General features: G+C 37.4%; 7 protein-coding genes, 3 long non-coding RNA genes and 1 pseudogene across 22 annotated transcripts; 4 read left to right on the plus strand and 7 right to left on the minus strand.

Annotated features, from left to right (window-relative positions):
- Positions 1-26,883: 26,883 nt before the first annotated feature.
- LOC147485518 (uncharacterized) lies at positions 26,884-28,140 on the minus strand. The gene is made up of 4 exons (XR_015203241.1): positions 27,736-28,140; positions 27,572-27,645; positions 27,384-27,479; positions 26,884-27,268 (listed from the first exon to the last, which is right to left on the minus strand). It is a non-coding gene; the product is annotated as an uncharacterized LOC147485518 (long non-coding RNA).
- An 8,147-nt stretch (positions 28,141-36,287) lies between these two features.
- LOC147485519 (putative disease resistance protein At1g61300) lies at positions 36,288-40,165 on the minus strand. 2 transcript variants are annotated; one of them, XR_015202060.1, is made up of 3 exons: positions 40,033-40,165; positions 36,669-39,793; positions 36,288-36,592 (listed from the first exon to the last, which is right to left on the minus strand). XR_015202060.1 is itself a non-coding variant. In XM_086572547.1 (2 exons), exon 2 carries the CDS (start codon positions 39,569-39,571, stop codon positions 37,052-37,054), a length of 2,520 nt encoding a protein of 839 aa, XP_086428673.1. In that variant the 5' UTR covers positions 39,572-39,793; positions 40,033-40,165; the 3' UTR covers positions 36,288-37,051. The 2 variants fall into 2 exon arrangements, 1 of the variants encoding a protein (XP_086428673.1); XM_086572547.1 differs by having other exon boundaries at positions 36,288-39,793.
- A 5,014-nt stretch (positions 40,166-45,179) lies between these two features.
- Positions 45,180-52,895, minus strand: LOC147485520 (putative receptor-like serine/threonine-protein kinase At5g57670; annotated as a pseudogene). The gene is made up of 13 exons (XR_015201163.1): positions 52,433-52,895; positions 50,742-50,816; positions 50,379-50,635; positions 50,097-50,197; positions 49,846-49,954; positions 47,653-47,774; positions 47,129-47,576; positions 46,646-46,900; positions 46,406-46,563; positions 46,111-46,326; positions 45,872-46,024; positions 45,642-45,713; positions 45,180-45,239 (listed from the first exon to the last, which is right to left on the minus strand). The product of XR_015201163.1 is annotated as a putative receptor-like serine/threonine-protein kinase At5g57670 (transcript).
- A 2,700-nt stretch (positions 52,896-55,595) lies between these two features.
- On the minus strand, positions 55,596-57,419 carry LOC147485521 (oxysterol-binding protein-related protein 1C-like). Of its 3 annotated transcripts, none has more exons than XR_015202281.1 (3): positions 57,072-57,419; positions 56,542-56,991; positions 55,596-55,765 (listed from the first exon to the last, which is right to left on the minus strand). XR_015202281.1 is itself a non-coding variant. In XM_086572939.1 (2 exons), the coding sequence occupies exons 1-2, from the start codon at positions 57,297-57,299 to the stop codon at positions 56,893-56,895; spliced, it is 327 nt and encodes a 108-aa protein (XP_086429065.1). In that variant the 5' UTR covers positions 57,300-57,419; the 3' UTR covers positions 55,596-56,892. The 3 variants fall into 3 exon arrangements, 1 of the variants encoding a protein (XP_086429065.1); XR_015202280.1 differs by having other exon boundaries at positions 55,596-55,833; XM_086572939.1 differs by having other exon boundaries at positions 55,596-56,991.
- Positions 57,420-57,781: 362 nt separating this feature from the next.
- Positions 57,782-61,103, minus strand: LOC147485522 (uncharacterized). 8 transcript variants are annotated; one of them, XR_015202279.1, is made up of 6 exons: positions 60,555-61,102; positions 59,301-59,742; positions 59,051-59,172; positions 58,750-58,908; positions 58,326-58,594; positions 57,782-57,920 (listed from the first exon to the last, which is right to left on the minus strand). XR_015202279.1 is itself a non-coding variant. In XM_086572936.1 (4 exons), exons 2-3 carry the CDS (start codon positions 59,664-59,666, stop codon positions 58,570-58,572), a joined length of 942 nt encoding a protein of 313 aa, XP_086429062.1. In that variant the 5' UTR covers positions 59,667-59,742; positions 60,555-61,094; the 3' UTR covers positions 57,820-57,920; positions 58,558-58,569. The 8 variants fall into 8 exon arrangements, 3 of the variants coding, with proteins under 3 accessions (XP_086429061.1, XP_086429062.1, XP_086429063.1); XR_015202278.1 differs by having other exon boundaries at positions 59,051-59,742; positions 60,555-61,103; XR_015202277.1 differs by having other exon boundaries at positions 58,750-59,172; positions 60,555-61,093.
- Positions 61,104-62,642: 1,539 nt separating this feature from the next.
- LOC147485523 (hydroxymethylglutaryl-CoA lyase, mitochondrial-like) lies at positions 62,643-65,279 on the plus strand. Its single transcript, XM_086572938.1, has 4 exons — positions 62,643-63,260; positions 63,615-63,751; positions 63,848-63,963; positions 64,883-65,279. Exons 1-4 carry the CDS (start codon positions 63,181-63,183, stop codon positions 65,129-65,131), a joined length of 582 nt encoding a protein of 193 aa, XP_086429064.1. The 5' UTR covers positions 62,643-63,180; the 3' UTR covers positions 65,132-65,279.
- A 442-nt stretch (positions 65,280-65,721) lies between these two features.
- Positions 65,722-68,752, minus strand: LOC147485524 (uncharacterized). 2 transcript variants are annotated; one of them, XR_015202274.1, is made up of 3 exons: positions 66,774-68,752; positions 66,547-66,700; positions 65,722-65,929 (listed from the first exon to the last, which is right to left on the minus strand). XR_015202274.1 is itself a non-coding variant. In XM_086572934.1 (2 exons), exons 1-2 carry the CDS (start codon positions 68,586-68,588, stop codon positions 65,863-65,865), a joined length of 2,109 nt encoding a protein of 702 aa, XP_086429060.1. In that variant the 5' UTR covers positions 68,589-68,752; the 3' UTR covers positions 65,722-65,862. The 2 variants fall into 2 exon arrangements, 1 of the variants encoding a protein (XP_086429060.1); XM_086572934.1 differs by having other exon boundaries at positions 66,547-68,752.
- A 547-nt stretch (positions 68,753-69,299) lies between these two features.
- On the plus strand, positions 69,300-70,524 carry LOC147485525 (uncharacterized). Its single transcript, XR_015202282.1, has 3 exons — positions 69,300-69,468; positions 69,585-69,657; positions 70,386-70,524. It is a non-coding gene; the product is annotated as an uncharacterized LOC147485525 (long non-coding RNA).
- Positions 70,525-70,530: 6 nt separating this feature from the next.
- LOC147485526 (uncharacterized) lies at positions 70,531-72,132 on the plus strand. Its single transcript, XR_015202283.1, has 2 exons — positions 70,531-70,641; positions 71,045-72,132. It is a non-coding gene; the product is annotated as an uncharacterized LOC147485526 (long non-coding RNA).
- Positions 72,133-76,101: 3,969 nt separating this feature from the next.
- Positions 76,102-76,908, minus strand: LOC147485527 (uncharacterized). Its single transcript, XM_086573540.1, has one exon. It carries the CDS (start codon positions 76,906-76,908, stop codon positions 76,102-76,104), a length of 807 nt encoding a protein of 268 aa, XP_086429666.1.
- A 66,257-nt stretch (positions 76,909-143,165) lies between these two features.
- Positions 143,166-143,960, plus strand: LOC147485528 (uncharacterized). The gene has a single exon (XM_086573541.1). The coding sequence runs from the start codon at positions 143,166-143,168 to the stop codon at positions 143,958-143,960; it is 795 nt and encodes a 264-aa protein (XP_086429667.1).
- Positions 143,961-144,179: the final 219 nt, after the last annotated feature.

A 144,179-nucleotide genomic window follows, 5' to 3' on the forward strand; every position in this document is an offset into this window, starting at 1 on the left:
AAATTCAAGTCGGGCAATGCAAGAACCGTTGAACAATCGAGTTGCTCCTAGTGGTAGGATCAATTCTCAACATCCAACTGCAGGCAGACACCCAAGCCGCCGCTACCGCAAGCGAACGGCGACAAACGCCTCTCGAAGAAGGCGTTGCGAAGAAAGTATAAGGAAAAACTTCATCCCAGATTGGACCGACGGCAGGGAAGGCCGACCTCGCAGATTTGCGGAAAATCGCCATCCTAGACAGGGAAAAAAGGCATCACGGAAGAAAGTATAAGGAAGAACTTCATCCCGGACTGGACCGACCTGACAGAGAAGGCCGACCTCGCAGATTTATGGAAAATCGCCATCCTAGACAGGTCCGTCCCGCATAGGGAAAAAAAAGCGCCGCGGAAGAAAGTATAAGGAAAACCTTCATCCTAGACCGGACCGACCGCGACGGAAGGCCGACCTCGCAAATTTGAGAAAAAGCGCCATCCCGCACGAGTCCGACCGGCGAGGGATGGAAGGTGTCCTGAATAAACTAGAGGGAAGACCACAATCCCGCATAAAACTGCCGACCTAGATAGGTTGGTTACACGCAAAAAAAAAAGACAATCTCGGTCCGGACCGAAAGTGTGTACCGCCTAAAATCTCTAACTCTTGTAAAGGTAATGGTAGGTGTCATCTTCCACATAGGCTCGGCCCGGGCGTATTCTGTTAAAATCTTCCGGTAAAATGGATTTCACTTTTCAATACAATTTTTTCCGATCATTGGGAAAAATAATGGAGGCTTATATCGATGATATAGTCGTTAAATCGAAGCATACCGGGTGATCATCTTTCCGATCTTCAACTTGTTTTTTTGATAGGCTTAACAAGTATAACATGAGACTCAATCCGCCAAATGTTCTTTTGGCCTCTCTTCCTGGAAAATTCTCGATACCTCATGACTCGTAGAGGTATTGAGGCTAATCCTGATCAGATACGCGCTGTTATTGATATGTCATCACCAAAAAAAATAAGAAAGAAATTCAACGACTTACTGTTTGGCTTGCCACTCTTCATAGATTTATTTCTAAATATTCCGATCGTTGTCATCCCTTCTTCCAGACTTTAAAGGGGGCGGCAACTTGGAACGTTGATTGTTAGATGGCATTGCAACAACTGGAGAAATACTTGGAAGAATCTATGGAAGACATTTTGCCGCCAATAACTGGGGGCGACGAAGACCAACATGAAAACGCAATTCCTAATCCCATTGACCTATGTATTGTTTACTCAGATGGCTCCCATAGTAAATCTGGGTCTGGAATTGGATGTGTTTTTGTTAAACCCGGCGGAGAAAAGATTGGGAAATCTGTGCGACTTGGCTTCACCGCTTCAAATAACGAAGCCGAGTATGAGGATGCCATTTGTGCCTTGAGAACGGCTTTTGATTAACCTTTGCGAAAGCTCGGTTATACACGGATTCTCGCCTTGTTGCAAATCAGTTTGGTGGGTCTTTTAAAGCAAGAGATGAGCGTATGGCGGCTTATCTTAGTTTGATACATAGTCTTGCTCGACAATTTGATAGCATCTCTATCACTCAAAGACCCCGAAATGACTTACGTCATGCAGATTCATTGACTTATCTCTCCGCCGCCGTTAGAAGCGAAGGGCTTGACACATAACTTTTGTAGTCATCTTTTCGTCAGTCTAAGTTTGAACGTTTTTACGCTCGCTTAGTTCATTACTATCATTACGAAAAAAATCTGACGAAGTTACCACATTTAGCTTCGTCAACTTAAGTTTGAATGCTTTTACGCTCGCTTAGTTCATTACTATCATTACGACAAAATCTGACGAAGTTACCACATTTAGCTTCGTCAGCTTAAGTTTGAACGCTTTTACGCTCGCTTAGTTCATTACTATAATTACGACAAAATCTGACGAAGTTACCCTATTTAGCTTCCTCAGCTTAAGTTTGAACGCTTTTACGCTCGCTTAGTTCATTACTATCATTACGAAAAAATCTGACGAAGTTACCCTATTTAGCTTCGTCAGCTTAAGTTTAAACGCTTTTACGCTTGCTTAGTTCATTACTATCGTTTCGACAAAATCTGACGAGGTTGCCACGTTTAGCTTCGTCAGCCTAAGTTTGAACGCTTTTTACCCTCGCTTAGTCATTACTATCGCTACAACAAAATCTGACGAAGTTACTACGTTTAACTTCGTCAGTCTAAGTTTGAATGCTTTTACGCTCACTTAGTTCATTACTATCACTATAACAAAATCTGACAAAGTTACCACGTTTAGCTTTATCAGTCTAAGTTTGAATACTTTTATGCTCGCTTAGTCCGTTACTATCACTACGACAATATCCGACTAAGTCATCGCGTTTCGTTTTGTCAGTCGAAGTTCGAACGTTTTTACACTCGCATTAGTCTAATTTTGCCGAGTTAAATTAGCATTGGGGGTATTTTTTCTCTACATGGGGGCGTCTCGTTCTATTTCATTTCAATTGCATAAATCTACATCATTGTCAGTTTTCCGCAGGTATGTTATCTGACACAACAACAATATTCAATAACAAACCCATCTTTATTTTTATTTTTCATCAAAAGAAGTTTTAACTCTATGGTATTACATTCAAATGATTACCTAATCAATTGTCTCTGTCAATTGTCTTACGGTTGTTCGATTAAATCTTAATTTTTATCTTGAAATCTGCATTAAACCGCTTTAGCTTTGGTTAACTATTTTCCGCAGTCATTCCTTTTTCTAAGGCATTGTGCCGCTCTTTCTCAACGACCCTTCTGTCAGCTTTTTTAATTCATCTACGACATTAATTGACGCCTTTTTGTGCTAAACTTTTCTCCGTCAACTCTTTATGAATATAATTTGCTCGTAATACCGCCGTTTCTCCGTGCGGCGAGAATTTGCATTACGTCAACTTTCTTCGCGAAAATTTTATTCAAATCTTCATTATTTTTTTAAGGCATTGTGCCAATCTTTCTCTGAAAAAATTTCGGCGAAAATTTTAAAATTCGAATTTCATTATTTTTCTAAGGCATTGTGCCGATCTTTCTACGAAAAAATTTCCGAGCGAAAATTTTCGTCAACGTCATTATTTTTTTTAAGGCATTGTGCCGATCTTTCTACGAGAAATTTTCCAAGTGAAATTTTTGACAGCTTCATTATTTTTTCTAAGGCATTAAGCCGAACTTTCTGAGCGAAACTTTCCGAGGCTCGTACAACCGTCGTTTTTCCGTGCGGTAAAAATTCGCATTACGTTAACTTTCTAAACGAAAACTTTATTCGACTTCTTTATTATTTTTTTCTCTACGGCATTGTGATCTTTCCGTTCGAAATTTTTCGTCAATATCTTTCGCCCGTCATACTGCCGTTTCTACCTGCGACGACAAGAATAATCTTTTCGTTAGTCTTTTAGACTTAACCAAAATTTGAAGCTAACTGGAAAAAAATACTGACATACCTGTTTCATGCTGTCGAATTTTTTTGCCACCGCTTTGTCATATTCTCCGAACTTTTCTACTTCTTCGGCAGCCCAAATTAACTCAATAATTGCGCAATTTCTTTGCTTAACGGAATTGCACTCCCGCAACTTAATTATGAGTAAGCCGTTACTACTTCATCTTCTTCGACTTTTTTTTTCAAATTCATACACTTCGTCCATCTCAAATCTCTCGAGTACTAGTATTTTCCGTAGTTCTTTAAGTGACCATCGCCGTGGTGTCGTGTGCTCGTTGTATTTGTCGCCTTCTTTCCATCTCACCAAGTCTACGATCGTCATCGAGTTTTTGTTCTTCTCGATTATCTTTCATCCAGTAATAATCGGTTAGTTTCTACGGGAAAAAAAAAAAAAAAAAAAAAAGGGTCAGATCTCTCAAGAACAAGGTTCACTAGGTCCACCGGGCCAAATTGATGCCACACAGGTATGGTGCCCTTCCTTTGCTTGGCGCAAAGACCTTAACATGTTTGTTAAGTTTAGTTTTGAATTGGCGCCATCGTGCGTATCATGTTTCCTCCACATGCAACTTTAGACAAACCAACCATAGTCTATCTCTAAATAAAGGTTAATGGAAAGAGATTTGATTACCGATTGAAAAAGCCGACCCGAAAACAAGAGATTGAGCTCTCCAATCAAAACCAATTAAGAATCCGCATATGGAGATCTAATTGAAGTAGAGCCAATGAATTGGACTTGAATCGACAAACCGACTCGGCCTTCAATAGTTCAAGTTTATATTCAGGAATTAACAAAGAGATTCACACAAGCACGACCTTCGTTTCCTTCATTCATCTATGTCACCACATGATTTTTCAGTTTGTGTGCTTTTTTCAAATTCTTTAGTTTAATACTTAATTTGGTATCTCTAGCCAATTTTTCAAGCCGATGTCATTCGCGAGATTTATTTTCACCGATAAACTTGATGAACAACCCTCTTATGTTAGCATGGCCTTAGAAAATTTCGATTGTTTTACTACCGGATCTCACACCTTGTTACACAAACGTCAAAAACGGTACTTACCTTTTCTTCATCTTCTCGCTTTTCGTTTCCTCCTCGAAACAGATTTGTGCTAGGCCCGGACTTGTTTCTTTTATCCGTGCTTGTTTTACTGGTTTTGGATTAGTGACCATCCCGTTCCATCTGTTTATATATTCTATCCTTTTTCTCGATCTTGCGTTGGTCCAGTATCCCAGCCGTGTATAATTCTTTTCCAAACCGACTTAAGGTGGGAGACTCGATGATAAGCATTATCCAATCTGGATTTACTTTTGGAGTCCTAGTTTTCTATGGTATTTTCACGCGCACATCTTCTAGTTATTTTAGAACAAATGCTTGACTCTTGAACATTTTTCGAATTCCAATTATTTCGTTCACAATAATTTGCGATTTTTTCAACAGTTTTCAACGGTCTAATCCTCGTATCGCTATTCCGCTGGCAAGCGTCGTCGACATCACTTTCGCATTGTTATGTAATCGTTGATCTTGTTAGGCACTCAATTTCTTTTGAAATTTTATTTATGTGCATCTTTTATTTTATCCTCGCATTTTCGCCATTTTTATTTAACTATGTCATTGCGTCCCGTTATCGTTAATTTGACATTTTTCATTTCTGCTAATTCACGAATTTTTCCGATTGTCCATTTTCTTATCGTTTTACGTTCACACGACACTTCGTTATACACTCCGCTTACTCTTTTATTATTTCAAGTTTTCCTTGGTTTTCTTCTCTTCTTTGCCATGTGAACTTTGTTAAGCATGACAAAGAGGGGCGTGTTTTGACCCCCACCTACACGCAAACGTCCATTAGTAGGGTCTCTATTTTATTCATTTAATCAACATGGCTAAAGCCCAATTCGCAATATCATGGATCAATGTACAGGCCCATTAACTCATGTGTCTAAGGCTGAACCTTAGCCACATGGCTTGCCACTAATGTACATTGATTTATGTCCAGATTCATTTCTTATCAAAGAGATAATTATTAGTTGAGAGTTATATTCTATCACAATTGCTCAAGCAACAAGATTACTTGAGCTACAAGGACTCTCTACTCTACCTATACAAATACCACATTATTTTTCATAAGGAACTACGTGGAAACTTGATCCCTAGAGAATAGATCTTGGGTACGTAGGCAGCCATTATTTGGTTCAGTTTCATCTCCCCCAACATCAAATTCCTCTGTTTCTTAGTGTGTTCTTTACCATTGCTCTCGTTGTGTTGAAGCAGTTTATTGCCGAAACAGTACCTAAATGCGACATAGTCTGTATAGACGATAGTCGTAGAACCAATCAAGTAGGGGCAGAACTTATCTAAGGCATAATTAAACAACAGCTAGAAATTCCTTTTCAGTAGTAGTGTAAGGTTTTACTAGCATAAAAAATTACAGTGGATTTATTATCTATCTTCTGTCATAGCTGGCACAACATCGACAACATAATCACTAGCATCACACATAAGTTCAAAAGGTTTAGACCAGTCTGGTGGTTGTATGATAGGCGTAGAGGTTAAATCGGCATTTAAAGTTTCAAAAGCCTGTTTACAGTAGTTGTGTTAATGATTTAGCTATTTTTGAAAAATCTTTAATGAAACGTCTGTAGAAACCTGCATAGCCTAGGAAGACCCTAATGTCATGGACAGTTCGTGGCATAGGCAGAGACGTTATTTTATCTAATTTAGCTTTGTCTACTTCAATTCAATTTTTAGATACTATATGACCTAATACTATGCCTTTAGTGACCATAAAATCACATTTTTTTAATTTAAAACTAAGTTCTTTTCCTGACACCGTTTCAAAACTTTAGAAAGATTTGAAAGACAATCTTCAAAGGAATAACCATGAATGGAAAAATCATCCATAAACACTTTCATGAATTTATCTACCATGTCACCAAAAATATGCAACATACAACGCTGGAAAGTACCAGGCGCGTTACAAAGGCCAAAGGGCATTCTTTTGTATGCATACGTACCGAAAGGACATGTGAATGTAGTATTCTCTTGGTCATCAGGGTCAATAACAATCTGGAAATAGCCAGAGTAGCCGTCTAGAAAACAATAGTAAGCATGGCCGGCTAGACGTTCAAGCATTTGGTCGACAAAAGGTAAAGGAAAGTGATTCTTACGTGTCATAGCATTAAATTTCCTATAGTCTATACAGATCCTCCATGTTAAAGGAACTCGTGTTGAAACAAACTCATCATCAACATTACGTACAACAGTAACACCAGATTTATTAGGTACAACATGAACTGGGCTAACACATTCATTATCAGAGATGGGGTATATAATGCCAACATCGTGTAATCTTAAAACTTCCACCCTAACTACCTCTTTCATGGCAGGGTTCAAATGACGTTGTGGCTCACGGGAGGTCTTAGCGTTATCCTCCAAATGTATGCGATGTTTATATACACTAGGGTCTATACCCTTTATGTCGTCTAGAGACCAACCAATCGCAGAACGATGTGCACGAATAACTTTAATCTAATTTGCCTCTTCAGTGGCAGATAACTGAGATGATATGATAATCGGATGAGAGCCATCCGGATCTAAATGAATATACTTTAATTCAGTGGGAAGAAGTTTAAGCTCAGGGGCGGGAGAAGTGGGTAGGAGTGTCTCTGGTGGTCTTCTTCCTCAACAATGCAGATATGTTTAGGAATAAGTTCTTCAAATATGGGATCTGGATCTAATAAGGGATCATGGAAAGGAGTAGACTCTAAGAAGGCATGTACTTCTTGGATGTAAGAATCCTCAGTACTGCCAAAGGAAAGAAATTGGTGCATCTGATTGTCTGGAAACGTTTTGTTAAAATAATCTTGGGCAAGGCTCTCTATCATGCTAAGTTCTCCATCTATAGACGTGTATGGTGTTTGTTGCATCATCTTAAAAACATTTACTTCAACAGCTAGATTACCAAAGGAAATGGACATCGAACCATCGCGACAATTAATCAGGGCATTGACAGTTGCCAAGAAAGGATGCCCTAAGATGATAGGAACAGAGTCATGAGCGATCTCTGTGTCTAAAATGACGAAATCGTCTGGATAATAGAAGTCTTGAACTTTAACAAGAATATTTTCAACTACACCTTTATGATACTTAATCAAACGATCGGCTAATTGCAAAGTCATTTTAGTCGGTTTTAGATCGTGTATACCTAGTTGTTTATAAAGGTAAAACGGGAGTAAGTTAACACTTGCTCCTAGATCTAGAAGAGCAGTTGTGGTGAAAGTATCGCCTAAGGTACATTGTACAGTGGGACGACCACGGTCCTTGTACTTAACGATGTCGTTATGTACGTTCAGATAAAGAGGGAAATTGTTTTGTTAAGAAGGTTTTTTTAGGTATGTTCGTTTTTCTTTTCGTGGTGCACAAATCTTTAAGAAACTTAACGTGTTTTGGAAGACATTTTATGGCATCGAGGAAAGGTAGGTTTATAGTTAAATTTTGGGCTTTTTAGACTTTGGTCCTAACCATACTTGGTTTATTAGGGTTTGGTCCAGAAAAGGTTGAATATTAGGGTTTAGTCCTAGTTTTGGTTTTGACCACCCAACCAACCGAGTTGGTGGTCAATCAGCTTGTATTTTCGAAATGGCAATAATACCCTCGCGTGTAATATCAATGTGCTTCTATTTAATCAAATTAATTCGACACGTGTCGACATCCGACGACCGACTTCAATGTGGCGTCAGATCTGAAATTTGCGCATCTCGAGAATACAAATGAGATTTTTTGTTTTGGATGTGAAATACGGACAGGTGAAATAAGGAGGGAAATGATCACTCACTCTCTCACTCTCTCTCTCGACTTCTCTCATAGAAACCCTAGCTCTCATGTGTGAAAACACCAAGTTTAACACTGGCATACAAACCCAAACAAACCAAACCAAATCTTCTTCTTCTAACCACGAAATATGAAGAACCTCCATTGGAGTTGTTGATCGTGTTTTTTTTTAATGATTTTCATCTAGTGTACCTGTTGATCGTCGTTGTTTTATGGTTTTGAAGCTGTTGTGAGGTCATAATCGTTGATTTAAGGTCATCATCATCTGTTGTCGTCATAAAATTGAAGGTTGTTGCTTAAAGGTTAGTTTTTTATGTTAATCTTAGTAAAAATATAATTTTTATATAAAGTTGTATGATAAACATGAAAGTGTTAGCTTGATCTGTTGGAAAAATGGTGGCTTTCTCATTATGCTTCTTATCTTTGTTATTGTTAATTTTCAAGAAAGCGTGAATTAAAATGGTGGTTTGTTGTATTGCATGGTGCATGGCTTAGTCTATTGCCGTACACTTTTAGAAAACATGGACTAAAACCTAATTTTTAACTATTCAGTTGGACTATGATTATATTAGGAAGTAATTACAAGTACTTAACTCTATATGTGGACATGCGCAATTTGGGGTCTTTTCTTCTGTTTGTCTGAGAGTCTGATCCTTTGTTAGGAAGTAATAACATTTGGAATATGTTGTAAATGTTTGAAATTAGGAAGTAATAACATTTGGGATGGATATATTGTAAATGTTTGAAATTATATGCATTTGAATGATCTATATTTGCAAGTTTATATTTGTCTTGCATTAAATTGATTGAATGTAATTGTGAGAAGGGTCCCCTTGTTTGAATTGTTTCTTATTAACCCGATTTATCCTATATGTTGTTTGTTTGTATGTTTGTGGACCGAGGGAAGAATGGCTAATCCTTTGCTAGGTGTAAAGGAATTTGTGATACATTATGGTGGTAAGTGGGGAGAACTATTCCCCGGGAAGATAAAAGCTAGTCAATACAAGGGTGGTAAGAGAGAGTGTGTGAAATATGATGGGGATGAGATATTTCGCTAGATTTTGAAAAGGATTTGCAGAAATTGGTTGGTGAAGGAGTTAAGTTTGAGATTGCAAGTTTGATTGAAGGGAAGTTATGTAGCATAACAGAAGACAAACATCTGATGGATATGTGGGGTAAGTTTACACTTAAACAATACCACCTATTTGTCCTCCCACCTCCACCAACCGTTCATAACTCTCCCCACCACTTGACTTCAACATCATCGCTTATAACTCTCCCCCACCACTTGACTCCAAAGATCATCTGCTCATAACTCTCCCTCACCTCTTGACTCCACCCCAACACAACTGCCCACAACACCCAAGAAACCTTTACAAGTCACCGAAAGTGTTAGAAGATCACCTAGATTCAGTCCAGTTCCCATTGAAGTTCCCACTCAAAAACCTAATCCAGTTCCCACTCAAAAACCTAAACCAGTTCCCACTCAAAAACCTAAACCAGTTCCCACTCAAAAACCTAATCCAGTTCCCACTCAAAAACCTAAACCAGTTCCCACTCAAAACCCTAAACCAGTTCCCACTCAAAAACAAAAACCAATGACACCTATAAGAAAGTCCAACAGGCTTAACATACTGAAAACTAAACCACTTGTAGGTCCCAATGGAGAGCCATTGGTCTTTGACATTTCTGATGATGAAGAAATTAGTGAGCCACAAGCAAGAGAGGAGGTGACTGAGAATGTGGTTGAGGGGCACAATGGTGTTCAGCCATCTGGGAATGATGTGCACTTGTCTCAATTAGATCCTGTTGATGATGGTTTTACGTACTTTCGGAAATATTAATGAGTTTCGAAGAATTGAATGAACCCGATGGTACTCATGTTGAAGTTATTGATGTGTTAGAGGAATTGAATCCTAATGGTAGTCATGGTGAAGTTGTTGATATGTTAGAGGATTTGAATCATAATGGTACTCATCTTTGAAAGTGTTGATGTGTTAGAGGATTTGAATCATGATAAAAGGGATCTTGAAGAGCCTTTGTATCGGTATGGTCAATATTTTGGGTCGGTTTTGGTACTTGGATGTAGGGTATGATGATAGCGAAGAAGATAGTGATGAAGAGTATTGTCCTACAGTAGTGATTACTCGAGAATGAGTTAGATAATGATATTGATCCAATGATGGTTGATGAAGAAGTTCACAATTTAGAAGAAGAATTACAAGGCAATGTTTTGGGAAATTGGTCCATGGGAACAACAAATGTTTTCGAGATTGAGGACATGGCTAAGGTTTCAAATACTGTTGAAGCTTAAAAGGTTTGGCTCTGCATGAGTTGAAGCCTAAAATGACATGGGCAACTGTAGAGGATTGTAGAGAGTTCTTCCGCACAATGGCAATTAAGCACAAGTTTAGTACACAACAAGTGAGAAATGACAGAGAGAGATACATTTTGGCATGCAAAGATCCTAGTTGTGAGTGGACTATAACCGCTACTCTTACCGAAAAAGACATGCACACTTTTGTTCTTAGAAACTATAATGATGAACATACATGTGAAGCTAGTGTGAAGAACAAGTTTACACTGGGCTAGAGCACCATGGGTGGCTCAAGCACTTGAAAATAAGATGAGAGAGCATCCAGATTATAGACCTAAGGATATACAAGCGAGATGTTTTTTCAGTATGGAGTTAGCATATCATATTGGATTAGTTGGAATGCTAGGACATTGATGCTTGAAGTGATCAATGGCAATTATGAGGAGGGGGTTATAGACTAGTCCCGCAGATGTGTAGCAGATTATAAAGTCAAACCCCGGTAGCCTTGCCAAACATTTTGTGAATGAAAAGAATCATAGTTTCATTGGTGTTGTTTATTTAGCATTACAAGTCATCACTTGATGGATGGTTGAATGGGTGTAGACCAATTGTTGGTATGGATGGCTGTTTTCTCAAAGGCAAGTATGGTGGGTGTTGTTTAACTGCTATTGGACTGGATGCCATGAATGGGATTGTCCCTCTTGGTTTTTTCATATGCAAAGGGGAGAATGGGGATACATGGGCAGTTCTTATGTGAGATGAAGCCATTTCTTGACATGCATAAAGACAAGCTTACCTTCATCAGTGACAGACAAAAAGGATTAATAAGTGCTGTTGATGAGTACTTTCTAGATTCAAATCACAGGTAATGCCTAATAGGTGATGTTGTTTTTTTGTATATGTATATGCTGTTTTTGTATATGTATATGTTGTATATGCATATATAATAAGCCATTTTGTTTGTATATGTTGTTTATTTCAGTCATAATGATAATATGTATATGTTGGTTTTCTTCCAGGTATTGCTTCAGACATATGTATAAGAACTTCAAAAAGAATTTTGGCGGTGAATTATGGGAGAATCTAGCTTGGGGTGCAGCTAAGGCATATAAACAACAAGAACTGATAAAGATATTGGGTGTTATCAACAAAACAAACAAGAAAGCTTTGGATTGGTTAGACAATCGAGCCAAGGAGTTGTTGGGCTAGGGCACACTTTGATTTGGACATCAAAGTGTGATGAGTTAACCAATAATTTCAGAAAAGCTTCAATTCACGGATATTGCGCGATCGAGATAAACCATTGGTTCATTTTATGGATAAGTACAACCTAAATTTGCTGCAAATGGTCTATGATAGAAGGGAATTGGCATTGTCATTGATGCCCCGGTGAAGTTGTACCAAATGTGTTGTTCATGATAAAAAGAGAGAGTTGAGATACAATTGGTATGAGATAAAGGGTGTATCGGATGTTGAATACTTAGCAATCAACACCAAGACTGGGACTAAGTACAATGTTGATATTGGCAAACTTCAATGCTCTTGCATTGAGTGGCAAATGTCGAGGCCTTGCCTTGTGTACATCTTTGCTTTGGATCCTTAGACCAAGGAGGCCCCAAAAAAGGTAATTAAGTAATGGGGTTCCCTTAAGTGATTTACTTCATTGCATATTGTTTTAATTTGTTTTGTTTTGTTATTAATTAAGTCCATTTTTTTTTTTCAGGTATTGCAAAATCCATATTTTAGTGTGGAGGCATTCAGAGCAACTTATGCAAATTATCTTTATCCACTTGATAATATTGAGGATCCGCCGAAAATAGTAAGTCTATACTAGTAGGGAACTTTCATAACTCCCTATAACTTATTAGTTACTTATATACAGAAAGTCCACTTGCTTACTTATATAGTAAGTCCACTTGATAACTTATTGCTTACTCTATACAGAAAAGCCCATCGAATTGGTTCTACCTCCCGAACACACTAGAAGCGGTCGGAAGGCCAAAAAACAGAGAATTAGGAGTGAAGATGAACCACTTAAGACTCATAGAAAATGCGCAAAGTGTGGAACACCTGGTCACAATACCTTGACTTGTGACGCAAGAAAGAAAGGAGTTCATGGCAAGAGAGGGAAGGGTAAAGGCCAAGGTAACTTTTCATTGTTAACAAATGAGTATTTAAAGTTAGTAATGGTAGTTAACTAATGAGTAATGATTTAGTTGAAGGTGGACAAGACCATACTGAACCAGCATCTGAACAACAACCATCTGAACAACAACCACCAAAGCAACATGTTCCACCTGAAGAAGCCAATAGGAGAGGGAGGAAAAGAAAGAGTGCTCCACTACAACAAGAACAACAAGTGGAACATGAAGCACCACAAGTAGCTGAAGGAGGAGTTAGAGCAAGGAGCACAAGGCCAAGAGGAGGAAGAACACCAGCAGCAGAAGTTGAACTTGAAGCAGCCTCTGACACTAGAAGGAGGGTTAGAGCAAGGAGCACAAGGCCAAGAGGAGGAAGAGCACCAAAGAGCAGAAGTTGAACCTAAAGCAAAGCAGCAGCACCGGAAGGAGGAGTTAGAGCAAGGAGCACAAGGCCAAGAGGAGGGAAGAGCACCAGCCAGCCAGGTTCAACAGAAGCAACAACAGCAGCAGAAGACCACCACAAGATGAAGAATCCAGAGGAGGAAGTAGAAGGCCAAGAGGACCAACACCGGCACGTGAGGAGGACAAGGGGTTTATATAGGCTGATGTTTGGAGATGACAATGTACCAACACCTTCAACACCTCCAATGAATTTAAGTCGAGAGAGTCAGTAGAGCCACTTAGTCGGACATAGTGAAAGCAAATCCAAGACCGAATGTTGTTGTGAAAAACAAACTCTTTATCATTTAAGTTTTTAGTTTTAGTTACATTTTGGTACTTATGCTATTGGTCCGTGTACTTTTGGATTTGTAATGCTATTTTGGGATTAGATGTACTTTTGGATTTGTAATGCTATTTTGGGATTAGATGTACTTTTTGATTTATAATGCTATATTTTGGTATGAAATTTGTCGGTTTAATGTCCTCTCGCTATGTTTTGTTTGCAATTTCTCAATGTTATGCTATTTGGAGTACCAACAACAATAATAGATCGATAAGTAGATTAACAAACATTAAGCAACAAAAATTAAAGAAGACGACATGGACTCAAATATCTCTAGAAGAACAACAACATTGGAAGAACAACATTAAAAACACTAGAAAAAACATTAAAAACATCTGCAACAAAATGTACATGTGACACCACAGTGCAATGCAAACGTCTGCAACAAAATGTAGACAAACTGACATAGTATCCTACTACCAGACATGCTTCCTTCAAAATACAAAATGACAAAGACACAACAAACCCTATGGGTACCCCACAACGCAACAACACTCATGCCCACAAACATCACAATTAATGACAAGTGTGACCTCCTTCTCAATGGGCAGTAGAAGCTGGTTATCAGCAGTAGTTAGTTGAACCTTATTGAAACATCCAACCCAATCACAGCAGAGCCATAACTCAAGTACTTTGCCAGATTTATCTTCAGACTTGTGCAAATCCATAATGCCTCTACAGTTTTCCATATTGCATCTCTTTTTTAGGTATGGACACTTACGAGCTGTGTGGTATTCTTGGTAACATAGCTGACATATCTGTGAAAACCAAGATTATATACAAGTTAGACTTTGATACATAAATAAGGCCATCTTTTAGGACTTGGTCCCTCATCAAGCATTTGAAAAATTAGAGCTTAGTCCTACTTGTCACCATTAGAATTTTGAATTTTGAAGGTGAAGAGGTAGAAAAAGTGTACCGTGGGGCAACAAAAGTGCCGATGAGGCTCCCCCATATTTCCTTCCGAGGTGAGATTTGCAAAGGATGAAATGGCTGACTGGTTTCTCTTATAGAGAGGACTACCAACGGATCTATTGTTTTGGCCGTTGATTTATTTGTTAGCTAGATTTGTGACACGTGGCAAGTCAATTTCAGTGAGATTCCAACGGCAACTTTAGTTATTCACGTGATATTACATGCGAGGGTATTATTGCCATTTCGAAAATACAAGCTGATTGACCACAGTCAACTCAGTTGACTGGCGGTCAAAAACCAAAACTAGGACTAAACCCTAATATTCAACCTTTTCTGGACCAAACCCTAATAAACCAAGTATGGTTAGGACCAAATTCTAAATATCCCTTAAATTTTTGAAAACTTTCCTAATCTCGTCAAAATTATCGTCTTTCTTTAGCATGACTAGTCTCTGGGGAAACGAGGATTTTTCTCTATATTTAGCGTAAGGGTCAATAGGAGTATTGTCCTTTTCTTTAGTTTTTTTTTGTTTCCCTTTTGGTTGAAGTTTAACTGGTACTTCTATAGGTATAGGATTTTCAGTTTCAACTACGGTATCTAGTAAGGTTCCTTTATCTTTTTCAGTTGATGGGGAATCCTCAGGCATAATTACTTTGTTATCAACCACTTTCCTTGAACGGAGAGTAGTTACGACCTTTAATTCACCTTGTATTAAATTTTCATTACTATGATTACCGGTTATTTCGAAGGCTGTGATTGTTGATTTTGTATTAGGTACGGGTTGACCTGGAAACACGCCTTTTTGTGGTGATTTTTCTTGGGCTAACTATTGGATGGATTGTTGGATTTCTAGTAATATCTGGTTTTGAGTCTGCATGTATGCATCGAATCTATTGGGCTGGGTAGGTTGAGCGGCCACGGGTTGTGTAACAGGAACTATCTCATGTTGATTGTTAACGGGTGGATTTTGATAGTTGTTATTTACCGGGACTAAACTTCTATTATTATTATTATAATTACCTTGCCCTTGTTCTTGCCTTGGTTGATATTGACTGTAGTTGTTGGTATGCCTAACATTTTGATTATTAAAATCTGGAGGTGCGGCTTGATGGTGATTATTTCGCCAACTAAAATTAGAATTTTGTCTCTAAGGTGAGTTAGGTATATTAAAAGTGCAGACATCTTCTGGCTGTGGTGGTGGTGGTTGTTGTTATTCATAGACAAGATGACAATAATGATCGGAATGCTCAAGACTAAAACAAGAATTACAGTGAGGAGAATTTATATTTATTACAGGAGTTGGTTTCATTTCTTGTTTATTTACATAAAGGGCATATACTTTTCACGTGAGGGATTCTATTAAAGTTCTAAGTTTAGGATTTGGTTTAACCTCAAACATACTGGTTGCCTTAGCTGTAGTAGAAGAAGGAATTGAGCAGGAGTAATCGTTACCTCCTCAGTTATTACTTTTCTTGGATTGATTATCTAAGAAGTTATAAGCATCTGTGGTTCCTTTACTTGAAAAATTACCTCCGTTCATGATATATAAAGTCTCTTTATGGTGTTGGGATAGGCCTTTGAAGAAGGCACGAACTAGTGTGTCTTTACCAAGATTATGATGGGGACATTCTACGAGAAGATCAGTGAAACGATTCCAAGCATCAGAAAAAGATTTTGTGGCTTTTGGCAAAAGAAATGAATATGTGATAACATCTCATTAGTCTTCTATGGTGGGTAAAATTGTTTCATAAATAATTCTATTAGTTTTTCCCATGTGTCGACAGAGTTTGGCTTTTGTGCTGTTAGCCAAGCAGCCGCTTTGTCAGCTAGGGGGAAAGGAAACACCCTGAGCTTTATTTGTTAAGGTCTTACGTTAGGATGATGAAATGTAGTAAGAACTTGCTGTATCCTACGTAAATGTTGATAAAGCTTCTCATGGTCTAGGCCATGGAAAACAAAATTAATTAAATTTTATTGGGGAGATTCTAAAATCTCCCGTAGTATCTGCAAAAATTATGCAGGACTCAGGTCCATCGTTTAAAACTTTATAAAAGCCAGAGAGGGGTCTCTCTGCTATTTCTTCACCCATTGCTATATGTGTAGTGGTGGTGGGTGTAGGTGGTGTGTGTGTGGTAATTGGTGAATTTCTAGATAGGCGTTGATTTTTGCGTCTACGATAAACTGATATGGTAGGTTTATGCGTACCAGATCTTAATCTCATACAAGTTTTAAGTCTAATATGCAATTCTTAATAAGCATGCAAAAATTACCTGATTATTACTAGAATTAGAATCCTCTTACAGTAGATTCGAGGATATATAGAGGTGTTACCTGGAGCGTCCTTGCTACGCATATAAATAGTGCCTTCAACAGCCTTGAATTACGTCTATGTTACTTGAACAATTATATGAGTACTGGTCCAGGTTCACATGGTGGATGGTGAAGTCCTGTAAAAAGATTAACTTTATTAGTGCTATTGTTTTAAGAATAGGTTTCAGGCTTTTTACTATGGGCTTCGTGTTGGGCTTAGATGTCAGGTCTGTGAAACGGGCTTTGGTAGTGGGTGGGCTTAATGACTACTAATACTAATTAATTAATTTTTTTGAATCAAACTAACGACCAGGCCACTTAAGAATTGAGGGAGGTTATCCGTGTGTGCACGTTCCTTAATTAGAGAACCTCGATTCTTTGAGTTTTCTAAACACCGTTTAGTATGAAAAAAGGTTTTTTTTAATTAATTAATTTATTTATTTAAGTTTTGGATACGAGTATTGTACTGTACTCGTGGGATAATATTGCAATTAATATTAAAAAATTAATCTAAGCTAATTATTGTAAGGCGTGCACGCACTTAGAAACCAGACAATTTGGGTGCAATGCACGAGGGCGGGTCTCTCTCTCTGAAGGCAAATGTGGCGTGCGCGCGCTCGCATACGTAGAAATAGTAAGGTGAAATTTTTAGGGTCAGGTCACGGGAGTGGTAGGAGTTGGTTTAGCAACTCGTATGCTCTTAGATAGTAGCAGAAAAATTCGAAGAAATTGTGAACAGTGAATTACAGTGTTTTTTTTTCTTGAACAAAAAGAGTTTCTACCTAAACATGCGTAATGTAAACGAACTAGATGGCCAGCAATGCTATTTGACAAGATGATATGAGTAGATGTGAAAACAATGTTTCTATAGTACTAAATTATGCTAATCAATTAATAATAATACTATCTAAAATAGTTGTTATATGGGAGTAATTGTGTTCAATCCACTCTAGTTGTACATTACTTGAATGCAAATATAGATACGTCAAATGCTTTTACTAATGAGAGTAATATGATGTGAAAACAGTAAAAATAAATGCTAAAACAGTAGATATAATAATGATAAAAAGGATTAGAGAGGGAAAATTCCACCACGCGATTCGATTGACTATTAGTTAATTATCGAATCGCTTGTTTGATCCCTAGTGAATACCAAGTCGTCTCGGATCAAGGTTTCACTAGTATGAGAGTTTAGCTCCCCCACAAATCTCTTTGATGGTGGCTCTAAACTCTAGTTCTCCGTTATGAGCTCTATCTTTAGACACTCACAACGAAGAACTTGAAGTTCTTTGCAAAACAATAAGTTCTTTGCAAAACAATAAAGAAACTAAATACTAACCATCCTCACGTGACTTCATAAACCCCTTCTAATGGAAGTTTAACCTTGTGTCCTTGGATTAGAATTAACTAAGACAATAATATAAGACATAATGTAAAAGAGAATTGAATTGAATTGAATTGAGAAAGCTTTATTGCTAAGGTTTAATGGAGGCTACAAATGCTAACCCTAATTATAACTCAAAGAAAATAAACATAATTAAAACTAAGCTAAACTAATTAGAGAAGTAGGAGTAAGGGAAAAGAGAGAGAGTTTAAGTTTGGCCTTAACTCTTTTTATATAGGAGAGGGTTAGAGTTACATTTTCGTGCATGGGCTGAAAAGGGAGACTTTGGGCCTCTAATGTGAACCCAAAGTTTATTAGGTTAAATCTAAAGAGGCTACAACTGCTAGAAATTATTTCAGTGCTTTTTTTGTCCACTTTTATAGCTCTGATTGGGGCAAAACTGGGCCCATTGGAAATCTTATTCCGAACTGGTCGTTTTGACATAAAGTAGACCCAATTCCGTGGCCAGAGTCCAAAAATACATCCATTTGAAGTTCTGATAGTTTTTCGTCTTTTTTTTTTTACCCGAATTGATTTTGATTGGGCTTGAAAAATGTTTTTCTTCTTGATTCTTGGGCTTTAAACATAAAACTTCCTCAACAATCATCTTGTCTCATTTTCTATGCAAATTAAAAGTGGTGTCTTTAGTCACCTAATCAACTTTAAGTCCTGAAATGTACAAAAACACATTAACATTACTAATTCTCATTTATTATAAACATAATTGACCTAAATAGAATATTATTAAGGGTTTAAATTACACTTTTGAGTGCTTATCATATTCACACGACTTGGCAGTCCATTCTTCCTATGTCCTTTTGTTCTATTCGATTTTACAACAGAAAATTCATATATCGAAATGTTCCTTACTGCTAAAAGTTTTTTTTCTTCACATATGGGAATCAGTATAGTCGATTCATCTGTTGCGGGACTTGGAGGTTGCCCGTATGCCAAAGGTGCTTCTGGGAATGTTTCGACAGAGGATGTGGTGTACATGCTCAACGAGCTTGGCGTGAAAACCAATGTAGACCTTGGCAAGCTTATGTCAGCTGGGGAATTCATTTGCAAGCATTTGGGACGTTCATTTGGCTCAAAGGTAGCCGTTGCTTTAAGCAGAATCACATCAGATACCTTTAAAATATAAGTTAGTTAATGTAAATCTGGTTCTTGCCAAAGAAGACTCCAAAAGCCAAAAATTTGGTGGTGATTTTTTAATTTGGATTGCACATTGATGCTTGATATATATACACAACTACACAAATAATGCAATAAGATGATTTTGGATTCAGAGTCCTTGATGAAACGGATGAATGATGTATCAGTGAATATGTTCTGATTCTCATCGAAGAGACATTATGGTAGGCAATAATAATACTTTTTTTTCGTACCAATATGATAAGTTACTTTTGAATTTATGTTGGATCCATGTTGAATTAATGGATACCCTGTTATATCTAGGATATATTTCACTTATATATTGTCATTTGACTTGGATTATTAGTGTGATTTTTTCTTTTAAAAGCTGAAATGGGATAACGACAAACTAAAGAAACTCGTCTAAAATTTATTACCAGTATAACTGCTAGCAGTGGAGAGTGAGCGGAAGTGAAAGAGGGAGAGAGAAGGTGAGTTTGGGGCAAAGAAGAAGAGAAGAGAGACTGATGACACTTAGAGACTAACGAAACAACATTTTGGGTCGCATACCCCCCCTCCCCGGCCAGAATGTTTGTTATGCTCACACTTAGACAGAAACTAACGAAACAACATTTTGGGTCGCATACCCCCCCCAGCCAGAATGTTTGTTATGCTCACTTGAAAGTCGGTACATCTCAAAGTTATGTACTTGCAGCCGTACATGATGTAATTGTGCGGGGAATATTATTGTGACCCCATTATAGATGTTATATTAGGAATGTTATATTATTGTTAGGGAATATTGTGTTTTCAACCATTATAATTTTCCGCAATACATTGCCTTCAAAGTGCCTTCACCAGACGATTTCTTTTCTTGTTATGCTGCAATGCTATGAAGTATGAACATTTCAGAGTATTAGCAGTACCATATTATCTAAGATGTGACCTTGTTGTTAGAGAGCGACTACACCATATGGCCCAACACAAAAAAATATCTAAATCGGCTGTGATTGGCTGGTAGAGAGAGAGAAGAGAAAAGAAGAGAAAAAGAGTTTGACTCATTATTTTATTTTCACCAACCAATTAGAGTCGACTTTTACATTTTTTGTCCTCCCCGTGTGAGTTAGTTCTATCCATATTGTTAACACTTGCGGTAAGAGCAAATCACATAAAAAATGAAAGAAAAATCACTTATTTGAGACTATAATTAACCCGTAATTAATACTTAAATCTCGAGTAGTAGCAAACCACCAAAATGTTTTATTCAAACTTGGGTTATCGAACATAAATTTCGGGTTGTTAACTCGTTCACAAAAAAAAAAAAAAAAAAAAAAAAAAACTTGAATTTTGGGCCAAAACAAAAGCTCCTGGGCCATGAAGAACCGCCTAATTAGCCAAATTAATTGCCCAGGAGTTGGCAGATAAGATACATGACATAACATAAACTTCCAGAAATTAAAAGATTCAAATGCAACAATTAACCTATCAACTATTGGTCTCCAACTCCAGTTATAGCTCACAGTCACATCTAGGTTGTTGATTATGTTGATCACTCCTTTTGCATGTCCTTCAAAGATAACATAAAGAAACTGTTGTTGTCTAGTCACCTTCACCACAAACTCAGCAGTGACTAGGTTGGCTTCCTCTTTTGTGTTGACATCATCTCTCCTGGTAGTAGCACATACATATTCTCCATTCGGGTCCCTAAAAATCCCTAAAAACACATTATGCATGTTTTAATTTAATAGGAATGAAGTTTTATTAAAAAATAAATAAATAATAAATAAATAAATTGGGCCCAACTCGGTTTAGGCTTCCAAACCAACACTCCAAGTCATAGTCACAAATTCGAAATTAGGCAAAGATGAAATCGTTGAATCGTACAAATTCGTTAAAAAAATTGGAAAAAATTGGAAATGTCATAACTAATTAAAACATAAAATAGTATGTAGTATGTGATTGTGCGTCATGTCAGGGTTACTTCGAGCATATATATATCAATTCAAAATTTGCAAATATATGTGTAAAGTTAATTTAGAAAATAAAATATTAAAATAAATAAATAGAAAGCTATCTATCATATATATATATATATATATATATATATATATATATATATATATAACGGAAAAAATCGCTAAACATTGAGAATTATGAGATTTTTACCGTTTTGATTGTTTATTCGTTTTGAAATTCGGTAATCTGTCAATTCGGAGACTTTTTACGTTTTTTTGAAAAAAAAATCTGAAATTTTTGTGACTATGAGTCCAAATTGTGTCTTGGGTAGCAATCATAACGTAAGTGGGCAACCACCTTGGGGCATGAGCTTAGTCACGAGTTCATTGAGTGGGAGCGCAAAAGCGCCTAACTTGAGAAGCTCCCATTTTGAGAGCGCCTATGGAGCGCCTTAATTATTTATACTAATATAATTATTAAATATTGAAATATAAACCATAAAATTTGTAATTATCATTGATTTTTCATTTTTCATTTGATAAACTTATGTTTAATAAAGTAATTGTGTTTGATAATAATTTAAAAATAAAATAAAATAAAATAAAAATAAGAGAATAGATTTAGGAAAAAGAACAAAACTATAGGCTTTGCCCATAGGCCCTTCCATTTTTTTTCCCCCATAATAAGTCCATAGGCCCTTTCTCATTACACTTTGAACACTTTGAATATTGATTTACAATTGTCAGAAGAGTTTGGGTCACATGTTAACTAGACTGCTCTTCTACTAGTAAGTAGTAACTAACTATAGTTATATATTGATATGGGGAGTACACTATCTAGGGGCATCTCCAATGGAAGGTGTGAATTTACACCCCCATGCAGGCTCCACATGGGTGCTATTAGGATTTTACACTCTATTCCACTTCAATGTATAGTATGGAAATTCACACATTGAAGCCTCTCCAATGGGAAAATTATAAGAAGATGGGAGTTGTATCAAATAATGAATGAACAGAACTTCATTTGAAATTAAATTAAAGCTTGGTTCAGCACCTCAACATCAAACTCCATTGTTGGTTTGAGACTTGTCATTCACGTAACAATCAATGTCGAAATTGATCCTCGAATTCGAAACCAATCTAGAATACCATATCCAAATTTTAAAACTGCAGTTTGAATGGCGATTGATTCAAAAAATTATCGCATCTCTCCTTCACAAAATCAGGATAACCATAAGTCTTCCCCTTTAGTCTTTTCAATAATTTCAAAAATTCATGTAATTAATAAAAAAATATCAATGTAGTCCATCAAGATTGAAAGAAAGTTTGAAACTATGATGTTATAGTTTATGATTTTTGCAATAGAGATGAAGTCAGAAAAAAAAAAAGAAGAAGTAGAGATATTGACAGTAGAAGAACAACATAAAATAACCCAACTTTTGATGTTGTGTGTAGTTCTTGATTTTTGTTTTAAACTTTTGATGTTTCTTGTCAATTAGTGTGTGTTGATGGAGGGAAGGAGTGATCGATGATGGAGGAGAGGAGTGATGGATGAAACAGGGGGAATGACTAGGATTTTCTTTCATTCCCATGTTCTTTTAACTCTCTCACACATTAAAGTTTGAGTCGATGGCTCTCTATCCCTTTTTAAGTGTGTAAAGTCGATAAAGTAGAAATAAAATTCGATAAAGTAAATTTAAAATAAAGGCTAAAAGTTTACTAAAAGTGAAAATTAAAGTCGAATATTTCACTTTAGCATCTACTTTATTGACTTTAGCTCTAAAATAGAGATTTAAATATTTTAGCTCTACTTTATCGACTTTAGCTCTACTTCTTATCGACTTTAACACTACTTTTTTAAGGATAGAGAGCCATTGACTTCAAATTTTTAAAGTTACACCCTACTATTTAACAATGTGAAAATATGGTGGAAATTTCTCTCTCTTATTATTAGTTTATACTTTATAGCTACCGTATACAATTCCCACACTCCGTTGGAACACATTTTTTTGTTTTGGGGGTGTAAAATCTACAATAATTCTACACTAACACAGAGACTTTAATACAGTTGACCGACACAGTAACATAACACTGCAACATCAATGTTGCAATAAGAAAAATCTTCACTGCAACATCAATGTTGCATCGAGAAGTACCACTGCAACATCAATGTTGCACCATAAAAACTACTGCAATGTTAATGTTGCACAGAGAAATATTACTGCAACATCAATATTGCACCATGAAAACCATTGCAACATCAATATTGCACTATGAAAAATCAATGGAATGGATGGTTTGCTATAAAGAAAAGATGAGAATGACAAAATAAGAATGGAAAGATGATAATGTAAAGAGAATAAGTGTTTTGAGTGAGAGAAAAGAGATTTTTGGCTCTTATTTTCATCACTGCAACATTGATGTTGTAACATGTCACATCACTGTGTCTTGACTGTGTCATTTTTCCAGTGTCAGTGTAGTATTATTACTCGTAAAGTCTACAACTTATACTGTTTACACCCCCCATTGGAGATGCTTTTAGGGTCTCCTTCTTTAGACCTTCTTTGTACTATCACTTTACACAGAGACCCACGAACTTCATCATTAGAATTCAAAACAACAAATGCCTCTCTCTCTCTCTCGACCAAGACTGGTTTAGCATGGAACCTCAAGAAGCAATTCTAGCAGTTTAGCTATTTTGATCAAATCCTTATTTTTTTCATTTCTTCTTTTGGGTTTCAAAACACTTAACTTCCATATGGATCTTTGTTGATCTTCAACTTTTTCAATTGAGGTTTAGAATATAGTTTATTCGAATCTGTAATTGATGTGTTCAAGTAGATGGATTGAGTTTTAATCCAGTAGAAAACATACCTAATGTTTGATTTAAAACTTATTAACTACTCCCCCACTATAAAAGCATGGCTTTCAAATCAAGAGTTCGGTTTAGAGGAGCTTTTAAGTAAAAAGCGTCAAACCGCGGTTTGAGAACTGGGGCTTTGTACTCTCCCCACGGTTTGTGACTAATGGCATGAATGGCAACTGAGCCTGACGTTGCAGCTAAAATGTTAACACATACAAAGGTACAATTACACACCTTAGACACTTTTAATGGTTGCTGGGTCTTTATATTACTTAGTATTATAACAGTTATCTGGAGAATTGGAGTCCTGGTTTATTAGGGTCCTCTCAAATTGATTTAGTTTTAATTTGAAGTTCCATCACAATGTCTTCCCATCAACAGATTAGAGGTAATATAGGCCAAAATCATGAACATCATGTTCGTGATCATGGTGAGAAAAGCACATCAACCTACCTCTCTCTCTTCCAACCAGTTTGGTGGCTCTATTGGTGTGAAACCTGGTCAGATGAAAGACGACAAGCCAAATATTGAAGATGGGTCTGAGAATACCAAGGAAGGATGTCCAAGCTGCACAAACGGTGCCCAATAGGGCAGGGAATCGGGTTGGGTTTGACCCGAATCCGAATAGTTCGCGTTCGGGTCGATTTTCATATCTGTTTATTTATTTGGGTTGGGTTTCTAATTCGAATCTGTCGGATTCGGGTTCGGATATATTTTTTGGATTTTTAAAAAATAATTTTAGTATTATCAGTTCGGATAGAAGATTTCGGTTTGATTCGGATTTGGATTCGGATTGGAATATTATCAAACTATTCGAGTTCAGATTCGGAAATAGCTATATGCCCATATCCGACCCGAACCCATTCCCTGCCCTAGTGCCAGCAAGCTGATCACTTCAGGTGTATGGACTATATCATAGATCATCTAGACCGAGGTAATAAAAAATTCATAAATAGCACATTTTTTTTTTTGGTAATGTCATGCAACAATGTGCTTCATGCTTGAGCATCTGGCTCAATTCATCGTGTAGCAAAGGCTTATGCAGCTATTCTTGACTCAGAAAATCATAATGTAAGAATATACTGTTTGGATATCAAATTTACCCTTAGAAAAACATCGCTAGCAAACCTTTCTTTGGTTTCTTGTTCTTTTCATTTCTCAAAAATATTTTAAAGCCACTTTTTGTTTGCTATGGTGTCGACCAAAAATATTTGAATTGTAAATGCTATGGACATAACACTTATTACTAGTATTACTCAATGACCAAAATATCGATATCGGTTAATATATCGGTGTACTAAAAAACCGATATATATCGAATGTATTCATTTTTTTTTGTGACCAGTCCAAACAATTTAAAATATAAAAAATATTGGAAATATAATATTGGAAATATATTGGAAATATCGGATTTATATTAAAAAATGGTCAAAAAGTCAAACGATATATATCATAAATACCAGATATATTGATTATCTCAGCGATATAAAATTTTATATAGGAAATTCCGATATATATCGTGAAAAAAAGGATTCTATATTCAGTAGATATATATCCGAAATATTAATATCGGTGTACCAAAATACCAATATATATCGGATATATATCGGTGATATTTTGGTCCATGTTATTACTACAATGAATTTCATTAGAGAACGAATTTGTGGACAGGCATCAAATTTCTGTCCACAGGACCCATCACCTAATTGGACCACGTCTCCTATTTCACCAACTGGACTAAACAAACTTGGCACGTCAGTTTTCTTTTTTCATTTTTTCTTTTTCTCTTTTTTATAACAAAACAAAATAAAAAGAAAACTAAATAACCAAAAATAAAGCACGAGTTCTTTGGTCTTTCTTCTCTCCTCTTCGCCCCTCTCTATGTTCTGTGTCCTCTATCTTATCCTCTAGTTTTTCGAGGTTTAACGCAAGACTATTCTCTGGCTTCAATTTCAGATGGGTTTAAATAGTGAACAATGAGATAATGATATATAGGAAGATGGTGTGGATGGTGGAAGAGAATAGACAAGTTCAAATCAATGGTGCAAATTGCTTTAATTTCATACGGTCGGATGGGCTACAATTCAAATTCGTTTTGAAAGCAATTAGGGGAAAGAAATCTATGAATTTGTGTATTCGACACAATTCCTCACAACTGTTTGACAAAATATTTCACTAGCCTTTTCTTGCATGTCTTTTAAACCTCTACTATCTCAAAGTTCTCACGGTCAAAGATGAACAACAATTTGATTGCTTTCAAGAAGAATGTAGTAGTAATGATATGGAAATCTTGGCGTGTATGTAAGCGAGTGTCATTTTATTTTTATGAGATGAATCTTTGTGTTCGGTGTCCCCTGTATTGTGTTTTGAGTTACAAAGCTTTCATTTGTGTTCAATGTCCCTGTATTGTGTTTCAGTTACAAGGCTTTCATTTGTGTTTAGTGTCCCTGTATTGTGTTTTAGTTACAAGGCTTTCATTTGTATTGTAACTCTTGTAACATAACAACAATGTTTTGGATTCAATCGTGTTGCGTTGTAAATCTACCGATTCGTGAATTTTGAATTTCCAAACTATCTTTCCAAATTTACTTATGACGAGCCATGTCAGCTGGTCTCCAAGTGCAAGAAAGGCTTTCTTAAGAATAGCTTGCAGTTAGTTTCTCCAACAATAAACGTACTAGCAAGACATACTATCTGAGTAGCAGAAACACAAACGTGAGCACGCATATATATATAAATCGACCTACAATAAGAATTCTAAACTTGCTGAGCAAATATATTGGCCCAATATATTGATATGAAAATAGTTTTTTACAACAAGAATTCTAAGAGGTCTTCCCACTTAAAACACTTAAATATTTGCTCATAGTTTTCCAAGTTTGTAGCATGCCGCAACTTGATCTGCACCTCCAAGCATTCAACAATTGCGTCATGTGTAGTCAAATGTGCACTTGAGCTTCTCTAAACATGGATGCAGGTGCAATAGGCAATTTACAAAAAGAAATGGATCCACTTCAATTCACAAAAGGGCATCCAGTTAAATCTACCAAAAACATACCACTAAACAAAAATACTACCAAAAATTTACAAAATATTTGTCCATCATCCCAAACCGTATTATTTTGATCAATACGGAAAATCTAATCTTCGCACAGGTGATCGATACTCTTGGATATTTGTAATAGATGCCTACAAAAAGTTCAAGCTTAGTAAGTGCCAATACATGCAATAAGATTATACTTCTAATTAATTAGAAAATCAGAAACATTTAGAGATTGCATATGGGAAGTACTTAAAAAATAACCTGACTAGGTTGGTTTGAGGCTAAGGTTTCTCCCTGTATATGTGACGTGGTTCTATTATATTCTCTAGTACCACCAACAAAATTAGACATGTTCCCCTGTATGATAAAATAACATGCAACTTAGATTGTTTGATGTCAAAGCACATGTAAGTGTAAAAAAATAGAATTTCTATGAAATGAAGTATGACCTCCATGGGCTGATTCAAGGTTAACGACCCTCCTTGTGCAATCTGCATGACCTCATATTTTTCTCCTTTGCCATCTGTGAAAACAAACCGCATTGTAAATTTATTTGTGAACAAACTCAACTAAGATGCACATAAATTCGTGAAAACTAAGAACATGCATTTACCCATTTCTTTTGAACTGCCTTTCTTCTTTCGTGGTATTTTCTCCAAACAACCCTTTATTCGACCTCCTCCTTTAGGTCAGCCTGGACCTCTTCTTGTTGGTGGGTTTTTAATTTGTCCATCTTCCATGGCATTTGGCATTGAACTGTTATGATGTCCTTCCTGACTAGATTTGTTCGAGGCTAATGTATTTCCCTGTATGTGTGATGTGGTCGTATTTTCTTTTCTAGTACCATCAACAAAATTAGACATGTCCCCTTATATAATAAAATAACATACACTTAGATATTAGAGTACATGGAAACATAAGAGCATCGAACTTGGGTGAAGTGAACTATGACCTCGGTGGGATGATTCAAGGTTGATGACCCTCCTTGAGGATTCTGCATAGCCACATTTTCTTCTCCTTTGTCATCTACAACAACAAACCACGTTATAAATTTATTTCCGAACAAAGTAAACTAAGATGCAAATAAGTTAAACAAAACTCAGAGTATACATATAACACCCCGTGTTTTTATTCTTTTATTTTCCTAATAATAATAATAATGAATAATAGATAAAATAATATAGGATAACTATCAGCTTAGGGATAAAAGTTCCGTAAGTAAATAGATAAGTTTCAACCCTTGTTTTTGGGGGAGGTTTTAAAAAACATAAAAAAAATAGGGGTTTCTCACGTAGAGTTTTTAGGGAAAAAGACAGTGAGAGATTTAGAAAAAAAAAAGGAGTTTTACTGAAAGAAGAAAAGGTTTTGAACGAGGAAGATCGTGGTTCGCGCAACAGTCGACTTCGGTCTTTCAGGATTTTTCCCGTTTTCGAAAAGCTGTTCGGTTTATAAACAGTGAGTAGTTTTTCTATTTCACTGAATCTAGAGTTTGACATGTATAAAGAAATAATTTTGCTGTCTACAGTTTCCGCGCATTTTTACTGCCCTTTTGTTATTATCCTTGGTACTGTCGTTGTATCGTTAAAACTTGTTAAATGCTAGTATATTGTTCGATTGAAATTAAACCGTGAAACTCTGAAATTGAAGGGTTAACACTCTGAAGTGATTTGTTAAACCCTGTTGAACTCTGAGATTTTAAAGTGAACTATTAGAAGTTGACTAGTGAAACTAGGAAGTTTAATCTGTTAGAGCTCGGACGAGGCTGTTAATGGTGGACAAGCCTACAGAAATCTCCCTGTATAGTACTTGTGGATTGGACCTTGATAATCTTGTTGTCTTGTTGTGGTATACTTGAATGAGGTTTGATTGCAGGGGGTGTGAGTGTTGTAGAGTGAGGGGAAGGCGCTGGCGAAGCCTGTAGAAGTCAGTAATGGCGTCGTCAAGCCAACAGAAGGAAATTGTCGAAATTGTTTTAGTTTGAACTCTTTTGTTTGGATTTTGAATTGTTGGTGGTTTATTGGTGATGATTGGTTGTTGGTGTCTCGAGATGGGGCTGTTGAAGCTCCGGAGGAATAGTAATGGCGTCCAAACAAAACCAAATCATCATGATTTTGATTGTTTGAATGATTTGTTTTGTTGGTTTTGTTGTAAGGTTAGGCTGTAGCTTTGATTGTTGATTGTTGAAGGGAGATTAGGTACTGGAGAGTGTGAGGGGAAGCTTTTACAGACATTAATGTCGTAGGTCGCGACTTTTTACAGTATAAGGAAATTATGATTTGTTGGTATAGGTATATGGGGGTTTTCTCAAGGAACCAAACCGCTAGGTTCATTGTTGAGATAGATGGCCGGTGGTGGCTGTTGTGGTGGTGGTGGCGCTGGTGAAGTGAGGAAGAAGAAGAAGATGACAGCGAAATTCATTTTTGTGATTGGGCTTGGGCCGAAATTTGTTATGTGGGCTTGAGTGTTTTCTATTTGAATTTCATTTTTAGATTTTTATGTTTAGACTTAAGTTTATACTATGGGCCTTTGACTTTGGGCTTTTGGGTTAGAGGAGTTTGGGGCTGGTTGATTTTGACCAGTTGACCCAATTTGACCTTTTAACTCGGATTATGATTCGGTCTATTAGGATAGGTCTAGGGCTATTAGCATGCTTGACTTTAGGCTAAGACCTTTCTATATACGTGTGTACGTGTATTAACTGCTATTTGATATTTCAGTTTTTATTATATGCAACGCTATGACACTTATATATCCATGAAATTAATAACGCATAAACCAAAAATACATGAATCAAGGTACTCCTTAGTTCTCTGAAATAATTTATGCAATAAGGTTCAAAAATGCGTAAACAAATTTACCGCACTCTTTTAGAACTCTCCACGCCTCAAGTTTTGGAATTGAGTTTTATGACTGTTGATGTCATATGTTAGGTGGGCATTTATTGAATGTGCCATAAATGGCCCGTTAGCGTTATCTATGGGTATTCATTGAATGTGCCATGAATGACCAGATTCTTTGGACTGCCCTAGAGAGGAACTAAGGTATTCGCCTTGCAGGTTAGTTGTATTCTTTGATTATGCGAGTGTTTAGGTTTACTTTTGAATACCTAATATAATATCTACATATGTTATATAGAAGTTCTAACTTTCTTTTGCAGGAGGGTAGGACTTAATAACATTTTGTGCAGGGACGCGGTCCTACCCTTATACAGCAGTGGATATCGGTAAATTTTAAGTCAATAATTTAGATATTAAAACGAGTTATTAGAATGAGTTAATATAATGGAAGTTTTGTTTGGGAAGAAACTATGCCGGTTGAAATGACGGAACTTGTCTTCCAAGCTGAGAATAATTAGGTTATGATAGATTGAAAGTGTTAGTTGGATAAGTAAAGATTGAAAATGTTTATATGTGATTTGTCACAGCCCGAATTTCTAAACAATTAAAAAAAATGAATAATTGAAATATAAATATCTCAACCATCACTTGGTTCAATTGTCTAAAAACCCAGGCTATGACGGGGGGATACAACACATGTCAAACCCTAAAACCCACATCACAACAGGATCAACTCAACAACAAAAATCTCCAAAATTCTCTTTATTACTTTATGAAAGTTTATTTCCCATCCAAAAATCATCACTATAACATTCTAAGAATAACAGGTCCTCAACATCATATTCTCATGTCATATAAAAATGTAACCCTACGTTATTACATCCGTCCCAATAAAAACGGACCTAATAAAAATAAACTCCCGGACCGCTCCGGGCAAGAATCCAAATCACACGCCCGCGGTTCCATCAGCGCTTCCACCTATGTTCCCAAGAACACACACCCACGCTAAGCAAAACAAAGCAAACATGGGTCACAAATTGAATTTGTTTGGTATGAGTAGACTAAACACATATAAACATTCAAAACTTTTCTTATCCCACTAACACTTTAACTCTATCATAACCTAATCATTCACAGCTTGGAAGATGTAGTTCCGTCATTTCAACCGCATCGCTTCTTCCCAAGCAAAACTTCCATTATATAACTCATTATAATAACTCGTTTTAATATCTAAATACCGAATTAAAACTTACCGATATTCACTCTTTGTTTAAGGGTAGGACCGTCCACTGACAAAATGTTATTAAGTCCTACCCTCCTGCAAAGAAAGTTAGAACTTGCATATAACATATGTAGATATCCTATGTATTCAAAAGTAACCCAAACACTCGCATAATCAAAGAATACAACTAACCCGCAAGGCGAATACCTTAGTTCCTCTCTAGGGCAGTCCAAACAATCTGGGCATTCATGGCACATTCAATGAATACCCGGGTCATTCATGACACATTCAATGAATACCCATATATAACGCTAACGGGCCATTTATGGCACATTCAATAAATGCCCACCTAACATATGACATCAACAGTCATAAAACTCAATATCCAAAATTTTAGACGTGGAGAGTTCTAAAAGAGTGAGGTAAATTGTTTTACGCATTATTGAAATTTATTGTATTTATTATTTCAGAGAACGACGAAATATCTTTATTCACGTATTTTAGGTTTACGCGTTATTAATTTCATGAATGTCTAAGTGTCAACGTTGTATATCATAAAATACTGCACAATCACATATTAGTTAATACACGTACACACGTATATATAGAAAGGTCTTAGCCTAAAGCCAAGCACGTTAATAGTCCTAGACTTATCCTATTAGACTGAATCATAATTTTAGGAAAAGTCAAATTTTGGTCAACCGGTCAAAGTCAACTCGGTCAAAGTCAAAGTCAACTCTTGTCAAAGTCGAGTCCACTCTGTCAACAGTCAAAGTCGAGTCCACAAACTCTTCTAACTCAAAAGCCCAAAGTCTAAAGCCCATAGGCTAACTTAAGCCCAAAACTAAAATCCAAAAGTAAAAGATAAAAGCCATCCCGATTTGGCCCCAGCCCAAATCGGAAGGCAATCGTTTCATCTCCTTCCTCACCAAAACTTCCACCAGGCCGACCACCACAACCCACCAACCCATCTCCATTTAAAATCCCACGGTTGGATTCATCACAAAACCCCAATCCAATCGATACCCTCAAATCTCAATTCCATTATAATTTGCGAAAATCGCGTTCTCGCCATTAATGGCTTCTCTTGAGCTTCAACAGCCCCAACCCCTATGAAATCAATTCTCATTTCACCAACACAGGTTCTATACTAAAACCACAAGTACAACCCATCAAAACACACAACAAAATTAAATAGTATCGATTCGGATCGCTACCCCATTAACGCCATTAACCAATCGTCCGACCGCTTCACGATTACTCCAACAAACCACCAACCTCTACCCATCACTTTCGATATCAACTGACCACCCCTTCAACCAACCAAAAGGGTTGGTTCTCACAACCAAAACAACCGGCAATATAAAACATGTGGAAAACTAAATCACTATAATCTAACAATTTTCGGCGGTATGTAATCATGTGATTAGAGTTAATACTTGAATTATTATAAACACACTTTGTTCAATCAAGTCGCAAACAAATTGATTGCGCATAATTTTTCTGTTGTTAAAATCAATCGCATAAACCTATAGCGGACAAGTTTTTCTCATGTTCAATCAACTGCGTAGACATATCGCGGAGACAAGTTTACAGAGCATGCATAGAACGGCGTAAACCGGCAGATGACGGAAGTTTATAAAAATTTAGAAAGACAATAGTAACGAAGAAAATCCATGAGTTAAACAAAAATATCTACTCACCTTTTTAAAATCGAACGACTGAAATCGAAACCCCGTCGCTCTCTTCCACGCTGAACCGATTATCTTCCTCGTTCAAAACTCCTGTTTTTCTCTCGGTAAAACTCTCACTTTTTAACAAAACTCTTTTGTTTTTCTCAAAAAAACTCTAATGTGAAAAACCCCCTATTTTCCAGTTTTTCAAACCTCTCCGAAAACCCGGGTTTTAAACCTATCTACTTACTTACGGGCTTTTATCCTATCTACTTACTTACGGGCTTTTTTTTCTAACAACTGGATATCCTATTTCTGTATTCTATTTACATTATTATTATTATTAGGAAAATAAACGAAATAAAATACGGGGTGTTATATGATTAGTCTACTCATACTAGCAAATTCCATTTTGCTGACCCATGTTTGCTTTGTTTTGGCAACGTGAGTGTGTTCTTGGGAACATAGGTGGAAGGCAGTGGAACTGCGGCGTGTGATTTGGATTCTTGCCTGGAGCAGTCCGTTAGTTCTTTTATTAAGTCTGATTCTTAGTGAAAGGATGTAATAACGTAGTTTATATTTTTAGCATGACATGAGAATAAGATGTTGAAGACCTTTTATTCTTAGAGTTTTATATTGATGATTTTTTTGAACGGAAGATAGTTTTTATAAAGTGATGGTTGAGAAAGTTTGGAGATATTTTGTTGTTAAGTTGATTATTTATGATGTGGGTTTTAGGTTTTGACATGTATTGTATCCACCCCGTCATAGCCTGAGTTTTTAGACAATTAAACCGAGTGATGTTTGAGATTTTTATATTTCAAATATTCACTTTGTAATTGTTTAGAAATTCGGGCTGTGACAATACATTTACCCATTTTTTTCGAATCGCCTTTTTTTTTCCGACCTCCTTGAGGGACACCTTTTCTTTTATTTGAGCTTGTTCTAGTTTCTTCCTCACAGTTCTCAATTGCATCCACCTCAGCCTCTATTTGTAACATCTTTGATTTCATAATCATACGCAAAGTTTTGGATTTCGCACCTTTAGCAGCAAGTCTTTGTGAAATATGTGAAAGCTCATTGTAACGAGCAGTGGATTCTGGATCAATGTCACATGGAATTGCTTCTCCATAGGAGTCATAGACAACCTCATCTGTTACATTCTTAGTCCATCTCTTCAAATAGTATTGAGATGGTAAACTTGAAAAATCTAAGTCATGAAAGAGTTTTAAAGCATGACAGCAAAGAACCCCATGAAACTTAAACTTTCTACAAGTACATTGCACTGACTTATTGGTTACATTAAAAGTAACTGTACGACTCCTTTTCCTTCCCATTTCTGCAACTACATAAGTATGAATGGTATCCTCTTCCTTCTCCAATGTCAAACGAAGATCAAGAGTTTTTTTGTACTCATCTTGAAAAAAATGAAACATAGTTCTTGTATAAACCTTTGATGCTTCAGATTCTACCAACCACTTGATTACAAGTTCGGTATGGTTTGTTGTGTCTTATTATCAACCTCCTTTCCTCTTTGACATCGACTGGCCATTGCTTTGTTGTATTGGTCCACAAACTCTCGAAGAATGGTACTACTTGTAAAATAATTATTCAAAAACCTATTAATGCTTTCCTCCTTTTTAAGTTGTAGTTATACCCGCACAAAAAAAATCACGGGCATGCACTTGTGCCCACTTGTGGTGCAATTTATACAATGCAATCAACCAGTCATTCCTTTCCAAACCATAATCCTTAAGCAACAGTTTCCAACTCTCTTCAAATTCTTCCCCTGTCTATGGATTGTATATATATGCAGTCCTTGAACTGTTGTGGAAAACATGGAAATTCACCAATTAGTTTCCCCAAATGCTTTGCTCCATTATTTAAGATATGCCACAAGCATAATCCATGGCGTGCTTCTGGAAATACTACATTGATGGCTTTTGCAATAGCTTGTGACTGACCAGAAAATATAGTCTTTGGTTGCTTTCCTCCCATAACTTCTAAAAACGTTCTAAACATCCAAATAACAGCATCACTTGTTTCACCTTCTAACAAGCCACACCCAAATATTACAGTTTGCCCATGGTTGTTAACGCCAACTATCGGTGCACAAACCAAATTATAGTTATTTGTTCGAAAAGTTGTATCAAAGCAAATCACGTCACCAAACAACCCATAATCTCGCCTGGACAATGCATCACAAAAGAAGACACAACGAAGCTCACATTCTTTGTTAGTCAAAAAAGAGTAAAAGAAATGTTTGTTTTCTTGTTTCTTTTGCTTGAAAAAATCAAGAAGACAAATTGCATCACCCTTTTTGTATCTCTTCACGCACCCTTTCGCAGAAATTGTTACAATCGATTTGATGAAGTTCAAGTTCTCGGCTCCCCGACTTAGAACAAAAGTAATAATAGATATCCGATGGTTTGAGTCCGAGAATCTCGCATTTTTTCATAATTCCAAACTTTGAGAATCTTTGACACCTCTGTGAGACCTAAGCAAATAGGAATTTGATGGCGGGACAAGGCCATGAGTGTGTTCCACTATGAGCTTGGACAACACATATTTTCCTTCTTTGTTAAGCGTGATCCGAATTTGGCCATACAACCTAATCGTCTCTCTTCTCTTTTTTGTAGGAGTCTTGACCTTTGTGTAATGCCAAGCACCTTCACAAGAACAACAAAGAGTCCAAGCACTATTTTAGTATGATCTCCACGATGTTTGTTTGTCCTTTTTATCTTAATGCTAAACCCAACCAATCTTGCATATTCATTATAGCGATCATACGCCTTCTTTCACACTTGTCAAAGAGCATTCCCAGTTTGGAATCAACTCCTCGTGGACAACTTCTTCTGAACCAACCTAATTATGTTCAAGAGCAAATTCTCTTTCATCCATCTAATACGAACATTAAATATAAATTGAAAAAACAAGAAATAACTTTCTTAAAATGAACCAGTGAGACATAAGTACGAAAAAAAAGAGGCTAGTTAGACATTTTGTCAACCAAATTTAGGGCTGTGGAATAACTCTACAAATCCAAATATTTCAACCCCGTAAATCAATGATTCAAAACAAATTTGAAACTGGAAAATATTACAAAGATAAGGGATACGAGGATTTGCTAAAAAATATTCTTGTTACTAAAGAGAGAGGTGGTCATTTGTTCTTTGCCTGCTCATCTTTTGGAGGAGTAGCTAGCAAGCTATAGAGAAAATGAAAGACAAAGACTATTTACTTCTTGTGAGTCGTGTTTTATTTTTACTTATTTAGTTTTATTTTATTTAGTTTTTGTTTTGTTATAAGAACAAAAGAAAAAATAGAAAAAAAAAATGAAAAAACGAGAAAACTGATGTGTTAAATTTGTTTAGTCCAGTTGGTGAAATAAGAGACGTGGTCCAATTAGGTGATGGTGTCCTATGGACAGAAATTTGATGTCTGTCCACAAATTCGTTCTCATTTCATTAAATAGAATAGAATCACAAACAACCCAATTACCATTTTGTTTTATTCAATTATTCACCTTAGCCAAACTTTTGAGCCACTCCAATCAGTACTACTAGAAGACCAGAAGCAGCCAAAATCTGGAAGGACATAGAGAAGATGAAATTTGAATGGGAAAGAAATTGGAGTTGGTAATATGAAGATTTTAGCCTCCATTATTTTTGCATCTGCTGCTTCATCGGAAACTTCATCTGCTGCTTCATCGGAATCTTAATCGGAATCTTTCTTTACCTATATAAAGTAATCTTGTAAAATTGAGGTGGATGAAGCATAAATAAAGAAAGAGGAACAAGGTTTAGCACTTCACCTCCAAAACCAAAAGGGTTTGCAATTCAGCCTTGATTCTTTGGTCGTCCCACTCCAGCTTATTGAACCACTCCTGGTCCGAAATACCAAATTCTTCAAGTTTGGGTACACTGTGAGTACCCAGGGGTAGTCTCTTCAAATTCGGGCATCCTCTCACTTTTAGAGATTCTGCGGAGAGCCAATCAACAACAAGTGAATCGCTTCCACTGAAACTTGACAGTTTTGGTAAATCGGAAAGAAAGAATTTCTTCAGAAGAGGGTGACTGGCCTTGTCTTTCTCTACATCTCCACTCTCCATATCACTGTCATCTGGAAACAGTATCTCCAAAGCGGAGCAGTATGCCACAACCATCCTTTCCAACTTGGAAAGATGTTGAAATACTCTCAATGGAAAAGGTGCTTCAACTCATTGCAAACTCCAATATCCAGATCTGTTAAATTATGGAAAATTGTAGTAGGTGGCAAGTAACTGAGTCGGGTGGAAGACGACCCCTGCTCCACCCCATCTCCCACATCCTCTCCCTCATATTGATTGACACTTCCCGGTACAAAATCACGACTTCCCGGTACAAAATCACGACAAGGTATAAGAGTGACTAACTTGCGGCAGCGGATTACTTTTAATTTCTTTAAATTATGGAATGACACTTCAATTTTATCAAGCTGTAGCATATTCTCAATCCCCTCGAATTTTAAATACAAGAAGATTGTTTTCGGTAACAACACTTTGATCAAATGTGAAATTGAAATTGAAATTGATGAGAGTGTAAGGAACAAATTTCTCCGGAATTCCGTCTTGTTCATCCGGTACCACATCTCTGGAATATCGTGTTCTCCCAATGAAATTTTAAATCTTGTCATCTTTTTCCATGGATTAGCATTTTCTGAAGAGAATTCCAGATTTTCTATATAACCAGAGAATTCTTCTAACCGAAACAACCTTGATATAACTTTCGGTGAGATGGTTGTATAAAGCCCCGGGATTCTTCTTCTTCTTAAAATGCTTCTTCTATAAAGCGGGATTGCTCTAAAAAAGTTCAACGACTTCAGACTAGTTAGGCTACCCATCTCTTCTGGAAAATTTTCAATTCCAGATTGATCAAGACAAAGTATTTCAAGGCGGTTAAGATTTACAACTGGGGATATATTCGTCAGCTCAGAACACTGATTCATGCGAAGCGTACGGAGGTTTGTAAGGCTTGAGAGTGATGCTGGAAGTGATCTAATAATGGTGTTACTTAGATCTAGAGTCAAAAGGTTTGTCATTTCTTGAAAAAAATTGGAAGGAATTTCATGTAAATCATTGAAGCTATTCAAAGATAAGGTTAAGAGGTTTGGAGCTTTAATCTGAGAGGGGAGATGATACCTGATTTCTGTATTCATCAATGACAATCGCTTGCATTTTTCCAACTCCATATCTGGCCACTCGTCCAAACTCATTTTAGCTTTAACAATGAATTCATTTCTTTCTTCACATTTTGCAATTGATACTGCCACATCGCGGACGACATCATGCATCATAGTGAATCCATCGCGCATTTTCAACAACAAACCTGCAGATGTAAGCTCCTCAACTGTGGCCTGCAATCTGTTCCTTGCTTCCTCGAAAGTGTCTACATCTCTAATCAGCTTTTCTCCCATCATGTAATCAAACAGCACATCAGTTGGGATCTCAAAGTCTTCTGGAAACATACAACAAAATAAGAAGCACATTTTGGTTGTCTCATCTTGCAGAAAATCATAGCTCAATCTTATGGAAGCATTGACAGGCTCCATCTTTTCAGAGATTGACTTTTTTAGTCGTGCTAGTGTATCGTCCCAAACAGTAATTTTGTCCTTGTTTCTCAAAGCCAAACCCAAGGTAACGATTGCCAAGGGCAAACCTTTACATTCCTTCACAATGTTTCCAGCAACCGTTTTGAAAAGATCGACATCGTCACCAGCTTTACTTCGAAATAGATTCCATGAGTCTACTTCCGATAAGACTTCAACTTCAATCTTTTTGTCCATTTCCATACTTTCACACACGCCTTGGATCCTTGTTGTGAAAATGACCTTGCAGCGATTTCCCGCATTTTTGTAAGGAATGCCTACTTCAACTAACTCCATGCGCTCCCATACATCATCTAAGCACAAAAGAGTTGTTTTTCTTTCTTGATTAAGTCTCTGCCGCAGTTGTGCTGCTCTTGTAGACCTGAGATTTCCTGTAAATTTCAGGTCCAATTTCTCTGCAATAGCATCTTGGATCTTTTCCAAGTCGGGCTTCTGAGACACGACAACCATCACAACCTCATCAAAGACTTTCTCCTTTTTCAGTTGGGCCATGACTGCTTTCATCAACATGGTCTTGCCAACTCCCGGCATCCCATATATCCCGACTAAGCTGTTTTTATCAGCTCTCAATGCCGCAATGACTTGAAATTCAGTCTTCGCCCTTGATGCAAAAGTTTTAAAATCACCATCAGGCTCGGGTTCATAGCTTTGAACAGGCCTAGGGTCGGACACATTATTTTCGCCAAACTTAGACCCCTCTCCCAAGTGTTTCTGGATATCAACATTTTTCTTTTCTGCTTTTCTACCAAGACTGAAACGAGAGCAAGTAACCCATCCTTTCCACCAGCTATTAATATCTCCTGCTTCACTTTTTAGCTGTGTTGCTTCTTCAAATAAACGATCTGCCTGTTCCAGCCATGTGTCCACAGTTTTCCTTATCAAATGGTTATTATTCCGGGCTGCATCGACCCAGGACCGAACATCTCTTATATTTGCTTCTAGTGCAGCAATATTGTCACCGAGGTTTCTGATATTTCTTCTGAAACGGAAAATATAATTAAGCTCACGTTCACCATGAGTAAAAACAGACTTGGTCGCTTCTCCAACAAAGGCAGTAACGGGATCACACATTTTGTAAATGGTGAAAATGATAATATAATTAAGCTCAGTGTTGTTGGAATGATCGGAATTATTATGGTGTATTGGACGGTTGAAATTTGGATGGATTTAAGGATTGAAGGCTGTGATGAACTGGATTTTCTTGTAGTATTGAGAGAAGAGTAGCCACTTGTATTTTGTCATTTATGAAGAGTCTCCGCAGACTCCGCCACATGAAGATCCTGCATCTCATACCTACAATAATTGATCAAACAACATTAAAATATTTTCGAGCACCAACTAGAGTGTTGGTTGTTTTCATATCAAAATTGATAATTTATTTTTTTCTTACCATTTTTTTGTCATTTATGAAGAGTCTTCGCCCCATGAAGATCCTGCCATCTCATACCTACAATAATTGATCAAACAACATTAAAATATTTTCGAGCACCAACTAGAGTGTTGGTTGTTTTCATATCAAAATCGATTCTTACCATAATTTTTCTCATTTCCTTTAAACAAATACCCTATAAGACCCGTCACCAGGTTTGCCATCATGAACAAAGCTAGCAATCAGATCATACTTTGGCTGCAATTTCTCATTATCCTTAGCAGTTGGAAGTGACTATGGGCAGGATATGGTCCATATAGTGAGCTAAAGAAACCTGTCTTTAATCTACTATAATGAACTCTTTTAAGGTAAAAGTCAGGACATCTGAAAGTCATGTACCTTGAGTGATGGTACATGTTGTTTCATTGTATTAAGGAATAAGGTGTATTAGCGTGATCACATTAGAGTTGTTATATTAGTATTAGGGAACATTAATGTGGTCATAGTAATATTCCCTAATGCCTTCTAATGCCTTCACCAGATTGTTTCTTTTCTTAATTAAGAAACAATGCTTTGAACATTTCAGAGTACTAGCAGTACCATGTCATCTAGCTTCTGGCCCTGTTTTAAAACTTGCGGCAGGAGCAAATCACAAAATCATTGTTAGAGTTTCTATGTAACTATCAATTTGGCTCTTAGAGTTTCTATACTTTCCACTTCATGCTTGACAGGTACTGTTGTTCCAATGCTTGAAGCTGTAATGGCTGTCCTTCCAATAGAGAAGCTCGCTGTTCATTTCCATGACACTTAATTATGGGCAATCTCTTTCTAATATTTTGGCGTCACTCCAAGTATGTCACGTTTATACTTGACTTTTTATGAGCATAACAATCCAGAGAAGAACTGCTCATGTCCATATCAATTTGGTTGAAGATTGTGTTCGGATTTGGGAAATGAGAAGTAGGACAGCATGTAAGCGATCAAATAGAATAAATAATTTTCTTCAGGGATATTGTTACTTGATAGTATCTCTGTAATAGGGGTTTAACTTCTCACTCAGCGGTTACAACTTACAAAGAAACCTTATAAGGTTCAAATAAAAGTTTCTCCTCCGGAAGCTCGCATGCTATATCTTCCAATTTGCATCCTATTGACTAAAGGACGAGGGTTTACTAAATTTCACAGAAATATAACGAAAGATTTGTGTAAAATATGGATGAGAAGAGAGAAAACAGGAATGAGGCTGCTGGGGGCTGTTGGAGTTATCCCTCACATGAGGAGAGAAAACAGAGCTGGAGAGAAACGGGCGAATTCGGCGTTGGAAATGTCGAGGCCAGCGCTTTCGGATGTTAGCGACTTCAAGGCCAGAGTTCCAATGAACTAGGGCGACCAGGCCATAGAGGGGCGACCAGCCAAGGCGATCTCCAAGATATTGGAAGGCCACATAAAGAGAGGGCCTTCAGCTCAAGTCTAATTTTCGTGGGGCTTTGCTACAAGATTCATGAAATTTGGTTTTGGAGATAAAACCAAAAAATCAAGGTTTTGGAAAACCTAACCAAAACAAGTCGGGAAGGATTGGAATCCGGACCAAAACAAAGAGAGAAAACCCAATCTTGAAAGCTATCAAGATTGAGAGATAACTTTTACGGAGATACAACCCCAGAAAAGAGATAAGAGTGATCTAAGAAGGTGAGAGACCGAAAGGAGATTGTAATCTTCCTTCCCACTTTAATAAAGAACTTTTGTGGAAGTAGGCATCATTGGTAAACCACGGTAAATCTTTGTTTTGTGGTTTTGCTTTTACCGCTTTACATTATTATCCGTTTGTTAATAAATGTTTTTAATGAGTTGGGCATTTAGTATAGGTAGTTTGTGATATTTGAGATTTATCCTGGGTTGAAGTGTGTTCATACAAGTTATCTGTGTAGTGGGGGAACCGATTGGTATTGGTAGAAACCCCAACAGGGGCAACCCGGCCCCACTCTCTAACTTCAAACAACTCACCCGCTTCTACTTTTTTATGATACTCAAATAAGTGCCCAAAACTGACTTGTTAGTTACTCTAATTTTAAGAGTTGAGCAGCATGTTTCCGACAGTACCAGGGCAAGACTCAAAAATAACATAAAGAAACTCCTTGTTAGTTATAGCTCACAATCACATCTAGGTTGTTGATTATGTGGATCACTCCTTTTGCATGTCCTTCAAAGATAACATAAAGAAACTGTTGTTGTCTAGTCACCTTCACCACAAACTCAGCAGTGATTAGGTTGGCTTCCTCTTTTGTGTTGACATCATCTCTCCTGGCAGTAGCACATACATATTCTCCATTCGGGTCTCTAAAACTCCCTAAAAACACATTATGCATGTTTTAATAGAATAGGAATGAAGTTTTATTAAAAATAAATAAATAATAAATAAATAAATTGGGCCCAACTCGGTTTAGGCTTCCAAACCAACACTCCAAGTCATAGTCACAAATTCGGAATTAGGCAAAAATGAAATCGTTCAATCGTACAAATTCGTTAAAAAAATCGGAAATGTCATAAATAATTAAAACATAAAATAGTATGCAATATGTGATTATGCGTCATGTCAGGGTTACTTCGAGTATATATCAAATTCAAAATTTGCAAATATATATATGTAAAATTAATTTAGAAAATAAAATATTAAAATAAATAACTAGAAAGCTATTTATCACACACACGTATATATATATTAAAAAAAAACGGAAAAAATCGCTAAACATTGAGAGTTAGGAGATTTTTACCGTTTTGATTGTTTATCCGTTTTGAAATTCGGTAATCTATCAATTCGGAGACTTTTTACGTTTTTTTTGAAAAAATAATCTGAGATTTCTGTGACTATGAGTCCAAATTGTGCCTTGGGTAGCAATCATAACCTAAGTAGGCAACCACGTACCTTGGGGCATGAGCTTAGTCACGAGTTCATTGAGTGGGAGCGCAAAAGCGCCTAACTTGTGAAGCTCCCATTTTGAGAGCGCCCATGGAGCACCTTAATTATTTCTACTAACTAGCCATTTGGCCCGGCCTATGGCCGGACTTGCTACATAGATAGCTAATGACTCAAAAGCCTAAAGTTCACTTAAATAAATAATATATATATATATTGATAGCTAATGATTCATTGCACACTTTGTTTGAAGAGTTTATGTTTTTATATTTTTTTTTAAGAGATTGCAAGCTATCAAGCCATGATCTAGTACGTGTAATGCATACATTTTTTCTGGCTGATGCATCAGCAGTAGCAAAAGACAAATCGATGTCAATTTCAAATCTAGATAAATATCATGATATAGGTGACAATAAATGTTTGTTTGTACACTATATTGCACAATTTGCAATATTGAAGTATCGAGACAAATAATAGTTATCACAAAAAAAATGTAATTTCTTTAGATTTTCAAGTCAATCTGATCATTCAGGTTACCTGTTTTGGAGATTGACATTTGCTTCGTCAATTTCTTGTACTTATGACTACTTCAGAAACCTGTTATACATGATAGCTGAATTCTATAGTCTTTCAAGTAGATACAACTTTAAGAGCTTGTCTTTGAGGCAGCTTATTTTCGAGACCGGGTTGGGCTAAGATAAGTCACATTTGCACCACACAAATATTTGCCATCCTAATGTAATTGTAATTGTGATATTATTCTCTAGTCACTTGGAAGGGTATGTTGTTATGAATACCGCCTCATTTATCTATAGTCGTGTTAGAAAATTAGAGTCGTCAAGCCGTTTGAGTTTTTAGCCTCTGAATGCAATGTGTTTCTCATTTATCTATGGGCGTGTCTGGAATTTAGAGTTAAGGACCAGTTTGGTTTTTTTAGCTTTTGAATGCTGAAATTTGAATGTGCCCTCTCCTACCTCCGAAAAGCCTTTGAATGCAAAGCTCAAATGTTGTAAACATGTTTGTTTTGTTTATGAAAAAAAATGGTCGGGCAGATGGTGATTATTTGAAGTGTAAATTTTCACAAGTTGTGAACTTGTGATGCGTTTGGCATATTTCCAATGTTTCTAAAATCTTTATATCAACAGCCTATTGTATATCAATCATCTTTATGGGTTTTGAGTGCGGTTAATTTAGGAAAATGTATAACATTTTTGCATCCTCAAAACATGTACATCGTCAGGTCTCATTAAACTAAAGCATATTGACTTAACAATACAGGAAGCTTCAATAATTCTCAATCAATATGAGGAGGCCTACTGCCTGCAATGCAAGTCGACTTGCAACCCTTTGTCATCAATATAATAACGAATCCACTTCTTCTGCCACATAATTTTTCAGAACGAAGACCATTAGTTTCCGAGTAATGAACTCTAATCCTCACTTAAATGCATGTTACGTAATACTTATGTCATTACATATCTGCTTTTATCTGAACTCTGAAGTGAAACTCATTAAGCTATTGAGAATAACATATCTAACAGTCTCTGGTGCTTGCATCACCTTGTTGTGGCATATAATTAAGTCTTAATCCATAGTTGAACTTAAGTACGTTACCAAACAACCTTTATCATGAGCTGTTCCGTCTAGAAACACGCATGAGTACATGCAGTCAAAATTCCTAAATGGAAAAGAAAGTACTATCTACTATCTTATAGAATACCCTAATCGCTGCTAATCAACCCACTTAAGGGCTACGGTAGTGCATCAGTAAACAAATCAAGGTTGCTCATATGAAATATAAAAACCGAAACATGTATCAACTTCAGTGACTTCATAGCACTAATATCCGATCAAATTCAATGAAAAAGACCATCTTATGGTACATCTCTACCATGGGATGTGCTGCAAAGGTGTGAGTGTGACAGGCAGGCAAAAAAATGGGTAAAACTACAGGTTTTCTTATTACAACTATATTGAGCATATCCCCATTAATACATGAAAAAAATCTAGAAGACAAACCAAAACTGTACGTGTAGGTAGGAAGTTGAAGACATCAATGGAATTCAATGTGATATTGATTGCATTTGCATGTATGTGATGAAAGATTGAAATCAAGGAGAGACCCTTTCTTAATGATGACAACTCCGAATCTTGTTCATCGTTCTCCATCGGTTTCTGCTTGTTGAAGATGTTGTTTGTTGGAGCCCAAGCAGCGCCGTAACTTGGAACCCCATATTTCTGGCTACAGGCTGAATCTTCCCCATTCTTTTTCTTTGCCATACTCTGATCCCTTTCAAACTGATATCCTCCACTTTTTTATGCTTCTGAACAGGCAAGTTACAAATCAGAATTGATCCCGTTGAAAATAAATAGTTACCTAAGAATTGATATACTTTTTAAGTTTTAAACTTATAAGAAGTGGCAATACTTGCAAATACATATACATACATATTCACCTATAAATATACTTTTGTCAGAATAAACATAATGTTAATGAAGTCAAAGGAATAACCATCTCCATCTTTTTGTAGTGTATCATTTGTCACATAATACCTATAACTATTAACATAGATATTCTTCTTCACATTTCAGGAACCTAAGAACCACTCTAAATCATTGCCTCATAGATAAAAGGTATAATCATGCCTCCTATCTTCTTTGAAGAACAAAATATAGACTTAATTACCCCACACTAAGTAACATCTAGTACTCGATCTGGTTTAAAGACAACGCTGGAAATGGTTTCAATAACTGAGCCTAAAGGCTACAACTAAAGTATCATTACTGATTTTTCACTTACCAAATGTGTATCAGCAATCAGCAAGCATGTATCTCCAATCAAAACAGATTGAACATACCTCACCACCAACAGCAAGTGCAAAACCATCAGTGCTAAAAGTCATTGCTAACTGTTGTCCAACATCTTCCAACTGGGTCAACATCTTCTCAGAAGACTTTAGGTCCACTTGATGTTTTTCAGAGGACTCTGGACGTCCCACTCAAACCATCTACATGAAAATCACATAATAAAAGTGTTGAAAAACCTTGGTCAAAGTAAAGAATCATTGTATGAAAAAAAATCATTCACCTCATTCATTGATGGACGCCATAATGAGGATTGCCTTATACAGTATGAAGCTGTTAGGACCAGTCTACGCATCTCATCCACGTCGTATTAGTTACTTTCAAGTTTTGAATCTGCTAGCGCCTCAATGTTTACAGACTCAATAAGAGGTTTTGCCTAAATAAACATTGTATACTTCAAGTTTAGTTACTAATGAAGTTAGCTGAAACATATTTAAGAGTTAGTTGTTGGCGTGTTCATACCCAAAACATAAGACTTTGCTTTGACATGTCTATAGGCCTTCTCCCAGTTATTATCTCTAGTAGAAGAACACCAAATGCGAAAACATCTTTTTTCTCATCCACAATACCATGCATGAAATACTCCGGTGCCAAGTAACCAAATGTACCCTCAATAGGAATTACAGAGTGGTGAGTCCATTGCTTAGGAAGCCATTTTGCAAGTCCAAAATCTGTAATCTGCACAGGGCATAACAGTGTAAAGATGAAGTAGTAGTTTATAATAGATCATGAAGCAGTTTCTTTTCGGCTATTTCACCTGTGGTTCGAAATCTGGCCCAAGAAGCACATTGGACGCCTTTATATCCCGATGAATTATCCTGCGTTTGCAACATTTATGAAGATAATGCAAACCCCTGGCAATTCCAATGACAATCTTGTATCTAACTGGCCACTCCAGCATATTGCAGTCTTTGCCTAAAAGGGGCCAAATAAGGATCAATATTACAAAATAGAGGAATATCTTAAATTAAGGGAAAAATAGTCGAGAGATCCTCACCATGTAATGCTGATGACAAGTTTCCATTTGGAGAAAATTCGAAAATCAAATGAAGCCCATTCTCAAGGCAGCAGCCAATTAAGCATGCTGTATTAGGATGGCAAACATGGCCTAATACACCCACTTCCATTAGAAATTCCTTCTGCTTATTTTCATCAGTGTTGTCCTTTTCCAGTCTCTTAACCGCTATTGTTCTCCCATCACATAAATCACCTCTGTATACCACTGCATATCCTCCTTGTCCCACGATATTATCTGCAAAAGCAATTGCTGGACATAAGAATGAAGAAGAACTTAAATAAGAGTTGTGTCTTTGACATATCTCTCTTTCACTAAGAATCATATATTGTTCATGATAACTGGTACCAACAGAAATATAGAAAAATAATTATCATTATTTGGATAAACCCATAGTAGTGGTGAAATTTTGAAAGATTTAGACTGGTTAAGACCAAAAGCAAAAATTGCACGATGATTGTTCACCTTGGTGAAAGTGATTTGTAGCATTTGAGATCTCCTCATAGCTGAAGCAACTCCAAGAAGGTTGCCTGTTTTTCTTTGTCAGAGAAACTCTGACTTCTGTCCCTTACTCTTCCATCAAATGTGGAACGGAAAGGAAATAAAAGCCTCATTGGTGATAAATGCTTCCATATATTGGAGCGACCTTGTTCTTTTAACTGCATCTTAGGGGATTCTGCAATGCTAGATTCTTCATGACTTAAGTAGCCTTCCTCTATGCCGTGTGGTCCATCTAGAACAGCTCTAGGTGAAGGCTTGTCATTGCTGCTCTGGGTAGGGAACGTTGTTGATTCTTCTTCTTCCTGAATGATTGCTCCCCTTATATTTAAATCAAAGAACTTGTACAGTGGTATATCGTTTCCAACCCGAGCATCCTTGTTCGGCCGTGATGAACTTATTTGACAAGATGATGCTGTCATGAAGGTTAAACGTTAGTAAGCAGCTAAAATATCATAAGAATTTCTCAAAACAATATTAATTAGTCTAACCTTCTAAGGGTGAACATTCCGAGTCCAAATGTTGTTGGGATTGCCTACTAATTCCAACTGTAACCACTGAACAATAATCTGGTGCATGCTCAAAGCAATACTTCATGATTCCAAGTGAACTTCTATTTCAAAATATAATATAGATAATGTTATCTCAGAATTCAACTGTAGTAAAACCGATTCACATAAATATCCTAAGTTCAGGATTACATATTCAACAAAGTATTTCATATAAACTGTCCTAACTTCACTTCTGAGTTTTTGCAAATAAGTATTGTATTTGCCTGATTTTGCAATGCTGAAAACTTGCTGAGTGGACAGAGTAAATGTTCAACACCTATTCCACTGAACCAATTCTCGCTTAGGTATAAGCTCTCTAGATACTTATTCTTGAATGACCCAGCTGCGGCGTATATGACTCCCTTTGTTTTTTGAGGCAAGTCGTGGATAGGTTCACCTCTCTGAGGCTTTGATTCTGTTCTAAAACCCATCTGAATTCCTTTGCCCACTTGGACTTCAATCTGATTCCTGTCATATCTAGAGATCTAACAGTCGATTCCACCCCAATGCACAGGCTGACCCTGCAGCAACCCGAAAGATCTAGTTTGTAAATGTGTAGTGCACTGTTGCTTGGTTCAAATTCCACAACTTTGGAGCTTTTTTCTCCATTCCCTCCACTCCAAACATGAATTTCCATGGTCCGGTTCCTTGCAAGTACTGTGGAGATGAGAGGGCCTACTGTGATCGAGTTTGAATCAAGAACTATTAACATCTTCAAAGTGGAGTTTACTTCAATCATTTTTTAGAGTTCCTCTGCCCCTCTCGAACCAATTGAGTCCTCCCATATCTGCAACTCTTCCAAACTCTCGTTTATCTTTAGAGCGGAAGCAAGGAGCCCAACTCCAAAAGACCCAATACGTGATTCAGAAAACATCATCTCTTTGATTCCATCATGTTTTTTCAGCATTTCTGAAAGCTCTGATAAAGCTTCCGAACTGAACTTGTTTCTCTGGAACACGACTTGCTTGACATTCATATTCTTCTCAAGCAGGGTGCAAAGATTGTGTAGTTGCTGCAAGTCCCATGAAACCTTTTGAAACTCAAAATTTTTTAAAGTTGTTCGAGCATTCTTTGCTTCTCCAATTGCTTTTAGAAGCTGTGAAAAGAACTGGAGGCTGTCTTTGTCTATGGAAATGTTTATGTTTAAAGAATTCGCTGTCTCTGTATAGCAGCAGGAAGTGGGTTGAGAAAGATAGAAGCTGATGATGTGCAGGTTTACACTTTCTGACTTGATTGCTTGAAGACCCCATTGGAGTTCCATGAGCTTCTGGTTATTAACTGCCATTAGTTTGTTAACACTGCAAGAGTTGGAACTTGGAAAGGTTACTGAGTTTCTAACTAACAGTGGAAGCTTATTTCATATTGTGGAATCAAGGTGGTATAGCAACACTGGAATTTTCTCTTAATGCCCTTTGGTCTAATTATTGTGTATATTTCTGATGGCAAATTGTACCCATAGGCCATAACACAGTGACAACATGTTCCTTTATGTACACAGAGATGCTTTGTTTGTTCTTATGAAACTTCATGTGTACGCCTTTCTTAAAGTTTCTTTCTGTAAGTTATTCTTCTAGTACTGTTGAAAAAATAAGATACATATAAAAGATCGGTTGAAATTAGAGGGGGCGTTTCTTCATCAGTGAAGTGTTCCTTCTTCTGTCTATTATATATTGTATTAACCATTTGGACTTGGGATTCTTGGTAGATTTTCACTTTGTAGGATTTTGGTGTGTTGGTCATACTCATGCAGTCAAGCTGTGGATGACTTGGTGAAAAAGTGGGAAAACCAGCAAACCAAGAAACTGTCTCTCAATATTCCTAACTCACTTTTTAGCTTACATGCTAAACCAAACCATATGAAAGTTTTCCAATAGAGAAGGTTTGCCATAAGGTTTTCCATTTGCTGGACCACTTCTGAGACATTTTCTAAAAGTGGAACCTGATTTCGCCCAATCTATACAACTAAAACGGCAACCGAAGTTAACACATCATAAATGCAAAGTGAGATTAAAACGATTCCCCAATTCACCCAAACAGTAATACAAACCCTAGTTACGACATCGGGTTAAATTAATATAACTAAAAAAAGGAGACATCTGTAAATCTGGAATAGAGAGAGGAAAAAATTGTTACCTTTGAATCACTTGTTGGTTTTTTGGTGGTGGTGTCGTCCTTCTCTGTAGCGTAATCAGGTGGAGAGTAAATAAGTGCAGCTGCCATAGCCGCTAGAAGAAAAACGAACCTTGATAATATTGAAAGCGTTGTTACTAACAATTCTCCTCTCATAAATTTTACTTCCAAACTATATTGCACAGAAGAATATGGGAGAGAAATTGGAATCGAAATTCAATTTTCAGCAACAATTCTAAACAAATATATTGTACCTTGATGTCACTTCCACGGAAGAGTATGTACTCATACACCTTGTCACTTGAAGGAACCTGTTGGCCATCCTTCTTTCGTCCTTCAGTTCCAAATGATTTTACTGTCAAAAGAAAAAAGAATCTTCCTGTCAAGATAAAAGAAAATTAAACCAACACGACTACATGTCAAAGCTTATAATAGCAAATTTGAGAGAGAGAGTAATAATTTAAATCAAGATTTGTAGTCATGTTGGTTTTAACCACTGGAAAGAAAAAATAATATGAGAAAGAAAGGGTTTGTACCTTAGCAGATAATCATATAGGAGTTGCGCTACATTAAGAATTAGCACATCGAAAAACCTATGGTCCCCAGACTTGGTGATGAATTGTGAACAAAGAAACCATTAACAACACCTTCAACGACAAAACCTAGCTCGTCTTCCAATAAAAAACCGGAGTTGATCCTGTAGACTCAGCTCCATTTCTAGGCGGTGTAAATACAGTGAGCAAGAACTCGTCAATGTGGCATGCAAACCATGAACAGTCAGTTTCTCCCTCCCCTACAATATCACCAATCATAAGTTCAAATTTTGTTCCAGAAAAAACACAGAGTTTTAAATCTAGGCGATGATTAATTAAGAAAAACTAAATGAAAAAGAAATTCACCTGAATCCTAGCATGTGTTATATTACAGACTTTACCAGATGTAGTAGTATCCCACTTGAACTTATGGTTGAAAACCTATATCAATCAATTAAGGTAAAAGAATGAACAGATTTTTTTAAACAAATGAGAGGATTCCAATACACCACAAAACATTCTTCATACAAAAATATAAATAAATATAACGTTAAATTTGTACTATCACAAAAGCGAATGGATTTATTTGACGTATTAACATAATATAAAGTACTCTAAGGTAATGCAGGTCGGATCAGGTTGTCTTTAATTGAGTGCTTCAAACAGGAAACAAACAACTGACCAATGGGATGCACCGACAAAAGAAACTTCGAGACAGTGAAGTCTAACTTACAAATCAATTATGGTTTCCTTTTCTTCCTATTCTTCCTAATTCTCCTAGTTATAAAATATGTGCAAATTGCAGCTAAGATTACCGCAACAATTGTTGGAACAACAATTGCAACAACGTTGATAGATTTGCCATGTCCAGTTCCTGCACAAACAACAATACTCAATTACAATCCATTCCCAATACCGTAATCCTACTAAGCAGGTCTTTTAATCATATTACCTGAATTCGATTGCGGTGGTGGTGGTGAACCTTGGACAGGCCGAGGAGGAGATGGTGTTGAGTTTTGAAAAAATGGAAAAAGCTCATATATCTGACTCATCCGACAACTCATCCGAATGCTCATTGTCGTCAGTTCTAATACCCGAACAATTACAGTCATTACACGACCCTAACTCTACCGACCTATCAACTACATCAGGGAGTTCAAAGCACTGCTCATGACCACTCGGAGAACTACTACACTCACCAGATAACTCACATTCAGGACTAACTCGACTATCCTCCTCAAACGTAATAACCGAAGTAGGAGAAACAACACAATCAGAACCTAAAATCATTTCCCTAGAAATTTTCTTTTCCTTAGTATCATGGTCAGCAAGCGGTTGAACGATGGGCAACGACAATTCATTGGAAAAATTATTCAATGACACCACAGAACCTAAAATCATTTCCCTAGAAATTTTATTTTCCTTAGTATCATGGTCAGCAAGCGGTTGAACGATGGGCAACGACAATTCATTGGAAAAATTATTCAATGACACCACAGAAGCAATTGGAATACTTTCATATCAACTGGAATTGCTCGAGGTAACTCATAACTAAGAGGTGGACCATTATATTCAATAGCAAATGAATATTCCATTTCTTCTTCTTTATCCAGAAATTTTACGCCCACCGGCGTCAGTATAGAATTGTTCATCATCTTGAACAATTTCTTCTGAAGAACATCATAAAGATAAATTTGAAGTCTTGAGTTCTAATATCATAAAACAAAAATGAAATGTCTTCTTTTAGCACTAATGTCTTTTGATTATGATAAAATTTGTTTTTTAAGTAGGTTTTCCAGCTCTGGGTGTTGTTTTGATTGGTGTTATTTGGTGTGTTCTGCATTTTGGTTATATTGGGTTTGAATAAAAATTGATTCTTTAGCACTTTTGATGTGAGTGTTGTTTTGATTTGTTTGGTTTTGAGTGTTTCACAGTTTGTTCTGTAAGGTTAAAGTGTTTCTAGCATTAATGCCTCTTGATTTGATCAGTGCATTTGACTGGGAAGCAAAAAAACAAAACGAAAGTTTAAAGAGTGGAAATAGTAATGACGTTCTTACATGAGAATGTTCAGTGGAAGAGCAGCAGAAGTATACTCAGACGCGAACTTCTTTACTGATGCCATTGAGCTGAGATCCAATTCCATTACATCAACTTTAGCACCCGGGTTTTCCTTGACTATAGCTTCTTTGACCTTGTTACCCGCATCTATATTTCTCACTGCCGTGACTACATGGACTCCACGCAGAGAAAGAACACGTGTGGTTTCAGTGCCAATTCCACTTATGCTCCTTCATTGAAATAAAACCAACCAATCGCGTAATCACATCATTAGAGCTAGTATATATGAAAACAACAAACACAGAGCAAGTAATCCGAGTATTTCAGGTAAACTATAACGGACACTTGGGAAAATTTATATAGTCCTAGATTTTGTTGCATGAATCAAATTTACAATTTCTTACTTTAATTTTGGTAGAAGAGATGAATAAGAGAGATGGTTTGAAGAGATGAATTTTTTTTTTCGGAGGAGTTGGGAGTGTTTTGTAGAATTTAAAAGAAAATATGGAAAGAGGTTTTTATCTTTTCAGGTTTCTTTTTGTTTAAGAACGGAGATCAGATTTAAGAATGGAGATAAGATATAAGAAATAGGCTTTTATCTACTTATCTATTTTGGGTTTTTATGTTTTTTGGGCTACGAACAATTAAAATCGCCAAAAAAAGGCGTATAATTCATTTTTTGGTAAAAAATGATGTGTGTCATTATGGAAAAAAAAGGGGCGACGTAGTCACCTGGGGCATTCTCAACTACTCAAGATTAATGGTCTTTGATACTAGCCATTTGGCCCGGCCTATGGCCGTACTTGTTACATAAATAGCTAATGACTCAAAAGTCTAAAGTCCACTTAAATAAATAATATATGTATATTGATAGTTAATGATTGATTGCATACTTTGTTTGAAGAGTTTATGTTTTTCTATTTTTTTTTAAAGAGATTGCAAGCTCTCAAACCTTGATATCCTTGCAGTAAGTTAGTTCCTGAGTTACTACTTTGGAGAGCTCTCACTTTTCAGATTTCGTTTTGTTTAAGAATGGAGATAAGAGGAAGAGAGAGGTTTTTCTTTTGTACTTTCTGTTTTTTTGGTTTTTTTACGAACAATTGAAAATGACATGGATTTGTTTTTTTTTTAACTAAGAGCATTCTCAACTACTCAGTATTCATGGTCAATCATGAGTATAACAATAGAAGATGTATTATAATGGAATTTTAACCTATGCATGGTATAAACAAACAGTACTACGACTATCAAATATTTGTACTTTTTTTATAATCGAGGTGGACTGTGCAGAGTTTTTGAGAAGTCGCTACAATATGTGAAGCGCTTTAGCCGTTACACAAACCCAGATGCTGTTATGCAGGTTCGAGAGTATCCTTCAAATTAGTATTGAAACTTTGATGCTATCTCAGTATATGACATGATCAAAAGTCCATTTCCAGCATTACATGACATGTTACTGTTCATTGTCTCATTTTCGTATTGTGAAGAGAAAATGTGTTGCTGCTATATATACATATATTGAGATTCATTTTTTTTTTTTTTGTTTCGGTGTCATTGCTATGGTGGAGCTTGCGCTTAATTTTATTTGAATAGAATTGGAAGGATATTATGCTTGATACTTCCATGTGTGTATGTTGAATGTCTGGTCTCTGTTATTGTTTGTTTCACTATAGTTCCAATACTGGCAATATGATCCTTAACCACCTTTCAGAATCCTTAGTAGGTATCAGTTGGCCGAGTTTGAGGTAATGCATATTACTGTCAGGATGAGTTGATGCGGCTTGTATTCTAAGTAGAAAGATGTATTTTATGTCTTACTCTGTGTTCTGCAGCTGTGTACTTGGAAATCTTTGCCCTGAGACTGTGGAGGAAGCAATAGCCATGGTCCCATCTATCAAGGTAAACAACCTATAACTTACTGTTCATTTAAATGGGCACTCATGTGAGTCGATTGGAAACACGTTGACATACATTCTTAGAATACAGTTAGGAGTAATTGCATAGTTGCATGTGTAGTTCTGCAAAACATGCGTGTTAGGTGATGCCAATTACTTAACATGCATGTTAGGTGATACCGATTAGGATTCAGTCCCCTACTTGCTTGTGTGTTGACATGCATATTTAGGCTGTACATTCCTAGCTATTAGTTGGTAGCTGGTGAGAAGGCGGCTTGATCTATTGTTGTTTCTGTTTACTCCCCCTCTCTTACATACCGAGTGCCTCTGCTGAGGAATGTGTATCTTCATATGCATGGTGTGTATGGATTTGCTGTCACGTATTATCCAATCATGGTTGAGCTATTGTTGTATTGCTACGAACTCATTTGTACTGTGCTTTGTTGTTATGTCTTGATTGTGCCAGTTTAGGCATTTTGTTTTTTCATTCATTTATACCGTATTTATATTTTGGGACTGAATTGACGATTATTGATATATTTTGTATTTGAGTTTTGTTTGATATGCTGATCTAAAAACCAGATAGACTGAAATAATGGGGACGATCCAATTAGTCGACCTCCTCAATCTTGGGGCCAGCACCGCTTCCACCAACAGAAGGACCATCCTCATCCATACCAACACCACCCATATCAGCACCAGCTCCCTGGTACATCTTTGCAATGATGGGGTTGCAGATGCTCTCCAGCTCCTTCATCTTGTCATCAAACTCGTCAGCCTCAGCAAGCTGATTGCTGTCGAGCCACTGGATGGCCTGGTCAATTGCATCCTCAATCTTCTTCTTGTCAGCTGGGTCAAGCTTGGCACCGATCTTCTCGTCCTTGATAGTGTTCCTCATGTTGTAAGCATAGTTCTCCAAAGGTATTTCTCTGCCTCCTGAACCATCTTCTCAATTTCATCCTTGGAGAACCTACCCTTGTCATTGGTGATGGTGATCTTATTCTTCTGCCCTGCTTCTTGTTCTCTCACCCTCAAATACCTGGATCAACACACTTGGCTGGTTGTCAGAGTATGTAGAGAAGACCTGTTCCTTCTTGGTGGGGATGGTTGTGTTCCTTGGGATCAAGGTAGTCATGACACCTCCGACAGTTTCCAACCCAAGGGAAAGTGGAGTGACATCCAGTAGCAAAAGGTCTTGGACCCTCACCACTAAGAATAGCAGCTTGAACAGCGGCACCATAAGCAACAGCCTCATCAGGATTAATAATTGACAAAACCATTACACTGTTCAACACGGTATTCTATGATTACTATTTACAATAATCATGGATCAAAATAAAATATTACCAACCACTATGCAATGATACCTATGAGAGTAATAGTCCCTTCATCAATATTAACCAAGCCTTGTAGTAGTAAGCTGCAAAACCTAGTTTGCTATATACATAAACATACCCACCATGAGTAGTATATAGCATAATCATTGAAATCCAAGTAACAGCTAGCTGTTCAAGAAGATCTAAGTTAAGGAAATGAAGACAAAACAAAAGAAATTATAATATCAAGTGAAATTTCATATTATTCCTAACCGTCTCAATCAGGAGCATTAGTTTTTGAATTCATGGTTGTTATTCCATCAAGTGGAAATTTTCAGATCGTGTCAAAGTGTCTCGATCACTTGTGTAACAGCTTTGGAATTCATAACCACTACTCATTTTGCACCACTCCATATAACGAAGAGACTGACAGTAAATGCTTCAGGCAAACCATTTTTCTTCATAAATTTTAACCAATGCATTACAGCGTTGAAAGAAAAAAATATATGCACTAAATATTCTTGTCCATATTACCTAATGCAGTAATCTAAAAAGACACGCTAGTCAACTTTCCTTCCCAATGTCCCTTCGTTACATGGACACACAACATTGATTGGCTTTTTTTATATATATAAAAAATGAACTTACTGGGATCCTGAACTTATTATTCATAATTTTTATGGGCAATGGTTAGAATAAGTTCATTATACGTAACATGCTCATCAACCATCTTAATCAAGATTCAGAGAAGATTTGCTTTTTGCTACAACATGTTCACAATAGAAACAATTTCGTTCAAAAATTAGTCTATCCCAAGGTATTTATCTAGGTGTACGGGTGTTCTTTCAATGAGGGTATAGGCCTTGAATCAAAAGTTACTAAGCTAAAAAAACTCACCATTGAGTAAGTCAGCTAAGCTTCCCATAGGGTAGTAATCCGAAAGAATGACTTTGATCCTTTTGGCAAATAGATACGCCCTCACCTGCAAAAGATACTCACTGCCCTTGCTAACCTGCACTATACGCTCAACTCTCCTCCCAAACTCCTTCCTCCTAACTGTTCCCTTACTAAATCTTTTCTCTGCGTAAACCGTTCCATCCAATAAAACCACCTTCTCAGATATTCCCACACCACTCTCTCCCATAATCTGGACTGAACCCAACATCACTTCTCTCAAACAAAGCACCCCCCTCACCCTTGACTTGTTAAATGACCCTCCATCACACATGTTAAGTGGGAGTTCACCTGTTAGACCAACAATGCATTCCTCATCCTCATAAGTACACTGCTGTGATGATAAACAACTACTTCAATAGCCTCGCCTGCAAAGTCTCGAACCTCGGTGATCTGTACATGGCAGAAAAATGTCAAAACTAACATTTGGAGCTCAGATAAGCGCTTAAGTTAGCAAATATATCAGCATATACCTCTAGATGCCGCAGGGTGTCAATGAGAAGTGACTGTTTCTGCTTGAGAAGCATCAACTGGTTCTGCAGAGCTGAGAATTCACACTTGACGATCTGCTCGCTGTCCTGAATCACAGCCTCACTAACTCCTCCTTCAACTAAACACTGCCTCAGCTTCTCTGTCGAGACAACATTATCAACAGGTGCCATAAGTTCACTGTTTGACATCCTTGGGAACATGTCTTTCATTGCCTGCAACGTTTCATCTTCTCGTCCACGGTTTGTCCACCTCTCATTATTGAAATTTTGGATTCGTTGTGGGGGATGCCAATCACAATCGCAATCGTCTATAGTAATAGTTGAACCTTACCTATGAAGGGCCTTGATGCTTATCAGGATGCCACTTCAAAGCTGAGGAGCGGAACCTATAAGAAGCAATTTGAAAATGTACATGTGAGTAAAGGTGAAACAATTTCTTTACCCATTCCAATCATAAAGGAAAACTACCATATCAATGAGTATAAGTTCATAATGCACAACAGTAATGGCCTACTTACGCGGTTTTGACGGCATCAATCTTTAAAGGGCCTGTTGGCGGCAAACCAAGAACTGTTCTATCAGAGTATGAACCTGCCATGCATGACTTGTCATCATCATCTTCATCATTGATATCACTGGCAGAGTCCCATACTTTTCTCCTATTTCTAGTCCAGCTTGATCGGTCTCTCCACTCAAATTCAGCCGAAGAAGTCTGGAAACTGGGTTCTTTTGAGTTTCTAAACGACCACGTATAATATCTATTTCCAAATCTAGCTTGAAACACATTTTGCGAGTCAGAGTCAGATGAAAATTTCTTCCGTCGTCGGTTGCCTGAACATGAAATACAATGAGATACCAAGTTGTAAGAGGGTGCAAATGTGCAATAGTAAAATCAGTTGCCTGAACATGAAATACAATGAGATACCAAGTTGTAAGAGGATGCAAATGTGCAATAGTAAAAATTCAAATCCTTTTCTGAAAAAAAATAAAAATAAAAGCTAAAAAGAGACCTTAGCTTTAAAACTTTGGTATTGATACCAATAGAGTCTACTATGTCTTAAAATATATTAGAAGGTTATTACTTTAACCCAGATCTCAAAGAATCTTAATTACAGATTACGAAAAAGAATGAATATGCAGTATGTCCCTCATCCGCTAAGGTTGGATTGAAACCAGTAATTCTATTCCAACTTCCAAATTCCAAGTTGTAATCACAAGGATATCAGAACAACTAACCTCATACAAAACCATAATTAAAAGCAGAAGCCAAAGTAACACAACTTCAAACTAAATCACAACTAAAACCAGAAGCATCATTTGTCCCCAATCAATGAGCGCGTCCTATGGGTGTAAAACCTCGTCTAGAATTAGACTGACAAAACTGTGAAACCCAATTCCATATGAAAGAAGGTTCACAAATGCTTCTACAACATGATTGTTGGGTTGTTCCCATCCATCTGAAACTCACAGATATCATGATCTACGATTCCTTCACCGCATTCTGGCTGCAGCAACCCAAGAAATAACAAATATATAAAAATAGTAATTAAAAAAAAAAGACAAAAATGGTGGTTCTCAAGGAGAACGACAAAGAAGACTGCTGTCAATCTTCTCATTAAATAGAATTACAATAGATATCTATAATGAATGTAATACATGCCTGATTTCCGGATGGACTTTCCTGCTCAAGGGTAGACTGCCCTGTATTTTGCAAAACTGCTCAAGCAAGGCATCAAATTCCTCTTCATCAAACTCCCTGTCCTCATGCTGCTGTTGTGATGCTGGCATTGCCTGAAATTGGTTCCGATTGACAAAAGCACTGGAAGGGGACTCACATTCAGCAGCACACAAGGTGGAACTTCCATTAAACGCTAAAATGGGATTGAAATCATCTACAGCCTGTATGGGTCTCTTTCCTTTGCGAATCTCATCCATGCGGCTCAAGTTGGATTTGGGGTTACCTGCTTCACTACCAAAGCATTCTGTCTGATTCACGTACACTACAGGATTAGTCATTTGCAATCTGGTGTAGATGTCGTTGGTAGAATAGTGATTTGCATGATTTGAATATACAGCTTTATCCCTAAAGCCAAATGATTGTACATTCCCAACATCAGTGTTTCCAAAAGATGGATGACTGTTTTGTCCATGAAGGCTCAAATAGTTGAGATTCTGTTCATGCAGTGCTTTTGAAAGAAATAATGATTTCACCTGAGATAAGGGTAAGGGTGCAGCTATTCCAATAGTTGGGTAGCCGCCAGAATTTTGTGGGTTAAAAGATGCATTGTCCCACAATGGTTGCTGCAAGTTTTCCTGGTTGCTCCATGGAATATATTGTTCATATCTTGCTTGAGACATAAACTTATGACATGATTCTTGACTATTAAACTGAAAGGGACCAACAGGAGGCAGGTTGGTAGAAGCATTGAGACCATCAAAATTACCGCCAAATCCTGGTCGAAATAGTGTTATCTGAAACTGCTGTTGCCCAGAGAATTGAGGAAATTCACTTTTGTGATTGTATTCTTTCGGAGGACGACTTGGTGTCATAGAGCCCAGAATATTTACCTCTTTCATCAGATAACTTGTGTGTCTAGGATCAATGCCCAATTCAGCTTCATCTTTGTATTTTTTTCAGAAACAACCGATATATCTACAAAAAAGAATCTCAAAAAAAAAATTACATGCTCAGTAGTCTGTTCATTCTATACATGAAACTTTTAGAAATTGTCTAAAAAAATATTCAATATTAACCACGATAAAACACTATTCACATGTATACTCCCAAATCATCAAATGGACAGATTGTAGAATTTGATAAAATGTTTCATAATAAGTGAAATGTGTAGTATAAAAAGGCAAGAAGCCACTAATCTTAAAATTAAACAAAAAGATCTGCAACGTTTTCAAAGCTTACTATTAGTCTATTACTTTGAAAACCTTTATCGTTTCAACTTTCCGGTGTCACCAAAGTTTGTATTCAGTATTAAAATAAAATGCATCAGCATTCAAAACACAAACTTCATTAGAATCTACATTGTATTGAGGGGCAGAGCCACTCGCTTAAAACCAATCCACTCCAAAAGGGGATCCTACAACATGAGTTGAGGGCTGATTTTTTGTGGAGATGATCTGCCTACCATGGACATCATCCTCACTAAAATCAGCTAATTTGAGTATGTCTAACTATGCTAATAGTTGTGTTCAAATTTTGGGGTTTCATCTAACATTCCACAACTTTTCAACTCTCTTGGTAAGGTTGGACACATTCAAATGAATCTTTTCGAGGATATTCCCCATGGTTGATAGATCATCTCCACCAAAAATCAGCCCATAATTCATATTGCCGGTACACCTTTTACACCGGAGTGTAAAGAGGGAGAGTTACTGATTCAATTGGGTTTTTGGGAGAAGATATCATTAATAACAAATTTAACATATCTGCTACGTATAATTTTGCAATACCTGGTATACAGCTTCAACAACAATGTAACGCCATCTTGCTAGCTCGTTTATTTTCTCGAGTAATTTTCTCCAGCGCCATCAAGTCGTTTGATCAAGGATAAGCATTCAAGTTCCAAAATACTAATTAGAATTAGATGAAGAGACTTCTCTTCACTCCCTTCGAATGATCCGATAAGAGGAATTTTTAGCTGTTCCTTTAGCAAGCTCGCCATTGACTTTTGCAGATTTTTTTGGAGTACTATGTGACGCCTTAATTTGTTTCTTATCTGTTGAGAATAAGAGAGAGATTATCATGAATAATATGATTATCCTTTCTCTTGCCTTCACAATTCGTGTAAGATTGCTAGAATGAAAAAGAAGGAGATAAGATTTAAGAACGGCTTAAGAATGGAGATAAAATTTAAGAATTGAGATAAGATTTAAGAAAGGTTTTTATCTACTTATCTATAGGCTACGAACAATTGAATTCGGAAAAAAAGGGCGTAAATATGGGCGTATAATTCATTTTTTTAGGTAAAATCTGATGTGTCAGTCCCAGAGAAAAAAGGGGGGCTGACGTGGGTCACTGGGAGCATTCTCAACTACTCAGTATTAATGGTCTTTGATATAATTATTAAATATTGAAATATAAACCATAAAATTTGTAATTATCATTGATTTTTCATTTTTCACTTGATAAACTTATGTTTAATAAAGTAGTTGTGTTTGATAATAATTTAAAAAAAAAATAAAAATAAAAATAAGAGAATAGATTTAGGAAAAAGAACAAAAATAATAATTTGTATCAAATAATGAATGAACAGAACTTCATTTGAAATTAAATTAAAGCTTGGTTCAGCACCTCAACATCAAACTCCATTGTTGGTTTGAGACTTGTCATTCACGTAACAATCAATGTCGAAATTGATCCTTGAATTCGAAACCAATCTAGAATACGATATCCAAATTTTAAAACCGCAATTTGAATGGCGATTGATTCAAAAAATGATCGCATCTCTCCTTCACAAAATCAGGATAACCATAAGTCTTCCCCTTTAGTCTTTTCAGTAATTTCAAAAATTCATGTAATTAATAAAAAAATACCAATGTAGTCCATCAAGATTGAAAGAAAGTTTGAAACTATGATGTTATAGTTTCTGATTTTTGCAATAGAGATGAAGTCAGAAAAAAAGAAGTAGAGATATTGACAGTAGAAGAACAACATAAAAAAACCCAACTTTTGATGTTGTGTGTAGTTCCTGCTTTTTTGTTTCGTTTTTGATGTTGCTTCGGTCAATTACGTGTGTGTTGATGGAGGGGAAGGAGTGATCAGTGATGGAGGAGAGAGGAGTGATGGATGAAAGAGGGGGAATGACCAGGACTTTCTTTCATTCCCCTCTTCTTTTAACTCTCACACGTCACTTAAAGTGACGCCCCTACTTACTATTTAACAATGTGAAAATACAGTGGAAATTTCACTCTCCTATTATTAGTTTATGAGCAGTTCTTCGGTACGCAGGCTGTATGGTGCGCAAGCCTCAAGAAACTATAGATTCAGTACTTTGTGATGCAATACACCCTCACCCCTTTGTGATGAGTGGTCCAGATTCGATTTAGCCTTAGTTTATAGTTACCGTATACAATTCCCACACTCCGTTGGAACACAGTTTTTTGTTTTGGGGGTGTAAAATCTATAATAATTCTACACTTACACAGAAAATTTGACACAGTTGACCGACACAGTAACATAACACTGCAATATCAATGTTGCAATAAGAAAAATCTTCACCGCAATATCAATGTTGCATCGAGAAGTACCACTGCAATATCAATGTTGCACCATGAAAACCACTGCAACGTCAATGTTGCACAGAGAAATATCACTGCAACATCAATATTGCTCTATGAAAACCACTGCAACATCAATGTTGCACTATGAAAAATCAATAGAATGGATGATTTGCTATGAAGAAAAGATGAGAATGACAAAATAAAAATGGAAAGAGAATAAGTGTTTTGAGTGAGAGAAAAGAGATTTTTGGCACTGCAATATTGATGTTGCAACATGCCACATCACTGTGTCTTTTGGGTTTCAAAACACTTAACTTCCATATGGATCTTTGTTGATCTTCAACTTTTTCAATTGAGGTTTAGAATATAGTTTATTCGAATCTGTAACTGATGTGTTCAAGTAGATGGATTGAGTTTTAATCTAGTAGAAAACATACCTAATGTTTGATTTAAAACTTATTAACTACTCCCCCACTATAAAAGCATGTCTTTCAAATCAAGAGTCCGGTTTAGACGTTGCAGCTAAAATGTTAACACATACAAAGGTACAATTACACACCTTAGACACTTTTAATGGTTGCTCGGTCTTTTATATTACTTAGCAGTATAACAGTTATCTGGAGAATTGGAGTCCTGATTTATTAGGGTCCTCTCAAATTGATTTAGTTTTAATTTGAAGTTCCATCACAATGTCTTCCCATCAACAGATTAGAGGTAATATAAGCCAAGACCATGAACATCATATTCGTGATCATGGTGAGAAAAGCACATCAGCCTACCTCTCTCTCTCTTCCAACCAGTTTGGTGGCTCTATTGGTGTTAAACCTGGTCAGATGAAAGACGTACAACAAGCCAAATGTTGAAGATGGGTCTGGGAATACCAAGGAAGGATGTCCAAGCTGCACAGACCGTGCCCCAGCAAGCTGATCACTTCAGGTGTATGGACTATATCAGAGATCATCTAGACCGAGGTAATAAAAAAATCATAAATAGCACATTTACTGTCTACACTGTATTTATCGATCAGATATTGTTTGTCCCTGAAGTACCCTTTTTTTCTTAATATATATGATAACATACTTGGGATTAGTTACTTTGTGAAAAACAATTCATGTTTATGATCTATTTCATATTGGACTTATTATGGTTGTTAAATTTCATTTGTGATTTCCCTCTTGAAACCTTGTATTGTTGTCTCTTAATGAGTACTTCATGTATAGAAATAATGAGCATGCTCCTTTCTCCCTTTTACTTCTCTTTATGCATTTCTGATTTGGAGTAAAATTTTAGGTATGTCTCTTGTGTTGTGGGGTGTCCAGTAGAAGGATCAGTGCCTCTCTCAAAGGTGGCATATGTGGCAAAAGAACTTTATGACATGAGTTGCTCTGAGATTTCCCTCGGTGATACAATTGGTGTTGGTACACCTGGTACTGTTCTGAACCATTTCTTCTTCTTTTATGTAAGCTATGCAACTATCAATTTGGTTCTTAGAGTTTCTCTAATTTCGACTTCATGCTTGACAGGTACTGTTGTTCCAATGCTTGAAGCTGTAATGGCTGTCGTTCCATTAGAGAAGCTCGCTGTTCATTTCCATGACACTTATGGGCAATCTCTTTCTAATATTTTGGCATCACTCCAAGTAAGTCACATTTATACTTGACTTTTTAAGAACATAACAATCCAAAGACCTGCTCATGTTCAATATCAATTTGGTTGAAGATTGTGTTGGGTTTTGGGAAATGAGAAGCAGGACAGCATGTTACTTGATTGTATCTTTGTAATAAGGGTTTAATTTCTCACTCCTTTGATTGCCAAAATAGAAATAGGGGTTAAAAAAAATAGGGGTTAAAAGAAACCTTATAAGGTTCAAATAAAAAGTTTCTCCTCCACAAGCTCGCATGCTATGTCTTCCAATTTGCATTCCTATTGACTAAAGGACGAGGGTTTACTAAATTTCACAGAAAGATAACAAACTCAGTAAAGTCTCAGGTAAAGTGGTTGGACCAGTGGGAACATTTTAAGATTTGTGTAAAAAATGGATGAGAAGAGAGAAAACAGGAATGAGGCTGTTGAGGGCAACCCCCACTCTCTATCATCTATATTCCTATAAAGAAGGCAAATGAATCAAAGTGCATGAATCATGATGCTAATGGCCTGCGTGGCTTGTCTCAGCCCATCACGGGGATTCTAAAAATGCCTGAGCTGGAGAGAGTTGTGTTCTGTTTCCCATATAATACCGACTCAATTGGATGCCTTAGCTTCCAATCTTTACTTATCGACCTTTCCAATTCCTCTGTGCTAAATCATGAATGATTCTGAAGTAGAATTGGTAATCAATGGATTGGGAAATCTGTACATACTCAAAATGTCTATGCAATTTGGTTATTAAGACAGAGCACTGTTTCAGTTGGTAGGACATGGTCCTCCTATGCATCAGAAAGCTTATGTTCCTAAACTTTTTGTGAAACAGTTCCTTACTGCTTGCTTGTAGCTTCGGTGTATCAGAAAAATCATACATTGGACCGTTCCTTATTGCTAAAAGTTTTTTTTCTTCATAGATGGGAATCAGTATAGTCGATTCATCTGTTGCGGGCCTTGGAGGTTGCCCGTATGCCAAAGGTGCTTCTGGGAATGTTGCGACAGAGGATGTGGTGTACATGCTCAACGGGCTTGGCGTGAAAACCAATGTAGACCTTGGCAAGCTCATGTCAGCTGGGGAATTCATCTGCAAGCATTTGGGACGTGCATCTGGCTCAAAGGCAGTCGTTGCTTTAAGCAGAATCACATCAGATGCCTCTAAAATATAACTTAATGTAAATCTGGTTCCTGCCAAAGAAGACTCCAAAAGCCAAAAATTTGGCGTTGATTTTTTAATTTGGATCGCACATTCACATTGATGCTTGATATATGTACACAACTACACAAATAATGCAATAAGATGAGATTGGATTCATAGCCCTTGATGAAACGGATGTATGATGTATCAGTGAATATGTTCTGATTCTCATCGAAGAGACATTATGATAAGCAAATATTAATACTTTTTTTCGTGCCAATATGCTATGTTACTTCCATTATCGAAAAAAAAAAATGCTATGTTACTTTGGAATTTACGTAGGATCCGTGTTGAATTAATGGATACACTGTTATATCTAGGATATATTTCACACATATATTGTCATTTGCCTTGGATTATTACTGTGATTTTGTCTTTTAAAGGCTGAAATAGGATAACGACGAACTAAAGAAACTCGTCTGAAATCTACTATAATGTGCTTTTAAGGTAAAAGTCGGAACATCTCAAAGTCATGTACCTGCAGTGGAATATTATTATAATAATATAATTGAAGGTACATGACGTTCAATTATGACGGGGAATATTATTGTAGATGTTATATTAGGAATGTTATATTAGTGTTAGGGAATATTGTGTTTTCATTATAATTATCCCAAATACATTGCCTTCAAAGTGCCTTCACCAGACTGTTTCTTTTCTTGTTTTACACTTTTACTGCAATGCTCTGAACATTTCATAGTACTAGCTCATTGCAACATTCGATATTCTCAGTTCTTTCTTGACTTGACTGATTGATCGAAAAATGAACCTACAAGAAAGCAAACCAAAGAATAAGATACCTCTTTTTTCTCAAGAAATACTATTATAATAATTCAAATTCCTTAAATGTTGGAGGCCATCCACAGAAAAAAAAAAAAAAACAAAAATATTGGCCTGCATTGTGCAAAGAAAGGGATCAAAACTCGAAGGATCTAGCATCATATTATTGCCACACTTGTCTATACAAATATCTTTTAGCACTTCAAATTATGCGAAGGATTGGATGCAATTTTGCAATGAAAGTTTGATAATCAGTCTACAACCAGTGTATAAACCGCCTTTGAGCAAAAACGGGTATGTCTCTCTATGCTAATCAAGTGTGTGATAAGTGCCATATCGATCCTCTAGTCTTGATGTCAATAGAAATCCCCAACTAGGGGCAAACTGTGAAGCTCAATAAAAACCAATTCTTTTCGAACAGGGGCAGATCGTACATCCTAGAACATTATTGATGTTTGTTTTGGTAAAAGTAGAATGCAGGCAAGTTTACTCTTGTTCAGGCATTTGTGTACTCTAAATTTCCAAACTTAAGGAAGTAATACTTCTGGAATACAAACCAAAAATAAAAAATATGTAAAATATGAATATGCATTGTTTCGGACGTACCTGTTTCTCCATACTTCAAATCTTTCAAACGGTCCACCTGCTTGAGTTTCACCAAAATCTTCAATCACAGGGTCAATGTCAGCAGTAATGATGCCTTCCACTCTCGTTTTTGTGGCAGAAATTTGAGAAGTAATCAGGCTAAAGATATTACTCTCTGCAGGAAAAGACAATCTCAAATGAGATTCTAGCGGCTCAAGTTTGCAAATGAGTGTCAAACCAAGTCTTACTCTGTTTTCATATTCTTCTATGGGGCTCTCAAGAATATGATTGAATATGGCTTCTGGGAGTCGAGTGAGGAATACATGCAACATGTCAACAAATAACTGCTCTATGAGATCATACAGCTCTTTACTTGATGCATATGATCGGCGGTGAATGAAATTAACCATAGCACGTGTTTCATGACACAAAATATTGGTTGTAAATGATTCTTGATATTCTCTAAGAACTCCAAGTACGTGCTTCGATTCAAATTTAGATGGATCCATTCTATCCATTCCATTCATACATTCCTCGACTTTATTTTTATCAGCAACCTCGCTGATGAGCCCGAACTTCCAAAGAATCTTTGCATATGTGGATCTTAACTTATCTTTGGAGCTTCCCACCTTTATGTTGTTGTCAATGAAATGAATGATTTCAAACACTTCACCCAAGATGTTGGTCAGACATGTATTCATAGAAGTTGGCGTTGCGACTTTGGCTATTTCTACTAGTAATAACACCGAAAGAGTAGAAATTTCCCTCCCTGCATTCAGACCAATAGTAAGAGAATCTTGTGTCGATGGGGAAATAGTTGATAGCAGTTCAATGAGACGTTTTGGACAATTCCTTTTATTCATCTCCATCCATCTCTCCATGTGTTCAACACCTTTCCTCAGTATGCAAGGTTCGATTACCACCTGGTGTGCTTTAACTAAACCTTCAAATTCATCCATAAGTCTCTCTTCAGCAAATCTATCCTTCCAATACGTATTTATCACACCCCCAGCGATTCCTGAGACTATTAAGACAATAACCGATAGCAAACAGTCCAGATATGCCAGGGGATAAAATATTGCATATCGCAGTATCAGTTCAAGTGAACTCGGCAAGCTTGTTAAGGAGAATAGGTATAGAAGTTGCCGGTAAGGTGAATCTGGAAGTTTATCTACGATCTCATTGTCCTCCAAAATATGGCAAGCAATTATAATCCATCTAAACCCAATGGCCAAACTAGCAACAAAAACAGTGATAGTTTGGCTCACTACAATCAACCACATTGACCATCCATAATCAGAAGCTCCTCCATAAAAATTAAAATCCTTAAAGACAAGAGACCGGAGCATGGCTACCATAAGAACCAGTGAAGAGATCATGCAAACAGAAGACGCATAGCAAGAATCTGGGTTCTTACATATCATAAACTGTGGTGAGGAATTATAACCGTGTAGATAGCAGACTTTCAGTCGTTGTAACAAACTTTGTTCACCCTTTCTGATGAGATCTTTGTTTTGGTCTAGTGTTTCACCCTTATAAGAATTTATAGTAATGACAGATACCCATAACTTTATGAGCAATAACAACATGCAGAACATGATGACCGAATGTTCTACAGTGAAACAGAAAATCACACCTATGGCCATTTGTATACAAATATTGACAATTACAGTAATCACAAATATGCTAAATGCTGTAACGTTTGCGTAGGATTCAAACGCCCCTTTAACGCCAACTGAAGTCGTCATAAAACCAATAGTTAAGCATATAAAGACAGTGCCACTGAGCTTAGACAGTTGGTCTACAGCACTTGGCATTTTAGTTGTTAGATCAACTGGAATTTTCGTAGCAATTGATATAAGTGTGATTGTAATAGAGTTAAGCGGAAATAACCGACAAGGGAACCAAAATTTCTTATCGCGAAACCCAGCCCACACATCACTAAGGATTAGTACAAAACATACCAAATTTGCTGCTGCACAATATAAGCCGATCAGAAGGACTGGGGAAGAATAATTTTCCAGGCTCACCGTGGTTCCATTTACACACAAATTGCTTGCCATTTTTGCCTATCTGAACCTCTCTGTGCTCTGGCTCCTCTACAGCTTCGAACTTGGATACTATTTATTTGTTTCAGTAGTTTATACATTGCATTGTCAGCAAGTTGGGAGTTGTTATTACTTTCTCTTGTTTATTCAACTTAATTTTCTACGCATTATCACCACAAGCCCACAAGGTAAGACCAAGTATTCACAATGCATAAGTGCAGAATCATCTGCTATATAAGCCTTATTGGAACATATAATATGTCGTTTGAAAGCGATTCCTCAGCAACAAGTTAACTGTATACAACTAGTTGTTATGTGTTTTATCTTATTAAAATGTATGAACCATTTTAAATACAAAATAATAAATTTTAAAATTTATTTGCCAGCGGAAAATTTTGTGTTATCAAACACCGGCAAAACTGGCTGCCAACATTTGCCAGTTAATGCAAATTGTGCAAATAAGCAACGGCAAAACTAAATTTTCCCAGATTATCGAAAAAAAAAAAAACTAAATTTTCCCATTAGATATTTGTCTGGAAAAATTTTAAGTGGGAAATTATTTTCCCATTATTTATTTGCCCAACAAGTGGGAAAATTTATCAACCAGGCCCTAATGGCGTGTTTGATAAGTGATTTTCCCGCTGACAAATTGGTATTTTCCCACTTAACAGTGTATTTTCCACTGCTTGGTACCATTTTAGGACTTGGCAAATCCTTTTCTCATTTGCCGGCAAACACATCACGTGACCCAATTTTCCCACTTCAAGCGGGAAAAATTTATCCATCTCCGAGATGGATATATTTTGCCAGAGGAAAATCACCCAAAATTTTCCCACTTCATTTGCCAAATTGAATCAACCCTAGGTCGCAATCTCTCGTACTCACTCTCTCTCAGGTTAGCCGCAACTCTCTTTTCCTCTTTCTCTTTTGATTTTTTTCAGAAAAAATCGATTTCAAGGTTTGTGTTACTCTGCTGATCTGTGATTTTGATTTCACACGGTTTGTAAGAAGATTGGAAGAAATATTGGTGGTGTTCCTGAATTCCATTGATCTGTTTTACCAAAGAAAGCTTAACTCTATTGAGGTAATTTTTACTAGTTATTATAGCTTGATTTCTTTTGTTTTTTTTTTTTTTTTTTGTTGTTGATCTACTTGTTGGGTGTTGACTATTTTGTTTTTGATTTTTAGCTGTTAATTATTTGTTTATTTTGATTCGGACTTGATTATTTGTGTCCTGTCACTCACCTATTATTAGGTGACTCCTATTTTGCCAATCGAAATCCGAAAACTTGAACATAAATTTCTGGTTCCATGTAGCTTTCTTGTCTTTCCCTGCACTATCGAATTTCGTTACTCAGTTTTGGTGTTTGAGATTGAAGTCCTTGGCACCCAGTAACTACCATGGTAGAGTTGGACCATCTATAGATGTGTCTCATGCCTAGTAATGGATTCTTGTCTGGGTTTTTTTTTACCTTATGCGTTAGTTTCCTGAATGTTGCTATGGAGTTATGACTGAAATGATATCTTGCTATGATGTTATGCTTGAAAATGTAGACATTAGAACTGTTTCTTATAATCTAATTAGCTGAAGTGGATGTCTTGCTTACCAAAACAGATATGAGGAATTATCATGTGCTGTGCTTTTATAATATTAGTCTAAGCACTACAGGGTGCGCTATCACATATCGAATTGTCGCGACCAATTTTTGTTTAGCTTCATGAAAAACAGTCTCTTCTAAATTATTGATGCCGTGTTTTGATTCTAAGAATGATGAGGTGAATATTCTAAAGGTATTGACGACCTTTATTTAGGTACATCAATAGAACCAACCGATTGAGATTTTACTGTCAAGTTAAGAATGCTCTGTACTAGTTGTCATTCTGCCAAAAGAAGGCTTCAGAATTTCCGTAGAGTGCTTGATGAGCGAGCTGTCAGATTCTACTAGGACTTATCCAAACTCAAAGTCAGAAGCATGCGCACCACTTGCTGTATTTGAGCCCTTCAGGTTTTTGTACACTAGAACCTCTGGATTTGTTGCATCTTGAAGGAAATGCTCAAGTTAGCTTAGTAAGCAATGATCCTGATTATAGTTTCTTCCTGAATCTTTAAATCGTGATTGACCCTGATATTCCCATTCAAACAAACATTGTATTATTTATTAAAGTTATACTCATACATAATTACAATAGGCCGACCAACATTCAATACGTTCCAGGAGATCCACTCCTTATTCTAGAGACCGTACAAGACAAAAAAGAGACGAGGATTGCTGTTACAAGACATTGCATTAAACGTACACAATGCTCTTAAAAACTATACATTGCGTACACATTCGATGCCTCTGACGTCCTTCTGAATATTTCTCAAGAAAGAAGCAGGTGTACAGGAAATTGATAGCCATAATTGTCACTTTCTTTCTAACAATATATATTATCCTTGCTAACATACTTCGTATCGTTCTGCTTACCAGATTATTGGAACCATGATAGCTAGCACAGTTAACATTCTTGTTGCATGGTCGCTGTTGACTACTATTCCAAACATATGCCGGCATGAACTGCTACCACCTAATAGTCCTTGGACATGCCCAGGTGACCGTGTCTTCTTTGATGCATCTGTACTATGGGGCCTGGTAGGACCTAAGCGAATCTTTGGAAGTCTTGGAAATTATGGTGCCCTTAACTGGTTCTTCCTTGGTGGTTTACTGGGACCTGTTCTGGTTTGGCTCCTGCACAAGGCATTTCCAAAGCAATCTTGGATTCCCCTGATTAACCTTCCAATCTTATTGGGAGCAATTGCAAATATGCCTCCAGCAACGACATTGAACTACAATGCCTGGGTTGTGGTAGGAACTATTTTCAACTTTTGCAATCCGGTACCGCAAGCAATGGTGGCAGACGTACAACTATGTTCTTTCAGCTGCTCTAGATGCTGGAGTTGCTTTTATGGGAGTTCTTCTGTACTTTTCTGTTACTCCTCAAGTTGAAAGTCAAGAAGCCGTAGGAGTAGCATTTACGGAACAACAAATCAAAGACATCATCAAGAAAACAATGAGCAATGCGGGTGTGGCTGAAACTCGATGGGAAGACCTTGCAGTAAATGAAGATGTCGTTGGGCGATTTTCTCTGATCATACAAAATGCAACACATCAGGACGGCTTCAAATAACCAGATCTTCCTATGTTTGATGAAGCAGGAGGTGACCCGAACGATCATGTCATGGAATTTAAAAGCAGACTAATTCTCTGGCGTGGAGATGACCCCCTCTTATGCAAAAATTTCCGTCTACATTAAAAGGAGAAGCTCTCCGTTGGCTCTTCGGCCTGCCAGCTCATTCTATCACATGATTCCAAGAATTAGCAAATCAGTTCATAGATCGGTTTAAACATAATTGGACACGTCCTAAAGATGTCAACATCTTGCTAAATACCAAGCAACAAACATATGAAACTCTAGCAAAGTTTGTAATTCATTTCCGCCAAGTGTAAGCAGAGGTTACTGATATTCCTGATGTAATAATCATTCATGCATTTAAGGAAGGGGTCCATTTTGATAAAAACGGAATTTACAATTCCCTTGTATGAGACCCCCTGCAATCCAAGTCCGATTTGTTTACACGAACACAACAATTCATTAACGTCGAAGAAGATGTTAGAGCAAAAGCCTCAAGAGACAAAGATGATCGGAGTAAAGATTCAAGCGATGGTAAAGGCAAACAGAAGGAAAACACTACGAAAGGACAACAACAAAAATCAGACTACAAAAAGCCAAACACGGTTCGCGAAGAAATGAAGCTCACTCCATTAAATGCCAAATATGCAGCGATATATGAGAAGATTAAAGGACACAACTTACTTTTTCCTCCAATGCTCTTACTTGACAACACCAAGTCTAGACGTGACAAAAATCTTTGGTGTCACTTCCACAATGATTTTGGTCATAAAACTGAAGATTGCGGATCTCTTAGGGAAAATATACAGAAGTTAGTTGAAAAGGGACAGTTAGACGTGTTTTTACTTTCAAAGACTGTGAAGTAAAATTTAGCAATGACATGCTACAATGTCATACTAGCTGGTTACGCCAAAATCAATGACATTTCACGAACAAGGCAGAAGTATGAGCAGCGAGCCAAGTTTGGTTTCTTGTGTGAATTTTATCACGTAAATAACATTGATTTTGTAGAAGGAATTCATTCAGAAACTACCGAACGCGGTCCCTAATGTTTTATTGATAAAGACCTAATTGGCGTCCATCATCCTCATTATGATGCGACCGTCATCTCAGCTTTCATTGGATTATGGAGAGTTCAGCCCGTAATGATGGATACTAGGAGTTCTGTCAACATCATTTTTGCTGGTTGCTACAAGAACATGCAGCTTTCAGAGAATTTGATTGTTGTAGAAATAATCCAATAATCGGTTTCGATGGAATGACAACAACCTCAGTGGGAAGAGTCTCTTTACCAGTCACGCTCATGGACAATTTGGTAGACATTGAATTCCTTATGATGAATTGCAAATCCCCTTACAATGCAATCTTAGGAAGGGATTGGCTCCACAGTATGGGTGTAGTAGTCTCTACTTTTCATCAGGCAGTAAAGTTCCCATCCCTTGACAAAATTTGTAAAGTACGGGCAAACCGATGGTTTCCCACAGCTGCCATGAAAAAGTCTTGGAGGAGTATTGTCACACCCTGATTTTTCTTAGAATTCGAATCGACAACAAATAGATATTTACTCTATTTCCACGTCATCCAAATCCTACAAATCCCGAGGCGTGAACCGAGATCATACATTTCTGATAAACATGCATTTAAATCCAGCAAAAACAAATATTGGAATAAGAATACTTGCATAAATCCAAAATGAATAACCCCCAAATTACAATCATCCTGATATGTCGTGGAACATCAAACCGAAATAAAGATAAATCAGAACGTCTCAACTTATTAACTCAAAATCTAACATACAATAAAAAAGGTAGAATCTCTAAAGAAAAACAGCTCCTAAGCAAAGCCAGCTACTCCAACTATAGTTCCATGGTTTTCCAACTCAAACAGCTACTATTGCTGCGGTTCCTGCGAAGGGTCTAGGTTCCATAAAGAACATACCCCTAAATACAAAGCAAACTGGGGTCAGCATTAAAAATGCTGGTGTGAGTGCCCTAAATGCAATGCTCATGATAGTTCATAACAATACACATTATCGCCATGAAGTTACGTATACCACGTCTACATCATTCGGCTGCGTTAGAGACATCGATCCCTTGTCACCAATTGACAAGAGAAACTTAGTTTCTCTTAACGTGCAATCAATGTAGCACATACCAATATAATACATAAAATTTAATATAATATTGTAACCAACTATCTAAATAATAACTTTAAGAAGTATACAATATATTACCTTAGCGCCTAACAGTCTAGAGTAGGCTTCATCCCTGCAATAAGGATTAGGTAGCCCACCCTCCTACAAAACAGAGTTAATTCAATGATAACAATAAAATATAAAAATAATGTCTCAAGTATTATATAAATTGCTAATACACTCCCCCCCCATGATTTATTAAATTATCTTAGACATCTTTTATATTTCCTAAAGGACCATTTCCCATTTGAACTCGTGAAATACCAATATCATGTAAATTCACATAACCAAGGTTTACGTCACATCTCTTAGTGAGACAAAGGACATTTAGTTCCTCCCCTAAAAGATGGAACCTTGCCATAAATTTTAATCCCGCATTTACGTCACATCTCTCAAGAATGGAATGCGTCATAAAATCTATCCAAATCCGCATTTACGTCACATCTCACAATGATGGAATGCGTCATAAAATATATCCAAACTGCATTTACGTCACATCTCACAAGGATGGAATGCGTCATAAAATATATCCAAACCCGCATTTACGTCACATCTCACAAGGATGGAATGCGTCAAGACATCAAATGTATCCACCCGCATTCACGTCACATCTCCTAGAGCTGGAATGCGTAATCATCATATCATGAGTATGAGAACTGTCCATCTTATTCTAATAGTGTCATAATTTTTCTAATGATTTCACATCCATATAGTATATATGTTATACAAAACAAAATAAATTTCCACGATCAACAATACTTTCTAGACAATATTTCTTATAACACACTCTCAAGAGCGACAGTTTGCACAAGCTCAATCAATTACCATGTTTATATTCAAATAAACCAAGGTTACACTTTTTATGTAAATATACTAATTTCAGGCAATAGCAAATCATGCACAATGATCATAAACAACAATCCATTCAATAGATTAACCATTTTCCATTCATTCACAACTTTATCCAAAATTAATAGTCTAGTATTTCAATGCCTTGACGGACATCCCACCGTCGGATTTCCCTATAATATTAATGGGTATGACTACTGTGTGTTTTAAATATGCAGATCAAATTTGAGGAAGATCCAATATGTGGTCATCCTTCATCTATGCCTAAACCTATGACTGTGCAGTGCAGTTTTTTGGCGTAGTATTTACTACGACTAGTCACGCTTATGCGTGCCTCCACAGAAACTCCACCGTTGGATCTGTCTAAAAGTTATATATGTCAGAGTTCAATGTATCAGGTGACTAAGGATTAAATTTGAGAGACATCCGAATACAGGAAGATCTCCATCTGAATAGAATTAAAAGACTACGCAGACAAGTTTTCTGGAATGATGTTTACTGTTAACTGTTCATCTTCTTCACAAAACTCTATACAATTCATTAATGGCTTTATACTCCCATTATACAATCTATATGATCACACATAACAAACAAAATATCTTATTTTTATGGAAACAAAAAAAGAAAAAGAAATATAACTCACCTTAGTAAATCTACAAGATGTAAACATGCAACTATGAATATAAATAGTGCGGTGAGCCCAATACTTTGCATTCCCCTTTTCTCTTTTCTTCTTCTCTTTTATTTTCTTCCTATTTTTCAGTAGGGGTTTTCTTTTGTTTTGAAAACGTGGGAGAGAAAAGAAAAAGTTAGCTACGTGAGTTATCCTTGATAACTATCCCACGTTTCTCTCCTAGAGTCCTAGTTTTGCTAAATCAAAATTTCTATTTTTTATATTTTCAAAAAATTTCAAAAATTATATCAATAAATAATAATACCACACTTAATTAGATAAATAAAAAAAACGGGGTTTTACAATATACACACCTAAAAAGAATCTCGTCCCGAGATCTAAATGATTTTTTTTTAAGCCAAAGCACAATGAGACAAATAATTACTAGTACACACAGAGAATCTATTGTTCCCTTCGAATGCCACACATGCCTTAATAGATTGTATGTGTATACCCCAGTATACACACCTAAAAAGGAACTAACTAATATCAAGCAAAACATGCAAACTATAAAGTTGTGTGTCAGCGATACCTTCTACATGATCTCTCACTAATAAAGTTGCAATCTGAACTGGCGTTGGTCCTCGCGGATTTGGCTTATTGACTTGGTTATGTCCTTGTCTACCTTGGTTCCGCCTCCTCTATGGGTAGTCACGTGCGTGATGATCAGCTTGGCCACACTCATAACATCCAGAATTAATTCCACCTCCTTGAAACCTCGGTGGTGGTGGTCTCTGAAATTGACCGCTCTGAGTTGTATCATATGGCATGTACCTAATCGAATGTTTGTTCTCAGAATGTTGAGGGCTAATAGCTGGTAGCTCTCCAAACTTCCTTTTCCCTCTCGACTCTCTAAGGGCTGCATTATGCTCCTCATATTTCAATGCCAAATCCAACACACGATCAAATGTGTCCCCGTCAAAAGGAATCAATTTGCTAGCCAAGTAAGACTCTAGTCCACGTATGAACTTTTGATTCTTTTTCTTATCAGTATCCACAAGGTGAGGAGCAAACCTCGATAGCTCATTAAACTTTGTCACATACTCAGTAACGGACTTCCCGCCTTGGGTCAACTCAGAGAATTTTTGACCCAACTGCTCTTTTACTGCTTCGGGAATAAACTTGCTCTTGAATCTAGTCTTAAAGTCCTCCCAAGTCAAGGTATTAGTGTCCAGACTAGGGACGAGAGCTCTCCACCAAAACCTAGCAGCATCATCAAGTTGGTGAGCAGCCAACTCCTGTTTCTGTACCTCAGTAAGCTGCATACGCTCAAAAACATTTTCACAACTTTGGATCCAAGCCTCTGCTGCTATCGCATTCCCATTACCAGTAAATCGTTGCCCACCAAGAGTACCAAACTCCTTATTACGCTTAGCAAATGGATCACCTTGAACAGGCTGGTTATTCTGCATAGCCTGCAACAACTGAGCTAACTGGTTATGTGTCATTTGGACGGAGTGTTCCCGGATGGTCCATTGCCACTTGTCCATTTCGTGTCCCACCATAATCTACAATTAAACGAAAACCCCAAATTAATATCCTCAAACTTTTCCACGACTCCTTTATCTTTTTACCCATAGTCCACATTTCAGAGGATCACCTAGACTCATCTAGTCTAGTGATAAGTGTAAAAAGATATGTTTACTAACGAATAAAGCTACGAACTCTAAACGAAAGTAAAACTAAAACTTTATTTACGATGCTCGATTGCTTATCAAAGATATTCTACTCTCGATGCAAATTGCACTAAGTGGAGTAGGAAGTTCGTTGCACTCCTAGTCCTTCCGCATGTTGTGTTTTCGTATCTAATTAATCTATCCTAAAGTCTTTAGAGATTTACGAATGTTTTCCTATACTACGATGCAACTGAATAACGATATGTTGAATTTAAACTACGAATGCTATGGAAATACAATTGTTCTTGAATCTAGATAAAGAATTAGAGGGGAATTGAATCCACCTCGAATCCAACTTAATCACCTAGCATAGACTGTTGTAATCCAATTCTTACTTTCTTACGGTAAGAATTGCTCGTTATAATCCCTAATTAAACATGACATTTCTACCAATTCTAACTAGCATGTGAGGTCGTCCACCCATTCTCATGGCGAAACACGACCTTCTAGAATGGAATAGACTTTACAACGCTTCTACACTATACAACTAAGTTTTCATCAAGGCTTCATCAACCCCTCTAATGGAGGTTTTAGCCTTGATTCATCAAACCATCATTTCCCATTGAATTATGACTAAACATCATATCAAAATTCTAACTTGACTAATTTAACTAACAATACTTCAATCTACTTAAACTAAGAAATGATAACCAACAAGAATTAAAACTAGATCTATAAATTGAAATGACAAAATCGAAATTAACAAGAATAACTAATTTATTTATCTAATCAAATGAAGAACAATGATTCTAAAGATTAATCTAAAACAAGAATTGAAATGAAACTAAACTTAATTTAATTTAATGAAAACTAGATCTAGAATTATCTATAGTTTTAGGTCTAACTAGCTACCATTAACAAAGAATCAAACTTTTGTTTTTATACTTTTAGATCCAAAAATCGTGCATGGGCTTGGAGCCATGTTTTGGGCCGTAAAATCGGGCCCAAAACCCAATTCTTTTAGTTCAGAAAGGGCTCTTCAGCTGCAGTTGGCTTCTACAGATGTTTTGTCTACTTCTGCTTCTCTGATTGGGTCAAGTATTAGACCATTGGAAAGCTCTTTCCGAGACGGTCATTTTGACATAAGGTAGGCCCAATTCCGAGGTCTGAGTCCAAAGATATGGTCTTCGGAAGTTCTGCTAACTTTGTGTACTGTTTCTGCCTGCGTGGATTTTGACTTTTCAGCTCTTGACCGGGCTTTACAAAGGCTTTGTCTCCTTGAATCTTGACCTTTATCACAAAACTTCTTAGCAACCAACCCTTGCTCCTTTATATCACCAAAGTGATACAATTCTACATATAATTGACTTTCATGCCTGAAATACATAAAAATACGTAATCAGCATTAACTTTTACTTATTACTCGCATAATTGGTCTAAAAGTACGATTGTTAAGGGGTTAAAACTACAGTTTTGAGCTCTTATCAAACCACCCCCAAACAGCATTTTGCTTGTCCTTAAGCAAATATGAGAAATTAGAATAAGTGACCAAAAATGGAGTTCTAACTACTCTCGTTTGCGATTGCATTTACCATATGCAATAAGGCCTTAAACCGCTAGGAATTTCCTAGTGGACGAGTTATAACCTCGTGAGAGTTTTCCAGTGAAGGTACTCACAAACTTCATCTATATTACAACACCTTAGAAATAAAACTATTGTTTCTTTATTTATGTCTCAGCTATCTATACATCTCACTAGCAAATGAATAAGAATAACCAAGTCAAAATCTAAGCTAATATATGCATAATAATCAATCATCTACGATACAAATATATATACTATGAGTAATACTATGAAATGCCTAGCAGGTTCGTTTATGAAAACTCGGAATAGCGTCCTTAAGTAGGTCCTCACATAAATGTCAAGACAAAACCACTCGATTTTTTTCCGCTCAAGTTTAAGCTACTCCAATTGTCGCGATGGACACACTTTACCTTACAATCTCAATGACACACAAGGAAGCCGGAATCGATCAACACATCTGCCACTTACTATCACACTAACCTATTCCTAATTGAGCTAGAGGTCTTTATTAGGTGTTGCGGGGATTAGGAGATAATTTAAGAAGGAAGGAAATGGATATTCAAAAGGACAAGTCTGAGATAATAGAGTCTTCATATTATATAACTTAGAAAAAACATTGTTATTTTCTTTTGCTTCTATACTTTGTTTCCATCCTTAGCTATATTTTTCTTTTTCTTTGGCTTTTGACTCCCTTTTATTCTATTTTTGGAGTTTTTATTTTATTTTTGTTTTTATTTATTTATTTTTTCTTTTCTTTTCTTTGGATGGAAACTTCTTTTCTTTTCTGAAGCAACTAACAATTCTTGTTTACACATGTTTTTTTCTTCTTCTTTCTTCACTCATTCTATTATCAGACTTATCCTAGATTGGGTAGGTTGATTTTTTTTTTTTTCTTTTGTTTTGTTTTTGTAACAGGGTAAAGAATTGTGGTTTATGGAAGGCTAAAGAAAAGCTCAGAGGGGTGACTAGCGGAAAATAATTCATAGGTTTGAATTTTTGGCTATATCGATCCAAAGAGGGCCTAAATTCTCGCTTAGGATATGACATAGTGATCAAGCAAGTGGGCGTGTGATTTCTCTATCCGGTTTTACTTCTCCCTTGTGTCATTTCTCAAATGTTTATTTCATATAAGGCTTTAGGCTATATTCTCACAGATTTGTAGAATAAGTACTCTAGCCTAGGTTTCAGAAACTTACTACTAACAATCATAGATACTCATGTAATATATTTATAGATAGATGCAAAGATTATTACCTACATATTAACCTAAGTTTCTAACAATTATTCTGATGCAAAAGATACGTGAGACTTTTAGATTGTTAAGAGCATAGAGAAAGAAAACAATACCAATATTCTTAAGTGTATAGATAAACTTATTTATTTATTTTTTTGAATTTTTTTGAATTTTTTTGAATTTTTTTAAATTTTAACTAGAAAACAAATGCATATTATACATATCTATATCCTAATAGATGCCTTAATTACACGTGTTTCTATGCCCCCCCCCCCCCCAAACAAGAACCATGCTTTGTCCTCAAAGCATTGGAAAAAAAAAGGGTAGAAAAATACCATGGAAACGCGTGAAATTCTGGAACATCTGCAAAACAAGGTTAGAATATACTAATATAGGAAAGTAAAAAATAACGCAACTCTATAGGAGTTCCACCTGTTATGGGGTTAATAAGAAATAACTTGCTTGGGACATAAGCAGACACTAACTGAAACTAAAAACTTACCTTATCTCCCGCTTACTCTTCCTCAGACTCATCCTCCTCTTCTTTGTAGGACCAAGGCTCTTTTGCGTCTTGCCACGCTATGATAACTTGCCAAGCCTTTCGTCGTGTGTCCTCTACTCGTGCTAACCTTTCTAGTGTGACTCGGTCTGATGGGGTGTAGAAGGCAACCAAATGAGGTTGCACCTGCCAACCCGGCCAAGTCATAACGCGAAGGGAACGAACCACACTATTGGTGGGTCTTATGACTTCAACCCTTTTCCAATCCGTGAACTGGGTACAAAATACCCCTAAACAACCCCGCATGATGCGGCAAACCAAAACAGGCATAAGAAGATACTTATGCCTCATGCTATGGGCTCTCTTTAAACTAGCCACTAATACTCGGGGAATGTCATATCGCCGACGCCCCTCAGCTAAAGCAAGGAAGACGTCACCAGCGGTACTATTTGCAGAAGTAAACTGTCATTCCCCTAAAATATTCATCATGATGAATAACATGGTGGTGCCTACATTCAGGGATAGGTTACCAAGGGCAATGTTATATCGCCCTTGGTCCATAACACGAAACACACCTCCCCCATAATACTCATGGAAATATTGATAGTCATAGAGGTATGCATTATCGGTCATATATCCCCACGTGTGCATAGGGTCAGGCAAGGGCAATCCCGAAACTAACGCTACCAAAGACTTACTGAAGTCCATTGTCATGTCATTAATTGCAAGGGAAAATTTTTGTTCTCCATCTTGGTTACAATAGAAGATAATATTATTGTAGAAAAACTCAGTAAGCTGAGGTTAATACGAGTCGTCATCACTTACCAGTAGGTGTTGCCAGCCTAATTGCAAGATCCTGTCGCGGAACCAATGTCCATAAGACTCGCTTCCCAACAGGGCTTCGAAAGATTGCTCGGGTATGACCGTAGGAGATGTCATCTTAAAACTACTCTCTGGAACAGCTGCAACGATCCTAGAACAACGCTTGAAAAAATGAAAATTCTTGGTGCTCACTGGTAATTCGGTAGCGCAGCGCGCGTCGGGTGTTTTGGATTCTGGTGTTTTGGCCGAAGTCGCTCAACTTAGGCGCAGGTGCGCTCTGAGTAAAATTTCTGAGTGTCTAGGGCGCATGTGCGCTTGTAAGTGCTAAAACAGAAGTTTAAAAGGAAAAAGAAGGAAAAGCTTGGAGTGAAAGGTGAGAGATGATGGTGGGGTGTAGTGTGGGTTGTGAGTGTAGAATTAAAGAAGTTTAAATAGGTTCTGAGCTTCCAAAACGAATCGGCAAGTTGCCAAATTGTTTAAGGCAATTTCCGGAAATAGAAAATTTCCAAACCCGAAAACGGAAACAAACCATATTCTTGATTTTATAACAACCCTGGTATCTTTTATATTGGATTTAGAATAGTAACTTTTAAACTCTCCTAGATTTCATGCTACCACCACACACAATCATAGATATGCCGATATCGGCCAAATTCTCAACCTTTACTCCAAGACAACTTTACAGAAGATGATCTTATAACGAATTATGCTCGGTATAAATATTACCACCCCCAAACAATTTGGGAAGGTGGGATTAATGATAAAACATGCACAATTCGAAAATAACTAATTAAAAAAAATTTAAATCCAAACAACATAAACAACCAATATTCAAAGTTAACTACTGAATTAAAATCCAAACTAATAAAACAATAAAAACAATGAAATAACAGCGAAATACAAACTGATGGTGAACACCTAGCCATGTGATGAAGATGGACCCTGAGATGGAGATTGATCCTGGGATGAAGAATGGCTTGAGCCATCTGTCCTTCGGCGACGACGCTCATGCCTCTCAGACTCTTCTGAAACAGAATCCTCCAAGGGTGGCATGCGTTGTAGCATCTCTACTTGGAACAAGCGCTGTGCTTCCATCTCAACCTTTAGTACTATATAGTGGTCCTCTTGGCGCTGGTGGTTAACAATGGACGTGATGTAGCTAGGTGTTTCTTTCTTTTTTTTTTTTTTTTTGTTTTTTTGTTTTTTTTTGTTTTTTTATTATTTTGGTTGCTAGGTTTTCCTTTAAACTTTGTTAACTGGCGGGATGGAAAAGGAAACATGATGGTTTGTTTTGGAAGGGAAGGAGACGCATGTGCCATGCACGTGCGTGCGGTTTGGGCCCAAGCCCAATTCGAATTCCAAACTTTTTCGATATTTCGCGCAATTTCAAATTCAATTTGCCACTTCGTTACTGGTCCGATTTTGGCGAATGAGTTATGGAAATGATCAGTAGAGAATTTCCAATCCAATGATCCATAAAACACTCAATTCCAACCATGGGTGAAGTATAAGAAGGTGGAAAAATGCCTCGAAGTGCGTGTGTGACGTAAGTTATGCGAACGAAGGAAATCTAAGTTATAGATAACGTCAACCCGAATGAACTACGATTAACGGGCCTAAGCAACACAAATGGAAAGTTTAAGCAATCCGGATGGAAAGACCGACTGCCCACCCCCAAACAAATTTTTAAACACAAAATTTGTTTTAAACGTGGGTCTTTTAAAGTCAGATTCCCAAGACTTGTTGGATTGTTATTTTTATGATTTTAGAATTTATTTTATTTTTATAATAGTTTATTATAAGAAAAACGAAAAACAATAAATACATAATTCACACCATAGAGGAACATGACTTAAAAACCGAGAAAATATGCAAAAGTGGAAAACGTGAATTATGTGAAACGTGGACTTAGGATCCGGTACTTACAGCCACACACTCCATAGGGAGGGCCCGGTTACCTGAATGGTGCACTTACCAATATATGAAAGTGAAAGGAAGTACACCAAAACACAAAGGTTAGTCCTCATAGACAGGGTCCTGTAAAGGACTTCCTCCACATACGGGGATGATAGTTCGTGGAAATATTTTAACCGTTGATCATTGACTTGAAAGGTACTGTTGTCCTTGGGATTTACCAAGGTGATTGTCCCGTAAGGGGTGACTTTAGTAACTAGAAAAGGACCAGACCAACGGGTTTTTAATTTCCCTGGAAAAATATGTAAACGAGAGTTGTAAAACAAAACCTTTTGACCTACCACAAACTCTTTGCGCAAGATATGCTTATCATGAACACATTTCATGTTAGCTTTATAATCCTTCGCGAGATCGTAAGAATCGCTACGGATTTCTTCAAGCTCATTCAATTGCAACTTGCGTTTGACACCCGCCTCATCAATATTAAAGTTAAGGCTTTTTATAGCCCACAGAGCACGGTGCTCTAATTCAACGGGCAAATGACAAGGTTTCCCAAATACAAGTCTAAAGGGAGACATACCTATAGGAGTTTTGAAAGCAGTCCTATACGCCCATAAGGCATCAGATAGACGCTTCGACCAGTCTTTCCTATCAGGATTTACTGTTGTTTCTAAGATCTTTTTTATTTCCCTATTAGAAACTTCTACTTGTCCGCTAGTTTGTGGATGATAGGGAGTTGCTACTTTATGTGTAACTCTGTACTTTTTTACTAGAGATGCAACAACTCTGTTGCAAAAATGTGTTCCCCCATCACTAATGATGGCTTTAGGAATGCCAAAACGACAGAAAATATACTCTTTAACAAAAAACACAACTGTCTTATGGTCATTGCTATGGCAAGCCATGACCTCTATCCATTTAGACACGTAGTCCACGGCAACTAGGATATAATTGAAGCCGTGGGAAACAGGAAAGGGACCCATGAAATCAATTCCCAAACGTCAAAAATTTCAACTACCATGATTGGATTTAATGACATCATATTACACTTCATGATTCGCCCAAGTTGTTGGCAACGAATACACGTCTTGCAATGCACTTGGGCATCTTTAAAAAGAGTAGGCCAATAAAATCCACATTGAAGAACTTTAGCAGCTGTTTTCATACCGCTAAAATGGCCACCACACTTTTGTCATGGCAGAACGATAGAACTTCATTATATTCCTACTGGGGAATACAATGACGAATAATCTGATCCGCACAATACTTAAAAAGGTAGGGCTCATCCCAGTAGTATAACTTAACTCTGGCCAAGAACTTCTTACGTTCATTTCTTGACCAATCATAAGGAATAACATCAGCCGCTAAATAATTTACAATATCAGCATACCATGGTGCTGAAAAAATAGCATACAGATGCTCATCAGGAAAAGAGTTCGGTATGGACTCAGAATCACTATCCTCGTCGTTTGTAAGTCTAGATAAATGGTCGGCAACTACGTTTTCGACCCCTCTTTTGTCCTTTATTTCTAATGTGAACTCTTGCAGGAGAAGAATCCATCGGATTAATCTCTGCTTAGCATCCTTCTTTGCAAGAAGGTACCTAAGGGCTGCATGGTCCATGTAAACTAAAGTTTTAGAACCAACCAAATAAGGATGAAACTTATCTAAAGCATAAACGACAGCTAAGAATTCTTTTTTAGTAGTTGTATAATTCCTTTGAGCATCGTTTAAGGTTTTACTAGCATAATAAATAATAGTTGGACTTATTATCTAGTTTCTGTCCCAAGACAGCACCAACTGCATAATCACTAGCATCACACATGAGTTCGAAAGGTTTAAACCAATCGGGAGGCTGTATAATGGGTGCAGAGGTTAAGATGGCTTTTAAAATTTCAAAAGCCTGCTTACAGTTAAAATTAAAATCAAAGATAGCATCCTTTAAAAGTAGAGTAGTTAAAGGCCTAGCTATTTTCGAGAAATCTTTAATAAAGCGCCTATAAAAACCTGCATGGCCTAGAAAGACTCTAATATCATGGACAGTCCGTGGTATAGGTAGAGTTGCTATCTTATCTAGTTTGGCCTTATCTACTTCGATGCCATCACTAGATACAATGTGACCTAGTACTATGCCCTTTTTTACCATGAAATGACACTTTTCCCAATTTAAAACGAGGCTCTTTTCTTCACACCGTGTCAAAACCTTAGACAGGTTAGACAAGCAATCTATGAAAGAGTCTCCATAGATAGAAAAGTCATCCATGAATACTTCCATGAAGCGTTCTACCATGTCACTGAATATATGAAGCATACACCGTTGGAAGGTACCAGGAGCATTACAAAGGCCAAAAGGCATTCGTTTATAGGCGTATGTTCCAAAAGGACATGTGAAGGTAGTTTTTTCTTGGTCATCAATATCAATAATAATTTGGAAATAGCCAGAGTAGCCATCCAGAAAACAATAAAAAGCATGACCAGCTAGACGTTCAAGCATTTGATCTATAAAAGGTAAAGGAAAGTGATCCTTTTGTGTCATAGCATTTAAACGTCTGTAATCAATACATATCCTCCATTTCATAGGACCTTGTGTGAAAACATAGTCACCCTTAGCATTACGTACCATGGTAATCCCCGCTTTCTTAGGAACTACATGAATGGGACTTACCCATTCGCTATCGGAGATTGGGTATATGATACCCGCATCTAGTAAACGTAAGACTTCTTCCCTAACCACTTCTTTCATGGCAGGGTTCAAGCGACGCTGAGGTTCGCGAGAAGTCTTTGCGTTATCCTCTAAATGGATACGATGAGTGCACACATCAGGGTTAATTCCCTTAATGTCGGCTAGGGACCAACCAATCGCAGACCAATGTTCCCTAATCACCCTGATTAAACATGTCTCTTCATCCTTAGATAACAAAGAAGATATAATTACCAGATGACTACCATCCGGATCAAGTTGAATATATTTTAACTCCGGGGGAAGAGGTTTAAGCACCGGGGTGGAAGGAATGTCAATAAATGTTTCATCAGGGTCCTCATCTTGCGTAATGAATACTTGCTTAGGTAGCAAGTCTTCATAATCAGTATATGGAGCAACCGAAGGGTCTACAATTGGTGTGGACTCAAAGATGGTGTTGACTTCATCTAAGTAGGAGTCATTTACAAAATCTGAAGTTCCAAAAGAAAGGAATTTATACATATGGTTTTTGGGAAACGTGTTGTTAAAATAATCTTGAGCTAAGCTCTCGATCATGCTAACCTCCCCATCTATAGACGATTAAATAAGCTTTTCATCATTTTAAAAACATTTACCTTAATAGAAAGATGGCCAAAAGATAAGGACATCTAACCATCGTGGCAATTTATAAGCGCGTTGGCAGTTGCCAAGAAGGGACGCCCTAAGATGATCGATACAGAGTCGTTAGCGACTTTTGTATCGAGGATAACAAAATCTGTAGGATAATAGAAATCCTGAACCTTAACAAGTACGTTTTCCACTACACCCTTAGGATACTTTATAGACCTGTCCGCTAACTGCAACGTCATTTTTGTAGGTTGCATTTCCTATAGACCTATTTGTTTATACAAATAAAATGGGAGTAAGTTAACACTCGCCCCCAGGTCTAATAAAGCGGTCGTCGTGTGGGAATCTCCTAAGGTGCATTTTACACTAGGACGACCAGGGTCCTTGTACTTAACAATTTCATTATGTTAACATTGGGAACTGTTCAGTTAAAAAGGCGTCTTTAGGTATGTTGGTCTTACGCCTAGTAGTGCACAACTCCTTAAGAAACTTAGCGTGGTTAGGTAGTTTTTAATAGCTTCGAGAAAAGGAAGGTTTATCGTTAGATTTTTGAAAACGTTCCTAATCTCCTCAAAGTTTGTATCCCTGGTTAGCATGGTTAATTTCTAGGGAAACGGTGGTTTCGCTCTATATTTAGCGTATGGCTCAACTTGATATGTAACCTTGGCTTTCTGTTTCTTAGGTTGTGGTTTAACTGGTACCTCTACAGTGGTAGGCTCTTCAATTTCTATTTCGGTATCTAGTTCAATATCCGGTGTAGGGAGTACTGGTGGGGTAACTATAGGCATAGTTACTTTGTTATCAACCACTCTGCCAGAACGGAGAGTGGTGATGGCATTTAGCTCACCTACGGTTGTATTATCCGTACTAGTATTACCGTTTACCTCAAAGGCTGTGTTTGTTGTTTTCGGATTAGATATCGCTTGACCTGGGAACACACCTTTTGGTTGTACTTTATCTTGGGCTAATTGTTGTATGCCCTGATTAATGGATTGTAAAATCTGTTTGTTTGATTGAGTCATTGATTGGAAAAGTTGTTGGGTAACCTGTATAAAGGCATCGATACAATCCGGTTGTGTAGGTGTAGTAGTCACAGGTGGTGCGACTGGAACTATCTCACGTTGAGTATTTATGGGCGGGTTGTGATAGTTATTATTGTTAACCGGAACGATACCTCTATTGGTATTATAACTATGATAATTACCTTGACCTTGTCGTGGTTGCACTTGGTTGTTATAATTATTATAATTCCCCTGACCTTGTCCTTGTCCTTGCATAGGTGGAGCTTGGTTATAATTGTTTGCTTGCCTAACATTTTGGTTATTAAACCCTGAAGGTGTAACTTGTTGATTGTTTCGCCAACTGAAGTTGGGATTTTGTCTCCATGGGGCATTAGGAATAGGATAGCTATTATGGAGCAAACATTATCTTGCTCTGATTGTTGTTGTTCATAGGCGAGAGGACAATAGGAGTCAGGGTGCTCTGGACTCAAACAGAAATTACATGGCATAGAGTTTACATTCATGACGAGGATAGGCTTTTGTTGTACAGAAATAGCCTCTACCTTTTTAGTGAGAGATTGTATTAAAGTTTTAAGCTCAGGATCGTGTTTCATCTCAAACATACTGGTGGCTTTAACTATGAAGAAGAACTAGCGGAGCGGGGGATATCATCACTACCCCCCCAGTTATTATTACGCTTAGTTTGATATTCTAAAAATTTATATGCTTCTGAGGCTCCTTTACTTTGAAACTACGCCCATTCATTATGCCAAGGACTTCTTTATGGTGGTGTAGAAGTCCTTTGAAAAAGGCACGAACTAACGTGTCTTTTGCTATGTTATGATGTGGACACTCTATAAGGAGATCGGTGAAACGATTCCAACCCTCTGAAAATGATTCATGAAGATTTTGTCGAAAGAAATGAATCTTGGAAAGCATCTCATCCGTCTTTAGGGGTGGGTAAAAATGTTCCATAAACAGCTGAACAAGTTTAGCCCACGAGTCCACAGAATTAGGTGCTTGGGCAGTTAACCAAGACGCCTTATCGGCTAAGGTGAAAGGGAATACCCTCAGTTTAATTTGTTCCACACTAACCGTAGGATGGTGGAATGTTGTTAGGACTTGTTCAATCCTACGCATGTGCTGATAAGGTTTTTCATGGTCTAAACCATGAAAAACGGGTAACAAATTAAAAATATTTGGGGATTCGAAATCGCCCAATCGGGTCCTAGAGAACGATGCAAGATTTTGGGCTATCGCCGAGGCTTTTTAGAAATCGAGAGAGGAGTCTCTTTTCTTCACCATTATATCGGTGGTGTGTGTGGAATAGTAGCTAGAGGTGTAATGGGTGGTATACTAGATAGACGCGTGTTTGTCGACGTTGCCGTGTAATTACGTTAGTTGTTTTTCTTCGACCCGGACCTTAATCTCATGCAAGACTAAGTCGAACTTAACTAAACATGCAACACTCCAAACAATTACGATATACTAGTAGAAACCTCTAACGGAGATGCGAGGTGTGGAAGAAAGGAATACTTGATTGCGTCCTTGCTTCACTTATGAATAATAGTCTTGTTCACGCGGCGTGTTCGTGTATATAACAAGTTAGAACACTGAAAACTTGAAAATTGAAAATTTGAATCAAACTGCGGAAATCCGGCAAAATCACCGGTGGCGCAGCGCGGTGTAAACTTCGAGTTCCAGTGTTTTGAGCGCGGGTCGCGCTCGGTTTGGGCGCGGGTCACGCTCAAGTTCCAGGCGTATTAACTCGTGTCACGCTTGGTTTGGGCACGGGTCGCGCTTAAGTTCCAGCGTATTAAGCGGATCGCTTCGGTTTGGCGGTTTGCAGGTTTAAGCGCTTTTTCGACTGAACTTTTTTTGGAACTTTTTTTTTGTCTTTGAAACGGACAATCACAGTTCGAATCAAACAAGAGTGGGTAGGTTTAATGGGACTTAGAAAGACTAATTATACTACAAAAACAATGTGAAAGTGAACTAAGATGGCAGCGGCGCCATTTGATAAGCGTAAAAAGATATGTTTACTAACGAATAAAGCTACGAACTCTAAACGAAAGTAAAACTAAAACTTTATTTACGATGCTCGATTGCTTATCAAAGATATTCTACTCTCGATGCAAATTGCACCAAGTGGAGTAGGAAGTTCGTTGCACTCCTAGTCCTTCCGCATGTTGTGTTTTCGTATCTAATTAATCTATCCTAAAGTCTTGAGAGATTTACGAATGTTTTCCTATACTACGATGCAACTGAATAACGATATGTTGAATTTAAACTACGAATGCTATGGAAATACAATTGTTCTTGAATCTAGATAAAGAATTAGAGGGGAATTGAATCCACCTCGAATCCAACTTAATCACCTAGCATAGACTGTTGTAATCCAATTCTTACTTTCTTACGGTAAGAATTGCTCGTTATAATCCCTAATTAAACATGACATTTCTACCAATTCTAACTAGCATGTGAGGTCGTCCACCCATTCTCATGGCGAAACACGACCTTCTAGAATGGAATAGACTCTACAACGCTTCTTATACAACTAAGTTTTCATCAAGGCTTCATCAACCCCTCTAATGGAGGTTTTAGCCTTGATTCATCAAACCATCATTTCCCATTGAATTATGACTAAACATCATATCAAAATTCTAACTTGACTAATTTAACTAACAATACTTCAATCTACTTAAACTAAGAAATGATAACCAACAAGAATTAAAACTAGATCTATAAATTGAAATGACAAAATCGAAATTAACAAGAATAACTAATTTATTTATCTAATCAAATGAAGAACAATGATTCTAAAGATTAATCTAAAACAAGAATTGAAATGAAACTAAACTTAATTTAATTTAATGAAAACTAGATCTAGAATTATCTATAGTTTTAGGTCTAACTAGCTACCATTAACAAAGAGTCAAGCTTTTGTTTTTATACTTTTAGATCCAAAAATCGTGCATGGGTTTGGAGCCATGTTTTGGGCCGAAAAATCGGGCCCAAAATCCAATTCTTTCAGTCCAGAAAGGGCTCTTCAGTTGCAGTTGGCTTCGATAGATATTTTGTCCACTTTTTCTCCTCTGATTGGGTCAAGGCTTAGACCATTGGAAAGCTCTTTCCGAGACGGTCGTTTTGAAATAAGGTAGGCCCAATTCCGGGGTCTGAATCCAAAGATACGGTCTTCTGAAGTTCTGCTAACTTTGTGTACTGTTTCTGCCCGCGTGGATTTTGACTTTTCAGCTCTTGACCGGGCTTTACAAAGGCTTTGTCTCCTTGAATCTTGGCCTTTATCACAGAACTTCTTAGCAACCAACTCTTGCTCCTTTATATCGCCAAAGTGATACAATTCTACACATAATTGACTTTCATGTCTGAAATATATAAAAACACGTAATCACCATTAACTCTTACTTATTACTCACATAATTGGTCTAAAAGTACGATTGTTAAGGGGTTAAAACTACAGTTTTGGACTCTTATCATCTAGGGTAACCAAATGCTTTGATACCAAATTATCACACCCCAATTTTTAGTAGAATTCGAATCGACAACAAATAGATATTTACTCTATTTCCACGTCATCCAAATCCTAGAAATCCCGGGGCGTGAACCGAGATCATACCTTTCTGATAAACATGCATTTAAATCCAGCAAAAACAAATATTGGAATAAGAATACTTGCATAAATCCAAAATGAATAACCTCAAAATTACAATCATCCTGATATGTCGAGGAACATCAAACCGAAATAAAGATAAACGAGAACGTCTCAACTTATTAACTCAAAATCTAACATACAATAAAAAAGGTAGAATCTCTAAAGAAAAACAGCTCCTAAGCAAAGCCTGCTACTCCAATTGTAGTTCCACGGTTTTCCAACTCAAACAGCTACTACTGCTGGGGTTCCTGCGAAGGGTCTAGGTTCCATAAGGAACATACCCCCGAATGCAAAGCAAACTGGGGTCAGTATTAAAAATGTTTGTGTGAGTGCCCTAAATGCAATGCTCATGATAGTTCATAACAATACATATTATCGCCATGAAGTTACGTATACCATGTCTCCATCATTCGGCTACGTTAGAGACATCGATCCCTTGTCACTAATTGACAAGAGAAACTTAGTTTCTCTTAACGTGCAATCCATGTAGCACATACCAATATAATACATAAAATTTAACATAACATTGTAATCAACTATCTGTTAGGGTTTATACCAATACCAATCGGTTCCCCCACTACATAGATAACTTGTATGAACACAATTCAACTCCAGACAAATTCTAAATATCAACTACAACCCATACTAACATGCCCAACTCACTAAACAACTATTAACAACAGATAATTATGTAAAGCAGTAAAAGCAAACCACAACATAAAGATTTACCGTGGTTCGACCAATGGTGCCTACTTCCACAAGAGCCAGTTCTTAATAAAGTGGGAAGGAAGATTACAATCTCTCCTTTCAGTCTCTCACCTTACTAGATCACTCTTATCTCTTTACAGGGTTGTATCTCTATAAAGGTTATCTCTCAATCTTGATTGCTTTCAAGATTGGGTTTCTCTTTCTGAGTTCTTGGTTGTCTGGATTCCAATCCTTCTGACTTAGGTTTTCCAAAACCTTGATTTTGTTTTTATATCCAAAAACAAATTTTGCGGTTACTGTAGCAAAGCTCACGAAAATTAGACACGGCGCTAGTGCGCTTCTTTGAAGGCGGTCGCTTCAAAACACTGAGAGATCGAGCGCGCGCTCTTTTGAGCGCTGGTCGCTTCAAAAACACTTGACTGATTCCAAGGTACGAAATAGCCAGGTGTGCCTTACTCGACTCTTGATCGGCCTCGACATATCCATCCATGTAATCAGCTCCGTTTCCCTTCAGCTTTGTTTCTCTCCTCATGTGAGGGATAACTCCAACAATCTCCCCCTCCCGAACAATGAGGGGATACCTCCATGCAATTTTCAAATCAACAGGAGGAGTCTGCTACCATTCCGGCGGTAGCACAACAAATATCAAACTTACCTTTTAGTAAGACTTTGGTCATCATATCCGACCCGTTCTTGTCAGTATGGATCTTCTCGATACACAAATGCTTGTTTTCAAGTACTTCTCTAATCCAATGATAATGCACGTGTATGTGCTTGGATCTAGAATGAAAACTCGGATTCTTGCTCAAGTGGATGGTGCTCTGACTGTCACATAAAACTACAAACTGTTTCTGCTTTAGCCCTAGTTCGTCGAAGAACCTCTTCATCCATAGCAACTATTTGCAGCACTCAGTGGTTGCAATATACTCGGCTTTTGTAGTGGAGAGGGTAACACCCTTTTGTAACTTTGATTGCCAAGAAACTGCTCCCCCTGCAAAAGTAATAAGATAACCGGAGGTGGACTTCATCGAGTCAATATCACCTGCCATGTCTGCATCAGTGTAGCCTTCAAGTAAGGGCTTACTTCCACCAAAGCACAAACACGATTTGGAAGTGCCCTTGAGATATCTCAATATCCACTTAACACCTTCCTAATGCTCTTTCCCCGGATTTCGTACATCAAGCTGCCCACTGCGGATGCATAAGGAATCTTTTCCATCTGACTCTGCTCATGCTCACCCTTTGGACACATCTCTTTGGTCATGCGAACCGCCACCAAGCGGACAACCGACCGGCCGTTTTGATCCATGTTGAATCTCTTCAACACCTTCAATGTAGCTTTCTTGAGAAAGCCACAACTTCCCACTCTTTCAGTCACGAGTGATCCGCGCATCCCAAGTATCTTCTTTGCTTGACCCAAATCCTTCATCTCAAAGGACTTTCTCAAGTCTTTCTTCAGTCTGGATATCTTGTTGATGTTTGGGCCAACTATCAACATATTATCCACATACAACAATATCACTATGAAATCCCCATCTGAAAATCTCTGAACAAACACATAATGATCGGAAGCAGACTTCTTGTATCATTGCTTCGCCATAAAAGAATCAAACTTTATGTACCACTGTCTCGGTGCTTGCTTCAACCCATACAAGCTCTTTATCAGCTTGCATACTAGGTGCTCCTTGCCTTTGACCTCAAACTCCTCTGGCTGGTCCATGTAGACATCTTCTTCAAGGTCTCCATGAAGAAAAGCTGTCTTAACATCTAGCTGCTCAACCTCTAGGTTCATACTTGCGGTTATACCCAATACCACCCGGATAGAAGTCATCTTCACTACAGGAGAGAAAATCTCATCAAAGTTAATCCATTTCCTTTGACCGAATCCCTTCACAACAAGGTGAGCTTTGTGCCTTGGGTGAGGATTGTTCTCCTCATGCTTGACTTTGTAAATCCACTTATTCTTGAGAACATTTCTCCCTGTGGGTTTCTCAACTAACTCATAAGTGTGATTCTTATGCAAAGAATCCATCTCGTCATGCATGGCCTTCAACCACTTTTCTTTGTCTGTACCTTCAAGTGCCTCTTGATAGTACATAGGTTCTCCACCATCCGATAGTAGCACGTACGTATGTGGTGGATACCTGGTTGAAGCTAGTCTCTCTCTGTCAGACCTCCTTGCCCCATCTGCTGGTGCCTTAGGAGGATGCACTTCTGCTTGCTCTAGTGGTGGTTCATGCATCTCATCTACATCTTCTATATCAATAGGTTTTATCCCATCATGAGCAATAGGATTCTCATCATGAGCTTCAAACTCATGGTTCTCTGCATTCTCAATGCCTTTTGCACGTTCCACAGTAGGAACAACTTCTGGTTATGAATCAACAAGATCATTAGTGAAAGCCTGTAGCTTCTCACCCTCCTCAAAGTCTGCTATGGTTTGGTCTTCCAAGAACACAACATCTCGACTTTGGATTACCTTCTTGTTAATCGGATCATAGAGTTTGTAACCAAACTTTTTATCTCCATAACCCAGAAAAATGCATTGCTTGGCTTTGTCATCAAGCTTGGATCTCTCATCCTTCGGAATATGCACAAATGCCCTGCACCCAAATACCCTCAAGTATCCATAATCAACATCTCTGCCTGACCATACTCTCTCTGGATAGTCACTATTCAGAGGCTTTGCCGGTGATAGGTTGATCACATGCACGGCTATACTCATTGCTTCTACCCAGTAGCTTCTAGGTAGCTTAGAGTGAGATAGCATGCATCTCATCCTCTCTACAATGGTACGGTTCATTCTCTCTGCTATTCTATTCTGTTGCGGTGTCTTGGGAACGGTCTGCTCATGACAAATCCCATGACTCTGGCAATACTCTTCAAATGGCCCTATGTACTCACCCCCATTATCTGCGCGAATACACTTCAACAACTTCCCTTCGATCTCTCTTTCCACCATGCTGTGGAATTTCTCAAACACGCCAAGTACTTCATCCTTGGTCTTCAGACTATAGGCCCATATCTTTCTTAACATATCATCAATGAATGTCAAGAAGTACAAAGCTCCCTGGTGGGACCTTACTCTCATAGGACCACATAAGTCCGTATTGCACTAGTTCAAGGACGATTGTCCTTTTCGTGAGAGACGAATCTTTGGAAAGACACCCTGTGTTGCTTTCCTACCAAACAATGAGTACATGTATTTAAATGTGTACCTTTGATGTCTGGCAAGGCCTTTTGCTTAGCAAGAACTTCCATCCCTTTTATGCCCATGTGACACAGTCTCTTGTGCCACAGTTCGGAGGAAGCTTCTTCTTCTGCCGCATTCACTTCAGCTTTACACAAACTAGCCTGTGTTTTGTAAAGAGAGCAAGTTTTCTTTCCTCTGGCTGCTACAATGGAACCTCTGCTCAGTTTCCATACCCCATTACCAAACGAGTTTACAAAGCCATTATCATCTAATTTCCCATCCAAAATTAGGCTTAGCCGAATGTCAGGGACATGTCTTACATCCTTGAGTGTCAAGGTGTAGCCGACATTGGTTTCTACTTGAACATCACCAATGCCTATAATCTTTGAGACTCCACTGTTACCCATCTTCATTTCACCATATTTACCACAGCTGTAGGTAGTGAAGAATCCCCTGTGCGGTGTGACGTGATAGGATGCTCCTGTATCTATCACCCACTCTGTATCCTGGCATGAGGTACTAAGACAACACTCACCACAATCTGACACAATTCCCACTAGACCATCATCGACTAATGCGGTAGTATCTCTGCCTGAGTTTCCTGTCCTCTTTACCATGTCTTCATGTACACAGTTATTCTTCTCATCCCTCTTGAGTGTTCTGCACTCATATCTGAAGTGGCCTTTGGTGGCACAATAGTAACATTGCCTCTCTGCCTTAGGAGTTCTAGCTTCACCCCTAGATTTACTTCTGTCATCAACTCTAGAACGAGATGGTTTTCTGTTTCTACCTCTCCCCCGTTTCTCTGTGAAAAGGATCTCTGAGTGAGAGGAGTTGTTTCTTCACTCCTTCTAGTCTCCTCATTCAACAAAGACATGGTAGCCATCTCCATGGTAACAATTCCATCCTTGGCTGCTCCGTGTAGAGAGACTGCTAATGTCTCCCAACTTTCGGGTAGAGAGCCTAATAGAAACAAAGCCTCAACTTCGTCTCCCAAATTAATCTTCATCAAATGCATCTGATTGATGATATTCTGTACTTCATTAAGATGCTCATACATTGAAGAACCTTCTTGGTACTTCGTGTCTGCAAACTTCTTAACGACCAGCACTTTGTTTCAGCCAGACTTCCTCTCATAGAGGTCTTCTAGTTTCTTCCACAAACTAAAAGTGATAGTCTCTTGGGATACATGGTGGAAGACACTATCGTCTATCCACTGTCGAATGTATCCAATAGCTTTTCTGTCAAGCTTGTTCCACTCAGCTACCTTAGTCTTTTCCGGTCTTACTCCCCCATTCTCAATGGGTAGTGCCAAGTCCTTGCAGTAAAGCAAGTCTTCCATCTTGGCTTTCCAGATGGTGTAGTTCTTCCTATTCAGACTCATCATGCGAGTGTTCACTGAATGGTCCATCTCTACAAGTTATTTAACCTCAAATCTTCTCTCAGAAATTTCGTCAAACACCTTCTGACCAAGATTCGGATAACACCCTAGGCTATTCTAACCAAGGCTCTGATACCACTTGTTGGGGTTTATACCAATACCAATCGGTTCCTCCACTACACAGATAACTTGTATGAACACAATACAACTCCAGACAAATTCTAAATATCAACTACAACCTATACTAACATGCCCAACTCGCTAAACAACTATTAACAACAGATAATAATGTAAAGCAGTAAAAGTAAACCCCAACACTATCTAAATAATAACTTTAAGAAGTATACAGTACATTGAAGTATACAGTACATTACCTTAGCGCCTAACAGTTTAGAGTGGGCTTCATCCCTGCAATAAGGATTAGGTAGCCCACCCTCCTACAAAACAGAGTTAATTCAATGATAACAATAAAATATAAAAATAATGTCTCAAGTATTATATAAATTGCTAATACACTTTTTAAATAAGACCCCCAATGATTTATTAAATTAGACATCTTTTATATTTCCTAAAAGACCATTTCCCATTTCCGCACTTTGAATTCGTGAAATACCAATATCATGTAAATTCACATAACCAAGGTTTACCTCACATCTCTTAGTGAGGCAAAGGACATTTAGTTCCTCCCCTAAAAGATGGAACCTTGCCATAAATTTTAATCCCACATTTACGTTACATCTCACAAGGATGGAATGCGTCATAAAATATATCCAAATCCGCATTTACGTCACATCTCACAATGATGGAATGTGTCATAAAATATATCCAAACCGCATTTACGTCACATCTCACAAGGATGGAATGCGTCATAAAATATATCCAAACCCGCATTTACGTCACATCTCATAAGGATGGAATGCGTCAAGACATCAAATGTATCCACCCGCATTCACGTCACATCTCCTAGAGCTGGAATGCGTAATCATCATATCATGAGTATGGGAACTGTCCATCTTATTCTAATAGTGTCATAATTTTTCTAATGATTTCACATCCATATAGTATATATGTTATACAAAACAAAATAAATTTCCACGATCAACAATACTTTCCAGGCAATATTTCTTATAACACACTCTCAAGAGCGACAGTTTGCACAAACTCAATCAATTACCATGTTTATATTCAAAAAACCAAGGTTACACTTTTTATGTAAATATACTAATTTCAGGTAGTAGCAAATCATGCACAATGATCATAAACAACAATCCATTCAATAGATTAACCATTTTCCATTCATTCACAACTTTATCCAAAATCAATAGTCTCGTATTTCAATGCCTCGACTGATATCCCACCGTCGGATTTCCCTACAATATTAATGGGTATGACTACTGTGTATTTTAAATATGCAGATCAAATTTTAGGAAGATCCAATATGTGTTCATCCTTCATCTATGCTTAAACCTATGACTGCGCAGTGCAGTTTTTTGGCGTAGTATTTACTACGACCAGTCACGCTTATGCGTGCCTCGACAGAAACTCCACCGTTGGATCTGTCTAAAATTTATATATGTCAGAGTTCAATGTATCAGGTAATTAAGGATTAAATTTTAGAGACATCAAAATACGGGAAAATCTCCATCTGAACAGAATTAAAAGACTACGCAGACAAGTTTTCTGGAATGATGTTTACTGTTAACTGTTCATCTTCTTCACAAAACTCTATACAATTCATTAATGGCTTTATACTCCCAATATACAATCCATATGATCACACATAACGAACAACATATGTTATTTCTATGGAAACAAAAAAAGAAAAAGAAATATAACTCACCTTAGTAAATCTACAAGATGTAGACAACTATGAATATAAATAGTGCGGTGAGCCCAATACTTTGCATTCCCATTTTCTATTTTCTTCTTCGCTTTTATTTTCTTCCTCTTTTTCAGTAGGGTTTTCTTTTGTTTTGAAAACTTGGGAGAGAAAAGAAAAAGTTAGCTACGTGAGTTATCCTTGATAACTATCCCACGTTTCTCTCCTAGAGTCCTAGTTTTGCTAAACCAAAATTTCTATTTTCTATATTTTCAAAAAAATTCAAAAATTATATCAATAAATAATAATACCACACAATATCGGACTGACGATACAACAACACTTTTGAGAAGAAACCATCATGTATAAAGACAGAGGTCCAAAAATAAACATGAGACATGGAATGCCAACGATACAGCGGCAGGGGTAGCCCTTCGCTGACACAAGGTCGGAATGGGACCTGGGGCGAGGTGAGTCCCCCAATGACGTTCGGATAATACGTGGGGCATAGAGCCCAAGGGCTGAGAGAGACAGCGGAGGGGAGGAGCCCTTCGCTGATACGAGGCTAGAGATGAGCCGGGGGCAAGCGGAGTTGCCCCAAAGAACTTGTTGAGACTGTAGAACCTACGGAGTGGGATGAGCCCTTCGCGGGAGAGAAGCAAGTTGCATATGGGGCATGAAATCCCAGCGTGGAGTGAGACAACGGAGGGGAGGAGCCCTTCACTGATAAGAGGCTAGAGGGAGTCGGGGCAAGAGGAGTTGCCTAAATCGACTCACTGAGGTTATAAAGTCCGCGGAGCGGGATGAGCCCTTCACGGATTAGCAATACTAATACCAGGTGGGGCATGATGCCCAAACATGGAGAGAAATAGCGGGAAGTCGGAGTCCTTCGCAGATATACCCAACCATCACCAAAAACAGTGAGAGGAACGAGTCTATCACTAATGCAAGGAATTAGTCGCGGAGCATGGAGGCTGGCTCACAGTTGGGGAAATAGCCAAACCTAGAGAAAAAGACAAGGCAAGGGCTACATTGGGGTAAGGCAAAGAGACCAAACCACAGAAGAAAGGTGGGAAAGGGGGGAAACCGATGGAGAAGAGGTGCAGAGCGGCGTACATGAGTAGCAAAGTCAAGAGAGGAAGATATGACAAACATGCCAAACAAAATCAAACATCACATATAAGAGGTTAACATTCAAACATAAACAGAACAAAAGTATTTCGATCAGTGGCGCAGGTGGTATAAAGTAACTTGTTACAAAAAGAGTGCAAAAGACAGAAAGTAATTCTATTGCTTCGACGGATGGGGATTTAGTGCAAGTAGGACATCAGAAACTTCTTCAGAAGGTATGGCGGTGGCTGCTGCAATAACGTTCTCCAGGGTCTCGGTAGCCGCGGCAGTGTTGGAAATCTCTTCATGCACCGGGGAGTGCGGAAGGGTCTCGGTGGCGGCCACTTCTTCCTGGGTGTCTTCGGAGGGGGCTGCTGCTGGGGCATGGGAATTTTCAGGTAGAAGCCATCCTTCCTGGGTGAGTCGGGCAAGCTCCTCCTGGATCTTCTTGGTTACCCTCTTGTCAACAAGAAGCTTGAAGCGTTCTTGAAGAATAGCCAGGTCATCTTGGTGTTGCTGAAGTAGGGCGGCGGTAGCCTCTTTCTGTTCTTGAAGGAGGGTGTCGACGACTGCTTGGTGTTGTTGGGCTAAGGCATCTAGATTGAGCTGATGTTATTCATGGAGCGTTTCTCGCTGACGACTCAGGTAGTCGTTGACCGTATCCATGTAGTTCTGATGAGATGTTTCCGCAGATTGCAGTTCATCATGGGTCTTGAGTGTGGCCAAGTTAGCAGCGGCTATATCAGATTGAAGCCCTGCGTAGGCTGCCTTTAAACCAGAAGGGTCGTTGACCTCTTTCTCCAAGGCAACCAACTTGTTCTTGGTGCTAAGAAGACCGCGAATCATGAAAGAAATGTCCAAGCTCAACTAGAAATAGAAATATAGAGTAAAAAAAAAAAAAAAAGAGAGTGAGGAGCGTACCCGTTCCCAATTGGTATAAAAAGAGGTGCGGTGGGTATCAAACAAACCCCCATCGGCGTAGGCGATGTCCCTGGGCAGATGGGCATTGTAAAACAGGGAAGAGGCTACTGCCACATTGTCTAGGGCGGAGTCAGCTGTGGATACTTGGCGGTTGCACACGTTGAAAATAGGGCAGAAGTCTTCTGCAGGTGCCAAGTCAGAAACAGGGGCTACCAGTGGAATATGTTCCTTGCCTGGCTGCGGCGAGCGCATGGGGAAGAGACTACGGATGGAAGTGAAGAGGTGAGGGGGGCAGGTGCCTCAGACACAGAGGTCCGCGGAACAACAGGGACGGACCCTTCAGAGGTTGATGTCCGCTGCCTCTTGGACGGGGGCATTTCGGCAGGAGCCCTCACCTCGGTCGGGGAAACTTCTGCCATGATAAAAACCTTCTTTACACGTTTATTGAATTCAGTTACTTATTTTCTTAAGTCCAAGGTCCACAGTCCAAAGTCCAAAGTCCAAAGACCCAAGTCCAAAGTCCAAAGTCCAACGTCCGTATAGTCGTACGTTTTAGTCAAGTTACCTTACTCACGTGGGATTGGTAGGATAGGTCGAGTAAGGGATCGTCCAAACCTTAGGGCTCGGATAAGTTCACAACTGGAATTACAACTTTTAAGTGAGTAGGACTTTTAGGTTTCTTTTTAGTTGGTTTAATTAAAATAACGGTACTGCAAATAATGTAAATTACTATGGCGAATAGATGTAGATAAACAAAAAATAGAAAAACAGGGAGAGAGTTAGTCATACTCATGCGAGAATCATTTTTCAACAGTTTATATTTCCACGTCACTACATCTCTACTTCGCCGTCGCGTTTTTTGAGACGGCGTCGAAGTATTGATCCCTAGTGCATGCCCACATCTCTAGGTCGCATTTCACTAGCATAAGGAGTTTTAATAATACCGCATCTCCGGTATATTATTTCCGCTCTGGCTTGATTTCATATCACCGGACAAATTGGAGAGTCATGCGACACTGAGAGTCGCTGCGAGACATTTTAGTCGCTAAGACCGGTCTCTAGAAACATTAGCAGATCCAACTTTGTACAGTCTCGATCATTTTTTGGGACCGGATGTCAATTCTATGCCTAATTCCTAAGTAGTGATTCTAGAATATTAACGAAGTCAATCCGGATTTTCACACGAAGCAAAGATAACCCTCCCCACGGGGGGATTAGCTCATGGTCATAGAAGGAATAATAAAACTTCTTTGTATACATTAAGTAAATAAATGCGGGACAAGAATTAAACTAGAAAAGAAATGATCATTATTAAGGTAAAAATAACTTACGATATTTAAAATTTCTTTGAAATGGAAATGGCAAAATATAAGTACTGAAGAAGAAAATCTAACTAGGCGTAGCTAAAACATTAATATGTTGAAGGGGTAATAATGAAGGCGACCCCTTCATATATATAGGCTGGAGACTGGAGAATATCCGTGAATGTTTTAGATTTTGGTTTTATGATAATTGAATGGTTCGAAACAAAACTTTGTTTTAACTGTTTTGATTTTTGTTTGTTTGCTGATTTAAAGTTTTGTTTTTAGCTCATGTCAATTCAAACCACCTGGTTTGAATTGGTACGTGTCTTCTCTCTTGCCAGGTGGTATCAAATTGAAACCATCCTTTGCCACCTGCCTATGCTGACTCATCATGCCTTCTGGGCCCGCAGAGTGTCCAAGGTATGGCGATTTTGGCGTTTTTACGACTTTTTGTCCTTAGCGCTTGAGTTCGTCGCCGTCGCTATGGCGGCTTCACTAGCCAACGCGTCGGCACCTAGATTTATCCGATTTGAGCTTCGGAAGTTTCCCGCTTCTTTATATGTGGGCCTGTTCTGCATTGGTTTTGTTCTTTTGGAAACTTCGGCTCTAGTCAGGCTTTGTTGGGCTTCACGGGGATTGAGTGAGAATTCCAAATATTCCCGTATTCCTGTACTTGGCAGCTTCACTAGCCAACGTCGGCATCTAGATTTATCCGATTTGAGCTTCGGAAGTTTGCTGCTTCTTTATATGTGGACCCGTTCCGCACTGGTTTTGTTCTTTTGGAAACTTCGGCTTTAGTCAGGCTTTGTTGGGCTTCACGGGGGTCGAGTGGGAAACTTCAATTATTCCCGTATTCCCGTACTTCGATGCATGTTTTATCACTATATTTATTTTAATTGCGGAATCCTGCAAAAGTATGAAAATATAATTATTACATGATTATTAAACACATAATCGACCAAAATGCTATGTCTCTCGGGGTTTAATATTACAGTTTTGGGTGCTTATCACACCACCCCCAAACAGCACTTTGCTTGTCCTCAAGCAAAGAAGAGACATTAAAACGATAAAGTGGTCAAAAAGTGTTGTCCTAAGCTAAATCTCATTTTCGCAGAGTCGCGGTTGCATTGACCGTGATGCAACAAGGCCTTGAACCAAAAGAGGAATTCCCTAGTGGACGAAGTTATAGCCTCATGAGAGTTTTCGAGAGAAGATACTCACAAACTTCATTTATACTACAACGACTTCGAGAACAAAGGCTTGTTTCCTTAATTAATCTCGGTATCTAGACATCTCACTAGCGGGGAAACAAGGATTTTATTCTTTCGAAATTCAAGTTAATATACATACAATAATCGAAACATCTACGTATGAGCATGCATGCAGGTAATCTAATAATAAATGTACGGCGCGGGCGTTTTCGGATCCTTTGGATAACGCCCTAATTAGGTTCTCACAGGTATGTGTCGAAACACAATTTCTCTCTTATTTTTCCACTCAAGCTTTGCTATCTCCGGTTAGTCGCGGTGGGCACGCGTTTCCTCACATACTCAATGACGCTTAGAGGGCGAGGGGTAGAAGTCACAATTACTACTTATTATGACACTATCCTATTCCTAATTGAGCTAGAGGTCTTTATTAGGTGTTATGGGGCTTAGGTGGTAGTGTAGAAAAAAATGGAATGGAAAATTCAAAAATTATAAGTATGAGAGAATAAGGTCTTCGAGATATTTATACTAGAGAATCCTTATTTTCTTTCCTGCTTCTAATATGGGTTTCCATACTTGGATTTTTCAAGCTTTTGTATTCCCTTTTGATTTGATTTTTTTTGGGGGAATTCTAACCTTGACATTTCTTTTGATTTTTGGAAACATATTTATATTTTTTTTTTTTTTTTCTTTTCTTCTGAAACAGGTAACTGATTTTGATTTGTGACAAGATTTTTCTCTTCATTTTTCTGCACTTCATCTTATTTCTCATACTCATCATCTAGGTAGGCTTATTTATTTGTGGTTACTAGATGGGTAATGATTTTTTTGGTGAAGTAGAAAGAATTAATGAAAGGTTTAGTGGGGCGACTAGCGGTAAATTTTTACAGGTGTGAATTTTTGGCTATATCGATCCAAAGAAGGCCTAAATTCTCGCCTAGGATTTGGGTAGTGATCAAGTAAGTAGGCGTGTGAACTTCTATATCGAAGAACTACTCCTCCGTGTCATTACTCATATATCATACATTTTGAGGCTTTTTGGTTAGATTCTTACAGGATATGGAAACTAAGTTGTCTAACCGTGGGTCCCAAAAATTCTTCACAATACATTTAATGATAGTCGATTGCATGAATGCTCATGAAAAGATGTAAAAACTATTGCATACGTATTAAATTAAGTTTCTAAGAACAAGTCCTAATTTTGATGCTAGGGTAAGATTTCTAAATATTTTTCATCATAGAAAGAGAAACGTGAATTTGTCACTAAGTACATTTATTTAGACATTAAGTAAACTATATACAACTATGCATGCCTAATTTTTGCAAAAGGTTCTCACCACCCCCAAACATTCGGACACTGTGTCCTCAAAGTGTTAAGAAGAAGAAAGAGTATACCTGAGAGGCTTTGAGCAAAAATATAGTTGACATCTTCCATAGAAATTTATTGTAACACACTATATATTATACATCATAAAAGTAGAAGCACACTGTTAGAGTAGCACACTGTTAGGTTATTTATTTAATTATTTCACATCAAAACGTAAAACAAATATGTACATGCATCAACTCACATTGCCCCAACCTTGAACTGGGGGATAGTCCCTCCTTGCCTCGTCCCTGTAGAAATGCCATTCCTTTGCATCCCGCCAATCTATCATAGCTTTCCAGACTTCACTCCACTTCCTCTTCTTTGCATTGTCTAGATGAGCTATCATTTTATCATCATCAGGGAAAGAACGAACTTTTTTAAAATACCTTGCAGGGCGTGTCCATGTCCGAAATCGCAAAGAACGAATTATCTTGTTTGTTGGACACATAGAGTCGACCTTTACCCAGTCTTGAAAGGTGGCCGCAAACTCAGAGGAAGTACGTCCTCACTATCCTGCATGCTGTAACTGGCAGGGTGATATAGTGTTGCCGAAAAGACCGGGCCTTCTTAAGATTCTCAATTACTAGTTTTGTAATGTCGAAAGTGGAATGTTGCTGGGCCAATGCATGGAATGTCAATGACGTTCAGTCCCAGCCATTGAGTCATTTGCTAAATTGGTTCCACCGCCTCGATTTACGCATTTTCCGTCGATGTTGTACTCTCCCTCGATTATTAAGCGGTCGAGCATTAGGTCGTAAGTCCGCGGGTACACGGACTGCTTCTTGAAGAATCGATACATGGTCGACCCGATGGAATGCCCGTGATCCCGGAGAGCAACACCGTGTGACCGTGGCGCACACCCTCGACGGTGACCCAAAAATGGTCGCCATTAAAGCTTCCATTGTTGTAGAATTTCATCACCAAATCCTTGGAATAAAGCCCTCCATTGGCATATAATAAACTCTCCCATCCTCTAGAGTGAATTTCGTGATCAAAGAATGGAGCAAACATCCCGTTTTCAAACAAATTTCCAAAATTTGTTTCCACACAAATCCGTCTGTTTTCGGCCATTGCTGATCTAAGAGAAAGGATGGCTATTGATTACTAATTGATAAGAGCCCAAAACTGTAGTTTTAACCCCTTAATAATCATACTGTTAGACCAATTATGTGAATAATAAGTAAGAGTTAATACTGATTACGTGTTTTTATGCATTTCAGGCTTCAAAGTCCATTATGTGCGAGAAATGTGCCACTTTAGCGAGATAAAGGAGCAAAAGTCAACAGAACTTCCGAAGGCCGTATCTTTGGACTCAGACCTCGGAATGGGGCCTACCTTATGTCAAAACGACCGGCTCGTAAAGAGCTTTCCAATGGTCCAAGCCTTGACCCAATCAGAGGAACAAAAGTGGACGAAAAGTCTGTAGAAGCCAACTGCAGCTGAAGAGGCCTTTTGAATTTGAAAGAATTGGGTTTTGGGCTGATTCTCGGCCCAAAACATGGCTCCAAAGCCCATGCACGATTTTGGATCTGAAAGTATAAAAATAAAAGCTTAGCTCTTTGTTAATGGTAGATAGTAGACCTAGATTAGAAATTAGATTAGTAGCATCCATTAATTAGTTTTAGATCTAGTTTTCCATATGGATTAATTAAGTTTGGTTCCATTTAAATTATTGTGTTAGATTAAACTTTTGAATCTTGTTCTTCATTTTGATGAGATCAATAAAGTAGTATTTTTATCAATTTCGATTTTTGTCATTTCCATTTCTAAATCTAATTTCAATTCCTGTCCTTATTTCATTTTAGTCATTAAATTAGATTTCATTATTGTTTAATTACGTAAATTTCAATTCTTTATATTATGTTTAGTTTTAATTTAATCGGAAATGATTGCGTAATGATTCTCGGCTAAACCTCCATTAGAGGGGGTTGAGAAGCCTTGATGAAAGCTTGATTCCGACTATCGTAGAATCGTCGTAATTTCCTTTCCACTCTAGAAACGATTAGTTCACCATGAGAATGGGTTTAATCGTTCACATGCTAGTTATTAATTGGTAGAAATGCCATGTGTAATTAGGGATTAGGAAGAACCAATTGTTCTGCGAAGCAGTTCAATTCGGATTACGACGATTTGTCGTTAATAGGATTAAGTCGAGTTAAGGTGGAATCAATCCCCCTCTAACTCCTTATTATCGAATCAACGTAGTGTTCCCATAGTTGTTCTGATAGTCGACAGTTGCATTTTGTGGGTAGTTGCATCGTAGTCTAGTTGCCTTGTTCGTAAATCTCTCATTAGACTTTAAGAAGAATACTTACACGTGAGAACACAGCATGCGGAATGACTAGGAGTAGAACGAATCACTCTACTCCACTATATCTCATAGGATTGAGAGTAGAATCTTTGATAAACATAGGCTCATAAAATAAGTTTTAGTTTACTTACGTTTTGAGTTCTTGAGTTTATTTCGTAGGTAAACTACTCATTTTACATTTATCAAATGGCGCCGCTGCCGGGGATGGGGTGTTCGTGTTTCCGTACTAAAATGTTTTATGTCCCATTAGAGTTGCTTAGGTCGTTTTATTGTATTACGATTCGGATTGACATAATCTAATAATTTAGAGTTCATTCGTTTGCATAACTTACGTCATGCACGTACTTCGAGGCGTTTTTCACTATCTCGTATGTCATCTGAAGTCGGAATAGAGTGTTTTATGGATCATTGGATAGGAAATTCTCTCCTGATCATGTCCATATCTCATTCACCAAAATCGGACCGTAATCTTAAGCGGCAATTTTAGTTTGAAATCGCTAAAAAATCGTAAAATTCGACAAATTCGCATTGGGCTTGGAAACAACCCGCGCCCTTGCCTTCACCATCAGTTCATCGTTTTTTTTTTCTTCCCACAAACCTCCATTAACAAAGCTTCCAACCCGACCTAAAAATCAAAATAAAAAGAAAACCTAATCAACCCACGCCTAAAATCCAACTTTAACCCCAAATCTTCTCTAAAACAATACCACCACAACCACCACCGATTTCCATCACTAAAACCCACCGAAAACTCATAATTTTGGTGTGCTGCACCACCACTCCACCACCACCACTTGTTGCTTCAACCGCCTATTAAAATCCCCACCACCACATCACATTTCAACCCTCACTCCATTCCAAACACTAGATGGCTCAACAACGCCGAATTTTACCGAGCAAGTTTTCATCGCCGACCACTTCGCTACCGCTTTTACGGTGACGAAATGGCTAGTAGAGACTGGAGTAGTTTGTGGTACTCGACCGAAGCCTTCTACCACGAAGACTTGGTCCGGACGGTTCTACAACACCAGGGGAGTTGGAGGGAGGATTTTGTGTTGGTAAAGAAGAAGAGGAAGGAGTTGACTCTTCGATCGTTGGTTGAGATTCTAGGCATTCCGCCTAGAATCCATCCGATGCCACTTTACAGAGCCCCCGTTTGTGAGGGTAGAGCCTTTGATGGGCGTGGTCATCATCAATAACTTCTGATACAAACTCCCCATTGTGTTCGCCAGCATCCCTCGGGACCAACCAAATGCTTCTGACTTTCGATGGATTAGTCGAATGTCCTAGGGAAGGACAAAGGTCGGTGACATCGGTCCGACTGCCTCCACATCTTATGGGTACTCGAGAGCGTAAATACGATTTACGTATCTTGGAGTTTTCTTTGAAAGCATGATTAGGGGTCGGAAAGTCTTTGGCACCTCTTCCGTGTTAATTACCAAGATCATCTTTGAAGATGAAAGCGACTCCGTCGATAGGATTTACATTACCCCGCACCGTAACCCGCGTATCTATAGGGAGTGTGTCCAACAAGTCTGGAAATTGCCGGGATAGGGAACATGATGAGGTAGAGGAGGAGGATGAGGATGATTCGGAGGAGGATGAGGAGGGGCGTGACTTGCTTTGATACACGGATGCCTTCGAGAGGTGTTGGTCGATCAACGAGATGGGCGTGCTTCATGTAGGGGCATCGTTCACTAAACACTATCTGTGCAGACCTCCGGACTCGGACGGGGTCATTCATCACAACTTCGAGCTCCGCCTAGAGAGAGGATGAGAGATGATTGAACGGTGGTTGAGATGGAAGCCCGGCCCGGTTTAGAGTGGATATGCTTGCACGCTTCCCACCTCATCTGGACTCGCCGAGGACACAACTTTAGGAGGCATGGCGTCGACGGCGGACGATCTTCTCTGGACCTTCGGGGAGCCCGGGGAGCCACCACTAGAGAGTGTGCCCTCCGCCACCACCACGAGGTGTTTAGAAGTGTGAGGATTGATAGTGGTTGTTGTTTTATTTATTTTTGTTGTTTTTAATGTAATGTAACTTTTATTTTCGTAATTTGAATTTTGTAGTGAAAGGTACTCGAATGAAAATTTTAATATAAGGGGTTATTTTCGGTATGTGTGGTTGTTTCATATTGATCCCACCTTCCCAACTTGTTTGGGGGTGGTTTTATCAATTCAAGCTTTATTTTTATATAACCCTAGTGTTAGAATTTATTCGCGGAGTAAAAGTGAAAATATGGCCGTTTAGGCATATCTATGATTGAGAATCATTGTAGGATGAAATCTAGATTAAATAGGTACATTCAATCATAAAATCAACCTAAAAGATAATTTGGGTTTGAATTAGAATCAAGAAAATGAGTTGTTTCCGCTTTTGGGTTTGGAAATTTTAGGATTTCCTGAACCTGCCGTAAATACTTTTTTCGCAACTTCCGATCCGTTTAGCAACTTAAAACCTATATAAACTTCATACATTCTACACTCACAACTCACACTACATCTAACTTCCATCACGCACCCTTCACACCCGCGATTCCCCGTTTTGTCTCCATTTTCGCAAATCCGAATCTTCGGGGCCCGGGCCTTCAAATTTCTACACTTCGACAGAAAAATTTTGCTTTCGAGCCGGCCACAAGTCAAGTCAGCGACTTCAGCCAAACACCGGAATTCCAAAATACAAAGAGCTGACTTCGGCGCCCTAGTTTGGCCTTCAGCGCCGACTCCGTGGACCGTAAAAATTCTAGTTTTCCGCGAGTTGTGCCGGTTGTTTTGCGGCTGTTCCAGGCGTAGTTTTGAGATGACATCTCCTATAATAATACCGAACAGTCTTTCAAGATTTGTTCCAAAGCACTACTTATGGTGCTTGGTTTCATGAGGTGATCACATCGTTGGTTGGGAACCTCTTATGGTAAGACCGGCTGAACTTTATTCTCTAGCACTTGCATCTTATTTTTATAATAACTGCATTTTCTTTGAGAGACCGGATGGAGAACAAGTGTTCTCCATCAACATTGACGATGAACCAATGGAAATTACCAGGTTCTTGCTAGCATTTGTTCTTGGACTTGCTATGCCCGCTAAGATACAAGACCCATGGTGCTATTGGGTCGATAATATGCATGTCTACACTTATGAGTTTTTGCACGAGGCTTATGGGGCAGGCATTTTCCGTATTGAGGACCAAGGGGACTATAACGTTGCCCTTGGTAGCTTGTCCATGAACATATGAACTGTTATGTTTTGGATTATGCTAAACATTTTAGGGGAATGGCGTTTTTCTTACGTGAATGGCGCCACTTGCAACCGTTTTCCTTTGCTTTAGCCACGGGGCGCCCGGTTCTATGACCTTCCCGGAACTTTGATGTCTAGTTTAGCACGAGCCCATACCATGAGGCATAAGTACCTTCTTATGCCTGTTCTAATTTCCGCGTATTATGCTATGTTTCTTTCCCTGTTTTTGTACACGCTTTCACGGATTGGATTAGGGTAGACCGCGGTCGCGACCCACCAATAGTATTATTCGATCTTTCCGTGCAATGACTTGGCAAGGGGTGGCGGATACAACCTCACCAGTTGCACCCTACACCCCATCGGACCAAGTGGCACTTAATAGGTTAGCAACCATAGATGATAAATGGCATGAAGCCCGGCAAATTATCATAGCATGGCAGATCGGCCTTGAAGGAGCCTCACTTCTTTATAGAAGTAGAGGATGGCGAAGATGATGAATAACAAATGGAGGGAGGTAAGTTTTAGTTTACGTTAGTGTCCGCTATGTCCCAAGCAATTTAATTACATTAACCCCATAATGGGTGGAACTCTTATAGAGTTCGCGTCGGTTTTATTTCCTATATTAGTGCGTTCTAACCTTGTTTTGCGGATGTTTACGATTTCCGCACGCTTCAATGGTATTTTTCCTACCCTCTTTATTTAAATGCTTTGAGGATAAAACATGCTTCTTGTTTGGGGGGGGGGGGCATAGAAACACGTGTAATTAAGACATCTGCTAGGATATAAATATATATAATATGCATTTGTTTTCTAGTTAAAATTTCAAAAAATTTAAAAATATAAATAAATAAGTCCATGCTATACACTTAGGAATATTGGTATTGTTTTCTTTCTTTATGCTCTTAACAATCTAGAAGTCTCACATAGCTTTTGCATCAGAATAATTGTTAGAAACTTAGGTTAATATGTAGGTAATAATCTTTGCATCTATCTATAAATATATTACCCGAAAGTATCTATGATTGTTAGCGATAAGTTTTCAAATCTAGGCTAGAGTACTTATTCTACAAATCCTGTGAGAAATATAGCCTAAAGCCTTATATGAAAAAACATTTGAGAAATGACACAAGGGAGAAAGTAAAATCCGGATAGAGAAATCACACGCCCACTTTGCTTGATCACTAAACCATATCCTAAGCGAGAATTTAGGCCCTTTTGGATCGATATAGCTAGAAATTCTGACCTAAGTATATTTTTCGCTAGTCGCCCCCAATCGAGCCTTTCATTAGCCCTTCCATAAACCACAATTCCTTTACCCTGTTAAAAAAAAAAAAAAAAAAAAAAAAAAAAAAAAAATCAACCTACCCAATTTAGAATAAGTCCGAGAATAGAATGAATGAAGAAAGAAGAAGAGAAAACCTATGTAAACAAAAATTAGTTAGTTGCTTGGAAAATAAAGAAAAGAAGTTTCCATCCAAAGAAAAGAAAATAGAAATAGAAATAAAATAAAAACTCCAAAAATAGAATAAAAGTGGAGTCAAAAGCCAAAGAAAAGAAAAAAAAAAATATGGCTAAGGATGGAAACAAAGTGTAGAAGCAAAGTAAATAACAAGGTTTTCTCTAGTTACATAATATGAAGACTCTATTATCTCGGACTTGTCCTTTAGAATATCCATTTCCTTCCTTCTTAAACCATCTCCTAATCCCCTCGTAACACCTAATAAAGACCTCTAGCTCTCGATTAGGAATAGGTTAGTGTGATAGTAAGTGGCGGATGTGTTTGATCGACTCCGAACTTCCCTGTGTGTCATTGAGATTGTAAGGTAAAGTGTGCCCACTTGTTAATTTGGAGTAGCTAAACTTGAGTGGAAAAATCGAGTGTTGTTTCTTGACTATTATTGTGAGAACTTACTTAAAAGACGCTATTCCGAGTTCTCAGAAACAAACCTGCTAAACATTTTATAGTACTACTCATTGTGTATATGTTATTGTAGATGATAGATTATTATGCATATATTAACTTAGGTTTCTGACTTGGTTATTCTTATTCAATTGCTAGAGAGATGTATAGATAGTTGAGCATGAATAAGGAAACCATAGTTTTATTTTCTTAGTCGTTGTAGTATAGATGAAGTTTGTGAGTACCTTCATCGGAAAACTCTCCGCGAGGTTATAACTTCGTCCACTAGGGAATTCCTAGTGGTTTAAGGCCTTGTTGCATATGGTCAATGCAATCGCTTTCAAACAAAGCGAGTAGTTAGAACTCCATTTTTGGTCACTTATTCTAATTTCTCATCTTTGCTTGAGGACAAGCAAAATCTTTGTTTGGGGGTGGTTTGATAAGAGCCCAAAACTGTAGTTTTAGCCCCCTTAATAATCATCTTTGTTAGACCAATTATGTGAATAATAAGTAAGAGTTAATACTGATTACGTGTTTTTATGCATTTCAGGCTTCAAAGTCCATTATGTGCAGAAATGTGCCACTTTAGCGAGATAAAGGAGCAAAAGTCAGCAGAACTTCCGAAGGCCGTATCTTTGGACTCAGACCTCGGAATGGGGCCTACCTTATGTCAAAACGACCGGCTCGTAAAGAGCTTTCCAATGGTCCAAGCCTTGATCCAATCAGAGGAACAGAAGTGGACGAAAAGTCTGTGGAAGCCAACTGCAGCTGAAGATGCCTTTTTGGACTGAAAGAATTGGGTTTTGGGCCTGATTCTCTGGCCCAAAACATGGCTCCAAGCCCATGCACGATTTTTGGATCTGAAAGTATAAAAACAAAAGCTTAGCTCTTTGTTAATGGTAGATAGTAGACCTAGATTAGAAATTAGATTAGTAGCATCCATTAATTAGTTTTAGATCTAGTTTTCCATATAGATTAATTAAGTTTGGTTCCATTTAAATTATTGTGTTAGATTAAACTTTTGAATCTTGTTCTTCATTTTGATGAGATCAATAAAGTAGTATTTTTATCAATTTCGATTTTTGTCATTTCCATTTCTAGATCTAATTTCAATTCCTGTCCTTATTTCATTTTAGTCATTAAATTAGATTTCATTATTTTTAATTACGTAAATTTCAATTCTTTATATTATGTTTAGTTTTAATTTAATCGGAAATGATTGCGTAATGATTCTCGGCTAAACCTCCATTAGAGGGGGTTGAGAAGCCTTGATGAAAGCTTGATTCCGACTATCGTAGAATCGTCGTAATTTCCTTTCCACTCTAGAAACGATTAGTTCACCATGAGAATGGGTTTAATCGTTCACATGCTAGTTATTAATTGGTAGAAATGCCATGTGTAATTAGGGATTAGGAAGAACCAATTGTTCTGTGAAGCAGTTCAATTCGGATTACGACGATTTGTCGTTAATAGGATTAAGTCGAGTTAAGGTGGAATCAATCCCCCTCTAACTCCTTATCATCGAATCAACGTAGTGTTCCCATAGTTGTTCTGATAGTCGACAGTTGCATTTTGTGGGTAGTTGCATCGTAGTCTAGTTTCCTTGTTCGTAAATCTCTCATTAGACTTTAAGAAGAATACTTACACGTGAGAACACAGCATGCGGAAGGACTAGGAGTAGAACGAATCACTCTACTCCACTATATCTCATAGGATTGAGAGTAGAATCTTTGATAAACATAGGCTCATAAAATAAGTTTTAGTTTACTTACGTTTTGAGTTCTTGAGTTCATTTCGTAGGTAAACTACTCATTTTACATTTATCACTAATGAGGGGAAAAAATGGGATGATTTGACGGAACGAAAACTTGGTCGGAGCTGTGAGGGTCTCGCGCGAGAACTGGTTTTAGTGTGGGCTTGTCTCGTGCAAGACTAAATCGAGTGGGGGTAAGATCCGGTTTTTTAGGAAGAAGAGTGATGTAAATGTGACGCGTGTTATTGGGTTTTTGGGTTTAAATGGACCGAGAAATCGATATTTTGGTTGGGCCAAAATTTTCTTGAAGCCCAAATCAAGCCTAAAGCCCGATTTAAACCTAAAAATCTAAATGCCTACCCACGACTCGTTTGGACTCCGAATTGGACGAATGAGATACCGAAACGATCAGTACGAAAAATGCTATCCAATTGTATGAGTCATTCTTAAAAGACACAATTTTTTTTTTAGAAAAGAAAAGGAGAGTGTAAAGGTTTTATTTACATATAAGGGAGATATACGTGAAAAACACTGGATATCTAGGGGAGTCACCATCTTAAATCATAGACAATTGTCATGTAGGCTCTGGAGCGAACCCAATCCAGCCAGACTGTGGCTTCACCTCTATGTATTATGGGGTTAGGGATAGGACTGTACCATCCTGGACCGTGCGCGCTACAGTCTAATAAAATTGCCCTTATTACATACGGCTATCCTCAAACCGCCCCAAGGGACTCAAAGTAATCAATTTTAGGGTTGGTCTGGTGGAATCCATTGCCCGTTTATGTTCCAAGTATGCGACATCCGAGGTTGGACACGAATTTCATGTGCAAAACTTAATGTAGAGGGAAAAGGCAACAATATAAACATATCTACAAGGTGAGTCTTTTAACGTCAGATCCTCAAGACGAATTGAGTCTTTTAACGTCAGATTCTCAAGACGAATTGAGTCTTTTAACGTCAGATTCTCAAGACGAATCCCAACCTGTGGGAGAAATAGCGCGGCGACGAAGATTATCCTGCGCAGCTGGTGTTAGACAAAAGTATACCTTAAACTGGCTAGTATCGGATAGGAAGTCCGGGCCTAGGCGAGAAAGGTGTTTGGCAATGCATACACCACCCCATCCTTCACAAGACGTCGTTTACAAGCAAAAGAACTGTGACCATTTCCTATTCGTGATGAGTGAGACTTACACCAAATGATTAGCTGAAGTTCGCGAGGTAGAGAGAAGAAAAGGGAAGAGAAGGAAGGAGGTGAAATTTTAGGTACCCATCGTTTCTTGAAAAGCATGTTTGCTTTCGTGTTCGCGAAGATTTTTATACTCGGCCACGTAAAAGAGTTTTCGTGGACTAAGGTTCCGCCGGCTTGCAACCACACACTTCAAAGAACTTTGGAGATCATAAGAGAGAAGATGGCCCGGCTACCAAAATGGTGTACCCTCTATAAAAACAAGATTAGAAAGTGCCAAACGAAACATTTAGTCCGGTATATACCGGATTACAAGAAGAGTCCGTTCAACATCCGTGAGCGTAATTAAGTGGTAAATTTTTAGGCGTTGTCCATTGACTTGAAATTATTTGTTATCTTTTGGATTAAGCAAAGAGATTGCCCCATAATGTTTCCACAACCCACCTGAATGAAAGGACCGGACCATCGTGTTTTCAATTTACCGGGGAAAGATGTGTAATATGGAGTTGTACAAATAAAACTTTTTGCCAATTTTGAAATCTTTACGCCAAAATGTGCTTGTCATGCACTCTTTTCATATTAGCTTTGTAGGATTTCGAGATCATAAGCATCACTCGAATATCCTCCAGCTCGTTTAATTGCGGTTTTTAACTTCTCCACTGCCTGATGATATTGTAATTGAGGCTTTTGATGGCAAAAGGAACGATGCTCAAGTTCAACCGCGATGATGACAAGGTTTTCCAAAAAATAATGCGTAAGGAGACATCCCTATGGGTGTCTTAAATGTTTGTTCGGTATGCCCACAAGGCATCCGATAAAAGGAGACCGATCCTTTCTTGATGGGTTGACAGTTTTTCTCTAGAATAGACTTTATCTCTCTGTTGGAGACTTCCACTTGGCCACTTTCGTTTGTGGGTGGTATGGAGTAACAACCTTGTGAGTAACTCCATATTTCTTCATTAAAACCCAAAATTTTTGTTACAAAAAATGTGTACCCCATCAATCGATGATAGCTTTGGGAACACTAAAACGAGAAAAATGTTTTCTTTTACAAATCTCACGATAGTCTTATGGTCATTTGAGCGACATCGAAAGTGCCTCAATCCATTTGGACACATAGTCTACAAATACTAAAATGTATAGAAAACCCCGAGAAATAGGGAAGGGTCCCATAAAATCAATGCCCCAAACATCAAAAAATTTCCACAATCAAGATAGGATTTAGGGGCATCATATTTCGTTTGGTAATTAGACCTGGTGGTCGCGACAACGAATGCAAGTTATGCAATGTTAGTGTGCATCGCGAAAATGGTAGGCCCGATAAAAACCACATTGTAAACCTTGGCGCGGTTTTCTTTCCACTGAAATGACCTTCGCAAGATTGTTCATGGCAAAGGATAATCGTCGGTGTGTTCCCAGTCGGGAATGCAGCGACGAATGAGTTGGTCGGAACAATACTTAAAGAGGTAGGGTTCATCCCCAGAAATAATATTTTACATTGGATAAGTTATGATCGGGCCGTGACCAAAAGGAGGGGACTTCCTCAGTAACTAGGTAGTTAACGATATCCGCGTACCATGGGGATGAGAAAATAGAGTACAAGTATTCATCCGAGAAGGAATCACCGATAGCTTCAGAATCACTATCGACGTCACCAACCAGCCTTGATAAATGGTCGGCTACGACATTTTCGGTTCCTTTCTTGTCTTTGATTTCCAGGGTGAATTCTTGTAAAAGAAGGATCCAGCGGAACAAACGTTGTTTTCGTCCTTTTTAGCGAGTAAATTACCGAATTGCGGCATGGTCGGTATATCACGATGGTCGATGTTCCAAACTAGGTAGGTGAAACTTATCCAAAGCATAGACAACAGCTAGGAACTCTTTCTCGGTTGTGGTATAATTACGTTGAAGTCGTTAAGAGTTTTACTAAGCGTAGTAAATGACAATGGGTTTGTCGTCACGCGTCGTTGGCCTAGCACGCGACACCAATAGCAAAGTCGCTAGCGTCACACATCAATTCGAATGGTTGAGACCAATCAGGGGGTTGAATAATAGGAGCGGTAGTCAGAGCGGTTTTTAGAGTATCAAAAGCTTGTTTGCAATTGAAATTGAAGTCGAATACTGCATCCTTAAGCAAGAGATTGGTTAAGGGTCGAGCAACTTTAGAAAAATCCTGAATGAATCTCCTGTAAAACCCAGCGTGGCCTAAAAAGGCACGGATATCCCGAACTGTGCGTGGAAAAGGTAGCGAAGAAATTTTAACAATTTTAGCTTTATCAACCTCTATCCCGTCTTTTGAAACAATATGACCTAGAACAAGTCCTTTGGTAACCATGAAATGACACTTCTCCCAGTTAAGTACCAGATTTTTCTCTTCACAACGCGTTAATACTTTAGAAAGGTTGGATAAACATCGTCAAAGGAATTTCCGTAAATGGAAAAGTCGTCCATGAAGACTTCCATATAACGCGTTCCACCATATCACTAAAAATGTGAAGCATGCAAGCGTTGGAAAGTGCACGGGGCATTACAAAGACCAAAAGGCATTCGTCTGCGTATGCAAAGGTTCCAAAGGGACACGTGAAAGTTGTCTTTTCTTGATGGTGGGATCGATGACAATTTGGAAGTATCCGAATAGCCATCAAGAAAACAAGTAGTAAAAGCATGACCGGCTAAACGTTCTAGCATCCGGGTCAATGAATGGGAGATGGAAGTGATCTTTACGGGTTACGGCATTAAGTTTGCGATAGTCAATGCAAATTCTCCATTTCAAAGGAATGCGAGTGGAGATGCACTCACCATTTTCATTTTGTACAACTTGAATGCCGGACTTTTTTAGAACAACGCGTGGACGGGACTAACCCATCCACTATCCGAGATAGGGTATATGATACCCGCATCAAGTAAACGTAAAACTTCCTCTCTCACTACTTCCTTCATGGTGGGATTAAGGTGGCGTTGTGGTTCTCGTGATGTCTTTGTGCCGTCATCAAGATGTATACGATGCGTGCATATGCTAGGGTATATTCCCTTGATATCATCTAAGGACCATCCTATATCGGAGCGGTGTTCACGAATGACATGAATCAAACGTGCCTCTTCGTCTGTAGTCAAGTGAGCAGAAATTATTATAGGGTGACTACCATCGAGATCGAGATGCACGTATTTCAAATCAGAGGGTAGAGGTTTTAAATCCGGAGTTGGAGGATTGGGGATCAAGGATTCGTGAGGAATCATCTCTTCAATGGAAAAGAGCGAATCCGGGTCTTCTGAATCAGTTTGCACCGAAGCATTAGGGTCAAATAGTGGTACTAACTCTAATAATGCATGGACATCCCTTATGTACGAGTCATCGTCAAACTCCGGATTATCAAAAGAAAGAAATTGGTGTATCTCGTCTGGGGGAAAAGAGTTTGTGAAATAATCATGTTCAAGACTATCAACCAAGCTAATCTCGCCCTCCATTATAGGATCGAGAAACTGTTTCATTAATTTGAACACGTTGAGTTCTACAGAAAGGTTCCCGAAAGATAATGTCATTGAACCGTCCCGACAATTTATGAGGCGTTGGCGGTTGCAAGAAAAGGGCGTCCCAGATGATAGGGATGGAGTCACGAACTACTTCCGATATCTAGAATGACAAAATCAACCGGGTAGTAAAAATCTTTGACCTTTACTATAACGCGTTCTCTACTATGCCCTTTGGGTACTTGATGGAAGCGATCCGCGAAGTTTCTGAGTCATATTTGGTAGGTTTTAATTCATGAAGACCTAACCTGCTTAAATAAGTAGTAGGGAAGTAGGTTAACACCGGCACCTAGGTCTAAAAGTCGCGATGGCGGTATACTTGTCATGGCGTGCATGGTACGGTTAATTGGTCGACACAGGTCCTTATACTTTACCACACCATTGGTAGTGGTAATCGAGGGAAACTTCTTTCGATGAGGAACGCTTGTTGAGGTACATTAAATGCGTCGTTTGGTGGTGCACATGTCCTTTAAAAACTTGGCATGCTTGGGCAAATGCTTTAGCGCGTCTAGGAAAGGTAAGTTTATGGTCAAATTTTTGAAGGTTTCACGGATCTCATCAAAATGTTCATCATGTTTGTTCTTTACCAAACGGGCAGGGAACGGAGCTTTTGGACGGAATCGCGTATAAGGATCAGTGGCATCTTTCCCTAGGGACGTAGGTGTAGATTTTGAAGGTACAACTTCGTCCGTTATAGGTTGCGAGGTAGGAGTTGGAAGGACGTCAGTCGTGACTTCCGTCGATTCCTCGTCTGGCATTCGTATATTATTGTCGATGGTTCGGCCAGAACGAAGAGTGGTAATGGCATTTACCTCACCCTGGCTTGGATTACTAGGTCCTGGTGCATTGTTGAGTTCAAAGGCAGTGTTTGTAGGCTTAGGGTTTGGAACTGCTTGCCTAGGGAACACGCCCTTTTGACTTTTATCCTGAGCTAACAGCTGAAGAGACTGTTGGATAGAAGCTAGGATTTGATTCTGTTGATTCATGTATGTCAGGAAAGTTTCAGCCGTTTTATCGGCTGTGGATTGTACCAAAGGAGCAGCAGGAACTAGTTCACGGTTATTATTCACGGGTTGATTTTGGTAGCCATATCCTTGATTAGCGGGAACAAGGTTGCGGTTGTTTTGGTATCCTATATTTGCGTTGTTGGGAAAATTACCTTGCCCTTGCTGGAATTGTGGAGGATTTCCTTGACGATAGGAATTGTAGTTCGCGGGTGGTCGTACAGGAACGTTGTTGCCACCTAAAGGAGCTTGTTGTTGGACAGGGGGTGCCCAAGCTAAATTCGGATGTTGTCGCCAAGGTGCATTAGGGATGTTGAAAGCACAAGCCTTTTCAGAAGGTTGGGTAGGACACTCGTATGCCAAAGGATAATAAGAATCGGCGTGCTCAGGACTTAAGCAAAGAGGGCATGGGGAAGCGTTGGCAACCATGACCTGTTTGGGTTTTTGTTCATTTACTTGTACCGAAAGAGCATCGACCTTTTTGTTTAGGGACTCGATTAAAGTTTTTAATTCCGGATCGGGTTTGACCTCGAACATAGACGCGTACTTTGGTAGGAGTGTCTTTAGAAGATCTAGAAGAATCGGTGTTTCCCCAATGGGTGCTTCGTGAAAGCTTGTTTCTCAAGAAAAGTGTATGCTTGATGGCGCCCTTGTCCATAAAACAACCGCCGTTCATGATATCTAATGTTTCCTTTTGATGGTCGAGAGACCATTAAAGAATGAAACGGACTAATACTGGCGGTGTCGAGTTAATGATGGGGACATTCGAGAAGTAGATCGATAAATCTGCTCCACGCTTACGAAAAGGATTCACGGGGTCTTTGGCGAAAAGAATTGAATCTTTTGAAGCATTTCGTAGTTTTCTTACGAGTATAAAACTTTATCATGAATGCTTGAACAAGTTTGGCCCATGTGTCAATGGATTGGGCGCTTTTCCGGGAGCCAAACCGAAGCTTTATCGGTAAGGTGAAGAGAAACAACCTAAAAGCAAGACTTGTTCGTTGGTAACGGTCGGATGGCGGAAAGTGGTGACTACTTGTTGCATCGGCGAAGATGATTATCACGTTTTTCATGGTCTAACCCATGGTAAACAGGTAACAAACCCGAAAATGTTTGGCGGAATCTGAAAATCACCTACAATCGCGATCGAGTTTAATGCGAGAAGCGGGCCCTTCCGTAAAGGCGATATAGAAATCGAAGGGGTTTCTCGATTTGTGAGATTTTCCTCAGCCATAATTAAAGGAGATAATGGCAACGGAGATGTTTGACGAGGTTGATTCTGAAAGGAGGGACTATGTCTAGGAGATAACATAAACAGTTGTTTCTTGTATTTTCGACGATGATATGTAAGTTCTAATTCCTTATGTTTTTACCGGACCGTAGTCTCATACAAATATAAATTTTAATTTAAGGCTCATAAGGAACGAATAATGACCGGAGGTTTTAGAATTTAGGAAGGAGGGAGTTGAAGCCGCGTCTTCCTCGAAACATTTGCTAACTTCGGCGGGGAATCTAGGATAGCGTGTGAATATTCCAGCAGCCAGTCACTTTGAGAATTGAGGGAGGTTGTTCGTGCCGGACGTTCCTTAATTAGGCAACCTCAATTTTTTTCAAGTTTCCTAGGCACTGATGGAATAGGATGATGATTTATGATGGTGTATTATGCGGGGTGTTATTAAGATGATTTAGATGAATTTTTTTTAATTACTATGATTTTTTATTTTTTATTTATTTTTTATTTTAATTTACGTAATTAGTGTATTATGGAGACGTGATTACGAAATATGCAATTAAAAACGATAGATGCCAAAATAGAAACTAACTAACATATACTAGTTTACGCAGAAAGTCTACCCATGCAAATCTATATTACTTATACGTGCAACTATGTGTAAGTTATACGTGAGCTAGGGGGATGTCGATAACGAACTCATGCAATTGAATGCCGTGTACGTGAATTGATGTAACATACACATATAAAAATATTCTAAGCAGGTGGTTTGACGCTACGCATATATCAAAATATATTCGAATCATATTAATTGTGTTACGTGAATATGTAATGACGAACCACCTTTACATGCACGGAGTTCTCATGTCAACATACAAATATACGAGGTAAAACAGGTTATAGCGAATAATATCCTCGACAAAGTTTGAGGAGTTTAAGAGTTTGAAACCTGGCGTCCTGCGATTCCTCGTATAACGATCGACTACTCCCGAGCTTATGCTTACTAGAAAAACAGGACCAAAGAGCCCAAAAGAGTAATCGAAAAGGAAAAGTGGCTCAGACCTGAAAACCGAGTGTTGATACTCGAGGTTAGTCTTTTGCGTGCTACTAATTCAGTCTCGTCCGAGACTCTTTTGTCCGTTCGAAGACTTCAAATTCCTACGAGTTACTTAGATGCTAATGAAAATAAACAAACTTGGTTCACAGATATTTGTTAGTAGAAAAAGTTAAGGTAAACTGTTCCGTAACTCGTTAGTATTGTAACAGAAATGAAAATTAAAAAGATGAGGAGGTAGGGGAGGGGGTTTTTATGGATGTATTCCAGTTATTACGTTAAGTCCAGAGTCCTTCGGCGTGCAGCGGCGCCATTTGATAAAAACCTTATTTACACGTTTATTGAATTCAGTTACTTATTTTCTTAAGTCCGAGGTCCATAGTCCAAAGTCCAAAGTCCAAAGACCCAAGTCCAAAGTCCAAAGTCCAACGTCCGTATAGTCGTACGTTTTAGTCAAGTTACCTTACTCACGTGGGATTGGTAGGATAGGTCGAGTAAGGGATCGTCCAAACCTTAGGGCTCGGATAGGTTCACAACTGGAATTACAACTTTTAAGTGAGTAGGATTTTTAGGTTTCTTTTTAGTTGGTTTAATTAAAATAACGGTAATGCAAATAATGTAAATTACTATGGCGAATAGATGTAGGTAAACAAAAAATAGAGAAACAGGGAGAGAGTTAGTCATACTCATGCGAGAATCATTTTTCAACAGTTTATATTTCCACGTCACTACATCTCTACTTCGTCTCGTTTTCGGAGACGACGTCGAGTATTGATCCCTAGTGCATGCCCACATCTCTAGGTCGCATTTCACTAGCATAAGGAGTTTTAATAATACCGCATCTCTGGTATATTATTTCCGCTCCTGGCTTGATTTCACATCAGCTGGACGAATTGGAGTTGTTGACACTACACTAGCTAGAGATTTTTGGATCGCTTAGACTGGCTATCTGGAGCATCAGCCATCCAACTTTATCAGATCTCGATCATTTTGGGACGGATGTCAATTCTATGCCTAATTCCTAAGTAGTGATTCTAGAATATTAAAGAGTCAATCCGGATTTTCACACGAGCAGCATAACCCTCCCCCTGAGGGGGGGGGGGGATTAGCTCATGGTCATAGAAGGAATAATAAAACTTGTTGTATACATTAAGTAAATAAATGCAAGACAAGAATTAAACTAGGAAAAAATGACTGTTATTAAGGTAAAAATAACTTAAAGTATTTAAGCTGCTGAAATGGAAATGGCAAAATGTAAGTACTGAAGAAGAAAATCTAACTAGGCGTAGCTAAAGCATTAATATGCTGAAGGGGTAATAATGAAGGCGACCCCTTCATATATATAGGCTGGAGACTGGAGAATATCCGTGAATGTTTTAGATTTTGGTTTTATGCTAATTGAATGGTTCGAAACAAAACTTTGTTTTAACTGTTTTGATTTTTTGTCCGCTTGTTGATTTAAAGTTTTGTTTTTAGCTCATGTCAATTCAAACCACCTGGTTTGAATTGGTACGTGTCTTCTCTCTTGCCAGGTGGTATCAAATTGAAACCATCCTTTGCCACCTGCCTATGCTGACTCATCATGCCTTCTGGGCCCGCAGAGTGTGTCCATTATGGCGGATTTTTTGGCGTTTTTAACGACTTTTGTCCTTAGCGAGAGTTAAATCGCCGTTACGCTATGGCAGCTTCACTAGCCAACGTCGGCACCTAGATTTATCCGATTTGAGCTTGAAGTTTCCTGCTTCTTTATATGTGGGCCCGTTCTGCATTGGTTTTGTTCTTTTGGAAACTTCGGCTCTAGTCAGGCTTTGTTGGGCTTCACGGGGATTGAGTGGGAATTCCAAATATTCCCGTATTCCTGTACTTGGCAGCTTCACTAGCCAACGTCGGCATTTAGATTTATCCGATTTGAGCTTCGGAAGTTTGCTGCTTCTTTATATGTGGACCCGTTCCGCACTGGTTCTGTTCTTTTGGAAACTTCGGCTTTAGTCAGGCTTTGTTGGGCTTCACGGGGGTCGAGTGGGAAACTTCAATTATTCCCGTATTCCCGTACTTCGATGCATGTTTTATCACTATATTTATTTTAATTGCGGAATCCTGCAAAAGTATGAAAATATAATTATTACATGATTATTAAACACATAATCGACCAAAATGCTATGTCTCTCGGGGTTTAATATTACAGTTTTGGGTGCTTATCATGCCACCTCATTATTCTCAGAGTCACTGTCAAAAAGTTTCTGTCTACAAACGTCCATGTCGTCGGTAGGGGAGTTGGGAGAGGTATACTGGTCGTCCCAATTGGAAATGGAGCGGTAGGAGGGGATGTCTTCGGGCGCGGAGGTGCGAGGATGATGGTGGTGGGAGGACAAAACGTGGGATCTTTTTCTGGTAGGTGGAGAGGCTCTGGGTTTCCGCTCTTTGGGAGGAGGAGGGTGGTAGAAGGGAGCTGAGAAGCCACGGAAAGTTTGTAGACTGGGAATTTGCAACAGTGGGGTAGCGGTGGTAGGATGGATGCCTAAGTGACTAGTTTGAGCAAGTTCGAGGTCACGGAGTCTTTGAAAAATGGGACAAGATACGCTGGAGTAGAGTCAGGATTTGGAGTCTGGCCGCCAACCTACAGAACAGAGAAGAACAGCAAGTTAGAGCATAACAGTAACAATGCAATAAGAGAGAAGGGAAGGACAAAGATACTCACCACGGGTGATGAAGGCGAGGTGGTTAAGAGTTAAATCTGAAGGAAGGTCTGCGGACAGAAATTGTCCTGATACATACAAAGGGTAATGGTGCCACACTTTGTCTGAGGAGGTAGTGCGGAATAAGAGGGGTAGCTTCTGAGGACGTACACAAAATGACTGGTATTCCACACCGACGTCTTTGGTGCTTTTCTTAAGGAAGTAGTGGGAGAAGATGTCGCAGTTGGTGATTTTGGGCTCGCCGGTTCTATTGTAAGCGTTCGCAGCATACATAGTTCTCCAAAAGTTTCTTATGCCTTGGCAGGGGAGGATGTTAAAGTGGTTGCACACCTTAAAATCCAAGAGAGTGAGGGGCAGCCGCAGACCGGCAACAATTTGTCCCACCGTGATCACGAGGTGCCCAGGACGACGGGGAACCAAGTGAGGGTAGTGGGTGATGGATGGCACGTGTTCTAGGGTTATGTTGGATGGAATGCCATAAGCAGCCCTAATTGCATCTAAGTTAGGGCGGCGGCATCGTGAGGGTGGAGGTAGCAAAGAGGCTGGGCGCCCGGAGGTGGAGGGGGCGGAGACGATACTTGGGGTGAACGGGAAGTGGAGGAGTCGCTGGAGTTAGAGCCCGACATCGGAAAAACAGAGAGAGAGACGCAGAATATGGAAATAACTTACTATTTAGCTTGAACAAAAATAAAACAAGCAAAGAAAAGATACCCAAGGGAGCTAGGAGAGTGGTTACACCTGAGGAGAGGTCCGGAAGGATGAAAGAACCGCCGAGAAACTAGGAGAGTGCATGCAAACCGGGGGTTGATCGAAAAAGGGTGAGAGGGAGAGCAGTGGAAAACAAGGGAGAGTGAAAACGAAATGAGGGAGAGGGAGAGGGAAGTGTGTTTAAATAGGGAAGGGTGGGGTAAAAATGTAATTTCAGGGGTTGTGGAGCTCGAGGAGTCAATTGAGTAGCCCAGCTAGCGCTGGACACGTGGAAGCACAAAGAACGAGGGATGGCTCAAAATGCGTGTGATGATTGCAGTACAGTTCACACGCAAACCAAGAAAAAAGAATATGGGCGGTGGAAAGAGAATAATAGTGAGGGTTCTCGACCCCGGATCCCTTAATGGGATTGCGAGTCGAGAAGGGGCATTTGTAGTGGCACGATGTAGAAAGATTGGACTAAGTCCGCGATGTAGGGGATAGGAGGCAACATAAGTAAGGACAAGGGGGAGTAGCGAATCGAGACCGCGGAACCCTAGTCCACGGGGTGGCAGGTGTACGGTCGGCAGGAGGGTCGTAGGATGACAAGACAGATGGGCTGACTAGATAAGAGGGGGGAGAATATAAAAAGGAGAAGATGAGGAGAAAAAGGGAGGCCATGAGGGGAAAAGAGAGGATAGGAACAGAGAGAGAGAGAGAAAAGAAAAGAGAAAAAGGGAGGCTTGTAGAAAGGAGGGTTTTTGGGGTTTGTACACCTTTCACAGTGCAACAAAACTGAAGAACTGAATTGTAGATTCTAAGTCACTGAAGTGAAGTGATTGATCATACAATCACACATATCTAACTCTAGTGACAGCTAGACACTGCATCTAACTCTAATGCAAGCTACACATTACAGCTGGACAAATCAACTACTTCAGCAATTACAACTTAAAACATTTCTAGGTGGTGGTAGTATCACCTCAAAATTTGAAGAAATTGGATGCAAATTTTGACCAACTCTAGGTGGTAGTATCAATCGGACGCAAATTTGATTGTAGGGTCTACTACACGCGCCATTGGTAATGTCGCGCGCCAATACCACTGTCGCCCCAAGTTAAAAAAAAAAAAAACGACATTCCCATTGTCGCACCAAATTGAAAAGTAAAAAATAAATAACCCACGCAACATTGGCAATGGCGCGGTGTGTTGGTCAAAGTAATGGGGCGGTATGCTGGTCAAAGTAAAAAAAAAAAAATTGGGGCGACATTACCACTGTCGCGCTGCATCCGTATCCGCATCCGAAATCCCAATTTTGCTACTAGGAATGCGGCTAAACAGGTGATGCAGCTATGTTTGTTGCCACCTAGAGTTGGAAAGTCACAAAATTCCAACGCAAATTTGAAAATTTGCAGGTGATGCGGCCACCTAGAGATGCTCTTACAACTACATTCTGTAATTTTTGTTACAAAAAGTCACATGTATCACCACTACACCAGAAATGGCTGAAAACGATGGTTAATTCCGTCCTAAATTGAGATTTGCGACGGGAAATGGTGTCCCATACTCCATAAATAGTGCTATCGTTAATATTAACGGCAGGAAAGAGCGTGGTAAACTGAATTAGAATTGCGATGGGTGTGTTGAGATAGTTTATCCCGTTATTACATATTGGACACTTAAAACCGTCGTATATTTGCTTTACAATGGATCTTCATATTTTCACTAGCTTTCGAACCCGTCCTAGGAACGGGTGCCGTTATATTAAATTATTATAAAAAATATTAGCAACTATGAATAGCTATGAGATATGAAAATTATATTAATTAGTCATTCAAATTTCTTGCATTACTCTCTATAAAAAGGAAGCACCAAACCTTGATAAAACTCATCGACTTCTTTTTGTTATTATGTTTAATAATAGAAGTTTGATTGAAGTTTTGTGAGAATGCCCAATGTGACGAAGATAATATTGAAATTACTTGAATAGAAAGACATTCTTAATCATAATAAAAAAATTAATTATGATAAACACTACTTAAAATGTAAAACTATATTTGTCGAGACATTTATTTCCCCTACGTATAATACAAACATGTTTTAGGGTTATTAGTTCAATGCATTTGCATCAAGTTTTTGATTTTCCATTAATTATTCTTTGAGGTTAGTTCAATGTAGTACGTTGCATTCAGTTTATAATTTCTCATTAATTATTCTTTGAGGTTAGTTCAATACAGTTGCATCAAGTTTTCGATTTTCTGTTAATTATTATTTGAGGTTAGTTCGTTCAGTACGTGCAACCGCATCCACTTTATGATTTCCCGTTAGTTATTCATTAAGGTTAATTAAGTGTAGTTGCATTCAATTTTCGATGTTTCGTTAATTAGTCTTTGAGATTAGTTCAATGCATTTGCATCCAGGTTCCAATATCCCGTTAATTACTCTTTGAGATTAGTTCAATACATCTCTATCCAGTTTCTGATTTCCCAATAATTGTTTTTCTAGGTTAGTTCGATAGTTACAATTTCTAGTTATTTATGCTTTGAGGTCAGTGCGATGCAGTTATATCCGGCTTCCGATTTCCAGTTAACTATTCTTTGAGGTTATTTCAATGCATTTGCATCCAATTTCTGATTTTCCATTAGTTAATCTCTAATATTAGTTTAATGCAGTTGCATCCAGTTTCTGATTTTCCGTTAATTATTCTTTGAGGTTAGTTCAATGCAGTTGCATCCAATTTCCGATTTTATGTTAATTGTTATTTGAGGTTAGTTCAATGCATTTGTATCAAGTTTTCGATTTTTTGTTAATTATTTTTTGAGGTTAGTTCAATGCAGTTACATCAAATTTATAATTTCCTGTTAATTATATATTCATTTAGGTTAGTTCAGTACTTCAGTGCAGTTTCATCCATTTTTCAATGTTTTGTTAATTAGTCTTTGAGATTAGTTCATTGCATTTGCATCCAGTTTCTGATTTCCGTTAATAACTCTTTAAGATTAGTTCAATACATCTACATCTAGTTTCTGATTATTTATGTTTTGAGGTTAGTTCGATACAATTACATCCGGTTTCTGATTTCCCGTTAACTATTCTTTGAGGTTATTTCAATACATATTTGCATTTAGTTTCTGATATCTCACCAATTATTCTATGAGGTTAATTCAATGCAGTTGCATTCGGTTTTTGATTTTCTGTTAATTATTTTTTAATTTTAGTTCAATGCATTTGAATCCAGTTCCCGGTTTCCCATTAATTATTATTTAAAGTTTGTTCGATGTACTTGCATACCGTTTATGATTTCCCATTAAATATTTTTCAAGGATTTGCATCCAATTTTAATTTTTCATTAGTTATTCTCTGACGTTAGTTTAATGCAATTGCATCTAGTTTTCGATTTCTAGTTAATTACTTTTTGAGTTTAGTTTATTGTATTTGCATAAAGTTTTTGATTTCCCGTTAATTACTCTTTGAGCTCAGTTATGTATTTGAATCCAGTTTTTGATTTCCTTTTAATTATTCAATGTGGTGTGTAATACCAAATTCCACTGATCCATCTGTAGTGTCCTTGCAAACATGACATAAAAAATAAATTATGTTTGATTTACTATGTGGGATCATCGAAGATTATCCAGTTCTCGATTTCCCGTTAATTATTCTTTAAATTATGCATGACTCACTATGTGGAATTTGCAAAGATTATCTACGAACGGGTGTTGTTATATTAATTATTCTAAAAAAAAATTGCAAATATGCAGAACTATTATATATTAATATTATATTGATCACTCATCCAAATTTCTTATAATGTGAAAATCTCACTCTCCATTTAAAAAAAAAAAAAAAAAATCACCTTTGATAAAACCCTTCAACTTCATTTTGTTGTTTAATAATAGAAGTTTGATTGAAGTTTTGTGAGATTGCCTAATAAGGCGAAGTTCATATATATTGAAGCTACTTGAATAACAAGGAGTTACCAATTATACGGAAAGAGATAAAATAAACACCATTTTAAATGCAAAACTATACTTATTGAGACATTCTCACAACATATAATCCAACTATGTTTTGAGGTTAGTTCAATGCATTTGCATCCAGTTATTGATTTTCCATTATTTATATTTTGAGGTTAGTTAAATGCAGTTGAATCCAATTTTTGATTCCCGTTATTTTTTTTTAGGTTAGTTCAATGCAGTTGCATCCAGTTTCCGATTCCTCGTTAATTATTCTTTGCGGTTAGTTCAATACATTTGCATCCAATTTCTGATTCCCATTATTTTTTTTAGGTTAGTTCAATGCAGTTGCATCCAGTTTCCGATTCCTCGTTAATTATTCTTTGCGGTTAGTTCAATACATTTGCATCCAATTTCCAATTCCCTGTTAATTGTTCTTTGAGGTCAGCTCAATGCATTTGCATCTAGTTTCTGATTTCTCGTTAATTATTCAGTGAGATTAGTTTAATGCATTTAAATTGCATAAAGTTTCTGATTTCTCGTTTATTATTTGATAAAGTTGCATTTGCATCTATTTTCCGATTTCCCGTTAATTATTGTTTGAGGTTAGTTCAATGAATTTGCATCAAGTTTCCAATTTCCCGTTAATTATTACTTGAGGTTAGTTCAATGCATTTGCATCCAGTTTATTTTTTAAGATTAGTTCAGTGCAGCTGCATCCGGTTTTCGATTTTCCGTTAATTATTCTTTAAGATTATTTCCACGCATTTGCAACATGTTTCTAATTTATAATTAATTTTTCTCTGAGGTTAGTTCAATGCAGTTGCATCAAGTTTTTGATTTCCCGTTAATTTAATCTTTGAAAGTTAGTTCAATGCATTTGTATCCAGTTTCCGATTTCCCAACAATTATTTTTTGATGTTAGTTTGATATATTTGCATCTAAGTTTTGATTTTCCGTTAATTATTCTTTGAGGTTAGTTTAATGCAGTTGTATCCATATTCCGATTTTCTATTAATTACTTTTTAAGATTAGTTTAATGCTGTCATTTGCATCCAGTTTCCAATTTCCCTATTAACTGTTCTTTGACGTTAGTTTCATTCAGTATTATATATGTTTTAAAATATTTGTCATTATTGCTTTGCCGTTATTTTTTTTTTCATCATCTTCTATTATATATTTTGTGATGTTATTTTTTGTATAATTTAATTTTCCACATGTAATTTGTTTTGGTTTGGTATATAATTTATTTAACGTCCACTTTAAATCTAATATATATATATATATATATATATATATATATATATATATATATATATATATATATATATATATATATAGATTCAGATTAAAGTTAAAATGTGTGCATGGGCACCCAATTACCCGAACCGGAACCCAAATCGGAACCATTTATAGCGGTTTTGGGTCCTAAAATATTAAACCCATCTTCAAGAACTGAAACCATTAGAACCGAATAGTAAAAAACCGATGGGTACCCGAACTGGAACCGGAACCGATTAGTATGATTTTGATATATAGAATTTAGTATTATATTACACTAAATAAAGGCAAACCCAAACATTATTATTATATATAGTCTATATTTATTAGGTGTCAAATTATACTAAATATATATAACATTTAGCATAATAGTCAATGTGTGTTATTAAATGGATCTTTTATAATATTACATTAAATATGTGTATTATAAATAATAATAATAATATTTACGTGTCTACGTCTACACGTACAGTCGTATACTATGAATTAACTAATGCACTGTCTATATTAACTAATGCATAAACGTGTACGTGCTTGATATATTACATGTGTATATATTGGATAACGAATACGTGCAATGCTAACTAACAATTGTGATGCATGTGATATTTATTCTATATATGACGCATTACGTATAGTATAATATACACATGTTCGATTTAAAATATACACATACGTATAATGTATGAGAATGTATTTAAAGTTTTTAGATAACTTTCAAATACTATTATTGAATTTAGGACCATTACTTCTTATGAGAGGACAAAAATATCGATGACAAGTGTTATAGTCGCCGTAAACCAACTTTTATATCGGTTATATAACTAAAAAAAATAATTTTAGCAATAAAAATATATAACCCGAAAAGGAATCGAAACCCAAACCGGAACCGACTTAATTAATGGGTATGGGTCCGGGCTTTCAAAATATAAGAAAAAATCCGAAAGAACCGAACCCGATAGGAATTGCTAAAATAGACCCAGCTAAAAAATAGACCCGTAACCCAAAACCGATAAGAACCGACCCAAAATATATATATATATAATATATATATATATATATATATATATATATATATATATATATATATATATATATATATATATATATATATATATAATAATTTTAGCAATAAAAATGTATAACCCGAAAGGAACCGAAACCCGAACCGGAACGACTTAATTAATGGGTATGGGTCCGAGCTTTCAAAATATAACAAAAAACCCAAAAGAACTAAACCCGATAAAACCGCTAAAAATAGACCCAGAACCGAAACCGATAAGAACCGACCCATAACCTATATATTGAATATTGTGATATATATTGTGGCCAGAATTGTGATATATATATAGTGTTGAAAATTTATAAGTTCATAAATTTAATTGGAATATGTCGTAATTATTGTGGTCAGAATTGTGATTTTTGGAATCCTTAACTATGAATAAATGTTTAAATCACATTGTGGATGACGTATCAAATCGAAAGGGTTTTTGAAAAATCGTTTTCAGTGTAAACTATTGTTTTTAGAAATTTAGTTTTTTGTCTCATATTTTGTTTTTCGTAATTAGCTATATTGTTTAGGAAAAGTTTGAGACTATGTGAAACTCTAGATGGGATTGTTTTTTCGTAATTAGTTATAGTGTTTAGGAAAAGTTAGAGATTTTGTGAAACTCTATATGTGGTTGTTTTTTTATTTATATCATACTTTTTTATAAGTAGTAATAGAGTTTAGAAAAAACTGGAGTATCTGTGAGTGTTCCAAAAAATAGATTGGTGAGAGTATAACTATAATATATATCTAAAGAATTGGAATATGTCGTAATTATTGTGGCCGTAATTGTGATTTTTTGAATCCTTAACTATGAATAAATGTCTAAATCACACAGTAGATGACGCATCAAATCGAAAGGGTTTTAGGAAAATTGTTTTCGGTAGAAACTATTGTTTTTAGCAATTTAGTTTTTTGTCTCCTATTTTTTTTTTGTAATTAGCTATATTGTTTAGGAAAAGTTGGAGATTTTGTGAAACTCTAGATGAGATTGTTTTTTCGTAATTAGCTATAGTGTTAAGGAAAAGTTGGAGAGTTTGTGAAACTTTAGATGGGATTGTTTCTTTATTTATATCATAATTTTTTATATTTAGTAATAGAGTTTAGGAAAAATTTGAGTCTCTGTGAGGGTATATCTATAATATATATATATAAGGATAAAGATAAATATTTGTTTCCTATTTTATCTCATACTTTTTCTTAATTAGCCATGACACGTGGACACTCTAGAAACGTTTCCTCAAATGAAGAGGGTAGAGCTATAATATATCTACTATATATATATATACTAAAGCAGAGACCTCTAATGGAGGATTTTCTCTCTCCTATGTGGCACTTTAATATGAGAATTAATTTTTTTTTCTCTCGTATGTGGCACTCTAATATGAAATATAATCTTTTATAATAGCCAACAATCCCACATACATGGAACCTCTTTGGAGAGTTAGAGTGTATTTCTAATTCTTCTATTTGGAGAGTTTGAGTGTATTTCCAATTCTTATATATGTGATCAAATAAAAAAAATTGCTAAAAAATAGGTAATTTGTAAAAGGTAATTTCCTATTACGAATCAAACACTTTTAGTGTTCTAATTCTTATATATTTGATCAAATAAAAAAAATTGCTAAAAAATAGGTGATTTGTATAAACTAATTCCCTAACACAAATCATACAATTTTAGTGTCTATGATAAATCAACGACTTATTACGAATATATCTTTAACACGACCTCAAAACATAGTTAAAAACAATTATACAAAAAATAATATCACAAAATATATAATAAAAAATAAAAAAAATAATGACAAAGCAATAATGACAAATATTTTAAAAAATATATAATACTGAATGAAACTAAATTAAAAAAACAATTAATGGGGAACCGAAAACTGGATGCAAATGTATCGAACTAACCTCAAATAATATTTAACGGGAAATCATAAACTGGATGCAAATGCAAGCATTAAACTAATCTTAAAAAGTAATTAATAGAAAATTAGAATATGGATACAACTGCATTAAACTAACCTCAAAGAATAATTAACGGGAATCCAAAACTTGGATGCAAATACATTAAACTAACATAAAAAAATAATTGTCGAAAAATCGGAAACTAGATGCAAATGCATTGAACTAATCCTCAAAGATTAAATTAACGGGAAATCGGAAACTTGATGCAACTGCATTGAACTAACCTCAAAGAAAAATTAATTATAAATTGGAAACATGATGCAAATGCGTGGAACTAATATTAAAAAATAATTAGCAGGAAATCGGAAATCGGATGCAACTGCACTGAACTAATCTCAAAAACTAAACTGGATGCAAATACATTGAACTAACCTCAAGAAATAATTAACGAGAAATCGGAAACTGGATTCAAATTCATTGAACTAACCTCAAACAATAATTAACGGGAAATCGAAAACTAGATGCAAATGCAACTTTATCAAATAATAAATGAGAAATCGGAAACTGGATGCAAATGCATTAAACTAATCTCACAGAATAATTAACGGGAAATCAGAAATTGGATGCAAATGCATTGAAATAACCTAAAAAAATAGTTCACTGGAAATCGGAAGTCGGATGTAACTGCATCGCACTAACCTCAAAGCATAAGGTCCGCTTTTTTAGCCTTCTCATATGAGTAATTACGAGTAATTAGGAACCCAAAACAAAAGTGAGTTTATAAAAATAGACTCTTACATATATGCAAATTATATAGAAATTGTAAACTATCGAACTAACCTAATTAACGGAAAATCAAAAACTGGATGCAGATGTATTGAACTAAGCTCAAAGAGTAATTAATGGAAGATTGGAACATGGATGCAAATGCAATGAACTAATCTCAAATACTAATTAATGAAACATCGAAAACTGGATGCAATTGTACTGAATTAACCGTTATGAATAACTAACGGGAAATCATAAAGTGGATGCAATTGCACCGAACTAACCTCAAATAATAATTAACGGAAAATCGAAAACTTTATTAAACTGCATTGAACTAACCTCAAAGAATAATTAATGAGAATTTGGAAATTGGATGCAACGTACTACATTAAACTAACCTCAAATAATAATTAATGGATAATCATAAACTTGATGCAAATACATTGAACTAATAACCCTAAAACATATTTGTATTATATGTAGGGGGAATAAATGTCTCAACAAATATAGTTTTGCATTTTAAGTAGTGTTTATCATAATTCTTTTATTGTGATTGGGAATGCCTTGCTATTCAAGTAGCTTTTAATATTATCTTCGCCATATTGGGTATTCTCACAAAACTTCAATCAAACTTCTATTGTTAAACCTAACAATAAAAAGAAGTCGATGAGTTTTATAAAGGTTTGATGCTTCCTTTTTATAGAGAGTGATGCAAGAAATTTAAATGAGTAATTAATATAATTTTTATATCTTATAGCAATGCATAGTTGCTAATATTTTTTAGAATAATTTAATATAACGACACCCGTTCGTAGGACACATTCATGTGATAAATCTTTTCAAGTGGGAGTAGTGTATTCTTTGAGGATATGGAAACAATCAATCTGTTTTAGTGATTTGTACACGTTAGTACGTAAGCTGAGCGGTGATGATTTACCGCTAAATCACCATAAATCTAATAAAACTATTATACAAGCTAGATTGAGTATAAGATAATTCCATTTGAAAATTACGGATTAATATCCTAAACCACAAAGTAAAGAGACTATCTCAATTTGATCCCTTAGTTTCCAAGTACTTATGCACCATAATCGCTGCTCATTAACGTATTTCGGTTTATTTTCAATAAAAATATATTCTGATTCAAAAATTTGCCGCTAAATCACCATAAATCTAAGAAAATTATTATACAGGCTAGATCGAGTTTAAGATAAGGGTTATTTAGGGTTTAGTCCTACTTTTTATGGGGTATTTAGGCTTTTGTCATAAAATTATCGATTATTAGGTTTTAGTCCTACTTCCATCTGTGACAGTTAGTCATCTCAGTTGACTGTGGTCAAATTGTTTAATTCTTTTCGATTTTCTCAAATGACCAGAATACCCTTAGAGCATGTTTGTCACGAGACTTGAAATTGCATAAAAGTAAGACTAAAACCTAAATACCCTATAAAAAGTAGGACCAAAACCTAATTTGCCCAATTACAGGAGGGATAAACCTAAAAAAGGGATTCTAACATGCACTAAATTCTAAGATTTTCTTAACATGTTTTTTTCACAGATTTGTCAACTTTAACTCCACTACTGAAACAAATGAAGTTCTGTTATGAAAGTTGGGGTATTTAATGGAGAAGATGAAGTATGGTTAAGGTTTCAGTGATGAAGTTTGGTTAGGAAAGAAGATGAAGTGTTGAGTGTAATGCGGTTAATGCGACGAAATGGGGAGTGAGAAGAATTTTCCCTCATTATCTCACATAATTCATCAAGATGGAAAACTATCGATGATCGAATGGTAGATGTAATTTATGTAGGAAACTTATTTTAAAATTATACTTATTGTTAAGTAAACAAAAAAATCAAATTGATACAACAAATATGTCATGAACAAACCTTTAGTTCAACAAACTAGCTTAATTTACCAATGATTAAATTCGAGCCTAGTGATAATCACTATGTCCTTATTAAGACAAATTTGCTCCCTCTCAGTGCTCAAGGTTGATGAACAATTGTCTCCCAAGATAGAACATATTTCAATCCTATGAATGTAGTACTCAAATTCAAAGGACTCAATGAACACAACATTGTGTTGCACAGTCGAACAATTTAAAATTAAAACTTATAGAGAGAGAGAGAATGCACAAAAAAAAACAATGCAATGACTTTTCCCAAAATACATTTTTTTTTAATGCAAGTTAAGAAAATGTTAAAATTTAGTGCATGTCCGAATCTCATTTTTAGGATTTACCCCTCCTGTAATTGGGTAAATTAGGTTTTGGTCCTACTTTTATGCAATTTCAAGTCGTGTGACAAACATGCTCTAAGGGTATTTTGGTCATTTGAAAAAATTGAAGAGAATTAAACAGTTTGACCACAGTCAACTGAGATGACTAACGGTCAACAAATGGAAGCATGACTAAAACCAAATAATCGATAATTTTAGGACAAAAGCCTAAATACCCTATAAAAAGTAGGACTAAAGCTGTAACGCCCCGAGACCCATCACACATCCCGAGGACGTGGAGATAAATCTCGAGGCAGTCACTATCACAAGTCTATTGAAATTTCAGCAGAGTTTCCTTTGTTTAATCAACGTTTCGTATACTTAAAACCTGTCATAACCTGGAAATCGCATTATATACTCCCTTCCAACAACAATATCTATATTAACCCAACCTTATACACAACAGTGATGTATATATATATACCACAAACTGTTTAAGGGAGAACCGTTTCCCAAATACATCGATTATTACATCAAAATGAACTGGCTCTCTATATATACAACAAAAATGAACTAGACTCTCTCTATACAACAAAATAACTTGACTCTGTCCCTCGTCAAGCATAGGGGAAACCACCCAAATCCCCATAACCATCATCACTAGTGGGAGGGAAAGTCTCCTCCGCAACTGGTTCATCTGAAATGTTAATGTAGGATGAGCAAAACAACTATGCCCAGTAGAAACGCACATAACCAATAAATAGTCTACTTATAGTAAAACATTTAAAACATGCAGGTTTTCCATAATAATAATCAAAATATCTTGACTATACAATAAATCACTAACTAACATCAATCATATCGACATGCTTCTTTAATATTCAAAATAGAGTTTTTTTCACAATCATCATACAACTATTGTGGCCGTTGAATCCTATTAGAATGTGAGGGTACGACTGGTACTCAGCCCCAGTCACAGGCATATCTCGGTTCAGTACTTTCTAGTGTGAACCATGCACCGTTGTTTTCCTGATTTTACCGACAGGGAACTGAAATGCCATTATTGTGTTCGTACACACAAAACCCAAAGCTTTTAGGGCTCAGGTGGGCCCTGTGACCACGACCCCCATACGGGCTGTCACCTAACTTACGGTGGTCAACCGTTCGACGACTGCAGACTGATCAGGATCCTAACTCACGTCCAGGAGTGGACTAAACTCTCACTCCTCGCGTCTAAACCTCATCGAGGTAACATGTAACCTCACACAAGCTAAGCACCATACAACGTGACACGTACAAGCATGGTTATATAGAAAAGTAGAAAAGGAATTCCCGGACTACATCCTGTGATGCATCCCTTTAAAGATGGCCCACCACCTCAAAAGGTGTACACCACAGTTGGAATCCTAGAATGAATTGCCGTCTCCGAAAATGCGACAACAGTTCCTTATTTATAGGAATTCACCAATTCTTTTCCAAATCCCCTCGTGATAAGAATAGTACTATATACTCATATTACCAGTTATTTCAAAATACTATAATTACATATTTAGTTTTCCTTTTAAACTGCTGGTCCTGTATGTGTGAGTTCCTAGATTTCCAACAAATCGCTTAAATACAACCTATGACTCCCAAACGGGCCCAAATGGCGATGATTCCCAAATGGTTCCCAAATGGCGATGATTCCCAACCTATGACAACCGATGATTCCCAAATGGCGAATCATCGAAAATAACAATGAACTATATCCATGGAACAATCCATAATCTCACACATAGTTACAAACAATCGGGTAATCCATACCCACATAACAAAATCCATCTCTCTTTCTCCTTCCTGAGACAAGAGACGACAACCCTTCCTAAAACCAGTTTTTCTCTTTTAACGAAAGAAAACAATCCCAACTACCCAAATTTCACAAAAACTCATTTTCACACAAAAGCTATCCATATCTTTAGTTTATATCGAGGAAAAATACAAATGCAAAACATGAATATCACATATACATGCATGGTTGATATGCAAACTATCTATTACCAATTTAAACAAATCAAATCATGCATGAAAATAAGCATGCTATATATTGGTATGTAGGTTCCTACCTTAGCCAGCTCTGTTCTCCTCAAGCCCCACTTAACCGAATCCACTCTTATTTAACTCCTATAACATCATATACATAAGTAGGCTATTAGAATTTATCAGACTAACAAGAATTCTTATCTAACGTAAGCCGAGAAGAAATCTTGACGCTAAGAATTTGGTTTCAGGTAATTTTTCCTCTAACTATAGTTAACAGAGCTACAGGCTAGTTCTAGCACTGTTCCTCTGACAGGTCTCCGCAGGCCATTTCCAGCCACTGCAGGCCCTCATGTCAACACCAATCATATCACTTCCAACTTCCCGACCCTTCGATTCACATTACATCTAGCAATAATTATGGTTGTGTTCCTTATCAATCGTTCAGTACTCAATCTAATCTTAAACAAGTATAAACCGACATGAACTGCTAAAAAATGGAGTGGATAATAACGATTCTTACCAAGCCAGTAAAGATATCTCTTTTAGCTTTCTTCTCCACCAATTTCGCTAAGCCATATCTCCCCAAATAGCTACTGCCGAAATTAAAAACCGCCCCATTCCATTATTTTCATTAATACAACCAATTCATCGAAATTGAGTTTAAACTAGCTAATTGGGAAGAATTAAACTCACCTTTCCCGTTGGTACGCTAGAAATTCGAGGAATTTCGAACTCTCACACTCGAGTTTAAGGTTTCTAAGGGATTGGGTGCGAAAACTTTAGGTTTTAATTGATTGAAATTGGGCGAATTGGTTTTCTCTCTCCTAGGTTTTCAAATGGCGAAATGGGGAAGAAATTGGCTGCGATTTCTTTGTTTGGTGCGATTTCATTTTGGGGATAATTCTAAAGTTTGGTAAAAAGACCATCCTACCCTTACCTTGTAATTTAGTATCAAGCAAGGGTTTGATCACACGCTCTCGCGTGCAACGGTCTAAGTTCGCGCACGCTATCCAAAAATTACTAAGCTGTCGTCAAATGACTTGTCTAGTTCTAAAGTTTTCGGGTTTACAGGTGACAGACTCGTATTGACTATGCAAGTATTTAGTTATGCGTACACGAATTTACTATGTATCGAATTATTTTATCACTTATTATTTATCTTCTTTTTTCGATCTTCGTATATTCTAAGTAACTAATGATATGAAACCTTAGAATTTTTCAAGTGGTTTTCCTGAACTAACTTGGTTTCTTAGTTGGTGTTAAATTAATTTACGTTACGTCAGGCTAAATGTCTATCCGACTGGCCACGTACGTAATTGTCCCTAAGGTTCACGTGTCTTTTACTAATTTACCCTTAATAAGAATTCAGGACTTTACAAAAGCCTAAATAACCCTTAAGATAATTCTATTTAAAAATTATGGATTAATATCCTAAACCACAAAGTAAAAAGGCTATCTCAATTTGATCACTTAGTTTCCAAGTACTTATGCACCATAATCGCTGCTCTTTAATGTATTTCGGTTTATTTTCAATAAATATATATTCTGATTCGAAAATTTGTAGGGGTGTGCACGGGTCGGTTCGGATTGGGTTTGGGTAAAACCCGACCACCGAACCGACCTTGTCGGTTTATGTACAACACTACAACACTAACCGAACCGAACCGATACCCATGACTTAACCGAACCGAACCCGACCAATCTCCAAACTAACTGATACCCGATCCAAACCAACAATGAAAAGTTAGAAAACTCCAAAATGATAGTCCCTTCTTCTCTTCGGATGTTGACTCCATTAAAATCAGGAAAAACCAACTCGCCAAAAACCAATAAATATATCTTCTTCTCTTTGAAGTCTAGACCAATTTGTTGCTTTTTAATAGAAGGAATTGTTTCATTGAAAAATTTCGAGATCAGCTGCAATCACTTTGTAATTCAAATCAAATTATGGAAATTACTGGTTTCCTTTGGAGAGAAGGTTGCTGGAGAAACAATTTTTTGTTCATACGATTCTTTTTGCTTCGGATACTTAATCTTGAATTGTTTAGTTGGTATATGGGTATGGGCGTATGGAAGAATTGAGAATGGAATGGTCAATGGTGTTCTACAGTTTTCTCTCTCTGTTTATTCATACTCTGTACTTTTCTAGTTTTTTCACTTTTTTGTCTCTACCTACTTTATTAGTTGGGGCTGATAAGGACATCAGGTTAGCACGTTAGCTGCAATATACAATATTAGTCAGGTTTTATGATAAATCTCCTTGCCCGGTAAAAAGTTCCTTAAAAAACCTCCCAAAACGGATAAACCCATAAAACCCTCCTGTTTTTAGAAAAAAAATACAAAGACAAAAATACCCCCTGTGAACTCTAAATTTCTATTTCGAATTAAAAAAAAAAACCGGGCTGACGTCATCAATCTTTACTTATAATTTCGGCTTAAGGACAAACCGGGCTGACGTCATGTTATGTAAATTTGTATTTACATATGACAATATAAAATTTCACAGTCTTCTTAACCTATTTAAATTTAAATTTTCATATGAATTTTTTTTAGAAAAATTTAAATTTATTCATTCGCAAAAATCGTTATATCGTCAAATAAAATTTTTCAATCCCAAAAAGTTATATATGTAAATTTAAGTTTTCATAGCTCCAATGACTATATAAATATAGTTTTACATATATATGACTATGTAAAAATACATTTACATATATTATATATCGATATATCATCGGTCAAAATTTTCAATCCCAAAAGTTACTATGTAAATTTAAGTTTTATATATATCTCTAATGACTATGCAAATATAGTTTTACATATATATATATATATATATATGATGAATGTAAAATACATTTAAATATAGTCCTGAAAATTTTCAATCCCAAAAGGGTAAAAAGGAAATAAGATAAAATGGGAAATAAAATATATATGACTATGTATTTTATCTCTTTTTCAATCCCAAAAGAAAATAGGGAGGTTATTTAACGAGACTAAAATAATAGGGAGGTTATGTGATATGGGTCGATGGGAGGGAGTTTATACTCAACCGAGTTAGAACCAAGGGGCTGAGCCTCATTTCTTGCAATATTAGTTGGGTCCCGTATTAGTTTATTATTTTACTGATGTGTAGTGTATTCTAACTTTCTAAGAGAATATATATTATTCCATATTTCCATGTATCCAGCAGATGGCGGGTCGGGTCGATTACTTTCGGATTTTACAAATAATAACCGACAACTGAACCGACATAGTCGGTTTTTCATATTTTTAAACCGATTCAATTCGATGCAAAATGGATAACCGACCCTTTTGACTCGGTTCGGATCGGGTCGGTCGGTTATCTCGGTTGTTGTGGATTTATGCACACCCCTAAAAATTTGTGTGAGACATTTTGTAAAGCCTTTTCAGCACACAAAATATTTAATAGATCTCGAGCATATTCCCGGGTCCAAAATCTAGTATATAAAGAAAACTGAAACTCAGCTAACCGTCATAAATTTGTGTCCTAAGTGGACACGCATTTCTCTCATATTTCATTTTGGAAAGTCAATTAACGACAATGTTCCCCAATGTTCCCCGTCGTATTAGTTTAAATAATTTTTTTTTTTGGTAGATTCTATTTTTCTAGACACCCCTCCTACCTAATTTAAATTTTCTACATATTCTGTAACTCTAGAGTGGAAACAGAAGAGCATCGCTTCTTTGTATGCAGCTATGCTCAAGTTGTATGGGAGGGATTGCTAATTAAAGTAGGCTATAACAAGACCAGAGAACAAACATGGCAGGAAGAACTGAATTGGATCATGAACAGAAGTAAGGGGAAGAGGGGAAAACAAGATGCCTCGAAAGACATAATGACCTAAAAATACAACGTACTTTGCAGCTTTTTACATTAAATACAATGTATTATTTTTCTTGCCTAAAAATACAAGATACTTTTAATTTTTTACAATTGATACCATCTGTTAAGTAGACCTAAACGGAATACGGTTTGGCCGTTTAAAAAAGCCCACGTGACTTGCACCCACCACCTTTTCTCAATTGTTTACAAATTGTATTTTTAGCACGCAACTAAGAACCAAACCTTCCCATTCTTCGTTGACTAACCTAAATATCTTTTCGCGAATTTACTTTTCTAAATCTCGATCCGAGCCAACAGTAAGCATTGTTTATTGTTGTCTTTATTGTTGATGTCCACATTCTTTGTCTTTTGCTGTGTTTTTCTTGTTAAAGGTTTATTTTTTATAATGACAATCAACCATTGTTTACTGTTGATTGTTAAAGGTTTAGTTATTATAATTTTTTTGTCTTTTTCTGAAAAAAAAAAAAAAAACAGTTTAGTTGCTTATGGTATTCTCGATTTTCATATTGTTTAATTAACATATACGATTGTATTTTTTCAGTGGCTGACCACTATGTAGAAGAAGGGGTAGAGGATGAGTGTGAGGGATCTGAGACTGATGATGACTATGAGGTTGAAGAGGAATCTGACACTGAATCTGAGGCTGCTAGCCTTGATCATATTAGTGATGCTGAAGAGGAGATCATCAAGATTAGAGCAGAGAAGATTGAAAGAAGGAATGCCAAAAAAAATGCAAAACAAAATGAGCAACCAAGTGGTTTAGTTGATGATGTTACTGAAATGCCTACTAAAATGGGCATGATGATGTTACTGAAAATGAGCATGGTGGTGTTGATGTATTTGGTGGGATTGGTTATGAAGCAATGGGTGGGGATGGCAATGAACCTGAACTTGTTGATTCTGATGAGTATGACAGTCTTTCGACTGATGAGGATGGTGAGAGAATTAGGAAGAAGTCAATGTTTCCTATTTTTAATCCTAGGTGTGATACAATGACTCTTGAACCTGTTAAGGGCATGAGATTTGCAAATTGTGAACAATTGAGAGATTTCTTGAAAGATTATGCAGTAGCCAGACTTGTTCCTTTGAGTTTTTCTAAGAGTGCAGAAAAATATTTGCTTGTAGAGTGTAGAAATTGTACTTGGAGATTGTGGGCAACTTATATGCAAAAAGAGAAATCTTTTCAAATCAAGAGTTTGTGTAATCAGCACACATGCCAAAGAGATTTCAAGATAAAGATTGCAGATGCAAGGTGGCTGTGTAAGAAGTACATGTCAAAGATTGTTGCAAACCCATGTTGGAAACTGAAAGAGTTTAAGCAAGATGTGAATGACACATACAAAATTGTAGTATCTAAAGTGAAGTGTTATAGGGCCTAGAAGTTAGCTATGGCTGAGGTAGAGAGTTCTTTGAGAGATCACTATGGTAAGTTAAGGGATTATGGAGAGGAGATTTTGTTATCGAACCCAGGAAGCTCTGTTAAGATTGCAGTTGAGAGGCCTGACCATACCAAAATGGCTTTTTTTATGAGGTTTTATGTATGCTTTGAGGCTTTGAAGAGTGGTTGGAAAGATGGTTGTAGAAAAGTTATAGGTCTTGATGGGACTTTCTTGAAAAGCTTTTGTAAAGGGGAGTTGTTAACTGCTGTAGGGAGAGATGGGAACAACCAGATGTTTCCTATTGCTTGGGCAGTGGTTGAGGGTGAGAACAAAAATAGTTGGTTGTGGTTTCTAGAAAAGTTGAATGATGACTTGGATTTGGGACTTGGGATTGGTTTGACTCTAATTACTGATCAACAGAAGGGACTATTGCCAGCCATTGCAGAAACTTTCCCTATGGCTGAGCACAGATGTTGTGCTAGGCATATATATGCCAACTTTAGGAAATCTTATCCAGGAGCACAACTGAAATCTCTTTTCTGGCAAGTAAGTAAAGCTAGTTATCCTCATGAATTTAAAAAAGTTATGAATGAGATGAATGCAATTAACTCCGATGCTCATGATCATATTATGAAACAAAATTCTGTGTTATGGTCTAGAGCTTTTTATGGGTTCTCTTCTTCATGTGACTCAGTTGAGAATAACTTATCTGAAGCTTTTAATTCAAGATTAGTGGAAGCAAGACAGAAACCAATTATTCACATGCTTGAATTGATTAGAATTGAACATGTGACAAGGACGTAGCTAAGGAGAGAGATCATGGAAAAATGGACCGATACCTTATGTCCTGTGATTAGGATGAAACTTGAAGAGAATAAGTTATCAAGAAGGCATTGGAGTTGCTTGCACACTGGGCAAAAACTGTTTGAAGTTAGAAATAGTAAAGGAGAGGGTTATGTGGTGGATGTAGAAAGGAGGACATGCAGTTGTAGAATGTGGGAATTGTCAGGTATTCCTTGCCCA

Source organism: Coptis chinensis, chromosome 7, assembly GCF_015680905.1.
Source record: "Coptis chinensis isolate HL-2020 chromosome 7, ASM1568090v1, whole genome shotgun sequence".
Lineage (NCBI taxonomy): Eukaryota > Viridiplantae > Streptophyta > Magnoliopsida > Ranunculales > Ranunculaceae > Coptis > Coptis chinensis.

What these genes read in the sequence shown, in the direction of transcription:
- LOC147485519 (XM_086572547.1), bottom strand. Translation starts at nt 39,571, where the DNA reads ATGTGTGATCCCGTTACTGCCTTTGTTGGAGAAGCGACCAAGTCTGTT.
- LOC147485521 (XM_086572939.1), bottom strand. Translation starts at nt 57,299, where the DNA reads ATGAAAGACATGTTCCCAAGGATGTCAAACAGTGAACTTATGGCACCT. An exon ending in ACACCCTGCGGCATCTAGAG is followed by an intron (nt 56,992 to 57,071) that starts GTATATGCTGAT and finishes TGCCATGTACAG; the next exon opens with ATCACCGAGGTTCGAGACTT.
- LOC147485522 (XM_086572935.1), bottom strand. Translation starts at nt 59,666, where the DNA reads ATGAAAGAGGTAAATATTCTGGGCTCTATGACACCAAGTCGTCCTCCG. An exon ending in AAAGTCCATCCGGAAATCAG is followed by an intron (nt 57,921 to 58,749) that starts GCATGTATTACA and finishes TTTCATGTTCAG; the next exon opens with GCAACCGACGACGGAAGAAA.
- LOC147485523 (XM_086572938.1), top strand. Translation starts at nt 63,181, where the DNA reads ATGTTGAAGATGGGTCTGGGAATACCAAGGAAGGATGTCCAAGCTGCA. An exon ending in CAGCAAGCTGATCACTTCAG is followed by an intron (nt 63,261 to 63,614) that starts GTGTATGGACTA and finishes GTAAAATTTTAG; the next exon opens with GTATGTCTCTTGTGTTGTGG. An exon ending in AATTGGTGTTGGTACACCTG is followed by an intron (nt 63,752 to 63,847) that starts GTACTGTTCTGA and finishes CATGCTTGACAG; the next exon opens with GTACTGTTGTTCCAATGCTT.
- LOC147485524 (XM_086572934.1), bottom strand. Translation starts at nt 68,588, where the DNA reads ATGGCAAGCAATTTGTGTGTAAATGGAACCACGGTGAGCCTGGAAAAT. An exon ending in TTTGAAGTATGGAGAAACAG is followed by an intron (nt 65,930 to 66,546) that starts GTACGTCCGAAA and finishes GCTTTCTTGTAG; the next exon opens with GTTCATTTTTCGATCAATCA.
- LOC147485527 (XM_086573540.1), bottom strand. Translation starts at nt 76,908, where the DNA reads ATGACACATAACCAGTTAGCTCAGTTGTTGCAGGCTATGCAGAATAAC.
- LOC147485528 (XM_086573541.1), top strand. Translation starts at nt 143,166, where the DNA reads ATGGCTGAGGTAGAGAGTTCTTTGAGAGATCACTATGGTAAGTTAAGG.